Here is a 144,179-nt window from a genome sequence, read left to right on the forward strand (position 1 = left end):
ACATCATACATCACGGAAAGGTTGATGAAGCATTACATAGATTGAATGGCATGAGAAAATACATGAAATCTTTTGTGTTTTTTCTCAATCTTTTGGTGCTATCTTCAACTAATTATACCCATATCCATCCATGAAATTGTACATTTCATGTCTAGCTATCTCATCCAACATCATGTGTGTGAAGGGTAATGGGAATGGTTCTTTAACAATATGAGCATTGATTTTCTTGTAAAGTTAACACATACCCTGTATTTTCCATTCTTCTTTGGAACTACCACAATGGGAAATAATCAGTCACCACTTGCTACTTCAGTGATGAACCCCGCCTTTAGTAGGTCGTCAATTTACTTCTTTGCATAATTTGGATTCATTGTGTGTACCTCAAAATTTGCATTGGTTGTGCATCTCATTACAATGTTATCTGATGCAATCACACCTATGGGTCAACACCTTTAAGATACCCATGTTCTCAAGAAAAACATTTCAATGTTTCTATAATAGTTGCCTAGCTTTTTGAATGATCTCTAGTTTCAAATTCTCATTGATCTTTATTATCTTAGGATCTAACTTAGACCCAAATTCCATTATTATACTTCTTGATCATCTGGTAATAATCATTTTGGTATTCTACCCTCTTTTTGTCTGGCTAGTGATTTTGCTTCCTTTTGTGTATGTATACTTGTTGCATACTCATTGTAAGGCTTATCTATGTTGGCTGAATTTTCATCTCAATTAACTTTTACCCTATTACATTTAGATGCTTGTGCATTTTGCTATATGTTTTATGTGTCCTCTCCATCTGTCCAATTTACCCAATTATCAAGCTTTCACCTTCTCTTGAAGGCCTTCTGTCTAGATTGAATTTTCCATTGGTTTGACTCAGTAAAGTTATCCAGGCAGTGTTGTCTTTGTTTTTTTGTCCTCTCTTGATCTAGAAAAATTGCATTCATGTCTATTTCATCTATGGGAAAGATATTCATTGATGCAAACCTCCATTCTATATTTTTGGTCCTATACTACATGCATAACTCCTCTAAGCACATTGTCCTATTCCAGCTTTTGGTGTTATTCGCTCTAACCATGATTCTTCTATTGGATCCTTGTAAGGTTAGTCTTTGGCTTACATAACCATATATGGATCTTGCACTTCTTAGCCATGGCCTTTTCTAAGAGCATATTGTATGTATACTCGACATCCAAAACCAGAAAGCTAATTTAAACTTTTTTTATCCGACTCTGATTTGAAGGTTCTTGATCAAACCACTAGCTTGGACAATCCTTTGGTCTGCCATGTTGATTACAAAAGGAGCATGTTTCATCTCCTGAGTCCCTAGTCTATGCCTGACATGCTCCCCCAAAATATTGACTCCAGCACCTCGGTTTTCCACTGTTGTCTCAGCTTGTAGTCAATTTGAATGGTAAGTACTTTGCCATCCTTAATTTCAAGCAAGCTAACTACCATTGTGTCTGACTCTCTCTCTTTCTTCCTTCTGATGAAATTGACAGCTTCAGGTAATGTCCTTCTAATATCATCAAGTTCAATAGTCATTTTTTGGATTCTTTCACACATTTTGACATACATCTTATTGTTGGGGTATAAAGCCCAATGTGGTCGCCCAGGTAAGTGGGCGGGCCGCCAGGTATGTAGACATATTCTTTTGTAAAAACCTAATAAGAACTCACTATGCTCTACACATTACAGTAGAGCGATTTCACCATATCGTCGTGCTGTTCTTCTCGCACTCTCTCTCGGGTCACACTTCCGCTCGTACTCCTTCAACTGGTATCAGAGCTTAGATCGAGGCTCGGGGCAGCACTGCAGGAGGCTAGAGTCACCAGCTCAGATTGGAGTGAGATTCGACAGGCAAAGACACGGCCCCAAATCCTGTGGGAGAGTCCAAAGGGCATGGTGTTCTCAGAATTTCATTCTAAGGTCATCTCGGCCACCGTTCGGCTTCGACAAAGTTCTGCACATGCCATTTTCGACTACGTGGTCTCGGTGGGTGCAGATCCGACTCTGCAAATTTGGGGTTTCCACCTACGACTGCAGGTGCTGAGGATATCGGCACTTCCAGAGTGCTGCTTTGTAGCTGTCTACACAACGAAGGACATCTCACAGTTCTTGGAGGCCTGTCACACATGACACGGGTGCATCTACACACAAACTGTACTTCCACATGGCATGTATTGTCAGAGATGATGTATGTCTGTTGAGGGTTTGTTGGTTGTGAGCCACACAGCAAACAACCGCCGCAGCGGTTACAACATATAGTGGGAAATTTGTGGATGTATGATTTTGTGGGAAGTCTATGTTTTGTCATATTTACTGCAGCCTTTGTTGAGGGTCACATGAGGTTTTATTGAGCTGGGGGATTCTCGAATGTTGAGATCCTTTCGGTGATACAGGTCTTGGAGCGATCCCTCGAGCACCCTTAGATAGGCAGCTAGGATGTATTGACTGTGAGTTAGACAGTTGGGATTGCATCTTTGCTTTACTACTGTTGAGGCATTGTCGCAGTCTATGCTTACAGGACAGTGACAGGACAGTGAGAGACAATACAGGTGCAGGACAGGTTTACCCACAGCTTACAATGTTAGAGAGACAGTGGTTTTTTGAGCTGTTTTTTGGTCTGTTTTTAAGTACACCAGAGCCATTTTACAAAGGAGACTCTGCCGAAATTTATGCAGAATCTAAAGCTTTCTTGGTTCATTTGACAGGTTGATATTAGTTCAGAGGTCAGTTTACAGGGGAAACTCTGCCGAATTTTTCCCCGGAAAGTAAACCACTGTGAAGTGTAGCTATGGCTGGATCACAGGACAATGCTCTTTACAATATCAAGAAGCTGGATGGAACCAATTTCCCATTGTGGAAGAAGTAGATTTGGCACGTGTTGGTACAAAAGAAGCAGATAATACCTATAAAGCTCAAGGGGATAAAACCAGAAGACAATGGACAAAGGCAAAGGAACAGCCTTAGTTGTCATGGGAAGGACCAAAGAAAAGTACAAAGGTGGAAAGAGGAATCAGTCTCGTAGCAAGTCCCGCAGTGCTAAAGGCAAGAGTGACATAGAATGCTACCATTGTGGCAAGAAGGGTCACATGAAAAGAGATTGCAGAGAATGGAAAGCAGAAAAAGGAAAAGAGAAAGCTGAAGACCATGGTGAGAAGAACAAGTCCTCAGTGAAGATTCAAGAAATAAATGTGACAAACACTGTTGCAGAGGATGACAGTCTAGTGTCAGGAGACATCTACTTCTTGAAGAATACAATGGACTCAGCTCTTCTTACAGCATCTGATGGAAATGCACTGACTGACTGGATTATAGACTCAGGGGCATCACTTCATGTGTCTCCAAACAAGGAGTGGTTTACCTATTATGTGACCACTAAAGATCATGTTCGGCTAGGCAATGGGCAGACATGTGAGATCTTAGGTGTTGGAGATGTTCAATTGAAGTTTCAGAATGGCTCTTCTTTCACGCTGAAGAATGTGAGACATGTTCCTGCAATTACCAAGAGCTTGATCAGCACAGGTTTACTTGATGATGCTGGCTACGTCACCACTTTTGGACAAAACATGTGGAAGATATCCAAGGGTTCGATGACAGTAGCACATGGAGTAAAGTCTGCGGGACTTTACATGATTTATGTATCAAATGTCTCTAAAAATGTAATCAATGTAATCGAGCAACCGAACATTTCTTTGTGGCATAGCCGGTTAGGACATATGTCCAAGAAGGGAATGGAAATCTTGTCTCGTTCTGGTTATTTGCCTGGATTTTCATTTAATGATTTTGAATTCTGTGAACATTGTCTGTATGGTAAGCAAACACAGCAGCCACATAAGCATAGAAGCAGTAGAAGAGATAGACAGTTGGCACTTGTACATAGTGATTTGTGTGGACCTATGCCTAACCTATCTCTAGGGGGAGCTTCTTACTTTATGAAATTTATAGATGATTACTCGAGGAAAGTATGGGTTTACTTTCTCAAGCACAAGGATGAAGCATTTAGTGTTTTCAAAACGTTTGTGACACTTGTGGAGAATCAGAGTGGCAAGAAGCTTAAATGCTTACGCACTGACAATGGTGGAGAGTATGTTTCAAAGGCCTTTCAGGACTTTTGTGAGTCAAAAGGTATAAAATGTGAACTTACTGCTCCTTACAATCCTCCTCAAAACGGTGTTGCTGAGAGGATGAATAGGACCATACAAGAGAAGGTCAGAAGTATGTTGTCTAATGCACAGCTGCCAAATGGGTTTTGGGCTGAAGCTGTATCAACAGCTGTTCATCTTGTAAATAGATCTCCTAGCAAGGTTTTGCAGAAGAATTCAATGCCAGAGATGGTATGGTCAGGCAAAATGCCCTCATACAAGCATCTCAGAGTCTTTGGCTGTGAGACATATACTCACGTTCCAAAGGAATTTAGGAACAAACTTGAGCCAAAGAGTAGAAAGTGCATCTTTCTAGGCTATGGTAATTATGGTGAGACGGGGTACAGACTTTGGGATCCCGAATCCAGAAAGGTTCTTCGCAGCAATGATGTTCACTTTAATGAATCCAAATATCATTCTAAACCAGAGAGGGTTGAGGAGATTAGAAGAGTTGTCTTCCAAGAAGATGGACCTGCACGTGCAAGACAAAATGTCAGGGCTCAAGAGGAGCAAGGACAGGATAGAGTGGAACCACAGGTTGTGGCTGAGCCTGAGCCACCTATTGTGCGTAGATCTGGACGTATCACGCAACCTCCTTATAGGTTTGTTCCATCTATGAACTATGTCATGTTGACTGATTGCAATGAGCCTTCATGTTACAAGGAAGCAGTGCAAATGAAGGACTCCGAGAATTGGCAATTGGTCATGCAGTCAGAGATGACTGCTCTGCATAAAAACTAGACATGGAAGCTAGTTAAATTACCACAGGGCAAAAAGGCTCTACCTTGTAAATGGGTTTACAGGTATAAGATCACCGCTCATGATAGTCAGCCAAAGTACAAAGCAAGGCTTGTTGCCAAGAGCTTTAAGCAAGAACAAGGCATTGACTTTGATGAAGTTTTCTCTCCGGTGGTCAAGATGACTACATTGAGATGCTTTCTTGCATTGGTTGCCATATTAGATTTGGTGTTGCATCAAATGGATGTCAAGACAGCGTTCTTGCATGGTGATTTAGATGTGGAAATTTACATGCAGTAGCCAGAAGGGTTTGTTGAGAAAGGCAAGGAAGATTTGGTATGCCAGTTGTTAAAGAGTCTTTATGGCTTAAAACAATCACCGAGGGCATGGTACCATAAATTCCACAAGTTTATGCTTTCTCAAGGCTACAAACGTAGTGAGTTCGATCACTGTCTATATACAAAGAAGGCTAAGGATGGCAGTTGGCTGATCCTTATTTTGTATGTGGATGACATGTTGATTGTTGGCAAGCACTTGGAAGAAATTTCAGCTTTGAAGTCAAAGATGGCAAAATCGTTTGACATGAAAGACATGGGTGAGGCAAGTCATATACTTGGTATGCGCATTGAGAGAGACAGATCAAAGAAGTTGATTTGGTTATCTCAAACAGAGTATATTGACAAGGTTTTGCAACGTTTCAATATGGAGAAGGGAAAGGCATTGAGTGTTCCATTGCCACCATATGTGAAACTTAGCAAACAAGATTGTCATGTGTCTGAGGAAGAACAGGCTGAAATGGATAAGATTCCATATGCGTCTGCAGTGGGTAGTTTAATGTATGCAATGATTGCTACTCGCCCAGACATTGCATTTGCAGTGGGAGTAGTAAGTCGATACATGTCAAACCCAGGCAAGAAACATTAGGAGGCAGTGAAAGGAATATTGAGATACCTAAAAGCTACAAAGAGAATGCGTATATGCTATGGGAGTCAGGAGCTAAGTGTAAAGGGTTTTACAGACTCAGATTATGTAGGTGACTTAGACAACCGAAGGTCTACGTCAGGGTATGTCTTTACATTGGCTGGTGGAGCAGTATCATGGCGTTCTAGATTACAAGATTGTGTTACTCAGTCTACTACAGAGGCTGAATATGTTGCAGCATCAGAGGCATGCAAAGAATCAATTTGGCTTAATCGACTAGTAACAGATTTGGGAATCAAAGAAGAGATGCCTGTGTTATATTGTGATAGTCAAAGTGCTATACAATTGGCTCGCAATCCAGTTTATCACTCAAAGACAAAGCATGTGGATGTGAAGTATCATTTCATCAGGGAAATGCTCGAGGATAAGCAACTTCAGCTTGTCAAAGTTCACACCACAGAAAATCCTGTTGATCTACTTACAAAAGGACTTCCCTCAGAGAGCTTTGCGTATTTTCGCAAGTAGTTAGGTGTAGGGTAGTACATCACTTCTCTACATCTCTTGTATATTAGCTTGTATAGTAGCTTCTCTCACACTTAAAGTACCACATTGGACTTTAAGTGGGAGGTTGTTGGGGTATAAAGCCCAATGTGGTCGCCCAGGGGAGTGGGCGGGCCGCCAGGTATGTACACATATTCTTTTGTAAAAACCTAATAAGAACTCACTATGCTCTACACATTACAGTAGAGCGAGTTCACCATATCGTCGTGCTCTTCTTCTTGCACTCTCTCTCGGGTCACACTTCCGCTCGTACTCCTTCACTTATCTATTCGTTCCTAGAACTACTACCTGAACTAGATGACCTCCCCTCTAGAAAACTATCTTCATAATGCCATGCCTTTGCTAGCCTCCTGCATCTCTAACTTGATGGATCCTTTGGTGAAGATTCAAATTGTTGATGCTCAACATTTTTTGTGTCTAGATTCTTTTTATCAGCTTCGGCCAAGTCCACCTTGACTTCTCGTACCTCTTTCTCAGGATGATCCTCTGAACCTTTTGTTGGTTTCTCAGTTTCTCCTTCAACACTATTCTTACCAGATTCAAAAGCTAGGGCTTCCTATAGAGATTTTGAAAATTTTGGTGAAAAGCTTTCAATAGTTTTGGCCTTTGAGCATTCTCGCCCTTCCAGCTTTCTCTGCTCCAGATCCTAAGTGATATAAGCTGCCTCTACTCTTTCCACTCATCCACTTCTTTGGCCTTTCTCTTGGCCCTCCAGACATCTCTCTGCTTCTCCCACTTATGAGCCTCTTCACTTTGCTTTGTTTGATTGAATGGATCATTTGGTAATTCTTCAATGATAATGCCAGTGCTCCTAGTGATCACGTTGTTAGAAAGAGTGCGATCGAGCTGGGAAGGTGCAAAACCTTTGGCTGTGAGAGTTTGTGATGAGAGTCACAAAAAATCTATAAAAAAGTGTTTATGGAAACCAACCCTCTTTTTTAAGATGCATTAAATATAAATAGCATTTGTGACAGAAATGTCACAAACCTCTTTGCTATTGCGCTTGGAATGTGCTTGTTTTTGTAAGCAAGTTTGTGATGAAAGGATCACAAATTCACACCCTATTTTACTTAAAAAGATAAATTAAAAACACTAAAGTTTAAGCCATGAAACCTCAACTCTCATACAAACACAAATCCCATTCAAAACCCAAACCTCTTTCATGGAATCTTGTAGCCTTGTCCCCAATTACATAGTCGTAACTTCAAATCAATGAAAGGAATTCACAAGCTCCCACCTTCACAATGACCATTTTTCTAAGGAGAGAGAGCTTAGGAAGCCTCTTGTAGAGACTTCGAAAAGAAGACTCTCTCCAGTGAGAGAAGAGGAGGAACCCTATGAAAGAGAAAGAAGTGAATCTTGAAATTCTTCGAAGGATGTGGCTCCACAAAGACGGCAGTCTTGGAGATCCCCAACTCCTCCCAAGAGGAAAAGACCGTCATATAGTCCTTCTCCTCGTCATTTTGAGTCTTGGGGTGCTCTGGTAGAGGATATGCCCAAAAGAGGAAGCTCTAAACTATTTTTGTTGGATGCAAGAGGAGGTTCTACTTGGCATTGCTTTGGTTGATATGTATAGCAAATGTGGTGCCCTCATAGAAACATGAAAATTTCTTGATAGGCATAATCTCTAGATTGTCATCACTTGATTGCAAGATATGTGCAACATGGCATTGGCAAGGAATCTATGCGCTATTTTAACCAGATGTGAACTAGGGTTTCTTGTCATATGAAGTCTTTTGGAGTGCTCTTGTAGAGGATATGCCCAGAAGAGGAAGCTTTGAACTATTTTAATTGGATGCAGCACAAGGGTACTTCCTTAATTGCAATGACTTTTCTTCTTGTGCTCAATGCATGTTGTCACTTAGCTCTGGTCCATGAGGTCCAAATGCTTTTTGATAGCATGAGGGGAAAATACGATATCGTACTTGGCAAAGATCTCTACAGTTGTGTGGTTGACCTTTCAGGTGGACAAGCATTTTTTATAAAGCTATGAGCAATCTAGACAACACCAATCATCCCCAATTATTCTCTAGTTTGGTCGGCCCTTCTAGGTGCTTGTCAAAAATGGGGAAATGTGGAGCTTGGGCGATTGGCCTTTGAGCATGCAATTAAACTAGAGGTATGTAATGTTGCAACATATGTGTTAATGAGTAACAATTACGCAACTATGACATGCAAGAGGTGGCACAAGACATTGATTGCACGAGAATTACGAATGTTGCTTGGAAGTACCCAGGATGTAGTTATTGGAGTGATGTACTGGAAAGGCTTATTGATTTATTGACGGAGATACCAAACATTTGCAAAGCAAGGGCAGGCTAAGGGAGCTCTGAACTATTTTGTGGGAGGTGCCCTCAATGTGCTCAATTCATGTAGTCAATTGGGACTATTAAAGGAGGGAAAACTAATTTTGGATAGCATGGAGGAAAAATATGGTAATGAATGTACCAAACAAAGAACACTACAGTGGCATGGTTGACCATTTTGGGTGGCAAGACATTTTGACAAATCCATGAGAGTAATCACTACATTGGCATGGTTGACGGCAAGATATTTTGACAAAGCCATCACATCAATTGGCCTTTGAGCATTCATTAGAATTAGAAATATGTAATGTTGCAACATTTGTGCTAATGAGTAATACTTATGCGTCTGTTGGCATGCAGAAGACATCACAAAACATTAAATGCACAAGGATTAAGAATGGTACTTGAAAGCAACAACGACTATTGCAAGTGGAAAGGGACATTGATTTGTTGATGGACATATCGAGTATTCAAAGGCAGACAAACTAGTTCCACGAGACAATGCTCATGATGGTCCTCCACCATTGCAAACGAGTCCTCTCAAGTTCACAATGTCATAGTAGAGGAAAATGTCACACCTCTCTCAAGCTCGTAGCTTCACAAAAGCAAAATCTCACAACTTTCTCAAATGAAAAAGATTTTTTATTTTTGAGATGCAATCCGAGACCAGTGTTGAGCTTCCCTCTCATTGTTGATGTCTGATGTTGATTTGTGCTTCAAATTTTGCCGACAGCATTGAAATTTATAAGCACAATCAAGAGGAACGCATCGCCAAAACGTGGGGAACAACTGCTCCAAATGCAACCACCTATGCTTGCACTTTGAATGCATGTGGCCTACGCAAGATGTTGACAAAAGTAAAGAATCCACCATGATTTCTACTAGAAAAAATTGTCATTCTTGGCGGTGCTTTGGTCAATCAATAGGTTCGTAGCTTTGTCTCTGCTTTGCATGTCTCAGATTCACATTTTTGTAGCAAAGGAAAGGCTCACACCATGTTTGATCAGCTTTGACAAACATGGGGAGCCATAGCCAAGAGGTATGTGGTATTAGCAAACCTCATGTGAAGCTCTTAAGGATTGGCAACACCAAAAAAAATGTAATTGGCAAGGCGTACTGGTGGTTGATGCTTGAAGCTATGAGACAAACAAAAGAATTTAGCCAATCTATTGCTAGAGAGCAGATTTAGCAAATTCAGAGTCCATAATATGTGCAAATATAGTAGTCATCAAATGGTCAAGATATTGTACAATAGTGGCTATACTATCAAGAGATGAGAAATTTCAGAGAGTCAAAGTGCAAAGTTGGGGTTTTTTGATAGAGCAAATCTTTAAGGGAGAAATGAACTTATGGTATGTTTAAAAGTGCAAAAAAGAGTCAAGAAATGCTTACCAAATGTACAAATTTTGTCAGCTCTACCAAGAAGGTCAGTCATACTCAGATTGAAGTGAAATTTGATAGGTAGGTAGAATGGTGGTAAAATCCGGTCTCCAAACATCAGATCAACAAAAATCAACACACACTAGCCATAGGTATCAATCAAATTAGGATCCAAAAAACCTATATGACAAAAGTTGTGAAAACTAGGCTATAAACTGAGAGTTTGGGTAAATTAGATCCAAATTTGAAAGACTCCACCAGTGTTTTAGGATAGGCTATAGGAACATGCCCACCAAGTTTCACCTCAAAGTGTGATCAAATATGGATCACAATGCAAGTACCTTTTTCACCTCTCAAGACAAGAACCAAGCCATCAAGTCCCACATGCCAAATAAAGCCTGATCTTGAATTTTCAAGCCATTTGAACACCAAAACCCTGGTGAAAATGGAAGAATTTTTTTGGGTCTGCAAAAAGTTTCCAAAATTTGGCTTAGAATCCAAACCAGTTATCCAAATCACAAAATATTTCACTCATAAAATCTCACAAGCATGCTAATTCAAATGGTGAAGATAGCACTTCAAAATGTGTTCCAACATGGATCGTGATCCATGTACCTTTGACCCAGAATTGACATAAACTAGTTTGACATAGTGCCTATAGTTGTCCTAGTCACACTGCTGAAGTTTGGTAAATTTGGAACTATTTCGCTCAAGTTACGCTCATTTTTCATTTTATGGTCAAGTTTGCATTATTTTGACTTTTTGACAACTTTTGAATCAACTTCTAGGCCCTAAAAATAGCTGAATTTTTGGTAGCAGGATGTTGCACGAAAAAGATCAAACGCAGTGGGAGGCAACACCTAACAAAGTCATCGACATTGTCTCCGATGAAAAAGCTCACATGACAGATGAGGAGCTTGCCCAAATACCAACCAACATCTTTATTGGCAAGTTTCAAGTTGTAGATGGAACAAAGTTCAAAGCAACTATCTTCCCAAAGGAGCCCTGGATTTTACGTCAAAAGACAAAAGTCATGAACAGTGCTAGATGCCTTCAGCTGGATAGCTTCTTTCGGCTATTTTCTTTGGGGGCAAACAAAGGCCAAAGAGCACATGAACTTATGAGCTCTATTCAGTACAACGAAGAAGCCACATTGACAAACAAGGGTGGATCTATGGTCAGAGTCAGAATAACCAGTGAACTCGTATGCTAGAAACTCTATTTGCCTACAGGAGGTCAAAAGATTCTCCATATTACAAAGGGCAGTAAAAATGACAAAGCCTTTGAAGGGGCACAAACTTACCTACAAAGACCTCGTCTACTCAGAGATAGAATTGCCCATAAGGCCGATTTCATAGCATTTGAAGGTCCAAGAACTACCTCGATACACACAGCTCATTCTTCATGTGGCAGTGGTGATGGCCATCGGCTTGATGGAAAGAAGAGTAATCAAGTGCAATCTACGGAACTACATTCTAGAGAGCCTAGTGCAAGCAAATCTAAAGGGCAGTGATAGAAACAAGACATACATGAACATAGGGTTGATGCTTACTAGAATAGAAAATCAATCCCTAAGAGTGATTGATGAACTGACTAAAGCTAACTCTCAACTAAATCTGCTACATATAGCCAAGCATGCAGTGAGAACGATGGGAATCTGATCCACCACTCCTAAAAAAAGAAGAACAAGGGGCCGGAGCTCAAGAGCACACACACACACACGACAATGAGACCACTAAGTCATATTTCAAGCTAGGTGGGGAATCAAAGGAAAGAAAGATATCCCATCAAAGTACCAATCAACAAAAGGAGAAGAAGTTGAAGCACCTCTGACTAGGAAGCAAACAAACTAGCAGATCAAATCCCTAAATCTCAAGCCTAGAGGTTCATGGAGGAAGCACAATGGCTCCGAGAAGAAAGACTAGCAAAGTTAGTTGAAGAGAAGAAGAAGATGGAGGAAGCCAAGCACAATCAACCTTCCGCTGATGATCAAGATGACAATGTTGAGCTCAATAGGAAGCTTGAGAAACTTAATGAAGAAAGACACCAAGAGGCCCAGATGGTGGTAATGCTAGTCGGGTCCTCCCATCAAAGGATCCATGATGTTCTAAAAAGGAAAGCAGAAGAAAGGGTTGAAGAGGAGTCAAAGCGACAAAAGTTGGACCTAGATTCTCCAATGGACTCTAAATGAAGCCAACAATCTATTCATGAAGAATCTATCAAAGAGACCACCACAACAAAGGATGAGGAGAAGATTGAGTAAATGAGCAACATGTCTCTCCTAAACCACCATCCCTTCCTCTTGTAGATCAACATCAAGAGAGAATTGAAGTTCAAGAGAAAAAGATTCTCAGACTAGCAAAAAAGATCAAGGCAAGAAGGAGAACAAAGACAACCCGAGGAGCAAGGTAAAGAAGATCCTCCAAGGATGGAGTTGAGACTTCCTACCAAAAGGAGATGCAAAAAAGAAGAGAGGTACCACCTCTTACACAAGAGGATGCAGCTGCAACAAAGAGAATCCTTAAAGAATTTAATCTTAAGGAGCACCTCAAAATCATCAAGCACCAGTTTAGGTGCCAAAAGGTGATCTTAGCACTACAAGCTCAAGATGCTGAGGTTGCCAAGACCGAGACATTGAAGGCCAACCAAGAGGTAGAGAGACTGAGGCAATAGGTCTACAAGAGGACAAGATACTACTAGCATCTACTCTAACTTGGAAAGACAGATAAAAGCTAACATGGAGGTTCAAGTGCAACAACAAGCATTACAAGAGGATCTGGAGGGGGAGAAAAAGAAATACTCCAAGTTGTGTGAGTCATATGATATGGTAAAGCACACCCTCTCCACTCTCTTGTCCATTCAAGAAGTACCTGCATCTACCTCTCAAGCACCTACTACAACTACTCAAGAGATTAACGCCTTAAAAATGGATCTAGAGTAGGAGAATTTGCAGTGGGACTCATGGCCAGATTACCCTCAACCAAATCCCAAAGAGTGCAGGAGATCAAAGGGCTTCAAGAGCAATTAGCCAAGGCTAAAGCTTATCTCACTACTCAAGCAGAGCTACACACCAATGATCTACAAGCAAAAGATTTGGAACTCAGTGCTGTGCAAGCAAAACCAATTTTTCTTATCACCTAGACACAACAACTAGTTCAGTTTGAAAGCACAAACATGCCCCTGCTATACCTTCCAAGTAATTCATCCAGGGGAGATATGCATGATATTGAAGAGGAAAAGGAAACTAAAAATTCTAGGGATGATCTCAAGAGTTGGATAGAAGATATGCCAGAGGGGTTCCACAAACAGTACATGAAATAAGAACTCAAAGTGCTTGAGTTAGTAGCTTTACTGATGCTCAAGCTTGACAAACATGTCAAGAACTTTGGACATGAGATGGTGGACCTCCCACTAATGAAGCAAGAATCACTTCTCTCGAAGAGAAAAATACTGCTAGCACTGGAGCCGAATGCCAAAGGTAGCTACAAAGATGTCCCAGTCACTGCTTACTCATCTTGGAGAGTCAACCTCTCTCGAGGAAAAGGTGGTTTGAGAAAGGCCTTAGGATGAGACAACCTACATGAACACTCCATAACACCTAAGGATTGACCCAACATACTACCCAATCCCAAGACGGTGATCCTCGGAGACATATCATACATGGAGGAGCAAGAGGCCTTCCATCCTCAATTATCCTATAATTGCTAAGCCTCCTCACAACCATAAACCAACAGAGGCATGTATCGTGCATATCCTCAAGGTGGTGATCACTCTAATGTGAGATGTGCCACACCTCACCTGCCAGATGACATGCAAGATTGCAAAAATGATACTTACATGCACAAAAGCTTTTGAAGACATCGACAAGGTTGAGCACCCATGGCAGGTTTCTTGGAAGGCACGGAGGGAATTAGTTGGAACATGGAAATAGAAGCCCCCTCAAAGAACATCATTATAAGGATGTATGCCAGTAGCCTGATGCTCCTCCCATCACACGACGTGCACACTTTTGAAGAAGCCTTCATGATCATGTTTTTTGAGATGGGTTCCATCATCTTCAACCCCCTAATGAAGGATCTACAGGCTTGGCATGTTGCCTACTAGAGTACACTATTGAACAACCCCTTGGATAGGGGGAAAGGGGAACACACCTGGAACCCAAGTAATCTGCCTCTCTATAGCCCAAGATAATCACTGCACCCCAATCCACTAGAGTCACCTTCAAAACTCACACAATTGATAGTCGACCACATCTAATTTTGCCCGTTTATGATCGTGCCGCAGCACACACTGCTCTCTCTTTCTCTCTCTCACACACAAAAGCCCGTGGAGGCACACACACCTCAATCACCGGCACCACTCAATTGGAACAGAGCAAAGAGAAGAAGGGGGGAAAGGGAAGAAACGACACAGAGATTTAAAATGGTTTGCATCAATTATTGCAAAAAAGCCTCTCTACTATAAACACCATGAAACCTCGACTACAACCGGCTTGGCATGGCAACCTCGAGCAACAAGATAATTTCCAGTTTCACCTCCTTGTAGCTCTCCTCGTTGATAGCACGGAAAAAACTTTAGCTGACGGCACCCTCGTTGACGCCAATATTTTTCCAAAGCTCACCCGAGCTTGAGAAAAACACTCCTTCGAAGGCTTCTTCTTGGCCTCTGTCCTCTCTCTAAGGAAGCTTCCCTTCTGCCTTGAGAGCGTCGCCTTCTTCTTCTTCGGTCCCCCCGTTCTTCTTCTCCGGCTACAAAAGGAAGACCCCTCCCCTCCAAAAACTCGGGCCCCCAGGGTGTGTGTGTCTTGCCTTTTTTTAGCCATCCACTTTTCTATCTTCTCCATACACCACATAGAATACATGCAAAACTTGGCGAAGCTCTAAGGATCTCCAATGGCACGACCGAGACAACCAAACCGACGCGAAACTGACCACCAATGAAACTTTCTCTGCTAATATCTTGACATCTGAAACTCAGATTGCCGATATGAAAAGACCAACCGGCTCCACAAATCAAGCACTACACATCCATAACTTCAGATTGGCTCCAACCACCTGGCATCACCTGCCTTGTCCGTCTCAAATCTGCAACCATCTCTAGCTTCAAAGCTCTGTATCTTGCACACCATGGCTTCGTTTGATGAGCCATTTAGACATGCTCCTTCAACACTTTGAGCTCTACCTTCCTAAAGCTAGAAACCATCACCTTGATCCTCCTTCACCTATAACCCTATCTGGACCAATTTGGAACCCTTTTGGCCTGAAAAACCACATAAAGCATACATCTTCACTGTCACTTGCTTGCCCATACTCTTTCTATCTGCTCTAGCCCTCTTCCATGCATCTATAAGCATACACATCACTGTTTGTGCCCTCTGCTAGGTTCGACACACTTTGGCTGCACCACCGTGCAAAGATTTATTTATAAAAGCCAACATCATTACTAGAGCTACCAAGTTCAACAAGATCACCAAGACATTAGAGAAAAGGAATTTTGACTACTGAAGAACAACAAAGACTTGCACGACGACATGCAACGGCTAGGAAGGGGGAGTGTTTTGTCGATGCAGCTGATGGGCACCCTCCTATCCAACCAAACCTTGTCCAAGATCCAAAAATTTGATGTAATATATCGTATTTTTTCCAAAAAGCCTTGTAAAAGAATCCATGTAATTTTGAGCCGAATGTTGTATAATATGAGTTCTATTCTTTTGACATCAGCTGAAAGCCATTTGAAAATCCCTAGGTATAAAGCCCAAAAAACCCTTAGATTGAAAACTCTATTGTAACATTATCTTGATTTTTTGAAGAGCTTTGTACATATGACTATGAGCAGCTTCTCAGCTACAACTTGCAATCAATTATTCTCATGATTTGGTAATCCAAATTCGATTCCAAAGTTACATTGTGTTCCTTGTCTCTTGATCTTTCAATTAAGCATTAGCATTCTCAGTTTTGCTGTGATTTGAGACTACGTGTCTATTAGCCATATCTGCATATTTGAGTGCTTAAATGACTATTTTTTGACACTTTGACCAGAAGAGTGTTGTTAGACCTTAGGGCGACCTATCTGAACTGTTTTGTTGTAGTTTTTCTAACTTGAACCATGATGGATTGGATTTTGGTACCTTGTCAGATGGCCACCATATGTTGTAGATTAGTTCCCTTAGACCTAATATATCTTCCCTTAAAGTTTCATGATGATCTGAGTTCGTTTGGTTGACAAAATGGTGTGATGACCAAGAGCGCAAAGATAGGACATAGGCAGATTTTCATATCGGGAGCATAGTATAAACATATTTTTTTAATAAAAAAAATTGAGTGTATATAAAGGCTCCGCCTTGATCTAGGAATATTTGCACACATGGGTGATGATGTCATAGGGATTGCCAAGTAGGCTGCACATTAAGATATATCACATGGTTGTGAGTGCACAAATGCGGTGCATGTGTGTGTGTGTGTGTGTGTGTGTGGAGAGAGAGAGAGAGAGAGAGAGAGAGAGAGAGAGAGAGAGAGAGAGAGAGAGAGAGAGAGAGAACGTAGGATGTGGGTGGAGTACCTCACCACAATGTGTGTGAAAGAGCCCCTTATTCTTTACCAAATTCTCTCATCTGGTAAAGAATAAGGTGTGTACAAATGATGGGTGGTCAAGGATGTCTCAGGCGTGTTCGGCCAAGGTAAGAGGCACAAATGCAAATGTGCCAATTAGTGGTACTACTATAAGCCCTAGTAATATGTACAAGAGGTATAGGGAGGAATCTTGTCTCAACCTATGCCCATTGGCTCTTTGGAAATCGATGCATGCCACCGTATAGGCTCTAGCGGAGTGCAAAAGTGTATATCCTTGCTAGAATCAACATGCATATCCTACGACTATCCTATAATGACCTACATTGCTCCATGATGCATCATGCTAGTGTCAGTCAATTGCTCGACTGACAATCCCAATTGCAAACGCTCCCACTGTAGCTGCAGTGGGTCTTAAGTCTAAGAGGTGGTACATGAGAGTCCCAAAGACTGATGAAAAATGTGTATCTTTTCCAGTATATCCGTGCTAGTTGCATCAGTGCATGTGTAGTGGCCTCTACCAATCTATCCACAGTAGGTATCTCAATGCTCACTCCATCACCACCAAAACTAGTCAAACATGGACGTGTCAATTTTGACTCCAGGGTAGTTGTCACTCCCTTAATGCCATAGGGACTATATCCACATGTCTTGGCATCACCTTATCAACCTCTAGCATGATCTTGTCAATGATATCCATATCTCTCACCTCCACGACACCACAACACTTGCCAAATTCAAAACCCACTATAATGGTATGGCGTTGGTGCGACCAAATCTGGTCCATGATGAAAGATGTGTTATGCAGTGCTAGAGATGCTGACAGTAGCAGGCTAAAGAGCTAAAGCAATTGTGAAGGTCCTAGGGCATGCAGGTGGCAACGGAAATGTATGTATAATGTGGTTTTCTACGCCAAAAGGGCTTTGAAATGGGCTAAATGGGATGGCAAGTAATGAGGCTTGAAGTGTAGGTTTTTTGCTTGGAAATGTAGAGTTTCAAGCACTAAAAGAGCAGGTCCAGACGGCTCATTCATCGGAGCTACGAAGTGAAAGTTATGATGATTTGAAGCTAGAGGTGTTTGCAGATCTGGGACAGATAGGGCAGATGGAGATAGGTGACCTAAGCCCGTTTCAATGGATGGATGTGAATTTCTTGAGATGTGGGTAGGTCAATTCTTTTAGACTGCAAATCAAACATCAAACATGAAAGATATTGCAAGTTGAAGTTTTCGGGGGGGGGGGGGGGGGGGGGGGGGGAGGACCTAGTTATGTGCCCGCTAGGCTGCATTGGGACATGTGCCATCAGGTGTTTCTGAAGCTCGACAAGAATTTGTAAAGGTAGTGGATATCATATGGAGTTAGCATGAAGAAATGACATGTCAATCTAAGCTACGAATGCCAAGTTAGAGCAAGTTGAAGTCGGACGATCGTGGTGACCGCAGGGAATCTAGTGCTTTTTTGTCATTTTGGTGTGTGTCATTTGAGGTCATTACACAGTCAAAGCGCAAAGCATGCAAGTGAGTTTAGAGTCTGAAATGGCAACTTTTGATGGAAACTTGCGACTTGACCATCTGATAAACTGAGCAAGAACTGGGAGCAATTGGAATGTGAAGAATAAAATATTATTATTTTTTATGCTTTAATGGTAGTTTCTTTATGGAATTTGGAGCCTTATGAGCCTATGTTCACCTTGGGCTACCACGTGGCACCTCAAAGATCCCATAGGGAAAGCCAACGGGCAAGCTGGAGGGGTATTTAGGCCAAGTCATGGAGGCCATATATGGGTATCAAGGTGGGAAGAAAGAGCTCTCTTGAGCTCTGGCTATGGCTCCCCATGTTTGATCAGCTTTGACAACCAAGATGCACTCTATAACATAGTATGCAAATGCAAAGCAAGTTTTACAAAAGATTTGGAGAGCCTTGTTAGGTGACTTGGCCCGAAATAGGGCATAGGCAAATTAGTACTCCTTGATGAACTTCACCAGAAAATGGTTGGCATCTAGTGGAACTTTCTTTGGAATGCTACCTACAATGTGTGTAGGCTAGTGGGCTAACTCCCCACACTTGGGCTCACTTTCATTGATCTTCTTACACTTGAAAAAGGAACCTGTGAACACTAACCTCTTTGCGTTGGGGTACTTATGTTGTCCTCTTCAATGTCCTTGAAAACTTTTGTCGAGGCTGCGTTAGATAATAACCCTTTCCTTTGCATACCTTCATGTAGAATACAAAGTAAATCCAAACATCCATAGGTGGTTTTGGATAAGCCGACACATTAGTGTCAAGACCATACAAGTTCTCCTAAGGTATGGCCACAAGTATGACATTTGCACTTGAAAACAATTTTGCCTTGTTGAAGCTCTTGCACGTAAGTCCACTCCTTTCCTCGCACCATATTCTTCAAGCTTTACAACTACTTCCTACAATGTATATGAATACTACGGTTAGTTTTTTCATTCGTAGAAGTACTATAAGTAACCAAGTACATGCAATTTCAATATACTTTAGGGTTGCTAGGGTTTAGAGTCTAAAATACTTTCACCATTGGACATTGACATATGAGGGTACTTGAGGTAGTGAGATACTGCTCATGAACAACCAAGTAACACCAGTTGACAATCCAATATCTATGTCTTTTTGAGTTAAGAATAGAAGCTCAGAGCACCAAGAGACTTAGAGACACATGGATGTAAGAACCAACGCTCAAACGCAACCAAGTAATGCCTAAATTCACCAATGAATTGCTCTTCCCTAGGAGGTAAAAACCATTGGCTCAAACACTTGTTAATGCTAAAGTAAGCTACCATCTATGCTCACTTAGAAGTAAGAGCATTGGCTCTTCAAAAACAAGACCTACTATATGCCCTTGTTATATATACGACCTACTTACAGGTAAGAGCATCATCTCATAAAAACTAAGAGATTTTCTATTGTGTCTCTTGCCCACTTGGAAGTAAGAATGAATGTTCAAAACAACCAAGAGAACTCCTTATGTCATGCCAACTCTTCTTAGTCCAAAATTTTAAAAAGATGTCCATCTTTTCCTCCCTAAGGAGGGAGGTGTGTTTTAAAGTTTGGAGCATCTCAAGTGAATAGCCCAGTGTGATCTCATTATTTATTTTACTTATTTGTCAAAGTCTAGGTAGGGCAATTTATTGAGGTGGCTATATAAGCACTCCTAGACCCCATTGTATTATCATCAATTCATTGCCAAGGTTGGTTGGTTCATTACTCTCTCTCTCTCTCTCTCTCTCTCTCTCTCTCTCTCTCTCTCTCTCTCACACACACACACACACACACACACACACACACACACACACACACACACACACACACACACATACACACTCATTTTCTCCTTGGTCTCTACACTTTCGCATCGTCAACCCGCCTCCCCCTCTACAATTAGCGTTTTAAAGCGTTTTAAAACGTTCCTCTATTGTTCCCCTTGAATCTTGAAATGATTGGCATTGCAACCCCCAATGCCGCATTCTCTAGCCATTTTGAAACGCCCTTAGTGTTGCTACTTGGCGTCGTAGCAATGACTCCCCTTGTGATAGAGTATTGGAACATTGCCTGCTCCTTGGGCGATGTCCTCCCTTTCCCGCTAGCGTTTTGAAACACATTTAGACAGTGTCACCCCCTCCAATTGCCAGCGACCAAAAGGAACCTCCCTTAGCATTTTAAAACGCTAAAGTTTGAGGGCTTTTGGGCTCACCCTTGGGCATTGGAGGTGACCCACTAGCTGATTGTCTTGGACTTGTGGAGTACGAGTTTATGGAACTACCTCCCCCTTGCAAAGTTGGGTGAAAATCTTGGAAGTATTGTGGACCCTTTTGGAGTACAAGAACTAAGCAAAGAGAACTAAGAAAATTCATGGCACTCCCTTGCTTGAGCGCTCGCGACAAATTGAACGGCGATAAATATGCCCCTTGGAACCTGATTATGCGACTCTAATTCATGCGAAAAGGCTTATGGAAAATAGTCCACGGCTTGGAGCCCCATCCTACAAGGGATCCCAACAACAGCCTACAGGTACACCTGCCTTCAAGATGACGAGTATAAAAAATCGTGTGTCGATTGGGATGCAAGCAATGCGAAGGCAATGTCCATTGCAGAATCTCTTACAAAGGAAATTTCTTTAGCCATACAGACTTTGAAGACTGCTGATGACATGTGGTTCAAGCTTGTTGGAATGTTTGATTGGGATCCTATGATGCGAGCAGTCACCCTTCTTGGACAATTATTTGCCATCAAGTTCCAACCGGTGAAGGCTAAGGTTATTCATGATCAACTATTGACTATAAAACATGCACTCACTAGTATTCAATTAGCTGCTTTGGTAATCACAAAATTGCATGAGGCGTATGAAATACTGTACTAGGACACTTTGCCTACAATTCATGAAGGAAAAGCTGGAATTTGATGATCTCAACTCTTTTCTCATTGAGGAGGAATCCGTGTTAATAACTCAAGGCAAAATTCAGATTTTTGATAGAGGTGTTGAAGCACTTGCTGCTTCGAATTCTAGAAAGAAGACCAATAGCCATTGTTACAATTGTGGGAAGCACGTTCATTTGACTATAGATTGCAAATCCAAAGGCAAAGACAAAGGTTCTACAAAGGACAACGACAAAGGCAAGCATAATGAGGAAAGCAATGATAGTGACTTAGGAAAGGACAACAAAGAGATTCCTGGTGTGGTGGTGACTACACGAGTAGATGATTTTTCTTCATCAGAGTCATATTTAGTGTATTCAACAATAGGGATATCTTTAGTTTGCAAAACATTGCAAACTAAAGATAGGCCGTTTCTTTATGTTGAGGATGCATTACAACTCTACCTTGGTCAAAATTTGTGACAGAGATTGATTTTCAATTTTTTTTTGCAAATTTGTTCATGGCCACATGTTAGAAAATAAATGGTAGAGAGTGAACAATGACCACTCAATATGGAAACAATATACCCTTCCTTCTATTCAAAGGCTTTATACCGCCAAAGTTTACATAAGCGTTGCATATGTCATAATGTCTGGTGGCATAAAGGCCATGCCCATGAGTATGCTTCGGAGTGGAGTTTGTATTTCAACAAGTAATTCTTATGTGAGACAATTAGTAATTTTTTTTTGGAGGAGGAGCAAAGAATTTATTTATACTCTTGCCAAACAATTATCTATTAAGTGTAAATGGGCTCTTCTATCAATATAGTCAGCAGCTCTTCACATCTCAAACCACAGACGGGAAGCAGCAGGGGGGGAGAGAGAAAGAGAGAGAGGGAAAACTTTGCCTCAAGCGCTTGTAGCGATGACGACCCAAAAGGATGAGAGAGCGGATACGTCCACCTCCAAGGAACACATGCAATCTCCCAAGAATGAGTCGTGCTCGATCTGCTTGGACGCAGTGGAGAGGGTGGGTGATCGGTCGATCGCTCTGCTCAAATGTGGACATCATTTCCATCTCGGTATGCTCAACATTCTTTCTTGTTTAGTGGCCTATTATACATAGGAAAGCAGGGATTAGCTAACGTTTCACAGCAGGTGTGCAATAATCATTGTTCAGTATTATCCTTTGGATTCTTTGTTTGGAGAATAATTAATCAGGATGCTGTTTACTTAAGGGTTGTCACTGTACGGCTGTACGCTAAAGCACGATACGGTTTTGTATGGAAAAATGCAACGTATTTCAAATTATATCGTACCGTTTGGATAATTTATAGGTCCTGTGTGTTTTCTAAAACAACTATTTAAAACCATAAAAAACATATGCAAATTACGGGGCTAACAACTTTGACCTAGAAAGTGGGCACAATGACCGGTATAGGCTACAAATTTTTTGTAAAAAGGCTAGACAATATTTGTACATGTACGACCGTACGACTGTATAGCGTACAACTGTACAATATGGGCATTTGTATAGCTTACGAAAACTTCCATGGTTGTCAAGTGAGACTGTCATGATAGGTCTTGGGATGATAACCAGTCATAAATATGGATCCTAGAATGCCATCTGACCATTAAGCCGGCTCAAAGTCTATAACAGTTAGAACAGGGTTTGGAATACCATCCATCTGACATGCAGGGATCTCGAGATAACATGCAATGGTCAAGTTGCGTCTACACCACCTAGTCACAATAGAGTCTCGAGTGCGTCGAAATAGACCGCATCCACGGGTCAAAAGTGTAACCGGCAAGTCACCTTGACAATGGGTTAGACACGGAGTGAAGGAGTTCCACTCCTAGAAGCCTCTTTGTTTCTTTATTCCATAAGACTGAAATCGAAGTTTTCAACTCGAAAAGCCATACTCTTCCTCTGAGTCATGCACAAAACCGCAGTTCATTGGGCTGATCTATTAATGGCACCCCTAGGTTCTTTTTTATAGGCATGGGTCCAAAAGCGATCCCCAATAGCGACTTTAAAAATCAACTATGGTTTTTATAGGTGCCAAAAGGCACCATAGTCCACTGCTCACAAAAACTGGTGCTCAAAAATAGAAAGTCAACGTTTTTCGTAACCAGCCGTCCAAGAAGCTTAACGTCCAATCTACCATGTTACCTGCCGTACTGCCATGTTAACACTCTCCATATGTATTGCCACATCAACACTTGTGAATCGGGGTGCAATTTGCGGCCAGATGCATTGAAAGATGGGTATGGTAGTTCAGCTTGAGCTCGTCTTGGATCTTTCTTCTCTCGTCTGGTCTAGTCCAATATGCCACATCCCCCTCCACCAAAAAAAAAAGAAAGTTAAGAGAAGAGTAATTGCCCTTGATTACCCTTACAAAACAGACATAAACCAAATGTTTAGTAGACACTGATTGCATGTAGACATGCCAATGACTATCCCCACATGAAAGCACCTTCACAAAGCATGCATCTGCTCATATTCTAATCCACACTAGATTTTGGATAATAGTCTGCATCCACATAGTTCACCCTAAAGACTCGAATTGAATCAATCTAGTCATCTCATTTAATCCGGGACTCTTGACGCATGAGAATCACTAATCAAGCATCTCATTCTTTTGGAACTCTTGATGCAGTAAGATGAGCATCTAGCCATTTCATCCGGTCATAACTTTTGATGCACCAAGATCATACGTCTTTGTCCTCGTCGAGATCTCAAACACAAATTGTGATTCCAACGAATCATTTAGCTATCACATATGGTCCTTGCCGACCTCTAGTAGATGTTGAAATGCACTAAATTCATCATATTCATCATTTGAATATCCCCTATCGGTGAATATAGACAAAATGTTGCAAGACGTTTCACCTCACATACTCAAAACTAACAACGATTTGCAAGAGTAAACATCTTTTGTGGCAACTATGCATAAGAGTTTCTAGGCAGAATACTGTCAGCCACAATATCCATGATTATTCTAAAAAGACATAACCATGAATTTCTCTTTCCAATCTATGTCGATAAGTTTTGGCGAGTGGATATTTCCCCTTCTGCAGCAATCACTGCACCAGACCCAACTTCTGAAGCCTTGAGAGATCTATCGAGAGAAGCTTCTCATATCTCCAGATTCCAAGACAAGATCTTTTTCCACCGAGGAATATCTGCAGTCGCCCTCCTCTTATTCAAACTTCTCCACATCTGGTCTCAAATCCTTCCAAAAAGGTCCTACGACACTGTACTTTCAAGATATTCTAACAATCTCTTTAACCATATCTTTCGAGATATCAATTTTGTTTGTGCCTTGGCTTTCTTTGATTTCTGTCTTCAACTTTCTTGTCTTTCCCTTGGTCAGAGACTCTGCAGACTTCCAAAAGCATATCGACCATTGCTTCTCTTCCCTAGTTAGAGTGTGCATGTAGACCTTGCTGATTCTGGAACTGCTTTCCCCAGCATCCCCGTCCACTTTTTCAACTTTTGCAACTTTGTCTATGTCTCTTTCTTTGTTCGAATACTACTATTCCTCTTTCTCCTCCTCTTCTTTCCGAAGCTGAGAAGATACCACTTCCATGGTTGGTTGCTACATTTCTAGCTTTGAGAAGAACAATAGCCTGAGCTTCGACACCATTGTAGCTCACAAGTCACCTTGACAATGTGGTAGAAACAATGCAACAATACTGAATTGAACTACAACAATACCGAATTGAACGGAATCGGGGGTATTAAGAAGTTTGAGTAGTGGTTACTCTTAGTGCTTCCAAATGGCGCAGGCTATGGTCTGGGGGGCATTTGGTTGTAAAAGGCCTCTATATCTCTCGGCCAGGACCTTTTTAGGTTATGCGGGAGGAGTGATGAGGGAGTCCTTAAACAGCTCATGGCGCGGACCTAGATGGTTATTTGCGGGGGGAGTGTTCATCGGTGACTTTATGTCTCTATGTCTTGTAACATGCATATGTGAGCATTTGTGTTGTATTGTGATGTGCCAACCACTGAGTTAATGACCCTTGGAAATTTTTGAGCTAACTTGAGTTGTTTTGCAGGTATGCTGTAATCGCGGACGGTTACTTTCTTTCAAGAAGGGGGGACGTCACAAACTACTGACGTGTCAAGCCACTGAAGAACGGAGCTAACTTGCAGATCCTGCCCAAGAAGCCTAAACCCTAGAAGGAGTAGAAGAAGTTTTACCAACTTATAAAGTCTTGTCGAGAGGCCTATTTTAAAAGAGAAGTTCGAGCCAATTCATGGGACCTCGTCTGATGGGGCCCTAGCAACCTAAAGATAGTAAATAAAGTTGGACCAACACACACAATGTAGCAGCTGATGACGTAGCAGATAGTACGGAATCCCGCAATTTACGTCGGCATGCTGACATGGCAGACAATACGGAATCCCGCAATTTACGCTGTTGTGCTGACGTGGCATTTGTAACGATTTCCGTAATTCACGCTGGTTGATTTTCAGCGCTAGCTTTTGGACCAGTTGCTTTTGAGTTTGAAGCTTTTCATGTAATTGCTTTTCAAGGCCAAGGCCCTTAATATGTGCAGAAGGCTCATTCTCTGGCACTCTGTCGGGTGAAGATGCAGAGCGTGAGTACCGGCATTGTACCGAGTTCAAGTAATATAAAGAAATACCGAAAGGGGCGGGGCCGGTGCTCTTTTGGGGTAGAACTCCGCCACTCCCCGTCTTGTGTCGTGCATCTCTTTCTGTTCAGTTGTTATTTAAAGTGCTGAAAGTTGTTCAATCTGTTCTTTTTCGTTGGCACCTGGTGCTTGATCCGTGAGTCGTGACAGGGGGCAATTAAAACTTGCGTAGTATTTTCCACGTCATCAGCTGACTTTATGGTCTAGAACAGATTGTGGCGGACAGAGTGGGGCAATAACTACAACAAAGGCATGATTTGGACTTGTGTTGAAGTTCAAATTTATTGGTGTTTGGAGCTTTGTGTTAGAGCTGAATATATATTGCATGTGGTACGGAGGCAACTTGATTTAGACAAAACACTATGCATGTGCTGCAAACAATTTATCAGTGTTGGGAGAATTATGTGTTCCTAAGTTCATTGTCTTAAAGAGTCTTGGACGTGACATGATCACAATTCAACGAATGGGGAATCTTGGACGTAGTGTGGCCAAGTGGTCATTATTATACAAGACGATTGGTGCTCAAGATGGCATTGCTATGGTGACAAGTTGATGCTTGCAATATTGGATGTGTAGTCAATATTTGCAGATGCTAAGGTGTCCATGGTAGCTGTAATTGACGGGCGCCATGTGCCAACTAGAAAACAAACTTTAATACTTCAACACAACTGAAACCGTAGACATGGAGTGGCGAAGTTCCACAAAATCGTCCACATCCTTCTTGAGTCTCGGCCAAAAAAAGTATCGCTCCACACCTTTCAAGGTGGTGTCAATGCCGCGGTGACCCGTCGATGGTGGACAGTGGCATTCGATTAAAATCTTTTCCCTCAATGGCTGTGTAACGCACAACATCGTTTTCTTCATCAAGTAGCCATCCCGAATGGAATATCCCGCTACTACCTCCCCATTCTGTATTTGATTGAAAATATATGCAAAATCTGAATCTGTGGCATACTGATCGACCATATCCTTGAAGCTTCTATGGTGTATTGCGGAAATAGTCAAAACCAACGGCTTCCGGGACAAAGCATCTGCCACCAAATTCTTCTATCCTTGCACATGGACAATTTGAAAGTGAAACTATGACAAGATGTTCACCCATCGCATCTGCTTTTTCGATAGCTGCTTCTGTGACAAGAAGTAGCGTAAACTCTGATGATCTGTGAAGACCATAAAATCGGCTCCGAGTAGGTAATGTCGCCAGTGAGTAAGAGCATGGATAACTGCCAAAAGTTCTTTCTCATATATCTGTGCTGTCAATTCCGGCCTTGAAAACAGTCGGCTCTCATAGGCAACGACATGGCCTTCTTGCATTAAGACCGCACCCAGACTGCGACCACAAGCATCACAATATACCTCGAATGACTTCTGCAAATCCGGCAAAGTCACTACTGGTCCTGTAGTCAATTTCTCTTTCAATGTTTGAAAGGTAGTCACCTCTGTGGGTCCCCACAAGAAAGGGACTCCTTTCTGTGTCAAAATATGCAAAGGGGAAGCAACCTTTGCAAACTTTCTAATGAACCGCCGGTAGTAAGAATATAAGCCCAAGAAGCTTCTAACTTCATGGACATTCTTCAAATCGGGCCAATCATGTATAGTCTCGATCTTGGCTGGGTCCATCTGCACTCCTGCTATTGAGACAATGTGTCCCAAAAATTGTATCTCTGGTAGGAAAAATTCACTCTTCTTTGCATTAATCACCAACTTGTGATCCCGCAATGCCTGAAAGACCTGTAGCAGATGTTCTCTATGTCCTGCCTCATCCTTGGAGAAGATAATAATGTTATCAAAGAAAGTCTCAACAAAAGATCTGTACTCTCTGAAAATCCTGTCCATCATTTGGTTAAAGGTTGTTGGAGCATTGGTAAGGCCAAAAGGCATCACCAAGAATTCAAATAAACCGAAGGTCGTCCGAAAAGCTGTCTTGTAGACATCTCCTGGCGCGATTCGGATATGATGATATCCGCTCTTCAAATCAATCCTGCTGAAACAAGAGGATCCTTGTAGTCGGTCTAGAATATCATCGATCCTAGGAATCGGAAATTTGTTCTTGATGGTGATTTTGTTGAGAGCTCTATAATCAATGCACATTCTCCAAGATTCGTCTTTCTTCAAAACCAACAACACTGGAGAGCAGTAAGGTGAAGTACTCGGCTGGATAAGACCCTTTTCCAAGAGGTCTTTCACTTGGTTCATAATCTCTTCATTCTGGGCTCGGCTCACACGATAGGGTGGCCGGTTGGGTGGTTGCTTCCAGGTATCAGATCAATGGTATGATCCTCAGGACGAGCTGGTGGCAACTCGCCTGGCAGGCCCTCAGAAAAGCAATTGGCATGAGTGTTGAGAAAATCTTGGCGTTCCTTATCAAGTTGAGACATATTTGTCCTATGTTCATCATTCAACTCTTTCAAAAAGATCGAGTAAACAAAGAGATAGGATTTCATTAATTTTGAAACAGTTGAAGCCGATACAATAGGGACAGACTCGCCCTTCAGTTTCACATCAAGTACAATGTTTTGGCCCTTTTCAGTAGTCAATGTCGCTTTCTTTGCCCGATAATCGACCATGGCGTTGTTCTTATGGTACCAAGGGACTCCCAGGAGGACATCACAACCTTCCAAGGGCATTATGTAGAAGTCCTCGTGCCCCAAATACCCCTGACAATGCAACCGAAGTTTGCGAATGACAGGTGTAATGGCCACGTCCTTGCTAGGTGCCGCTAGAACTGCCTCTGCTTGTGGTCCCATCCGATCGGGTGTAATCTCGAGCCGCGCCGCCAATTCAGGTGAAATGAAGTTGGCCTTGGCTCCTCCATCAAAGAAAATCAGGGCTTCTTGGTCTTTCACTTTGCCCCAAGCTCGACAAAGTTCTGTACTTTCATCAATCGTGCTTGGGTCAGTACCCATGCAATCGAGAACCAGTCTTGCTTTCATCTTGCCTTTTCGTCCACGTTCCTCAGCTGCTTTCGGACTCTCTGCCCTTTCTTCATCTTGTTCTTTCTGTGCCTTTTTAGGGCACTTCGCGGAGATGTGCCCATATTCCCCGCATCCAAAACACTTCCCCTCTTTGAGATAGATAGATAGCCTTTTCTCTAAGAGCCTGTTGGGGACGTGTATCTTTCTTTTCTTTGTCCTGAAAACTCTTTCTCTTTCTACTTTCATTGCGAGAGGTCTTTTGGGTTCTCTGAGTCAAGATCTCATCAGTGGGTAAGTCAAATTTCCCGAATGTATCGCAAAACCCCGTTTCACATGACCCATCAATTCTTCAAAAGAATTCAACTTCTATTCAAAGCAGTAGTCTCCGATCTCTGTAGGAAGTTCGTAGCAAAACCGCTCAATCTATTCCTTAAGCAAGACCTTCGTAAATGAAGAGGCTGGTAGAAAAGAGTTCCAAAATCTCTCGCGATAAGCGTCCAGAGAATCTCCCTTGGTCATCTGAAGATGATTCCAAGCACTCCCGAGTCAGCCAAGAAGAAATAAAAAGCCTTTTGAATTTCAACCATTTAATTGGAGCTTCCTCTTCTCAGTAGAAGAGTGGACCACAATGTTCGAGCATTTCCCTTTAAGAAAGATGTAGCCCTCCTAATCTTGAAGTGCTTTGAGTAATGCCCTCCAGAGAAAGCTATGTCAAACTGCTGAATGAAGGCCAAAGCCCTCGGAGCATCTCGGAACCCAAAAAAGGATTCAAACTTAGTTGAGTGTCCACCTTCTTTGAATTCTTTTGTTTTCTTGCTCGTCTTTGAAGTAGTCATATTGGTTGGCTCTGTAGAAGTGCTTCTTTTCAAGGGATGCTTGTCCATGTCTTTCTGCGAGTATAGGTTCCACTTTTTTGCACTCGTCTGTCTTTACGGCTTTCCTCCCTACTTGAGAGGAGAAGCAATGGCAACACGCCATCTCCAGTAAATCTCATCAATCGGGTAATCTTTCAGATGTTTCGTCAATCTCGGGTCCCTGGAGTACTCAATCAATCTGTTCACACATATGCCAATCTACAGTTGACGTTTGTACTCCTTTCTGGCAAACTTGTCTGAAAAAAAATTTAAATTTGCCCAAATCTTCATTCTTTTCTTCGTGCGAGATCTTCAACTTTTCTTTGCCTTCCCACTGAGAGGTGTCATCTCTGTCAGATTCTTCACGAGAACCCATGTGTAATCTGGTGGCTTTATGCCCTGTAAGACAGAGCGATGAAGACGGGAGCACGCCAAATGTGCGATGTATGAAGGGTGGGTGGCTAATAAGTCGAGTGTCGGGGCACGAAGATTCTTTCCCAAAAGCTGTGCGCGCAGAAAGCTGTGAGCGTTGTAAAAAGGATCGGATCCTCCGTAGAAGAAGAATCTTTCTGCGCTCTGATACCACTGTAACAAACTTGGACACTCCAAGTCAAGATTTTACTGTGACATAGCAAAGATTCACTTCAAAACAGTTTGCAAGTCAATTGATTCGACACGGCCCGGCGGAGTACCGTGCCTAGAGATACTCGCCCCAAAGACTGGCGCCCCTTTCGGTATTTCTTTTTGTATTAATTTGTGTTCAAGTACAAGAGAGTGGGAGGGTTCTCATTGACTCTGCATCCAGATGCTCTGAGAAGTGAGGGCCCTGCCCACTTGTTTATAAGTTACAAGGGATGCCCAAAAGTAGAGCCCCAAAAGGAGTAAGTGAAAAGCCTTCAAAAATAAAGCAACTTATTCCCAAAAGCTGCCAATTTTTCTGTAAGGTGCAACGGAATGATTGTTGAACTTTGCTAAAGATGAGTGCTCCGAACTGTGTTCAAGGGTTCCTTTTACTTACGGAAGGGAGAGCCTTCCGCTCCTTTAGTGAGAGAGTGCAATGGACACAAACAAAGTGGATGAACACTGTGAATGAATGTGCATGAGACTGAGAGATAGAGAGAGAAGAGAATACGACACCAGAATGTTGTCAAAACCTTCCTCCAAAGGCCCCCCTCTCTATGGCGAGAGCGTCTACTTATGATTACACAAATCTCTACAATGCTTGGACTTGCCGACGATGTTGACGACGACGAGATGGGCTGAAATCTGCAAATCTTTATCTGCTGAATTCTTACTCTATGTCGATGACGATGTCGATGGCGACGATGCGACGACGATGTACTGAAGACGCAGATGCTGAAATCTGCGTTTTCTGGGCTGAATCTGTAAACTTCGCGGGATTTGATCGTGTGGCGAGGATCTGTTGCGGGAAGGTGAGATCTGCAAGGTTTGGGACTTGTTCTGTTGTCTAAAGGCTGAAAACTGAAAACGCTGGTCCTATGGCTGATTCTGTCGCGATGATCTGCAAAAACGCTGAGGTTGATCTGCAAACCAAAAACGCTAGGGCTGAAATTGGTCCTGCTGCTGCCGGTTGTCCTACAAATGCAAAACGCTAGGCTTCTTGATGGGTCTTGCTGATCTGATGTGCAACAAACGCAAGGCTGCCTGTAGAAGAAAACGCTAGGTCCTTGTAGATGCAAAAACGCTAGCCTTGCTGATGGGGGGGGGGGGGGGGGGGGGGTCTTGCTGAGAAGTTGCCTGTTGAGCGGTGCTCTTGCTGCCTCTTCTTCCAGAAAGTGCTAGCGCTAGGTTTTTATTTATACGAACTTAGCAAAATTGCCCTATCTACTTTCCAACAAAAGTCACTTAAAAATAATAAGTGAAAAATGTCAAAAATAGGGAAAATAAGTCTATGCACTGTAAAAATGCTACTGATGGGATCTGACTGGAATCTGATGGTCATGTTGTGTACAACCAGAGGATATGCATCTAATCTAAGTGTCTGGACATGCACGGTCTGCGAACAGACTCACAAAAGTGCCAAATCACTTCCTATTCTAGACTGATTTGACTGAACTGAACCCTGATCGTGCTGTAGCTTGTCCACGGACACATAGGGTTGGATGTGTCACGTGACATTTTCAGCCAGCATAAAATCTGCAATTCCGTACGCTTTGCCACGTCATCAGCTATGCAAAAAGCGGGATTTCCGTATGGTACTGCCACGTTAGCACTTTCAATGTGAATTGCAAAAATCTGCCACGTCAGCATGGTTGCGTATCTGTGTGTGTGTCCGGGTCTGTTGCCCCACTGTGAGTCACGAGTGTCCAGGGCCATGCCACGTCACCCATTTGTGACACATGCTTTAGCATTCATTACACCATACAGTTTCACAATCAGATTTCTGTCGAGTTATCTCATCCGACTCGGCAAATTGTAGTATTAGCCGTCACACCCGGACCGCGTTGATCTTTCAAGGGTGTCTCGATACACTAAGACCACATATCCAGTCTATCTCATCCAAATTGGAACTATTGATGCATCAAATTCATATGCTTCACAAAATACTGTACGCTTGACACAGGTACACATGCAATGACGAAACATAAAAACATCGAGAAACAACCAAATGCTCCCCAGACCGCAGCGTGTGCCGTTTAGAGGTTTCCTTATGTGAATAAAGCTCCCCAGACCGTGGCTTGTGTCTTTGAGAGGTTCCAAGTACAACCAAACGCTTCCTAGACCGTAGTCTACGTTGTCCAGAGGTTATCAAACCAATATCAAACAAATTCAATCGGCACCAAAACAAGGTCAAACCAGTTCAATCAGGATTTTATCTAGTTTAGACAATATTTAAACAATATTCAAAATGTCAATGAAAATCTCAAACAAGTGGCTCCTCTCGTTGCATAAGAGTGGATCTCTATCTCCGATGCTCCTAATTGCTTGTAAATCTATCTTTCTCCATCTTGCTACTTGTTTTTAACAAACAAATAATAAGAGGATCCAAAACTTTACTTTGACACATGTTGCAGAAACCCTAATTTGTTGTTGGAAACCCTATTTGTTTTTGAACTGTGGTCAAGAGATTTTTAGAGGTCTTTGCAACACAGAAAACCGTCAAAAAGTATGTTCGAGAGCTTTTTAGGGCAAAAACGAACTCATGTTTCTACATCTCCTCTTTTTGTTGTTTCTTCTTTAAACTTTGGTTCTATGTGCCACATGGACATGCTTCATCGACTTCTAGAGCCAGTTTTCCCCTTTTTCTTGGACAGGATTGTCTAGAATCCTAGGAGGATTAGTATTGGCTATTCTGTAAGCCTGTTCGCAAGACCTGTCCTCGAGCTCCCGCACCTGTAGGGCTACTTGCCCTTTGAATCGGACGAGATTTCTGGCGTGAAACCTCTCCGAATTCACCTGTACCTGCGGGGGATTAGCCGCTAGCTAATCCAGTACCTGTGCAAGAGGCTCTTGCCTCGGCAATCGCGCATGAACCCACACAACTGGACATTGGTCAATTGAAAAGCCCACTAGATGGGCATAACATACTGCCATAGGGGAGAGAGAGGGCAGTGCGTAGCGTGCAGGGCATCACTCCTGGCACCGCACTGTGCATAAGAGGGAAAGCAAGCACTCCATAGCTCTTAACCTGTGACAAAACTGAAAATCAGCCTCTCCCAGCTTAAAAATCAGCGCCCAATTTTCTGTATGAGGAAAGTGCACCAGAATGTGCCACTTGGCGCATTTACAAGCATTTTCCCGTTTCGGGGTTGCCGCCTAAAAATCTCCCAACCGGTTGCCCAGTTGACTTCACAGCAGAGTAAGAAAATGTTCCCCTTGTCATTCCGGAGGTAATGACGCAAACACATTTTCAGGTCCCAAAATAGCAATTCCCTAAATTTTAGGAGATGCTACCATTGTATCTTTCTAGGTCATCCGACCCTCTTTGTACACTGCGGCCGCATCCAGAACTGAAATGTAGCCTCTGTAGCAAAGGATTCCACTTTGGCTAGTCAATGACCCCACTTTGGCTAACCATAGTCCTTGTCCAACCTTAGTGCTCTCTTGCCCTCAGGCCTGGACTCCCTCTGGACAGTTCCACACTAGCTATGCAATGCAGGGCAGTTAGATTTCCCGAGGGGTGTTTCCAAAAAGTGAAAGTAAATAGATAATAAGAAAGAAATCAACAAAAAGGATAGATAGTAGTCACACGCTGGTGACAACCTGCATGTCCAGACGAGTCCATTAATTAGGTTTTCCAGCTTTGGAACCCTCTTTGCATAAATGGTTTGTACACGCGTTTTGATAGGTGTTACACTACGGTGGGCATCTGGCAAAACGTGCTTGTAGTTCTAGGTTAAGAGGAATCCAACGAGCCATTCCTCGCGTCGATCGGATTCCCGAGGGGACAGATGTGCGACAGTTTCACCCAGAACTTAGCCCTGGTCAAAAACTTATAAATTAAATCATTTAATGATTTATTTTATTGGGTTTGTGGACAATTTTCCCTACCTTGACCTAAAGGAGTTTATAACTAGCAGATTGGGCCTATAAGGGGAGCATCAACTTATCAAGTCTAGCGTTTTCTATCAGATTTTCCTAGCGCTAGTTTGAGGAGCAGATCAGCCTGTGTGTTTTACTTCAGATTAGCTGTAACAAACTGGTGACGTGTCAAAGCCTAAAGAATGGAGTCAACTTACAGATGTGGCTGAGGGGCCTAAACCCTAATTTCTGCCAGAAACCCTAACTACTGAAACCCTAATTTTGGAAACCCTAACCCTAAAACCTATAAACCTAAATTTTGGAAACCCTAACCCTAACCCTAAGGGAAGATTTTCGCGTTTTGCGTTGGCTGATGACGTGGCAGGCTGTACGGATTTCCGTGATTTACGCTGGCAGTTTTTGGCTTTGCTTTTTGGACCAGGAGCTTTTGAGTTTTGAAGGCTTTTCACTGTAATTGCTTTTTAGGCCAAGGGCCTTTAAATATGAGGTTAGGGCTCATCTCTAGCATGCTTCTTGGAGAAGGTGCAGAGTCTGGAGTATCGGCTTGTACTGTGTTGATGCAATATAAAGAAATACCGAAAGGGGCGCCAAGGTTTGGGGCCAATACTCTCTGGGGTGGAATTCCGCCACTCCGTGTCGCATGTTGTCTCTGTCTTTCAGTTCAATTGTTATTAAAGTGCTAAAAGTCTGTTCTTTTATATTGGCACGTGGTGCCCGCCTTGTGATAGTGGTATCAAAGCATCAATCGTGTGATTTTCTGAAAGCACACCAGTCCTACAAAAGAGCAGACAGAGCTATTGGAATTTTATTCGAGGTATCTTCACCCTCAAACCCGGACTTATCAGCCACTCCCACCCTTACTTCATCGCGCATCGGGCGCGCTCTCGTCTTCACCGCTCATGTCTTACAGGGCATAAGCCAATTAAGATCACTTGCAAGAGAAGGATCCAGATTTGTTTCAAGTCACTGTTTTTTTTCTCAGAAGCAGTGCCATGCAGATGTTGATGTCTACAGCTACCAAGCAGCATTCTCGAAGTACTTGGCAAGCTTTCAAGAAAATTTTTGCCCGAAGTTATATGGTTTCTGACATCTTCCTTCGGAGTGCAACTTCTGGCAGAGGGGGGTATCTTGAAATGCTTCCCATGAAAACCCTAGCAGTTTATATCTTAAAATTTCTTGACATCTCTCAGTAGATGTTTCTTCACGAGCAGATGACCTTGGAGGTTTAGTGCGATTGCTATCTTGGGACTACCATTGCCACCAAAGCAACACTGTTTGTCCAAGAGCTGATGGACCATGCTGTGCTCGGCTACGACCTCATGGAAGGAACCTAACCCTAATTTTTGGTGCAGGTTTGAGGATGGAAAGTCAGTCGACTTTTCGAGCTCGACTGATGTCGAGATTGCTTTTTAAGTTTGAGTTCTGTTTGATCTTGTTTGGAATTTGTTTGAAATGGATGGTATCTGTTTTGAACCTGTTTTGGTTCCGATTTGAATTGTTTGACTCTGGTTTGATACTGGTTTCGATGATTGGTGATTTTACTCCCGGGTGGAGAAGTGAGAAATACTGTTTTGGTATTGTTTGAACCTCGGAACGACGCAGGCCGATGCCTAAGGGGCGTTTCGTTGTATGTGTGAAAACCTCCGAATTACGCAGGCCGATGCGTGGGGAGCGTTTGGTTGTATGCTTGTAAAATAATTGTTGTTGTGACTCCCGGCCCGGACCTGGATGGTTATGCGGGAGGAGTATTAAGAAGTCTGAGCAATGCTTACTCTCAGTACCTCCAAACGACGCAGGCTGCGGTCTGGGGAGCGGTTGGTTGTAAAAGGTCTCTATATCTCCCGGCCGGACCTTTTTAGGTTATGCGGGAGGAGTGATGAGGGAGTCGTTGAATATCTCCCGGCCCGGACCTTGTTAGGTTATGCGGGAGGAGTGTTCATCGGCGGCTTTATGTTTCTATGTCTTGTAACATGCATATTGAGCATTTGTGTTGCATTGTGATGTGCCAACCACTGAATATTCCTAATTGGATGAGATTGCCTGGGTATGTAATTCAGCGTTTTGAAGCAAGATCAACCAATGTTTTTGAAACATCAGCCCTAGTGCTTGCAATTCTCAACAGATCAGCCAACGTTTTCAGTTTTCGGCCCTTCTGTCGCCGAAAGTGCGCAGGATCTGCCATGGCTAGCATTTTCATTGCGGTCTAGTACTTTAGCAGCCCATTGAGCCTCTCCCTGGTCATTCCCTCGACGGCATTGAGTGCTCCATTGCTGTCCATCGTCGGCATCGTCGAGGTCTATATTTTCAGCCCTCCATTCGTCTCACTTTGGGAGCATAAATCAGCCCCAAATCTATCCCTTGGTGGCCATCAGCAATCCCACATCGAGAAGGATTCAAAGGTGCATCAAATCGGCCCCGAAGGTGCCCCGCCTTGAGGAGTTACCGCGGCGACATTGACTATTCGAGTCAGTAGAGTCTGCAATTGAGGTATTGCATGTGTATACATTTTATTTACACAATCTAAAGTAAATACCACATCGACAACAGTGTGGGGGGACCCTTGAGAGGGTTGGTTGGGACCCCATCGGGTGTCATTCTCCTCTTCTCTCTTTCTTTCTCCCTCTAACACATCTCTTATCGCACTCTCATTCCCTCTCTCTAGGGAAATAAAAGGAACAATCATTCAAGCTAAAAGGAATTACTAGCGCAAGGAAAAGAAGTAAAGGATTGTGGAAGTGTAAAACCTAGATCTTCACCATGACACCGTTTCAATCCCGCTGCACGTGACATCGGTATCAGAGCTTTGAAGATTTTGCACTAATCCACTAATCTTTGCATTTTTTTTCCTCTTTAGTGTTTAAGTGTGCTGTCGTGTTTCACCTAGGGACACTTTTCTCACTTTGGGAACTGTAGGACCTGCCATTGCGCATAGGACCGTGCACCTTTGAGCGTAGGAAATGCAAACATTGTGTACCGGGATTTACAATTGTGGTGAGCCTGCGAGAGGGTAGTTGACTTGGTGTGCGTGCTCGACCACCTCGACAAAAAAAATCCTAGCATGGATATTTTGTCATAACTTCTTCGTCATGACAGATCGCATCATTGAAGACATGCACTGGAAACGTGAAGATGTTGATTACGTGTATCAGGATTTGTTAGTGGGCTATGACGACAAAGGAAGGTGCCATCCATATCAACCTATTAGCTTTAGAGTCTTACATTGTTTGTGAAACCGGCCTGTTCAATCCAAAAAGGGCGGTAGACTTTACTTTAAACCTTGATTTAGCTTTCACCCATTATTAGTCGTCTATTTTACCTGTACTTTCAAGACACAACAAAGGGGAGAGGGATACAGGCTGCTAGATTGCACCTGTATGAGTAGACGGACACCAGATTGGCCCCTAACTTAGGCGCCCCTTTCGGTATTTCTTTATTGTTCAAAAGAGGGAAAAAACGCTGTGGTTCCCTACAAGCTGCCCCGCACAAACTCGGCTGAATTTCCACTGTTCCAGCCTGATTTCGGCAGCATAACTGTACTAGAACCCTTCACAGTCAGTATTCCCACGCATTGGCCGACTTTCCCGACGCATACGGGCACTTTACAAAACCTGGCGAGAATCTGCAGCACGCTGAATTCTCTGTTTTCAGCCCTGAAAATGCGCCAGATCACCTGTACAGCGGTCCCCTTGCGTCCCCGAACCTCCTGGGGGTATTAGGGTCCGTTTAGGGCCAAAACCCTAAACCTGCAAAAATACACAGCAGGCTGTAATTCACTGTTTCGGGCTCCGTTTCGCGTGCCGGTCGCATCCCTAGCAAGTCCTCGAGCTCCCGCACCTGTAGGGCTACTTGCCCTTTGAATCGGACGAGATTTCTGGCGTGAAACCTCTCCGAATTCACCTGTACCTGCGGGGGGATTAGCCGCTAGCTAATCCAGTACCTGTGCAAGAGGCTCTTGCCTCGGCAATCGCGCATGAACCCACACAACTGTACATTGGTCAAATGAAGAGCCCACTAGAGGGGCATAACATACTGCCAAAGGGGGGAGAGAGGGCAGTGCGTAGCGTGCAGGGCATCACTCCTGGCACCGCACTGTGCATAAGAGGGAAAGCAAGCACTCCATAGCTCTTAACCTGTGACAGAGACTTGCAAAATGAGCCTCCCAACTATAAATCACGTTTTTGCCTTCTCTATAAGTAGTAAACTGGCCTCAGAGTGCCAAGTGTCACTCATTTGTGCATTTTCCCGCTTTAGACCCTCGGGTCTAAAAATATCTCACCTGCAGCCTCTGTTGACTTGGCCACAGAGTAACAAAATGATCCCCATGTCAAACTGCACGTAATGACGCGAAGACATTTTCAGGTCCCAAAATAGCAGTTCCCTAAATTTTAGGAGATGCTGCCATTGTATCTTTCTAGGTCATCCGACCCTCTTTGTACACTGCGGCCACATCCAAAACTGAAATGTAGCCTCTGTAGCAAAGGATTCCACTTTGGCTAGTCAATGACCCCACTTGGCTAACCATAGTCCTTGTCCAACCTTAGTGCTCTCTTGCCCTCAGGCCCGGACTCCCTCTGGACAGTTCCACACTAGCTATGCAATGCAGGGCAGTTAGATTTCCCGAGGGGTTTCCAAAAAGTGAAAGTAAATAGATAATAAGAAAGAAATCAACAAAAAGGATAGATAGTAGTCACACGTTGGTGACATACCCCCCTCTTGAAATCTCAAACGTCCTCGTTTGCATCTATGTCGTACATGCTCACTGTCAACACTGATGTATTCAACACCTGTCGACACATATACGACACATACATGCTCATTGTCAACCCTGGTGTATTCAACACCTCGTCGACTCATGTATTGCCTGCGTGTGAACCCTGTCCCAATGACATAGTGGTAGCTTCGCACTCTGCCATTGCTTTGAGTCACGAACTTTCCAATGACAAAATGGTAGCTGCACATTTTGCCACTGTCTTATAGTACACGTTGGATCCCGTAACACTTGCGAGCATACCCAAACCGACAGTTTAAGAATGCAGTTACACATGTACTCTTTAATAGAAGCAATCACTGTATCCTTGACAGACTGACAAGAAATACTCACTTCTATAGCACTAACCAAACTTTTGGACATTCCATAAGAGCAATTGCCAAACTGACAATCTGTACAGCTCTAACATTCATGTAACAGGTATTTCATTTGAGCTCACTTTAAATACCATGTACATCATTTGTTTCAGAAGCCATTGTCACACTGACAATCCATGTAGCTTTGAAACTCAAGGGGTCAAGGTAGGTTGCAAATCGAAGGCTTCCAGGTAAAGTGATAACACAGTTGGTGACTCTGCAAGTTCACCTTCTTCCATCCACTTAGCATCCATTGGTGGATAGTTTCTGAACTTTACCAAGTAACGCCTAGCAACCTTGCCTTTCACTTTCCTTTCTTTGTGTGCCAAAATCTGTTCAGGGACCAAGATCTCGTCAAGTTCCTCGACTTCCGGCTGATCTTCAGCTGGCATATCTTCTGGCACATCACCCACATAGGGTCTGAGAAGACTCACATGAAACGCATTGTGAATCTTCCAATTGTCAGGCAATTTCAGCCTATATGCAACATCACTGATTATGTCGCACACTTGAAAAGGCCCATAGTAACGCATGCTGAGCTTTGGAAACACTCTTTCCTTGCCCTTCATCTTCTTTAACCTTGCCTTTTCAAAGCGTAAAAGCACCCAATCACCAAGTGAATATACCACTTCACGACGGTGACGATCAGCTGCTTTCTTTTGCTTTGCCTGAGTCCTTTCTAAGGCCACTTTGACCTTCTTGTACATTTCATCCATGTCTTGAACATACTTATCTGCTTCAAATATCTTGTCCTTTGTATGCAGTATGGGAGGAACTTTCTTGCCACCTTCAACTATCTCAAAAGGTGCCTTGCCAGTCGATGAATGCACTGTATTATTGTATGCATACTCCACCAATGGCAAATACTGCTCCCACCTTCCTTTATGCTCTGACACATAGCACTTCAGCAGATCTAGGACAGTAGAATTTGCCTCTTTCGACTGCCCATCTGTTTGAGGATGAAATGACGAAGAGAATTTGAGCGTGGTACCCATATTCTCAAACAAGCCTTTCCAGAACAAACTAGTCATGCGTGGATCACGGTCGCTAATAATCGACTGTGGCATGCCATGATACTTGAAAATATTGCTCATAAACAAGCGTGCCATCTGATCTGGCTTTATCTTCTTCCTGACAGGAATAAAATGAGCCTGTTTGCTGAATCTGCAAATAATGGTCCAAATACCATCATTTCCTGTCTGCGTTCTCGGAAGATCAAAGATAAAATCCATAGCAATACTTTCCCATGGTTTATCTGGAATAGGTAGGGGTTGCAATAACCCTGGTGCCTTTTGCCTGTCAAACTTGACCTTTTGGCATATTAGGCATTCTCGCACAAAGGCATCCACATCCCTTCTCAATGTAGGCCAATAGAAGAATGTCTCAACCGCTTTAACTGTAGCATCGATACCACGATGCCCTGCATACGGTGGGACATGACTCTCTTCCATAACTTTGCGTCGCAATGGCTTTGTGACACACAATCTGCCATGCATCATCATGAACCCGTCTTTAAGAAGATAGTGTTCATGACGTTGTCCATCCATTAGCTGCTCGAAGACCCTTGCAAAATCTTCATCATTTGCATACTGGTCTCTCATATCATCAAGTTCATGATGATAAGGAATTGACACAGCTGAAATTTGTGGCTTCCTTGACAAGGCATCAGCCACAACGTTCTTCTTGCCTTCCACATGCACAATCTGAAAATGGAACATGGACAAGATATTTGCCCATCGCATATGCTTCTCAGATAACTTTGTCTGTGTCAAGAAGTATCGCAAGGTCTGATGGTCCGTTTGGACAACAAAGTCTGCACCTAGCAGGTAGTGTTTCCAACTTAAGAGCGCATGAATCACAGCCAGTAACTCTTTCTCATAGACCTGCATGGTCATCTCTGGCCCTTGCAAAATTCTGCTCTCATAGGCTACTACCCTGCCATCTTGCATTAGCACTGCACCAATGCTACTACCGCAGGCATCACACTGGACCACAAATGACTTCCTAAGATCTGGCAACACAATGACTGGATCCGAAGTCATCTTTTCCTTTAAGAGATTAAAAGCTAAAATCTCTTTTTGTGTCCATCTAAAGGTGACTGCCTTCTTTTGAAGAGCATGTAAAGGTGAAGCAATCTCAGCGAAATTTCGGATAAACCTTCTGTAATAGGAGCATAGTCCCAAGAAGCTTCGGACATCATGCACCGTCTTCAAATTTGGCCATGACTTGATCGCTTCAACTTTTGCAGGATCCATTCTGACACCATCCTTTGAGACAATGTGTCCCAGAAAGTGAATCTCTTCCAGAAAAAACTCACTTTTCTTTGCATTGATGAGCAACCTATGACTGCGTAGCTCTTTGAACACAATGGCCAAGTGATGCCTATGCTCCTCTTCATTCTTTGAGTAGACTATCATGTCATCAAAGAATGTACCAACAAACTGCTGGTGTGGACGGAAAATTCTGTCCATCATCCTATTGAACGTAGCAGGAGCATTTGTGAGACCAAAGGGCATCACTAAAAATTCGTAAAGGCCAAACGTGGTTCTAAAAGCAGTCTTGTGCACATCCTCTGATCTAATGCGGATCTGATGATACCCACTCTTTAGATCTATCCTGCTAAACATAGCTGCTCCTTCTAATTTGTCCATAATATCATCAATTCTAGGTATAGGGAACCTATTCTTGATGGTATTCTTGTTCAGTGCACGGTAGTCGATGCACATACGCCATGAGCCATCTTTTTTCTGCACCACCAATACTGGAGAACAGAATGGAGATGAACTGGGCTGAATCAGCCCTTTTTCTAACAGCTCCTGTACTTGGCCCATTATCTCTTTCTGCTGAGCCGCACTAACCCTGTACGGAGGCTTGTTTGGTGGGCTACTGCCTGGCACCAAATCTATCGCATGGTCCTCGGGTCTCTCTGGCGGTAATTGAGACGGTAATGAATCGGAAAAACAGTCACTATACTGTTGTAAAAACATTGACCTTTCTTTATCTAGCACAGATAAATTTGATTCATCACAATCTGACACTTCACGTGCAAAAACCAAGTACGCAGAAAGATGCTTTTTCATTACAGAAGTAATAGCAGAAGCTGATACAGTAGGAATAGACTCCCTTTAAGCTTTACATCCAGAATGTGAGTCTTTCCCCTGCTCTGTACAGTGATCTTTTTGTTGTAGGCATCCATGATTCCCTGTACACGAAACAACCAAGGAATACCTAACAACACATCACATCCGTCCAGTGGCATGATGTAAAATTCTTCAGCATCTACATAGGACTGGATATGTAGACGCAACTTTCCAATGATGGGTGTCACAGCCTCTGTATGGCCAGGACATGCCAAACCTGCCTCTGCTGTATACCCCATCTCTTCAGGTCTGATTCCCAACTTTGAAGCCAATTCTGGGGAAATAAAGTTGGCTTTGGCACCTGGATCAAAGAAGATAAGCACTGTTTGATCCCTAACCTTTCCCCATGCTCTGCAAAGCTCACTTGCATCTGAATTTGGCTTGTCGCCCACCATATCTGGCACTAGACCAGCCATGGGCTTCTTTCCTTTCTTGTCTTCGTTGTCTTCAGAATCAGCTGGCCTTTTCTTTGTAGGACAGTTGTAAGCGATGTGGCCAGGCTGCTCACATAGAAAGCATTTGTTCTCTGTCCTCAGGACCTTCTTTTGCTCTTCTGACTTGCGAGGAAAACGTCTTTTCCATTTCTTTGCTGGTCCTTTTTCTGATTCAGCCGTAGCTTTGTCTTTCCCTGCGTTGGCTGACTCCTGAGTCCCTTTAGGAGCCTCATTGGGAACGTGCTTCTTGGCTGAATTTTTCTTGCCTGATCCTGCCTTGACGCCAGTGTTAAATTCACAATCTTCTCCCTTGAGCAAACCATTGCCAGTGTTTGCTACCTCGATGAGCTGCGTCAAAGTAGTGACTTTTGTCTTCGTGCAGTATTTTCTCAATCCTTTGGGTAGGCCACAACAGTATTTTTCAATCTGTTCTGTCAATGGCACAAACCTATAGGAAGTTACTGGAAGTAGAGCTTTCCAAAACTTCCGATTGTAATCATCCAGATTTCTGCAAGTGGCAGCATTAAGCTGGTGCCATTCTGTCATGACATCTGCTTCGAAATCATCAGATAACCATGCTGCTGCAAAAATCTGCTTGAAGTAAATCCATGTGGACGGAGCTTGCCCTTGAAGCAATAAAGTTGTCCACCATTGTCCCGCATTCCCTGTCAAGAAAGTGGCTGCCTTGCGGACCTTTGAAGCCTCTGTAAAGTTTCCCCTGCATAGGCCTTGTCAAACTGCTGGAGGAATGAAAGAGCCTTCTTCCTGTCATCAAACCCTGTAAAGGTCGTGAATGACACTCCTTTGCCACCTTCTTTGTACGGAGTTGGCCTCTCCAGCGGCGTTAAATTGTCATATGGAAGTGACTGAAACATGGGAACACTATTAAGGTTCATCTGTGTTCCTTGGCCGCTATTAACTTGACCTGGAAATGCCATATTTGGCTGCTGATTTGTAATTCCAGCCATACCAAAATTTGCTTGTGGCATCCCAAATTGTCCCTGAGTGCTTTGAAACCCTGGTTGCATACCCATGACACTGTACATGGGGTTAGGCATCATCGTTTGAGCACCCGCAAACACTGTTCCTGGCGTATAAGACTGATTTCCAGGTGCATGACCAGCCATGCTCTGAAATACCGATCCACCTCCAAAATAGCCAGGGTGTACTGAAGGTGGTGGGAAGACCTGTTGCATAGCCTGTAGGTTGCTTCCCTGCCCATTAGAACCAGCTATAGGCTGCTGAAAGGTGGCGGGCTGAATTGGTACAGCTTGAAAAACTGGCATCTCAACCACCTGTTCTTGCACCTTAGGCATACGTTGTGGAGACTGCATGTTCTCCGTCAAGTGTACAGGTGTTTCCATTGACTGTGCGGTATGAATCACCTGTGTTCGAGCCTTAACAGGCTTTTGAATATGATCCAGTGACCCAACTTGCTGAGACGGAACAGGAGGTTGCAGAAAGGCTAAAAACCTTGGGTTCTGCATTACTTGTGTGAACATAGCCACAGCAGTAGCCAACTGGGTCCTGAATATATCATCATCAGTCTGTGGTGGTCTTGAGGACTCACCCACTTCATGTGTCTGTTGACCCTGTGAAGAGGAAACCTCTTCAGTCACATCATCTGGTCTGTCAGCCATAATTACAATTCCCTGTGTCTCGTCTATGATCCCCTGTGTCTTCAAGCCCAAAACTGACCAAGGCTCACTTCTATGGGAAAAAGTGATTTAATCCCGTCGATGGAACCATGAAACCGGCCTGTTCAATCCAAAAAGGGCGGTAGACTTTACTTTAAACCTTGATTTAGCTTTCACCCATTATTAGTCGTCTATTTTACCTGTACTTTCAAGACACAACAAAGGGGAGAGGGATACAGGCTGCTAGATTGCACCTGTATGAGTAGACGGACACCAGATTGGCCCCTAACTTAGGCGCCCCTTTCGGTATTTCTTTATTGTTCAAAAGAGGGAAAAAACGCTGTGGTTCCCTACAAGCTGCCCCGCACAAACTCGGCTGAATTTCCACTGTTCCAGCCTGATTTCGGCAGCATAACTGTACTAGAACCCTTCACAGTCAGTATTCCCACGCATTGGCCGACTTTCCCGACGCATACGGGCACTTTACAAAACCTGGCGAGAATCTGCAGCACGCTGAATTCTCTGTTTTCAGCCCTGAAAATGCGCCAGATCACCTGTACAGCGGTCCCCTTGCGTCCCCGAACCTCCTGGGGGTATTAGGGTCCGTTTAGGGCCAAAACCCTAAACCTGCAAAAATACACAGCAGGCTGTAATTCACTGTTTCGGGCTCCGTTTCGCGTGCCGGTCGCATCCCTAGCAAGTCCTCGAGCTCCCGCACCTGTAGGGCTACTTGCCCTTTGAATCGGACGAGATTTCTGGCGTGAAACCTCTCCGAATTCACCTGTACCTGCGGGGGGATTAGCCGCTAGCTAATCCAGTACCTGTGCAAGAGGCTCTTGCCTCGGCAATCGCGCATGAACCCACACAACTGTACATTGGTCAAATGAAGAGCCCACTAGAGGGGCATAACATACTGCCAAAGGGGGGAGAGAGGGCAGTGCGTAGCGTGCAGGGCATCACTCCTGGCACCGCACTGTGCATAAGAGGGAAAGCAAGCACTCCATAGCTCTTAACCTGTGACAGAGACTTGCAAAATGAGCCTCCCAACTATAAATCACGTTTTTGCCTTCTCTATAAGTAGTAAACTGGCCTCAGAGTGCCAAGTGTCACTCATTTGTGCATTTTCCCGCTTTAGACCCTCGGGTCTAAAAATATCTCACCTGCAGCCTCTGTTGACTTGGCCACAGAGTAACAAAATGATCCCCATGTCAAACTGCACGTAATGACGCGAAGACATTTTCAGGTCCCAAAATAGCAGTTCCCTAAATTTTAGGAGATGCTGCCATTGTATCTTTCTAGGTCATCCGACCCTCTTTGTACACTGCGGCCACATCCAAAACTGAAATGTAGCCTCTGTAGCAAAGGATTCCACTTTGGCTAGTCAATGACCCCACTTGGCTAACCATAGTCCTTGTCCAACCTTAGTGCTCTCTTGCCCTCAGGCCCGGACTCCCTCTGGACAGTTCCACTAGCTATGCAATGCAGGGCAGTTAGATTTCCCGAGGGGTTTCCAAAAAGTGAAAGTAAATAGATAATAAGAAAGAAATCAACAAAAAGGATAGATAGTAGTCACACGTTGGTGACAGTTTGCACAACCATCTCTCCTATCTGCTTGGAGAATTACATCATTCTAGAAGAGGCATTGCATCATCATTGATTTGTACCCATCTTTGGGAGCACATCGGGTTCACACCATCTGCATCTTCTTAGCTATCGATAGGCGTCAATTCGGAGCCAAAGGGTTCCAATCCGAGGCAACCATTGTAGGAGATTGCGAGCTTACATCCGCAACCACATCCGTTGGAGAGATGAGGATTCATCTAGAGCTTCCATCATACGGCAATCTAGTCGAAGCCCCAAGAGGAGCCTCTATCTTTGAGGAGTTACTTGGTGGTTTTATGAGACATCATACATAGGACATGCCATGGTTGGTGGGCATTCCAAAGGACATATTTATCTTCATCTTCCATTCGGTGTGGCTCTTGCCAATCTTCCCGCGTAGGGGCAACATAGGCTGGCCAGTAACCTTCGTGGACATCGGCATTTGCATATCCCACCATTTGCTCGACGAACATCCATCCGGTTTGGATTTTGGTTCACACCATCCGAGTTGGGGCAGCAAAGGTTATTGATTGCCAGTAACCAACTAGGGTATCATTGATCCAAGATGCAGTTTAGTACCGGCAATTTTGTGAGCCTGTTCGCAAGACTTGTATGTCCAGACGAGTCCATTGAATTAGGTTTTTTCAATTTTGGAACCCTCTCATTTCTTGCGTCGATCGGATTTCGGGGGGGGGGGGGGGAGATGTGCGACAGTTTCACATGAAACTTAGCCCTGGTCAAAAACTTATAAATTAAATCATTTAATGATTTAATTTGTTGGGTTGGTGGATAGTTTGCCCTACCTCAACCTAAAGGAGTTTATAACCTAGCAGATTGAGCCTATAAGGGGAGCATCAAGTCTAGCGTTTTCTATCAGATTTTCGGAGCGCTAGTTTGAGGAGCAAATCAGCCTTGGCGTTTTGCTTTAGATCAGCCCAGCATTTTGACGCAAGATTAGACAACATTTTTGCAACATAATCCCTAGTGCATGTAGTTCTCAACAGATCAGCCAGTGTTTTCAATTTTCAGCCCTTCCATCGCCGAAACTGCGCGGGATTTGCCATCGCTAGCATTTTCGTTGCAGACCGGTACTTTAGCAGCCCATCAAGCCTCTCCTTGGCCATTCCCTCACCGGCATCGAGTGCTCCATTGCTATCCATCATTGGCACTGTCGAGGTCTACGTTTTCAGCCCTTCATTCCTCTCACATCAAGAGCGTAAATCAGCCCTAGATCTATCCCTTGGTGGCCATCAACAATCCTACATCGAGAAGGATCCAAAGGTGCATCAAATCAGCCACGGAGGTGCCTTGTCTTGAGGATTACCGCGGCAACATTCACCATCCGAGTCAGTTGAGTCTGCAATTGAGGTATTGCATGTGTGTACATTCCATTTACACAATCTAAAGCAAATACCACATCGGCAACAGTGTGGGGGGCCCTTGAGAGGGTTGGTTGGGACCCCATCGGGTGTCATTCTCCTCTTCTAGAAATCTCTTTCTTTCTCCCTCCACACATCTCTATCGCACTCTCTCATTGCCTCTCTTTAAAAGAAACAAGCATTCAAGCTAAAAGGACTCATTAACGCAAGAAAAAGAAGTAAAGGATTGTGGAAGTGTAAAACCTAGATCTTCACCATTTCAATTCCGTTGCACCTGACATGTAGAACCGGTTTGCTTGTTAGAACAGCACGCTCCGATACCATTGCAACCAACGAGCAACATGTGCCAATTGGAAAGAACAAAACTGGAATAGACTTTTACACTTCAACATAACTGAAACTGAGGGAGAGAGAATCCACAAGATAGAGACGGAGTGGTGGAGTTCCATTCCCAGATTCAGTGATCCCAAAAACCTCCTGGTGTCCCTTTTCGATATTCATTTTATATTGCTCTTGACAAATGTACAACTACCGGGGAGAGTTGCTGTGCAATGTGCTTGAGAACTTTCTCAAGGCACTTATTTAAGGGTCCTAGGGCCTAAAAAGCATCATATACAAAGGCTAGCATTGAAAAGCGCTTTCCCTTGTAAGTAGGTTATCATGTCAGCATCCCTAAAATTCCACCACAATTCTCGGGTCCCTAAAATTCTGCTGCGATTTTTGGATTCCGTACAATGTGCCACGTCATCACTTTCTAGGCGCTAGAATTGGTCCTTTTCAACGGACATGCCACATCATCACTTTCTAGGAGCTAGAATTGGTCCTTTTCAACGGACATGCCACATCATCACTTTCTAGGCGCTAGAATTGGTCCTTTTCAACGGACATGCCACATCATCACTTTTGTGACAATCGTTTCTATGTTGACTTCGTCTTTCTATTAATGTCCACTATGAGTTGCATATAGAGTGTTATTGTTATGCATATCAAGTGAATGCCCAAATCTGTGCACATTAATTAAATTAATTGTTTTAGGTATATTATTTGTTTGATTATGTTTAATTGGGTCGGATAAAGTCATCTTGGGAGTATATAAGAAACCCTTGCCCGAGTCGCCCCATTGTAAATTTGTTTGCCAGAGTTGATTTGTTTTGTAAGTCTCTCTCTCTATCTCTTGCGTATGTGCTCTTTTGCTATGTGCACAAGTTTGACATCAGAATTTGTTGCTAAATTGGCTTTATCTGATAGGAAAATAATTCTAAATGAATTATTGGATTTATAAGTGAGAGGGTTTTCTCGCTTGGAACACCAAGAAAAATAATTCTAAATGAATTATTGGAATTTTAAGTGAGAGGGTTTTTCTCATTGGAGACATCCGAGTACAGAGTATTCCTAGTGCGTTATTCAAAGTAATGACGGGAGCAATGAGAACGGGAAATATATGTAAGGCCACTAGGAACGAGTACTTTTGATGTGCGTCACATCGGATGGGTGACAGGGAGGATCGGAAAGAAGTATCCGACCATCCGAGAACGGACATCTTTGATGCGTCATAGGATGGGTGACAGAGAGCATCGTGAAAGGACTAGGTGATGGGTATTCTTGATGCGTCACAAGGTGGGTGACAGGTGCATCGGAAGGGGAATATCCATAGTCAAGAGGAAATTCCGAACTGTGTTAGAATTGTGCACAAGGAAAAGCAAGCACTTGAATGAAGATTGAGGAAAAAACGGATGCTTTATGAGAAAGCGGGTTGCTTTTCGGGAAAGCAGATGCTTTCCCCCGAGGAAGTCTATGTCTGCATTGCAACTGTGCATGTGATGGCATCCAGGGACGCCTGGGAAGTGTTGTGACAGTTTTGTTTTTAACTTATAAGGTTTTATTGAGTTTTTGGGCAGTTTCAGACCATTTTCAAAGGTGACCGGCCGCCCACTTAATAAGTGGGCAGCTTATGATTAAATAAAGCAGAAAAACCAGCCATCGGTTTTTCTCTCTTTTTCAGGCAGAACAACAAAAAATGAAAAAAAGAAAGAAAAAGAAAACGAAGAACGGCCGCGATCTCTATGTAAGCAGCCAATGTTGAAACCGGCCTGTACTTTCATAAAGGGCGGTAGACTTTAAACTTAAACCTTATTTGCTTTCACCCATTTAATTTGTCGCCCACTTTACCTGTACTTTCAAGACACAACAAAGGGGAAAGGGATACAGGCTGCTAGATTGCACCTGTATGAGTAGACCGACACCAGATTGGCCCCTAACTTAGGCGCCCCTTTCGGTATTTCTTTATTGTTCAAAAGAGGGAATAAACGCTGTGGTTCCTTACAAGCTGCCCCGCACAAACTTGGCTGAATTTCAACTGTTCCGGCCCGATTTCAGCAGCATAACTGTACTAGGACCCTTCACAGTCAGTATTCCCACGCATTGAATGACTTCCCCTACGCATACGAGCACTTTGCAAGACCTGGCGAGAATCTGCAGCACACTGAATTCTCTGTTTTCAGCCCCGAAAATGCGCCAGATCACCTGTACAACGGTCCCCTCGCGTCCCCGAACCTCTTGGGGGTATTAGGGACCGTTTAGGGCCAAAACCCTAAACCTGCAAAAATACACAGCAGGCTGTAATTTACTGTTTCGGGCTCCGTTTCGCGTGCCAGTTGCATCCGTAGCAAGTCCTCGAGCTCCTGCACCTGTAGGGCTACTTGCCCTTTGAATCGGATGAGGTTTCGGGCGTGAAACCTCTCCGAATTCACCTGTACCTGCGGGGGGATTAGCCGCTAGCTAATCCAGTACCTGTGCAAGAGCCTCTGCCTCGGCAATCGCGCATGAACCCACACAAATGTACATTGGTCAATTGAAAAGCCCACTAGAGGGGCATAACATACTGCCATAGGGGAGAGAGAGGGCAGTGCGTAGCGTACAGGGCATCACTCCTGGCACCGCACTGTGCATAAGAGGGAAAGCAAGCACTCCATAGCTCTTACCCTGTGACAAAAACTGAAAATGAGCCTCTCCCAGCTTAAAAATTAGCACCCATTTTTCTGCATGAGGAAAGTGCACCAGAATGTGCCATTTGGCGCATTTACAAGCATTTTCTCGTTTCGGGGTTGCCGCCTAAAAATCTCCCAACCGGTTGCGTAGTTGACTTCACGGTAGAGTAAGAAAATGTTCCCCTTGTCATTCCGGAGGTAATGACGCAAACACATTTTCAGGTCCCAAAATAGTAGCTTCCTAATTTTTAGGAGATGTTGCCATTGTATCTTTCTAGGTCATCCGACCCTCTTTGTACACTGCGGCCACATCCAGAATTGAAATGTAGCCTCTGTAGCAAAGGATTCCACTTTGGCTATAGTCAATGACCCCACTTTGGCTAACCATAGTCCTCGTCCAACCTTAGTGCTCTCTTGTCCTCAGGCCTGGACTCCCTCTGGACAGTTCCACACTAGCTATGCAATGCAGGGCAGTTAGATTTTCCGAGGGGTGTTTCCAAAAAGTGAAGTAAATAAATAATAAGAAAGAAATCAACAAAAAGGATAGATAGTAGTCACACGCTGGTGACATACCCCCCTCTTGAAATCTCAAACGTCCTCGTTTGCATCTATGTCGTACATGCTCACAGTCAACATTGATGTATTTAGCACCTGTCGACACATGTACGACACATACATGCTCATTGTCAACCCTGGTGTATTCAACACCTTGTCGACTCATGTATTGCCTGCGTGTGAACCCTGTCCCAATGACATAGTGGTAGCTTCACACTCTGCCATTGCTTTGAGTCACTAACTTTCCAATGACAAAATGGTAGCGACACGTTTTGCCACTATCTTATAGTACACGTTGGATCCCGTAACACTTTCGAGCATACCCAAACTGACAGTTTAAGAATGCAGTTACACATGTACTCTTTAATAGAAGCAATTACTGTATCCTTGACAAACTGACAAGAAATGCTCACTTCTATAGCACTAACCAAACTTTTGGACATTCCATAAGAGCAATTGCCAAACTTACAATCTGTACAGCTCTTAACATTCATGTAACAGGTATTTCATTTGAGCTCACTTTAAATACCATGTACATCATTTGTTTCAGAAGCCATTGTCACACTGACAATCCATGTAGCTTTGAAACTCAAGGGGTCAAGGTAGGTTGCAAATCGAAGGCTTCAAGGTAAAGTGATAACACAGCTGGTGAGTCTGCAAGTTCACCTTCTTCCATCCACTTAGCATCCATTGGTGGATAGTTTCTGAACTTTACCAAGTAACGCCTAGCAACCTTGCCTTTCACTTTCCTTTCTTTATGTGCCAAAATCTGTTCCGGGACCAAGATCTCGTCAAGTTCCTCGACTTGCGGCTGATCTTCAGCTGGCATATCTTCTGGCACATCACCCACATAGGGTTTGAGAAGACTCACATGGTGGGACTGGACGTCGACTAAGTGTTTCCCAAAAACTCAATGGGGGGACCATGTACGGTTGAAAAACCCTCTCCGTGTGTAGGAGTAAAATCCCAAAGGGGAGGGGGGAGGACATTAGTGATCATAATGCCTTAAAGACAAGTATGAGCTGTAGAGCTAGATCGGGGTGGGTTGGGACTGGGAGAATATGGAAGGCAAGAAGGATGGTCGGACCTAGGGAAAGCCCTGTAAAAATCATCGGAGGATGTCGAACGGACCTATCCAGGGAAAGTTCTGTAAAAATCATCTTGAGGATGTCGAGCGGACTCAAGGGGGGAACACCCTGAACGCCCAGATATTTTCCGTTAGTTACCAATCAACCCCCCTAGGTTTAGAGGCTCGGCTTCTCATATTTGAATGCAAGGGGAGAAAGAGTGTACCTCATGACACAACCGGTGGCAGCCAAGAGGGACACAATCCGTGGAGGACCGCTTGGGGGGAGAGGCTTTTGACCGTAATTCCGCACCAACGGTATGAAACACTTACCCAGTGGAAGGGGGGACGGTGACGGCCTGAGACCAGAACCTAGACTGGTGGATTGTGAAACGGGGGATGGGTGAGGTGAGGCGACGAGTTCCCCTGACCCACTTCATTTCACGATTTACTAGCGGATGGGTGTTTCATATAGCTGAGGTTGGTGGGTTGAAGGCGCTCCCTGTGTAACCTTTCCGCTGGTCCCCCCCTTGACTCATGGAGAGAGTAAACTCCAAACTAAAGGGGTGGCGGTGACGTCCTGAGACGGACTAGTGGGTTGTGAAACGGGGGACGGGTGAGATGAGGCGACGAGTTCCCCTGACCCACTCCATTTCATGATTCACCCTCCCTCGGGGCGGTGCCAATGTCACCCTCCACGGAACAGTCAACGCTTGTGGAAGGGTGGGTGCGCTGTGAAACGGGAGACGGGTGAGGTTAGGCGCCGAGTTCCCCTGACCCATCCCATTTCACGGAACACCCTCTACTTCGAGCCAAAATCATGGACCCTCGGGCTTGGTGATCCACCCGCAAGTGTACCAACTACGTGATGAGTTACAATAGGGTGTGGATTCTAAAGTCTTGCTAACCACGGGACCGTTATGGACCACACCTAGATCAAGGACCCGCTTGTCCCTCGGCCTCGCCCACCGATTGAGAAGCGAAACGTTGTGCGGATTGTATCGGTACTACATGTGAATCCACGAGTTTAGAGGATAGAGTTGATTCGTCAACACGTTGGCAGTTGTGACCATGAAATCTTACATGCAAGACAACTACAGTCCGGAAAGTGGGCTGTCGATCCCCCGGGAACGACGTACCTAACCCGGACCCCTCCAAATTAAAGGTGAGCAACCTATTCGTTAAGTATAGTCGTGTCTTTTTCTACGAATTCACAACCATATTATATAAACGATCCAGGAGCACAAGTTAAGGGTATCTGGGCTGACGTGGAAGAGGGCTGCTACCACGTACCCTCGGGGAGGCGGGTGCTGGGAGCTGCTCCGAGTACAGCGTTCGACAGCACCCGAGAAAGTGGGGAGCGGGGCCCCGTTGGTCGCTGCTACGGTGAACCCGAACTCACAGAAACCGGGAAGGACGGGATGAACCAGTGCGTAGTGGGGCAGCGAAACTCACTAGCTATGGCTGAGATTGGACGCCTCACAGTTAGCTCGGAAGGGCAACCGTCTGAGGAGCTGAGGGGCGGGGGCATAGACCAGGATGGACCGAGCTCAACAAGGGAAGTACGGTACATTGAGGTCATGAATGCCGATCAACTTCAAAACAACAGGCTAAGATCCTTGTCGATACCCGAGATTGACCCGGTCGCCGCCCCAAGCAGACCGTCTAGAGAGGAACGGGTAATGATGAGAAGGAGGCTTCGGAGGGGTGTTTCAGAAGGAACGGTTGGCAAGCTGTGCATTTGGGGCGCTAATGAACACACCGAAGTGTCATTCAGCAAGGCCTTGAAGCGCGCACTAAGATCAACCTCCCTGTTTGCAAGTATTGAGCTTTTGGATCTATTCCTTAACAATCGGACGGGGAGCACCCGCTTCGATGTTTTCACTTCTAGTAAACAAGCAGCCCTAGATATCCTCCAGAATATCCAAGCGGAGAGTAGGCTTAGGTGGTTTGCTAAGATCTCGCTTCCTTTCGTAAGGAGAGGTAGGAACCGTTTGATGCCGGCGATGGAAGTGCTGAAATCGCTGATCTTTGCCATGCTTAACATTAATGGACTCCGGTCGAAGCGGGGGGAGTTGGAATACGTAATGTTACAAAAGACTTGGAGTGTGGTGGGTCTCCAAGAGACTCGACTATTCCAGGGTGCATGGCCCCTTAGAATGGCGGGGTATTCGACATTCCAAGTGCCAGGGTCTGATAAGCCAGGGGCCAGGGGACTTGTGACCTTGGTCTCCCAGGAACTCAGAGCCTTTGAGTTGGGAATGTCGGACGTAAACTCCTTGTTTGTCCAACTCTTTCCTTTAAATATGAAGGACGGTTGGATTTACGGAAATGTTTATGTCCCGCAGAGGCAATTAGTGGATGAGCGAGTAGACGTTTTAAGCGCGTTAGCTTCGAAGCTTCGTAGGTTGGGCAGAAAGGGCCTTCCTCTCCTGGTAGGAGGGGATTGGAATCTTAGACGGCGCCCGATGAAGAGATGGCTGGGGAGTGAAGACCTTGATTTTAAGATTGTCCAAACGAGAGGCTCTGGACTCTCGTATCACTCTTCCCGTGGTAAAGGGCGATCAGACATTGACTTCTTTTTGGCCAATGATCTGGCCCTTCAGTTCCTCGGCCATGCTAGTGTCCAGAGAGCGGTGGATTTGTCGGACCATTGGCCTGTTAAGGTGAAGTTGGTTTGTGATGCGGTGTGTGCAGAGCTTCCCCCCCCCCCCCCCCCCCCCCCCCCCCCCCCCCCCTCCATTGATGCGACTAGAATTGAACCGGCGGCTCAACTCTTTTTGCACCACAACTTCTGGGATTCCCTACCAGAAGCAACGGAGGAAGGGGAAATCACGCAGGCGGCGGTGAACCGCCAGTCGAAGAGCTTTGAGGAGGCGGCTGAAAGAGTCTCTCGAGATGTTGGTGCGTTCTCCGTAAGGCCTCCCAAGAGGCCAAATAGAGGCTTTAGGCTAGACCCGAGAGCCCGGGGATCCATCAATCGAAGACGGGAAGCTTGGAAGTCTCTGCGGCATGCAGAGAGTGATTCCTCTAGTGAAGATAGGGCGTGGAGGAAGTTTGTTGAGTGCCGAAAAGAGGCGCGAGCTGAAACGAAGAGAAGCGAGAAAGAGGCTCTCAAACGATTCATGCTCAAGAGCGTCGAATTGGCAAGACGCAAGGATTGGTATGCTTGGTGGAAGCATATGAAAGCTGTTCTAGGGGGGAGCAGAAAAGGAGGGTCCGCTCAACCCCTAAGAGACCAGAACGGCGAGCTGCAGGCGGACGAAGAGAAGATCCGAGACATTTGGAAGGATCATGCTTCTCGCGTCTTCGCCGATCCCTCCGGGCACAGCAAGGACCCAGAACACTGGCATAACCATGCTGTGCGACTTTGGCCTAGAACAGAGGGCATCAATGACTCTATTAGTTGGACTGAAGTTCGGGAGGTATGTCGCAAGATCAAGCGACATAAAGCAGCTGGGATAGATGGCATTCCCCCTGAATTTTTCAAGATCCTTATGCAAGATAAGGGAACTAGATTGGATCGATTTAAACCAAATAGAGACATGGGAAGAGCAGTCTTCATATTGCTATGTACTTGGTTTGATTCAGGGAAGTTGCCGGAGGCATCATCTACCTCGGTAGTGGTGTATATCCCGAAGAAGGGTGATCTTTCTAATCCGGACAACTACAGAGGGATATCTCTTATTCCAATCTCTCTGAAGCTCTTGACCTCACTCGTGATCAATAGGATCTCAGTGAAACTTGAGGAAAGAAACTTCTTCTTGCGTGGTCAAGCCCGATTTCGGACTCAGGAGGAATGTGTGGCACAAGTGATTGCCTTGAAGGAGATTGTGCTCAGACGAAAGGTTGTTAAGAAACCGACGTTTGCGGCATATATTGACTTTGAAAAGGCGTACGATACAGTGCCACACGAGGCGCTCTTTTTAAAGATGGAAGCCATAGGGATTGGAGGTCGTTGCTTGAATTTCTTTCGAGCCTTGTACCAATCCTCCAAGGTCAGAGTGCGGGTGGGAGCGAAGTTGAGTGAGGAGGTCCAAATCGCCCGTGGCGTGCGTCAAGGGTGTCCCGCGTCGCCTACTCTCTTTAATATATTCATTAATGACATCTTGGATGAGAGTGCGACTGACCTTGGGGTGGCTATTCCAGGCCTACTCCTGAAGATCCAGGGCTTGCTTTTTGCAGATGATTTAGTTTTATTTGCGGAGTCTAAGGAGGAGTTGCAGGCTAGTTTAGATAGATTGCATAGTTGGGCGGAGAAGTGGGGGATGAAGTTCGGCATAAAGAAATGCCAGGCGACCGTGTTCAACGGGGACCTTGAGGAACTTATTGCCTTCAAGCCTCACATCGGACCTGTGGAGATTCAGGTAGCTTCGGAGTATAGATACTTGGGCATATTAATAGACAGCGAAGTCTCGATCGATACTATCCTTAAAGATAGGATTGAAAGTGCACGTAAGTCTCTGTATGCCCATAAACATCTTGTGTGCTCTAAGAAAATTCCGATGTGGTCAAGGTTGGCCTTTCTCAAGGCGTGCGTCTTCCCAGTGGCGACTTATGGAGCGGAGATTATGGGTTCACATGACATGAGGAAGTTGAACCCATTAGAGACGCTTATAGCAACTGGAATGAGGTGGGTAGTCGGTAAGGCCGCGAAGTCGAGTTCTGTGGCAACAGCAACTCTTCACCGGGAGTTAGGGCTCCCCCCCGTACCAGCTTACTGTGCAGGGCAGAGGGTACGAGCTTTTACCAAATACGCAGGTCTAAAGACTTGGATTGCAGATTTGGTTAACAATATACCAGACTGGAACCAATTCAAGAAGTGGACTTGGTGTAAAAGGACAAAGTTTTGGGGGGAGAGGTATATCAACGGCGCTTCTGTTGAAACCGCAAGACAGCAGAGCTGGAAGCTTTGGGAACACTCACATCAATGTGTCTCCCTTGATCCTTATATCGAGAGGAAGTATGAGGACACGCGTGGATACCTCTTTAGGCAGAGCATTGGGAAGAACCCCGGTGGGATGGAGGAGAAAGTCTTGTTACTAGCAAGAGTGGATGGCTTAATGCTTAAGGATAAGATTGAACGGGCACAGTCGAGGACTTGCCCGTTGTGTGGAATGGAAGAAGGTTCAAGGTCACTTACGCACCTGTTGGTACAGTGCCCTGAACTGGACAATCTCAGAAGCTCAATACGACCCTGTTTGGAACATGCTAGACGGCTGTTAAACAATCCTAGCGGTGAAGATACCGAAGTGTTACTCCTGGGAGGGGAGATTAGCGGAAAGCGATTGCCAGGTTGGGTTGTCCCTCGTGGGGCCCATAATGGTCGTCGTGGACCGCAACTGAGGAGTGCCTATGCGGATAACATTGCAACATTCCTCTGCGGGGCCGTACCGCGATACTACAATGCTCTGGCCCATGAGGGTGTTTGAAGCTCGTAGGGCTTGTAGTTATTGCGTACGGTGCGGTCTCGCCTAACATGGTCATGGGGCTTTCCGAGCGGGCCTTGGTGACCATGGTTGGCCGGATCGGGATGCCTCCTTTGAGCCGACGCCCACTTTGGGTATGGCAGTCCTACCGGACATCCGCTGGACGGGGGCCTTTTTCTACCAGGCGAAAATCCTGGAGTACCTGGGCAGGATTCAACACGGTATGTGAGTTACAAGGGTCCGTCCCTCTCTCTCAGCCTTGGTCCTTAAATGCATCACTGAATTCGTTTGGTGATTTCCCGACGTTACCCTCGGGTGGCGTGACTAACAAGGGAACATGGACTGACTAACATGGCATGAAAAGACTTTTTACTCCCCCGAGGGGGAAACCTGCTTCCATTCCCCGTTGACATGCCACGATACGGCATGGAGGCGCTTTTCCCCTTGTCGGCAAGTCCGCAAGATAACGTGTCTTTGACTCGTTTGCGTGCACGCGAAGCAAAAGCAGTTCCTTGCTGGCTTGCCGGCTCTAGCCCCAAAAAGTAAAAAAAGTAAAAAAGACTCACATGAAACACATTGTGAATCTTCCAACTGTCAGGCAATTTCAGCCTATATGCAACATCATTGATTATGTCGCACTCTTGAAAAGGCCCATAGTAACGCATGCTGAGCTTTGGATACAGTCTTTCCTTGCCCTTCATCTTCTTTAACCTTGCCTTTTCAAAGCGCAAAAGCACCCAATCACCAAGTGAATATACCACTTCACGACGGTGACGATCAGCTGCTTTCTTTTGCTTTGCCTGAGTCTTTTCTAAGGCCACTTTGACCTTCTTGTACATTTCATCCATGTCCTGGACATACTTATATGCTTCAAATATCTTGTCCTTTGTATGCAGTATGGGAGGAACTTTCTTGCCACCTTCAACTATCTCAAAAGGTGCCTTGCCAGTTGATGAATGCACTATATTATTGTATGCATACTCCACCAATGGCAAATACTGCTCCCACTTTCCTTTATGCTCTGACACATAACACTTCAGCAGATCTAGGACAATAGAATTTGCCTCTTCTGACTGTCCATCTGTTTGAGGATGAAATGACGAAGAGAATTTGAGCGTTGTGCCCATATTCTCAAACAAGCCTCTCCAGAACAAACTTGTCATGCGTGGATCACGGTCGCTAACAATCGACTGTGGCATGCCATGATACTTGAAAATATTGCTCATAAACAAGCGTGCCATTTGATCTGGTTTTATCTTCTTCCTGACAGGAATGAAATGAGCCTGCTTGCTGAATCTGCAAATGATGGTCCAAATACCATCATTTCCTGTTTGCGTTCTCGGAAGATCAAAGATAAAATCCATAGCAAATGGTTTATCTGGAATAGGTAGTGGTTGCAATAACCCTGGTGCCTTTTGCCTGTCAAACTTGACCTTCTGGCAAATTAGGCATTCTCGCACAAAGGCATCCACATCTCTTCTCAATGTAGGCCAATAGAAGAATGTCTCAACCGCTTTAACTGTAGCATCGATACCACGATGCCCTGCATACGGTGGGACATGACTCTCTTCCATAACTTTGCGTCGCAATGGCTTTGTGACACAATCTGCCATGCATCATCATGAACCCATCTTTGAGAAGATAGTGTTCATGACGTTGTCCATGCATTAGCTGCTAGAAGACCCTTGCAAAATCTTCATCATTTTCATACCGTTCCCTCATATCGTCAAGTGCATGATGATAAGGAATCGACACAGCTGAAATTTGTGGCTTCCTGGACAAGGCATCAGCCACAACGTTCTTCTTGCCTTCCACATGCACAATCTGAAAATGGAACATGGACAAAATATTTGCCCATCGCATATGCTTTTCAGATAACTTTGTCTGTGTCAAGAAGTATCGCAAGGTCCGATGGTCCGTTTGGACAACGAAATCTGCACCTAGCAGGTAGTGTTTCCAACTTAAGAGCGCATGAATCACAGCCAGTAACTCTTTCTCATAGACCTGCATTGTCATCTCTGGCCCTTGCAAAATTCTGCTCTCATAGGCTACTACCCTGCCATCTTGCATTAGCACTGCACCAATGCTACTACCGCAGGCGTCACACTGGACCACAAATGACTTCCTAAGATCTGGCAACACAATGACTGGATCTGAAGTCATCTTTTCCTTCAAGAGATTAAAAGCTGAAATCTCTTTCTGTGTCCATCTAAAGGTGACTGCCTTCTTTTGAAGAGCATGTAAAGGTGAAGCAATCTCAACGAAATTTCAGATAAACCTTCTGTAATAGGAGCATAGTCCCAAGAAACTTTGGACATCGTGCACCGTCTTCAAATCTGGCCATGACTTGATCGCTTCAACTTTTGCAGGATCCATTCTGACACCATCCTTTGAGACAATGTGTCCCAGAAAGTGGATGTCTTCCAGAAAAAATTCACTTTTCTTTGCATTGATGAGCAACCTATGACTGCGTAGCTCTTCGAACACAATGGCCAAGTGATGCCTATGCTCCTCTTCATTCTTTGAGTAGACTATCATGTCATCAAAGAATGTACCAACAAACTGCTGGTGTGGACGGAAAATTCTGTCCATCATCCTATTGAACGTAGCAGGAGCATTTGTGAGACCAAAGGGCATCACTAAAAATTCGTAAAGGCCAAACGTCGTTCTAAAAGCAGTCTTGTGCACATCCTCTGATCTAATGCGGATCTGATGGTACCCACTCTTTAGATCTATCCTGCTAAACATAGCTGCTCCTTCTAATTTGTCCATAATATCATCAATTCTAGGTATAGGGAACCTATTCTTGATGGTATTCTTGTTCAGTGCACGGTAGTCGATGCACATACGCCATGAGCCATCCTTTTTCTGCACCAACAACACTGGAGAACAGAATGGAGATGAACTGGGCTGAATCAGCCCCTTTTCTAACAGCTCTTGTACTTGGCCCATTATCTCTTTCTGCTGAGCCGCACTAACCCTGTACGGAGGCTTATTTGGTGGGCTACTGCCTGGCACCAAATCTATCGCATGGTCCTCGAGTCTCTCTGGCGGTAATTGAGACGGTAATGAATCAGAAAAACAGTCCCTATACTGTTGTAAAAACATTGACCTTTCTTTATCTAGCATAGATAAATTTGATTCATCACAATCTGACACTTCACGTGCAAAAACCAAGTACGCAGAAAGATGCTCTTTCATTACAGAAGTAATAGCATAAGCTGATACAGTGGGAATAGACTCCCCTTTAAGCTTTACATCCAGAATGTGAGTCTTTCCCTTGCTCTGTACAATGATCTTTTTGTTGTAGGCATCCATGATTCCCTGTACACGAAACAACCAAGGAATACCTAACAACACATCACATCCGTCCAGTGGCATGATGTAAAATTCTTCAGCATCTACATAGGACTGGATATGTAGGCGCAACTTTCCAATGATGAAATGCCATATTTGGCTGCTGATTTGTAATTCCAGCCATACCAAAATTTGCCGGTGGCATCCCAAATTGGCCCTGAGTGCTTTGAAACCCTGGTAGCATGCCCGTGACACCATACATGGTGTTAGGTATCATCGTTTGAGCACCCCCGAACACTGTTCCTGGCGTGTAAAACTGATTTCCAGGTGCATGACCAGCCATGCTCTGGAATACCGATCCACCTCCAAAATAGCCAGGATGTACTGAAGGTGGTGGGAAGACCTATTGCATAGCCTGTAGGTTGCTTCCCTGCCCATTAGAACCAGCTATAGGCTGTTGAAAAGTGGCTGGCTAAACTGGTACGGCTTGAAAGATTGGCATCTCAGCCACTTGTTCTTGCACCTTAGGCACAGGTTGTGGAGACTGCATGTTCTCCGTCAAGTGTACAGGTGTTTCCATTGACTGTGCATTATGAATCACCTGTGCTCGAGCCTTAACAGGCTTTTTGAATATGATCCAGTGACCCAACCTGCTGAGACGGAACAGGAGGTTGCAGAAAAGCTAAAAACCTCGAGTTCTGCATTACTTGTGTGAACATAGCCACAGCAGTAGCCAACTGGGTCCTGAATATATCATCATCCGTCTGTGGTGGTCTTGAGGACTCACCCAATTCATGTGTCTGTTGACCCTGTGAAGAGGAAACCTCTTCAGTCACATCATCTGGTCTGTCAGCCATAATTGCAATTTCGTGTGTTTGGTCTATGATCCCCTGTGTCTTCAAGCCCAAACTGACCAAAGCTCACTTCTATGGGAAAAAGTGATTTAGTCCCGGGGATGGAACCATGAAACCGGCCTGTACTTTCATAAAGGGCGGTAGACTTTAAACTTAAACCTTATTTGCTTTCACCCATTTAATTTGTCGCCCACTTTACCTGTACTTTCAAGACACAACAAAGGGGAAAGGGATACAGGCTGCTAGATTGCACCTGTATGAGTAGACCGGCACCAGATTGGCCCTTAACGTAGACGCCCCTTTCGGTATTTCTTTATTGTTCAAAAGAGGGAATAAACGCTGTGGTTCCTTACAAGCTGCCCCGCACAAACTTGGCTGAATTTCAACTGTTCCGGCCCGATTTCAGCAGCATAACTGTACTAGGACCCTTCACAGTCAGTATTCCCACGCATTGAATGACTTTCCCGACGCATACGGGCACTTTGCAAGACCTGGCGAGAATCTGCAGCACACTGAATTCTCTGTTTTCAGCCCCGAAAATGCACTAGATCACCTGTACAGCGGTCCCCTCGCGTCCCCGAACCTCTTGGGGGTATTAGGGATCGTTTAGGGCCAAAACCCTAAACCTGCAAAAATACACAGCAGGCTGTAATTTACTGTTTTGGGCTCCGTTTCGCATGCCGGTCGCATCCGTAGCAAGTCCTCGAGCTCTTGCACCTGTAGGGCTACTTGCCCTTTGAATCGGATGAGGTTTCGGGCGTGAAACCTCCCCGAATTCACCTGTACCTACGGGGGGATTAGCCGCTAGCTAATCCAGTACCTGTGCAAGAGGCTCTTGCCTCGGCAATCGCGCATGAACCCACACAACTGTACATTGGTCAATTGAAAAGCCCACTAGAGGGGCATAACATACTGCCATAGGGGAGAGAGAGGGCAATGCGTAGCGTGCAGGGCATCACTCTTGGCACCGCACTGTGCATAAGAGGGAAAGCAAGCACTCCATAGCTCTTAACCTGTGACAAAAACTGAAAATGAGCCTCTCCCAGCTTAAAAATCAGCGCCCATTTTTCTACATGAGGAAAGTGCACCAGAATGTGCCACTTGGCGCATTTACAAGCATTTTTCCGTTTTGGGGTTGCCGCCTAAAAATCTCCCAACCGGTTGCCCAGTTGACTTTACGACAGAGTAAGAAAATGTTCCCCTTGCCATTCCGGAGGTAATGACGCAAACACATTTTCAGGTCCCAAAATAGCAGTTCCCTAATTTTTAGGAGATGCTGCCATTGTATCTTTCTAGGTCATCCGACCCTCTTTGTACACTGCGGCCACATCCAGAACTGAAATGTAGCCTATGTAGCAAAGGATTCCACTTTGGCTAGTCAATGACCCCACTTTGGCTAACCATTGTCCTTGTCCAACCTTAGTGCTCTCTTGCCCTCAGGCCTGGACTCCCTCTGGACAGTTCCACAGTAGCTATGCAATGCAAGGCAGTTAGATTTCCCGAGGGGTGTTTCCAAAAAGTGAAAGTAAATAAATAATAAGAAAGAAATCAACAAAAAGGATAGATAGTAGTCACACGCTGGTGACAAATGCTCTGCTATCTTTGCCGTGGCCAGGGAGCTATAAAAGCATCACACGCCCTCTCCTTGAGGGAAGGCCAATTTTCGCAAGGAGGAGATGCTGCTGCAGATTTCAGCCGCAAAGAAGACGTTGCCGATGATGCCCATGGTTGCACGAGATGTCGCCAGGACCCGATGCGCGAGTTCCCTCGCAAAGAAGTGCCTACGGAGCGTGTTTCCATCGCGACAAGCTACTGTTTTTCTTTGTTTTCAGCCCATAAACGTCGTAGACGGGGCGATTTACGAGAAGGAACTCGAGATCACACCTCTTTTGTGTGTAGGATTGGAAGAGAGGATTTTCTTTGTAGAGATCTCTTCCGGGGAATTGCTTTTCGAGAACCGAGTTGTGCTTCGAGCGTCGAGACTTTGAAGGTATTTCATGTTATGATCTCTAAGTATTTGTTTGTAGGTGTACTTCCTCTTAGTGAGGGAGTAGGAGCAGAGGAAGGCATGAGTCTTTGTAGGAGAAAAGCTCTCTAAAAAATTAGATCCAGATCAGCCCAAGGGTTTCGTACCGGAGTTTGGGAAGTAGATCCACAGATCGGAGAGGGGTAGTCTCTCAAGTTGTGATCTGGAAGTGGGGATTCCCAAGTAAGGACTTCGTGTTCGGGAAAGCAGAGTTGTTTTGCTGAAGAGGACTCTGGAAATAGAGTTGGAAAAGAGAGTTGCAGGGATGTCATGCCCCGAGTCTGGAAGGTGAGATCCAAAGGCGAGAACCTTGATTCTCAAGGATTTGGAATAAGGAACGAAAGTTCCTTGGAATAGGGTTTTTTCCTAGGAAGGCTTCTGGGAACCATCAAGTCGTATTCTAGAACGAACGTGGTAATACGTTCGGTTCAAGTGTTTGTATAGACTTCTTCTCAGTAATAAAGATACTATTTAGGGGGGGGGGGGGGGGGGGGGGCAACCCAGCTTCTGGTCCTAGTACTGTGTCGATCTTCTCACTCACTCTCTCTCTATTTATTTCTCTCTATATCCTCTGGTTTCAGTATTAAGTGATAAATTCTATTTATCCGAGTATATTCTATATTGCTATGCGCTTCTGTTTGTGACAAGATTTCAAGTTGTTTCGCGCAATGGTGCAAGGTATTGTTTAAGCCGTTTGTCTTGTTGATGTTCATAAAAATTTCATTTGCCTACACATTATTCACTCTCTTTACATGACATTAAAGGACCCATGGAGATGCATTGGTATGACTTCATTAAAATCAAGATGCAAAAATAGCATGCGTATGTAGACTAGTAGTTGTGGGCGTAGGCATCAGAAATGTTTAGGGTTTCTTAGGTTTTAGATGAACGTTTCATCCTTCTGCTACAAAACAAGGATCTTTTGTAAGTTTTGTACAAAAATACAAGAGTACAACTTAAACTTTGTGGTTGTATGATCATTGATAGGCCTACTTCGTGTTAGCTAGCCAGTGACACATCACAAGTTGAGAGTCACATCTCAAATGAGAGTAACTTTAATGGAGTCCTAATGATCACCAATAGAAAGATAGTACCATTGTAGTAGACACTATCAATGCATACTACATAGATAGAGTATGGGATTGTGCATGTGGTTGAACTTCTACTTTTCCTCTCAAGGCACCACGGACAGTTTGGGACAAATTGGCAAATTGGATAAACCACCCAACTCAACCATTTAGCATAGGGAACTCGGTCCATTTTGGGTAACTGAATTTTGGGAAAATTGACAAATTAAGAAATTGGAAAAGTGAGGGAAAAGGGGGAAATTGTGAGTCCTGGTAAAGTGCTCAATTGGACAAATTAGGGATTTATCGATTTGTGGGGCAAATTGGAGATTAGAAAAACAAGTTGGAAAATCAATACAAGCTAGAAAAGACTAGAAACATGGAAAAGGACAACACTAGGTTTGTGATGATCATAAATGTGGGGATAGAGGATCTTCTATTAAGTGGTTGGTGCTTCAAATGGAAGTATTATTGTCTTTGATTTAGTTGCAGAGAGAATGCAATCAATCCTCAAGGTTGGGATTCATTTATGAAGAGTGGATTTGGGGTGAAGCTCAATAGTTTTGTTTGGTACCTTTAAAAGGTGAATGTGTCGTCTCACTAAGGTGTATATTTATATTGGTTGTCATTGTGAAATCACATATGGTGTGAGAAAAGCACTAGACTTCCCTTTGAATTCGAAGAAAGGGTGCTTGATAACATACTCTAAGGTTGTAGTCGGTTCATACATCTTTTAACTTCCCTTCATTTGGGATCGACTTGTTTGCTTTGAAGTTTTCTTTTAAACAAGGTGATTAATTGAAGGGGATTATTTTTTATGAGATTGCGAAGGGGGTTGAGTACGAAGGGTGTAAAAGTGTGTGTAACAGGACATGTGTGTTTGCATGCAGGGTCCAGGTAAAATCAATCCATCATGATATGTTCGTTTCCTCTCCAAGAGCCTTTTGTGTGAACATTTCAACAGGTGTGAACAAGCCGCAGTTATGAACTTGACACAATTTAACCGGCCACCTTGAAGTTTTCAATACGTCGACCATGGGCTTTGTTCAACATTTCTTAGAAGACTGTCAACTTGACCTAGTTCTTTTTTATGGACCAATTTGAAGATTTTAACAAGTCAAGTGTGGTCTATATTCAAGTTTTTATTGGGAGGTCTTCAACCATACACATCTCATATTTTCGATAATATCATTTATGATGTTTGGAGAAGCTTGTGCTCAGAGGCAAAGTCATGGATGTTAAGGTCAATCGTCACAACGGAATGGTTCAAGAAGGAGCTTGCTAACTAGGGCTCCTCGTCTTTTTAGATCATCCACACTTGAAGTTAGTATTGGTACCACAAGTAAATCTTACTCTCTAGTGGAGCTAAGATATTGTACTCTGATGAGAGAGATTTTCATAACAAACTTAGTTTGTATAGGGTATACCATATGAATTAGATCATAATAGTGTTTACGTTGATTTCATCTTTGTATTAGAAGTGTTTTGTGCAGACAAGGTACATATGGTGTATTTAAGCATCTTACTAAGAAACACTATTATTAAAGGTTAATTTGGACAATATTTTTGCTAGCCTTCACTCAACCCTTTTTAATATCTAGCTAGTACTGACCACAGAAATTTCTACATGTTGGGCTCGTCGGTGATTAGGAAGAAATGTTAAGCTTGCTAAAATCTAAGGGTCTATTTTCACTATTACTGAAGGTTGATATGGTCCATATGTTTGTTTACCTTCATTTGATCCTTTGTTATCTCTAGCTAGTATTGGCCACGTCAATTTCTACAAGTTAGGCTCTTCTATGTTTAGAAAGACATATAAAGATTTTTAAAATCTAAGGTTCTCTTTGCACAATAGTTGTCCGATTGGATGTTTCGCTATTTACACACAATATTCTTTTTGTTTGGCTTGGCAAGTTTTTAGAGCTCTATCTGTTTTAAAAAAATTAGATCCTCTTTTTGCATTACTCTTTACGTTTACATTTGGAACGAATCATTATCCTTAGCATGTCAATTTGGGACTTCCAAGCTTATGGAAAAAAAGGTACTATTTTATCTAAATTTTCCAATATAAGTTGTAGGGAACATATAGTTTGTGCCACTAAGGGAGTTGGGGTCCTCATGAGTCATGCAAGGTTAAGGGCGTGCATATGGAAAGTTTTTTGCAAGAAGAGTTTTTTAAATCTGTGATATGGTCCGAATACTGCTGTTTCACTGTTTATTTCAGTTGCCTATCGTTTATTTGAAGGTTGTGCCGAACCCAATTATGCTCGTTTTAACATCTTTATAGTAGATGATGCCATGGGATTGATTGAGTAATTTGTGCTCTTTCTCAATTGTCACGTGACACATCCAACCCTATGTGTCCGTGGACAAGCTACAGCATGACCAAGGTTCAGTTCAGTCAAGTCACTCTAGAATAGGAAGTGATCTGGCACTCTTGTGAGTCTGTTAGATGCATGTCCAGACACTTAGATTAGATGCATATCCTCCGGTTGCACACATCATGATCATCAGCTACAGTCAGAACCCATCAGTAGCATTTTTACAGTGCATAGACCTATTTTCCCTATTTTTGACATTTTTCACTTACTATTTTTAAGTGACTTTTGTTGGAAAGTAGGTAGGGCAATTTTGCTAAGATAATATATAAGCAAACCAGAGTTAGCACTTTCTGGCAGAAGAGGGAGCAGGAGCACTCGCTCAACAGGCAACTTCTCAGCAGAACCCGCAAGATCCCTAGCGTTTTTGCATCAGTAGACCAGCCCTAGCGGTTTTATTTAGCAAATCAGCCTGGCGTCATCACGACACAGCAGATCAGCCTAGTGTTTTGCATTTGCAGAACAACCGGCTGCAGCAGGACCAATTTCAGACCTAGCGTTTTTGGGACAGCAGAGCACCTAGCGTTTTGCAGTTCCTCCGTGACGGAATCAGCAGAAGCATCAGGGTTTTCAGTTTTCAGCCTTTAGCACTCGTAGAAGAACCCCCGAACCTCGCAGATCTCACCTTCCCGCAGCAGATCCTCGCCGCACGGTCAGATTCTGCAAGGCTTACAGATTCAGCCCGGAAAACGCAGATTTCAGCATCTGCGTTTTCAGCGCGTCGTCGCATCGTCGCCATCGACATCGTCACCGACATAGAGTCAGAATTCAGCCGAGAAAGATTTGCAGATTTCAGCCCTTAGCATTTTCAGATTTCAGCCCGTCTTGTCGTCGTCCTCATCGTCGTCGACATCGTCGGTAAGTCCAAGCATTGTAGAGATTTGTGCAATCATAAGTAGACCGCTCTCGCCATAGAGAGTGGGGCCTTCGGAGGAGGGTTTGACAACATTCTGGTGTCGTATTCTCTTCTCTCTCTATCTCTCAGTCTCAGCACCTTCATTCACAGTGTTCACCACTTTGTTTGTGTCCATTGCACTCTCTCACTAAAGAAACGGAAGGCTCTCTCTTCCGTAAGTAAAAGGAACCCTTGAGCACAGTTTGGAGCACTCATCTTGAGCAAAGTTCAACATTCATTCCGTTGCACCTAACATCAATGGTTCTGTTTTGTAGTAATTTCAGAAATTTGTACATCTTTTCAAACTTCTCTAGACAACATTTATGTGTACTCCGTGGTTTAATATTGAACCTCTCAAATGCTTTACTGATTGGTTGCTTTATGAGATTTTTTGAGTTATTTTGGCTAATTTCTGGCTTGAGATGCCCGGCTGGTATGCAGTTAAGAAGCTTTCTATTTTAGAATTGTTTTAGGTGAAATTATTCACTCTGGAAACTAAATTTAGTCTGCCCTTTTTAGAGTTGTGACATACTCTACCCTAGGATAGGTTGAAATTCTGGATCACATACTCCCTTAGGGGTTATAATGGGGATGTTTTACCTATTTACTGACAAACCTTTCTAACTAGTGCTGCATACTTCAGTAGCGGCTATTTGAGAACCTGGCTCATGTTGGGTATATAACCAGGAATGATTAAACTCTAACATAGATAGCTTATAAACTTTGGATTCCTAAAACTATTCAGTTATATTGCACTCTATGGGTTGCACTGATTTTTATAAGGTGTACTCTATGGGTTGCACTGATCTTTTTAAGGTGTACTCTATGGGTTGCATTGATGTTTATGAGCTGGATATGGTCTAAAATTAGGGAAATGTAGCCGGTTTCTATTGGCTTTTGGAGAATTTTTGTTCTATTAGAGCTGTTGTACTATTATTGGAAGGTTTTAGACTGGTTTCTCTCGATGGAGCACATATTGGGAAAATTTTGCTGGTTTCTATTACTAATGGCTATTGGGATCTTTTTTACTGCTATATTTCAAGCTTGGGAAATCTATTGGTTGGTCATACGAAAGAAATTCAGTAAGTGCTATAGTAAATAATAGTTGAGACTGTCAGTTCAAGATATGTCTTTGGCTTGTACCGATCACTCATTTAATAGTTAAAGTTATGACTTTGGCTTGTACCTATCACTCATTTAATAGGCACTGTAGCTTTACTTGTATTCTTGTCTCATACAAACAACCGATTGACTAAGGTATTGGTTGGTTAATGATCCTGCTTGGGGTACATGTGTAAAACCTTGGATTTAATTCTTGTTTACAAAAAACATTGAAAACTTCAATTGTTTTGGCAAAGAGGTTTCATGTCTTGACTTTTTAAAAAAAAAAGGTAAACTCTTGGATCAGAAGGGGTGATGGCCGTCTGATCACAACTTAAACCCTTAATTTTGGATAACAAGTGATAGGGTTCGTTGACACCTGTAAAACGTATTCAAGGCTAACGAATCTATTGTCTTGTTTATATAGATGCAGGTGAGAATTCTATCTTTACTTGGGATCTTTTTGACTTAGCTGCTGTCTGGCACTGAAGAACCTGGCTTCCTCCACTTTAGATCCATATTTTTTTGTCTATCTCATGTATAAATGCACTGGAATGATACATCATTGTCACTTGATGTATAAAAATGAAGCTAAGACTGAGTCATTTTTGAGTTAATCTCCGTCTTTTGTCTGAAGTTAGGTGTCTTTTGAACTTTTATGTTCTTTTGTATATAAGTTTAATACATCAACACACACGTCCTTAATACAAGGTTCTCCCAGGTTGGGGGACCAGAACGTTGGCTTTGGAATTTTTTTGTCTATTAGGCTTTGATTGACCCACTGTCTATAATTCCTTGTTAGGTTGACAGGTGTTAGGTGGTCTTTCCTTGTCTATAGATCGGATTCTTGCTCTCAGTTGTAGTCTTTGACTCTGCTGGTTTTAGGTTGCAGGTTAATCCAAAATTACTTATCCTTGTGTAATAATTTCGATTCTTACGATTTCAAGAACATTTCACATGTAAAAGGACTACTCTTGGATAGACGGTTAGGTTGAGGACTATTCTTAGAAATTGGTAAAAGCATGGAAAACTTCTACGATTGACTATGAACAACATCCGTACTTTTTCTATTGGCCGACAAAGCCTTAAAATTCCGACTGAAGTACAATCTTCTTTGTCGACATTGTCACCTATAGCTCTGATGAGACTCATGGATGTTTTGATATGATACATATCTTTAGCTTCAGACTTGACTATTCTACTCTCATCAACTTGATGAGGCAATAGGCCCATACTCAATGGGCAATAGGCCTGTACTCAATGGGCAGTAGGCCTTAACATTGAGTATGGTGCGTGGGTATGGGTGGGTGCTCGCGCACACTCACATGTCACTTTCATCTGTGGCTCATTAGTGGCCTATCTTAATACTTTTTTTTTCCGAGAAAAAGATCCTTCTATTAGTTAATGAAAGCTGCCCGTAGGGCTACAACCACCTCTGCAAGAGAGGGCTACAACAAACATGATGGGGAGACTCTCCCAATGAAAGAACAACATATATACAATGAGGCTAAATCAAGGGATGGGAGGAGGGAAGAGCTACACAGGTGGTCGGTAGTGCCATCTGAGCACACCCTGGACAATGGTATAGAAAGGCCCAGGGCGCCAGAGTCAAAGGAAAGCCTCATGGCGCTCCCTCAAGTGGTCGGAGCTGCCCTGCAGTCCCTCAAGCTGTCCTTTGATAGTATGGATCAGCTCTAGCCAAAATTCATGAACAGTCTCTATTGGCGGCACAGAGCGGGCCTTAAAAATGCGGAAACAGCGGGCCCGCCAGATGAACCATAGTGTCAGGCCACTGATGAGCTCCCAACACTCCTCTCTCTCACTGCACCACTCCTGTGGAGTAAGCTCTGTAGCAGGCTGAAGAGTAGGACGCCCCCCCTGTATCACTATCATCCTCCTGGTGGAAGATAGCTCAAACTGAAGTGCCGGGCCCATGAGAGTGGACCAAGCCGCTGCCCCCCAAGTGTACTATCTAGCCGTGGAGAGAGTAGGCATCAGCCGAAGAACTCGTAGCCACAACTCGTAGCCACACCTGCTGGGCCGAGGGACAGTCCCAAAGACAATGACGCTGACTCTCCACCAACTGGTCACAGGCTGCACATGTGGTCGAGAGACCACTATGCACAAGCTAGATCCCTACTGCTGGAGCTCTGTGTGCAACCAACCACTGAAACAAAGTGACGTGCCTCGGCTGTCTGGAGTCCCACAGCCTCTGCCAAAAGGTTGCCAAGAGCTCGACCGTGAGGCCCTCCTCTTGCCAATGACGTGCTGCAGCGGGGCGGGCCTCTCCGTGTGTTGCAAGTATATGACGTCCAAGCCAAACAGTGTACTGAAAGAAGGGGACTCCTGGGTGGTCTGCAGAAGAGAAGGGGTCCCTCCATAGCCACTCACCAGGATCCCACTGTACTCGTGCCAGTGGACAACACTCCCAAGCCCATAGCCTCCAGTGTCCAATCTCAAGAGCTGCCGGGTCAGGATCTATGACGTAAGTCCTCCCACAGATGCCCACAACTCGGATCCTTTGAAAACAGCACTCCGCTACCTGCGGAGCCTCTACTGTAACTCGCTGTAATCGTCCCCCACCCTGAAGCTCGAAGAACAGTCCCAGCCTCTGAGCAGGCCCTAACTGAAATGAGAACCTCCAGTCGTGTGAAGGCTCCCATCCACCGGGGTGCTATTGGCTCGAGAGACGTGAGCCACTCAACTGGAACTGACTCTGAGATGTCCTGACACATGCTCTGCACCCCTCTCATGCCCTGCAGTTGGAAACCCTACACCTCCTCTGACAAACCTGTGAACTCTAGCCAGTCACCTAGAGAGCGCACTGGACCTGCTGCCATGGGACCCCAGGAAACATGAGGCCGACTACCAACCAAGTGGCCTCTCTGAGTGCTAACCATGGGGTTCCAGACGAGGGTTTCCGTAGGCGCTCCTCCGTGCACATCGGCTGTCGCTGCTCCAGGCCACGCCATAAGAGCTCCCAAGAACGAAGCAAACTCATAGCGAAGCTGTCCTCCAGTCTCCTGGTCAAACCAACTCGGCGCATCTCTGTAAAGATCCATCTGGTCGAAGGTTGCCAAGGGCCTCCTGACTGAGGCACCCTGGCATGAAGCCTCTGCAACAAGAACTCTTTCCAGGGCTCCTCACCTGGAAAAGTCCTCTGACTATGAACTTCCCTAGAAGGGCTCTGCTCTGCTGTGCTGGATCGATGATCCCAAGCCCTCCCTGAGAACAAGGAAACGTGATGACTGACCAAGCCATCCTGGCTTGGGCCATCTGAGTGTCACGTCCTGACCAAAGGAAGTTCCTGATTAGCCTCTATACCTGGCTGATACAAGAACTCGAGAAGATCCAACAGGAAGTGATGTACTACATAGTCGCCAACAGCACCTGGTTGGCAACTACTACTCTACCAGCCAGCGAAAGTCGTGCTGAGCTCCAATGTAACAGCTTTCTCCTGATGGACAAGAGAAGAGGAGCAATGTGCTGCTCGGGAGACAAGTCCAAATCAACCTGACAACCCAAGTACCGAACTGCAGTCCCTGGGGGAATCCACCTGAAACCCTCTCCTGGCATCCAATCTGGCACAGGAGCACTACCAACCGAGAAAGCCACTGTCTTTCTCCAGTTGATCAGTGCGCCTGATGCACAACAGAAGGTCTCCAGAGCCTGCTCACATCTGTGAATATTGGCCTCCTGGGACCTGGCCATCTAAGTACAAGGTTGAGTCATCGGCAAACTCAGCGTCGAGTAGCTCCTCTCCCCGAATAGGGAGTGCTAAGCCCCGAAGACCAAGCTGTTGTGACACCAAAAAGCTGCTCATCGCCTCCGCATAGAACAGAAAGAGGAAGGGGGCAAGAGAACAACCCTGTCTGACCGAGCGTGTGAGCATGAAGCGCTCACCTCTCCCCCCTGCCAAAAGCACCTGATGTGAGCCTGTCTGTACAAAGCTGACACCCCTCTGATCCAAGCATCTGAGAAGCCCATCCTGCGGAGAGTGCCCTCTAGAAAGTCCCAGTCAACTCGGTCGTATGCCTTCTCAAAATCGAGAAGAAGAATCACAAGGTCCTCACCACGGAGCCCTGCCAGGGAAGAAGCCTCCCAGAAAGTAAAGATGTTGTCAAGGATACTGCGTTCCTTGACAAAACCTGTGTGAGTCCCATGTATAAGGCTCTCTAAAAGTGGCTGAATCCTCAAACTCAGAGCCTTGGCAAGAATTTTGTAGGCCGAGTTGAGGATGGTGATGGGGCGCCACTGTCGAATCTCATCCAAGGAGCCACCCTCCTTGGGAATGAGGTAGATCAGGCCCTCACTCATGCTGTCAGGCATCAATCCTGTGTGCAAAATGTAGTGAAAAGCACTACAAAGATCTGGGCCAAGCAGGTCCCAATACTCCAAGAAAAAGCTGGGAGTCAACCCATCCTCACCTGCACAGCTACCACGAGGGAGGGCCCTAAGAGCCGTGTGCAGCTCCTCAAGCTGAAGTGGCATCTCTAGCCTCTGGCACATCTCCTCTGTCACAAGACATGGCACCTGTGCCCAAACCTGCTCCCTGCATGCATCTTGCCGCTCTGATTGAGGCTCAGCCGACAGTAACTCACGGTAACAGTCAGTAGCAACTGCACGCATATCCTCGGGCTCACAAGCAACTGACCCATCGGGCCTCCTCAACTGAATGACCTTGGCATGCGAGTGCTGAGGTCCCACTGTCTCAAAGAAAGCACCAGTCACTCTGTCACCCTCCTGAGTCCACTGAGATGCCTGTTGGTGAAAGGCAAACTCATGACGCCTCTCCTTTGTGCTAGTAAGCTCTTGTCGAGCCTGTTGTAACTGCTCCTCCAACCATGGACTGTCTGGATGCTGGTCTTGCATCCTCTGTAGTGAAGCAATGCCTCGTCTGAGACGTTGCTCCGCCTCTCTCGCTGTAGCTCGGCGAGCCAGAGACTCCTGAAGAAAAAAGTGGCTAAGCTGAGCTAGGCCTGAGGCCACTCTGTCTGCCGGTGAAACCTGGCTGTCCATGCCCTCTGTCCAGAGAGCCTCTACCCTCTCTCTGAGTGCCGAGTCCAACAAGACCCTCTCTGGGATGCGAATCATCGTGCTCCCACTCCTCTGCCTGTATGTCACCATGAGGATCACTGGTGCATGGTCCGAGAAGGAAGTCCTTGCCAGGATGCCCATTGATCCCCCCAAGTCACTGAAGTGGTCACTAGTGTAGAAGCGATCTATCCGCGATAGATTCACTCCTCCCACTCTGCGGTCCGATCTAGAGAAGGCAAGACTGTCTGGGGCCACACAAAACCAGAGTGCTGCCATGTATCCGAGACCCTCAAAGTCATACAAAACCTCTCCCAAGTTGCCAACTCGACTCCATGCACAGTAGCATGGCTGCCACCAATCCTGTCAGAAGGGTCCTCCAACATGTTGAAGTCCTCTCCTATACACCAATGATTGGCCTGCGGCAAAGACTCAACAATCTGTGACCAAAACTCTGCACGAGCACTCGCCACATTGGGCGCACAGATGTTCAGGAAGCCCACAAGGCCACCTTGAACCTGCATAGTAATCCACTGAGCCCTGCCTGGCATAATAACCCTCTGCCCACAATGGCCTGCTGCAATGAGTCCGCAATAGTCATACATACCCCACTCTGGATGCCTCCAGGTCCAAAAGCAGCTGACCAAAAGGTATCATAATGTCCGCACAAAATCTGACCACATCGCCGATGCGGCTCTCACACAGATGGTGCTCCTGAAGCATAAGGAGATCAATCTCTCCTCCCACAAGGCAACGTTGAAGCTCTTGACCCAATTGGCCCCGCTGTCGCTGAAACGAGGGCCCACCTAGTCCCTGCACGTTCCATGAGACGATCCTCATGGGGAGCGAGAGAGAACAGATGCTGCCGCAGCAGCAAAATGGGCTATCTTCGAGGCAGGCTTGGATGGAGAGTAATCCGCATCCGAGCGTCCTCTAGATAGGCGTGACTGCAGTGAGTGCCTAGCCCAAGCCCAAGCAGAGCGAGCCGTGCGTAACGCAACCTCCTCTGTCCAGGAGTCCTCATGAATGTATACATAGCAAGGCAAACACTGCGTATCAGCAAAGAAGTACACCACAATGTGCCTACATCGTGCCGAGTCTGGGGGTGTCACCGCAAACTTGGCCAATGGACACAAAGTCTGCAGCATATCTGTAACTCCAAGTTCTCCCATGTGGTGAGAGAACTCTAAGACCTGTGTATGCAACCATCCGACCACTGAATCAAGGGACCACTCTGTCTCGGCCCTACCACAGAGGGGGAATGAGAAACCAACTGCTGAGTCCAAGGCCTCTGTCCCCCTAGCGGCGAGGAACAAAACATGGACCCTGAAACAGGCTGCCTCATGGTCTGTTGCGGAATTACCAAGAAAACGAGTGAACCCGTAGTCGAAGAAGTCCCAGCGGCGTCGGACGTCAATGCGCGTCAGCCCACGAGGGATAGCTTCAAGGGAGGATGTCTGAATCTGTAGAGGGGGCTGCTAGAAGGGCTGACCCTCTCTCGCTAGGCGACTCGCGGCAAAGGCGCTGCCAAGAGATCTCCTAGCCGTCGGAGAGGGACCGGTCTCCTGAGCCGACTGAGGAACTGGAGCAGGAGGGGGGGGAGAAGGAGCTGGGGAGAGTGGAGGAGAAGAGGGGCGGGATGGGGCGACAGAAGTAGAGGGGCGAGGTGGAGAGGCGACGGGAGCCGAAGGCGGGGAGGATGAGGAAGAGGGGGGGAACTCGGGGGGGGGGGGGGGAGCGGCTGTCGAGGGAGAAGCGGAGGCGGGGGCTGGCGCAGGGATCTCCTCATGCTCAAGAGGACCAAAACGGTTCCCCGTGGGAACCCACTGCTGCTGAGTAGGCACCTGAGGGCCACTCTGAGTGCCAGGCTGACGCTGTGGCCCTTGGCGTCGGCGGCCACGGGCCTTCTGCCACCCCTCCTCCGTTGGAGCCCCAGGCTCGGAGGGTGGCTCTGCATCTGTACGCTGTGCCGCTGGCTATGGCTGCGGGCCTGCCCTGGCAGGTTGGGGTTGAGGCTGAGGCTGTGGTGCAGGTCGCGGCCTCCTCCGTGGACAGGCCTTTTCTAGATGGCCCATCTGTCGGCAAATGAAGCACTGGTTCGGGAGGCCGAGTACTCCATACTTTGTCGAAACCAACCCCCACTCACCCGAGGTAAAAGGATAACCTTCGGGAGCGTGTGGGTATCTGTGACCAAAACTCGAACTGAGGGAATGCCAGACTCGAACTGAGGGAATGCCAGCCGCCTTGGCAACTACTGATGCTGCCGTACGAGGTGTCTCCAGGACAGTCCCAATGGCGGAACCGATCCTGGAAAGAAGTGGTAGGTACTCCCTCCGTAAACCCGGAAAGCAGACTGAGATGGGGATGTCTGCCTCCTCTACGAGAACATCCGAAGCTGGGTCAAAACCATGTCGCCACTGTCGAAAGTGGGCACGTGATGCTCGGATGGCCAGTGGACTCATAGCTATGACCTTGGACGCCATCTCGGGGGACTCAAACTCGATCTGATAGTAACCCCGTCCGAGAATCTGGACTTCCAAAATGTTTCCCACCTTTGCGAGAAGGCGGGCCTGGAGAAGGTCTCACAGCTCTCCTCTGCTAGGTCGGGTGCCGAGAATCTTGCAGATGACCGAGGTCGCCTGCAATCGCTCTACCTCTACGGCAAGGCTCGCTTGCTCTGGAGGTGAGAGAGCAAGTCGAATGGTGGGCTCAGCGGGGTCGGGTGAGGGGGCTTCTGGCGAGTCCCTCTGTGGCGAAGCTGGAGCCTCCATCTGTGTCTACTGCTGTGGCGTAAGAAGGGGACGACGGGAGGGTGCTGCAATTGGGCGCGCCAAACACTGCTCCAAGGAGTTGAAACAAATGCCGAAAGTGCCGAAATGTAGGGAGTAACCAAGGAGAAGGACCCAAACGGGCGGGCGAGCGAGCCGAGCCGGGGGTGGGGGATAAAGCGGGCTGGGGCAAGCGGGCAGGCAACGAAAAAAGCACAGGGGATAGGGCAGTGGGCGGCGGCAGCTGGGGCTGGGGGCAGGCGGACGGGCTGGGCAGGGGCAGCGCGAGGGGGGGCAGCGGGGGCTGAGGTCAGGCGGGAGGGGGGAGGCAGCCAGCGGGATGGCAAGGCAGCGCGGGGGGGGGGGGGGGGGGGGGGGCGGCGATGGTGCAGCGAGGAATTCACAGCAGCAGCGAGCGCGCGATGAGAACCGGTTTGTGTTCCCGCTCTTCTGTTTGTTTCATTATTGGCTGCTGTAAACTACTGATCTTCTTCGGCCTATCTTATACTGGGAAACTCCTCTCTCAAAACTTTTAAATTACAGTGCTAATTATGACTTAGCCTTATCCACTAAAGGGCCTTCCACTTGATGCTTAAAATCTGAATCTCTCCTCCTATGGGGCCGAACCTCTTTCTGCACTATCTCGGCTTAAGTAAAGCTCTATGGTTCGTATGCATCGGGTGGAACTCACGCCTAAACACACTTGTGTTGAGTTGCTATTCTTCTTTGTGGGAACCCTCTCCTAAAACTTACTTTCAAAGGGTTTAATACCCCTGGCATAATCATGTACACGTTCTTGAATGGGGTCTCTCTTCCCCGAGCGTGATGCGAGGTTCTTGGTTGGCATTCTCCCCGCGCTTAGCAGTGCTGTCCCTGGTCCCCCTTTTCTCTCTCTCCCTTACGCCATCGCTAATGGCTCATATTTGCTTGATATGGTAGCTGCGCCGCCTGCATACTTAGACTTTGTGCCGATTCTGTAAGCTGAGCTCGCGGGAGTCTCTAGGGTCCTCTACTTAAAGGTGAGGGATGATCTCTCCCCTCACTTAGCTTTGCTTTGCATTGGTATGTGTCCTGGAAAGTGAGTTGAGTGCTTGTATATTTGCCGATTACACTGGTTCACTACAAGTTTGTGTGGGTGGGGTGTTGTTGAGTTTCCTGTCCTAAGGCTTTACATTATGGAGTTGGTCGAACAAAGCACCACCTCTCAGGTTGGTACCGAGCTGTTGATGATAAAAATACGTCTTTAACCTTTTTCTATTCTTGGTTTTTGCTGTGACTGGTTGTCGCGATGTTGATTCACTAAGGGTTTGTGGACTGGCATTAGAGTAATTCTACTGGGTTTGAACATACATTAATCTATCTGCAATATGGTCCGAATATTGTTGTTTCATTGTTTATTTCAGTTGCCTATCGTTTATTTGAAGGCTGTGCCGAACCAAGTTATGCTCGTTTTAATATCTTTATAGTAGATGAAGCCATGGGATTGATTGAGCAATTTGTGCTCCTTCTCAATGGTTCTGTTTTGCAGTAATTTCAGAAATTTGTACATCTTTTCAAACTTCTCTAGGTAGCATTTAGGTGTACTCTGTGGTTTAATACTGAACCTTCCAAATACTTTACTGATTGGTTGCTTTATGAGAATCTCTGAGTTATTTTGGCCAATTTCTGGCTTGAGATGCCTGGCTGGTATGCGGTTAAGAAGGTTTCTATTTGGAATTGTTTTGGGTGAAATTATCCACTCTCGAAATCACACACACACACACACACACACATACACACGCACACAATAGTTTCAGGTCTGCTCCCTGTTCCGTTTATATGAGCTTGTTCCGCATGACCGTTCCGTGTTTTTATCTCACACATAGACGCTCGTGTGTATGCATGTGTGCACATGCAGACACATTGTTTTCAGTAAAAGCTTGTTCTCAGATCCATTAGCACTAAGGATCAGGCAGAATTATGGCGATTTGAGTAGACCGATAGGCATGTATCCATTTTGCAGCTGTTGAATACCCTTTGCATGAGAGGATTTCCATACATTGCTTTCGTGCTGGTTTATAATGGCTGCATGATTTTGGAAGGAGTAGCTACCAGCCAAAAGACCTACAGAAAAGGTTTATTTACCATGAACGAACCTTGATTGTTCCAACGAATTTCACTAAAATGCTGTTGTGCTCATAGAGTGGGCACCATTATTGGAGTACTTTTTTTTTGTATCACTACATTTCACAAACCTTTGAAGCTTTGGCTGCCTTGGTATTGTTATACACCAAGGAAGAAGGCGAGGATGCTCCCATACTTGTAAAAAAGAAGTTGAAGAAACTAAGGCAGGAGTTACAGTCAGGACAGGTAAACAAACTTTCGCAAAAGAAGTGCAATGGCTTTGTGGCATCCAAGTCACGTGGACAATGGTAATATTGCTTCAAATTCACTGACCATATCAAATCCCTTAGGAAGATAAGAAATGCTTGAACATCAACTTCAGAAAGATTATATCATCTCATGCTGCATTGCATGTGAGACTTGAAAGATAAGTGAATGCTTACAAGTTGATATTATCCTTTACGAGTGCGATTAATTATACTGTCAAAGCTGTTGAGGATTTAGAACGTGCAGAATTCATGGGTGAAACTGATGTGATAAGAGATTTCCTTGATGCTGGTCAGCCTCACATCCATGGATGCAAGCAACAACATCCACCCACATTGGAGACTTTGGCAGGTGCCTGTTTCAGCAGTTAAAAAGGATTGATGCATGAGCAGTGCTGGGGAGCTTTGACATTCGGACAATTTGAGCCTATGTTAAAAATAGCCTTATGGCTGCCTACTGGAAGATCAACTTGTGAGGAGTCTGATGTGAACTAAGTGCATTTCAAAAGATTTCTTTAGCTTGACATGAAAGATATGAATATCCACTCGACATGTTTTCATAGATCTAGAAGGTAACTTTGATGCCATTGTCTAGCAATGTGTGTTGATTTTCTTAATTTTATCTCAATTGAGGACCATTGCCTCTAGAATATGGCTCAGCTGCTTCACACAAGTGATTTTTATATATGCTCGGCAACTGATGTATATCGTTGTTGAGCAAGAAGCAGCCTATTGTGGCCGCTTCTAGTCGTGAAACTGAATATACAACTGCGGTTGTGTGTGTTTGGCTGAAGTGCCTTGGGGCTAATTTGGTTGTGGTGAAATTGTAGCTCCTCAGCTAGAGCAGGTTTTGTTTGTAATCACCCGTTGGATAGATGGCCCACCTAAACATGTAAAACTGCGATTGGAAGACTTGAACAGATTACATTTCCACTTGGAGATGACACAAGAGCGGCGTAGTTCTGCTCCAGAGAGTATTGGCCCTCAAGTTGAGCGCCCTTGGTGGTATTGCTTTATTGATTGATGAAGAGAGCTTACAACCATGTGCGACCACACATTACAATTCCACTTGGAGACGACACAAGAGCGGCGTAGTTCTGCCCCAGAGAGTATTGGCCCTCAAGTTGAGCGCCCTTGCGGTATTGCTTTATTGATTGATGAAGAGAGCTTACAACCATGTGCGACCACACATTCATGATCTGATACAATGTCCCCTAGCCTCTCATTTATAAGCTTTATTGTCTTACAAAAGCAACTTGAAAAAGTACTCTAAAACAGAGCATAGAAAACTTCTGCTTTCGATAGCTTCAAAATGTTGGGCCCAAAAGCTGCTAGCATAAAACCTGCATGTCATTAGTTAGATGGCAAGGAATATCGAATATTTATTGCATATCTCACATATGTCGCGGATATTAAATAGTGAATATATGTCAGACCTACTGGGTGTTATATGTCCCGCCATGTCAGTAAGTCATTCATTACATGCACTTCTCGAGAGTTATCGCCTGCGATTACAGGTGCGTACCAAAACTCAACAACCATTGTAAAGAATTCCCCATGCAGTCATGCAAGAAAAATTGAATGTCGCCGCCATTCATCTCTGACACAACTACTCACATCACATAAACCTCACAAGTTTGGGGGGGGGGGGGGGATACATTAATCCAGTGATGGTTTGTATCTCGTGTTCTCGTGTACAGTGCAAGGAGTGCTCAGGTGTCCTTGCATGATAGATTATTCTAGTGTTGCACTATGTCAGACATGGTTTCATAGCATGCCCGATGAAGCATACCCTGCTAAATTATGTCTGATCATGCTCGTAAATCTAGTACATCAATGAAGTATTGGTCTGTACCTTCTTTGACCACATAGGGCCCTAGTATACCCAGCAGATATACTTATGTCTTTACTCTGTTTATGCTAATACGTCAATCCGTTACTTATTATTAAGAAGGAAGAAAAATCAAATGTTCTCAATTCAAGAGGAAGCATCCTTCTTCTGATTCACATCCAAGGAAATAGTCCGCCCCCTTTGCAGCAGAGTGATGACTTTATTTCATGATAACTTCAGGCTTGATAACTTGATCAAGTTAGAACCAATTGTTGCATGGTTCATCAATTCTTGCAATCCAATAGTGTATTTCTCATATTTGTAACCCATTTTGAAAAATAGTACTCTTGTAGTGGTGAAAGCAACCCAAAAGCGTATTTGTCACAATGCTCCTCCAAAGTTAGATCTACGAAGAAAGGAACCGGCAGATACACATTCTATACTCTTGAATTATAATCTTGTAAAGTGTCGTTGGGAATCATTTTAAAGTTCACCCAATCTGCAAGAAGGTGTTCTTCTGATAGGGATGTAAGATATCGGGGAGAGCAAGGGCGGCCTTGAAGTCTTGCCATGTCCTCAGAACATGAGGTTTTGTAGATAGGGAACCCCCCCATTGCACTCATCCTTGAAAAATATTGTTGCACAGGAAGTTTTAGACTTTTTTGTGTAATGTCGGGAAAATAGGTGTTGTCAAACTATTGAACTTGCGGTCTTCGTACATACGGAACTTCCCCATTGCATAGTCATCCTTGAAAAATATTGTTCATAGTCACTAGCTTTGGTCAATGTCACTAGCTTTGGTCAGACTTAGAAGTTCATAGTGTTTGTGTGTGTGCACAAGTATGAATGATCTAGTTTCAATGCATAAGCAAGAGGAGGCTTCCTTTCACAAGTATGTTGGAATGACACAGGGTCAATTCTATAGACCTGTAGTGGAAGTTAAAATGATTAATGCATGATACTGGTTAGGATCATATGTTGTCATGATTGTACTCAGTTTGCTACCACTATCTTCGTTCACAATTAGAGCACGTTGGTAGTTACAAGGGCCAAGTATTTCATGCTACATTGAGGTTCACTATCATTAGGCTAGGAAGATACATAGTAAAGGATATGAGCTTGGTATCTGTGCTAATGCTAGACAACCTTGTATATTCTTTCACAAAGGTGTGGCCTTGTGAAAAGTTTGAAGCTTGTGATATTGCATTGGTAGTTATGATGAATTGTCACAAACTGATGACCTGGCATGTCCGCCCTAGAAACTGACAAAGAATTATAAGTTGTTTCAACTTACAAGGTCCCGTACGATGGGGCCTTAGGGGACACAAGACTTATTAAAAAGAGAACTAGCACAAAGATGCTGACATGGCAGGCTGTCCGTACAATCCCGCGAATCCCGCTTGTAGTTGACATGGCACTGCACGGAATTTTACGATTTGCGTTGCTAGCTTTTGGCTCCAGTTTTTGGACCAGATGCTTTTGGAACTTGAAGCTTTTGAACTGATTGCTTTTGGGGCTCTGCTTTTGGCATCCCTTGTACTATTTAAAAGAGCCCTTTTGGGGCCTCACTCTAAAGAGCATATGGACGTAGAGTCTGAGAGCAGAGGTCCCTCGGGAGTTGTACTTTGTAATGATTAATGTTAAAAGAAATACCAAAAGGGGTGCCTGACTTTGGGGCCAATACCTCTCGGCACGGAACTACGCCGGGTCATGTCGACTCTCTCTCTCTTTCTCTCTATTAATGGTAAGTGATTTTGAAGTTCTGTTCGTGTGTTGCTATTGATTTCTCGCTTGGAGTGTCCAAGACTGTTGCATGAATCATGTGTTTCATACCCGCACTAAGCACATTCATCTGCTCTATTGACATGTTAGGAAGAGACATTGTGTAGAAGAGATCACATTCATATGCTCTACCAACATTTTAGGAAGACACCATGTAGAAGAGACACTAGACAACCTTGCAGAAATTTTCATAAAGGTGTGGCCTTGTGAAAAGTCAGAAGCTTGGGACATTGCATTGGTAGTTACGATGAACCACGTGTTTCATACCTGCACTAAACACATTCGTATGCAATATCAATATGTTAGGAAGAGACCGTAGATGAGATCATTTTGGCATTTGAGACAACCTTATCAATTCTCTTCCAAAGGTGCGGCCTTTTGAGATGTGAGAAGCTTTGACAAGACTTTGGGTCATGTTTATTGAAGCACTGCAAAGAGGATTTGTGGATTATTTATTATATTTTATTATGGTCTGAAGTGTGTGAGGCTAGAGCACCCCTAAGACCGTCCGGGTGCTTTTTTCCCCTTAATATGATGTACATATGCCCATCACTGCTAATCAACTATACTTCTGTCATGTGTGAGCTTCTCTTCCTAAATTGTTTGCTCATTCTTGCCAGTCTAAGTCCAACAAGCATAATTCATTAGACTGTAGTCCTTCTCTTGGGCCCACAAGCAACTCACTTTATTGTACGTCCTCTAAAAAGCACAAAAAGCCATCTGTTATCAATAATTGGAGCCAAAAAGCATCCCCAGCATAGAAAATCAGCCATGTTAGCACATTTGTACGTTGAGCCGAGTCATTGGTCCGTACATGCGCCACTTTAGCAATGTGTATGTGGTGCCACATCAGCGGTACGGACGCCTGCACTTTGCAATGCGATATCAGGGCTGTTGCAACCTTGTCACCACACCTTCTGTCACGTGCACATGGCTCTGTGGTGCGACGTGGACATGCTTCATCGACTTCCAGAGCCAATTCCATGCATATCTCTAGATAGGAGTGTCTAGAATCCTCTTGCTTTGTACACGTGTTTGGACAGATGTTATTACACTTCGGTGGGCATTTGGCATGACGTGCATGTAAGTCTAGGCTAGAGTAACGTGTCGGTCCAGTAAACTGGATGCATCCGTACGTACGTATGGATTCTATCTGTACAGTACGGATCCGTACACGGGTCCCCCCCCCCCCCCCCTCCCTCCCTCCCTCCCTCCCTTGGGGCTGCTCTATTTCAGCCAATTAGGTCTCTCTTTTCGAAAAACGCCTTGCTGCGGTTGAGAGCGATTGGTTTTAGCAGAGATACAAGTATAGTGCAGTGTGTGCTCCTCTCTTCCAGGTGCTTTGAGTAGTGTGCGGTTTGTAGTACTTACTACTTATTAGAGTCGGGACTTCAGACTTCACTCTTGGATTATCATGATTCATTATGTATTTATTTTGATTCTCTTAGTTTTATGTGACCATGACAACAGACATTTGACACTCTTTGGTTAGCTAAGCTCAGCTTTGTTTTTCATTGTTCGCTTATAGTCGTGGACTCTAGTTTTTGGCATTTGCAATGGTCTATCGTTGATTTGCTAGTCTTTATTAGAAGTCTTGGTGAATGCATATATAAATGTCTGAAGTACTCTCAGTTTTAGGCTTTGTGAAAAAAAGTACGAATTTTACGTACCTAAAAACTCAATCCATTCAGTACTATGTACCTTACGAACCGAATTTGTACCGAACACTACGTATCTAACTATCTTTTGTCAAATGGTTCATAGATCAATGAGTTATCGCCTGAAAACCACATGTGCACACATTTGCACATTTTCCTGACCTGGAACATTTTCCCCGCTTGTCACCAAAAGTTAGTATAAAGGGACCACCAAGGCCAGCGTTTTATGATCGTTCTCCCTAGCGCAAGTTGCAGATCACTGAGCGTTTTCTGCGTCTTGCAGTGCTCCTAGCATTTTTGATCCACATCGTAGGATTCAGCCCCGGAGCTAGAGTTTTGGTGTTTTTGGCCCACTTCCTCAAAAAGCCGCGCATCTACTAACGGAAATTCCTTGCTGCAGTCCGGACTTTTGGGCAGCCCATCGAGCTTGTAAGGTGCATCGGAATGAATGTTGAATTTTGCTCAAGATGAGTGCTCCGAACTGTGCTCAAGGTTCCTTTTACTTATGGAAGGGAGAGCCTTCCGTTCTTTAATGAGAGAGTGCAATGGACACAAACAAACTGAACGGACACTGTGCGTGAAGGTGCATGAAACTGAGAGAGAGAGAAGAGAATACGACACCGGAGATGTTGGCAAACCCTGCCCCACTCTCGATGGCGAGAGTGGTCTACTATTGATTGCACAATCTGATACAATGGCTGATGCAATGAGTCTACAATGCTTGCTATGTCGAGGCCGACGGGGGTGACGATGAGGACGGGACTATGGCTGAAAACTAAATGCTTCGAATCGCTGAATTGATGCTATTGCAAAAACGCGGACTTGGCTGAATTTCTGCTGCTTCAAAACGCTGTACTGTTGGTCTCTTAAGCGCTGAATTTCTGCAGCAAAAACGATGATCATAGGCTGCTGAAAACGCTAAGTGGGCTAGTCCTGGCTGGCTCAAATTCCATGATGAAAAACGCTAGAAGGGTTGAGCCTTTTGCTTGCTAAAAACCCTTGCTGAAATCGCCAAGGTGCAAGGCTAAAAAACGCTATTTGCAGGGCTGAAAACGCTGGCTGTAGGGCTCCAAAAACGCCAGGTTGAAGGGGGGGTCATCTTGCTGAGAAGGGTCTCCAGAGGCTTGCTGCATTGAGTGCCTGATGCTCTCCTTCTTCTTCTGCCAGATAGTGCTAGCCCTAGGTTGCTTATATATTATCTTAGCAAAATTGCCCAAGTCACTTAATAAATAAGTGAAAAATGTCAAAAATAGGGAAAATAGGTTTAATGCACTGGAAAATTCCCCTGATGGATTCTGATGGAAATGCTGATGATCATGCTGTCTGCAAGCGGAGGATATGCATCTAATCTAAGTGTCTGGTCATGCACGGTCTGCGAACAGACTCACAAAAGTGCCAGATCACTTCCTATTCTAGATTGACTTGACTGACTGAACCCTGGTCATGCTGTAGCGTGTGCTCATTCATGAGCGAAACGTGCTCAACGTACAAGATGTCATGCCTAGAAAAAGGGATCACATAAAGACGCTGACTAAAATACAGGAAACGATCACGAATGAAACACTCGAACAATGCGTGCTCACTAATCATTCGAACACATAGTACTTCCTGTAAGGGTTCTTTGGACCGAGGCTCGAGAGCCAAGATCGGTTCGTCGTGTTTGATCGAATCTGCCTGGGGGTTTGCTGTGGACCTCGACTCGAAAGCCAAGATCGATTCTTTGTGATCGATCGAATGTGCAAAGAGGTTAGCTTCGCTAGAAAAAGCATCAACTAAACCATCATCCTGGTGAACAATCACGTCTTGATCATACAAATCATCATGCTTGTGAGAAATCACATCGTGGTCATCATGCAAATCATCATGCTGGTCAATGTCATCTAAATCATCATGCTCATCATTATCATTCAAATCATCATGCTTATCATCATGCAAATCCTGTGTATCATGCTTTGGAGAAGACGAGACCGAGAGAGTCTCCTTCTCCTGAAGCCGTTCAATCTTCGCCTGCACATTAGACATGAGAGATGGAGAATGAACAACTTGCTCTCCCCGAATGACAATGGGAGAGTGAAATGAACGAGGAGAAAGGATCTCCCGGCCACACAGACCGCCTACAGATACGCGTCGGACGAACCACCCGACCATAGCCACCATCCGGCAGCTCCCCCGTGCTGGGGCCAGCGTCCGAGGACGTAGGCGTGCACCTGTAAGACCGGGCGTCCCATACCACCCGGCCTCACCTCATCGAGGTGACCTCACGCACTCCTAGCCTCGCGGGCTAACCACTGGCACTCTGCCAGTGGGGGTCGATAACTGTAAATGAGGCCTTGGCCTCCCTTTTATAATAATGGCCGGCCACATTGGCCGTGTTCACACTACGTCCGCCCGAACATTGGATGCCCATCCCGACGGCATATGTTAGATCCCCTTTCCTGTGAGCGGGACATAACATACTTCCCCCCTTAAGAATTATTGATGTCCTTATCAATGAAGTGGGGATACCGAGCCTTCAAAGCTCTAACAGGTTCCCAAGTAGCAAACCTTTCAGGTTGACCCTTCCATTTAATTAAGTACTCATCATAAGCCTTTTGGCGAGAATGACGGGTACGATGATCCAAAACTGCTTCTGGTTCTCAAGGAATATATTCAGTTTGCATATCTTGCCATACATTTTCCTCGATAGGCACGACAACATCAGCTTCGCCCAATTTCACTTTAAGGCGGCTGACATGAAACATTGGATGTACACTAACATCCGAAGGAAGAGCTAGTTTGTAGGAAACTTGGCCAATTTTCTTTGTGATCAAGAACGGACCACAATATCTAGCTGAAAGCTTATAATGCTTTCCTGTTCGCATAGTCTTGGAATCCTTGGGTATCTTCTGATAGACCCATTGTCCCACATCTAGAGTCCTTGGAGATCTCTTTTGATTAGCATAAGTAGTGACTCGATCACGAGCCGTTCTTATACTATCTTTAGCCAATTCGAGCATTTCCTGCATGTCATACAGGAAATCACGAGCTTGGCGTTCCTTGACTTTTCCTAAGCCAATAGCAATCGGGGATTTAGGCTCGAATCCATACATCAGCATGAACGGGCTAAATCCAGTAGCAGAATGCTTGCTACTATTATAGGCAAACTCTAACTGTGGAAGATACCTTTCCCAGTCAGACTGCCTATGAGAGACATAAGCTCTCAACATGTCCTCTAACGTCTGATTCATCCTCTCAGTTTGTCCGTCGGACTCAGGATGGTTAGAAGATGACATACTCAACTTCGTCTGAAGGTGATCAAAGACATCTCGCCAAAATCGGCCAGTGAACTTAGTATCTCGATCACTGACAATATCTTCTGGGAGACCATACAACTTATAAAGCTGATCGACAAATAAAACCGCCAACTCATTTTTACTGTCGACTTCGTTGGTATAAACTTCGCCATTTTTGTGAGTATCGACTACAATCCAAATAGCGTCATTGCCCCGACTAGTATTAGGCAAACCAACAATGAAGTCCATGGAAATACTCTGCCACTTAGCATCAGGGATTTCCAATGGATGTAACAGGCCAGCTTTCCTAAGGCGCTCTGCCTTATTGACCTGACACTGAGCGCATCTCTTCACATAGCTCTCTATGTAAGAGTGCATTCTTGGCCAATAGAAATATCGCTTGACCAAAGCCAACGTTCTTTGGATGCCTGGGTGCCCAGCGCTAGGAACATTGTGGCATTCGCACAAAATCCTTTGTTGAATCTCATCGATTTCCGGCACGCAGACTTTACCATTTCTGAACAATAGTCCACCTCTAATGGAATATTGTCGCTGTCTTGTCTCTCCAGCAGGACTCACTTGGGTCTTCGGACCACCCAAACCTGTATGCGAGTCATGCCCCGCTTCGACCTGGTTCCATATCTTGCCAAAATGGCCATCGGAATGACATAGCCCTCGGAGAGAGAGATAGAAATCCGTCGAGATTTCAGCCATAGACAAGGCATTGACCTCATGAATCCTGCTGAGCGCATCGGCAACTCGATTGTTGGATCCTTTTCTATAACGGATCTCAAAGTCAAACTCTTGCATAAGCTCAAACCATCTAGCCTTCCGGCCTCTGAGATCACCCTGATCACAGATATAGCGCAAGGAATGATGATCTGTCCATGCAACAAACGTAGAGCCATACAAGTAGTGCCGCCATTTTCTCAGGGCGTGGACTACAACGTAAAGCTCCTTTTCATACGTTGGATAACGAATCTCAGCGTCAGAAAGCTTCTTACTTTCAAACGCAACAGGACGTCCATCTTGGTATAACGCCGCACCAATAGCATAATCACTAGCATCCGTTTCAACCACAAACGGTTTGCTAGGATCCACAATGTGCAATATTGACGCAGTAGTCACCAAGTGCTTTAGTGTCCGAAAGCTCTCGTCAAGACGCTCATTCCAGACAACAGGGGGATTACCTTTACGACGAGGACTCGAAGTCTTCGGCCCTTTCACCCCACCTTTTAAAAGTTGTGTAAGCGGAGCAGTAACTTTTGAGTAATCCTTGATAAACTTGCGAAAGAATCCAGCAAAGCCTACAAAGGACTTTTACTTGGCGCACATTCTTCAGAATGGGCCAATTTCGCACTTTATCCAATTTTTCAAGGTCGATGCGAATGCCATCGCGAGTAATGATGTGACCCAAGTACAGAAGCTCTTTCTTAAAGAATTCACACTTAGAAGCCTTAGTGTAAAGCTTCTCAGTTTTAAGTACTTCGAGAACAGTGCATATATGCACTAGGTGCTCAGACAAACTTCGGCTGTAGATCAAGATATCATCGAGAAATACAACAACGAAGTTGCCTAAAAATGGTCTCAGCAGATCATTCATCATCTGCTGGAATGTAGCTGGAGCATTGGTCAAACCAAAAGGCAAGACCATAAACTCGTCGTGACCATAACGTGTATGGAAGCCTGTCTTAGGAATATCTTTCAGTTTGATTCGTATCTGATGATAGCCTGATCGCAGGTCTATCTTCGTAAAATACAACGCTCCATGGAGCCGATCTATCAGATCGTCCATGCGCGGGAGCGGATACTTGTTCTTGACAGTGAGCTTATTCAACCCCTTGTAATCCACGCAGAAGCGCATAGTGTTATCCTTCTTTCAAGAAAGTAACACTGGCGCTCCCCACGGGGATTTGCTAGGCCGAACAAAACCCCTGTCGAGATAATCCTTCAGCTGTCGCTGAATCTCGTCCTCCTCGGTTTTACTAAACCGATAGGGTTGCTTTGAGAAGGGCTGACTACCAGCCACCAACTCAATGCCATGATCTACTCCTCTCGAAGGCGGCAAGCCAGGAGGTAGATCATCAGGAAAGACATCCTTGAAATCAGTCATGATTTCGCGGATAAGGTTGGATTCGTCGGAATCCCCAAGTTTAACAGAAGAACACGAAACATTTTTACGAAATTCAATAACAGAAGTACGAAGCACTAATGAATCAAACCAAGCAGATGATACACATTGATAAAAGTCAACATCAGTTGACTTTACTTCTTTATACATTTCCAAAGCAATAACAATTGGTATTGCAAAACCATTATTTACAGACTTCTGATTATAAAGCGACAGAGATACGTGAGGCATGTTCTGCTTAACAAAAACAAGAGAGTGATGTACATAGTCTATATACAATGAGTCTTGTTTATCATAAAACCATGGAATTCCTAAAATAACATCTGCTCTGTCCAGGCGCATGATGTGGAAATCTAGGTTCTCTTTGTAATCAGCCAGCTCGAGCGACAAGTCTGGAACCATCCGATTCCATACATTTGTATCCACGCCATGAGCCATCTTCACGCGATACTCATGGTCACTGTCCCGCGTCCGCAGGCTCAGTTTCTGCACCAATTTTGCATCCACAAAATTGTGCGAGCTTCCGTTATCAAGGAGTACGGTCACGTCGTGACCATTGATCTTCCCGAGGAAACGAAGAAGATCGTGCTTATCAAACACTTTGGTGCTTAAAGTACAGTTAGTGCATGAACTGTGCGTTAAATGATGGATTTCAACTTGAACAACATCAGAGTTACCTGAGATCTCGTGAATCTGAACCGAAGGACGGCCTTGCGGTTTCTGCGTCTTTTTCTTCTTGGGGCAATCCTTGATTTAGTGACCCGTCTGGCCACATCCGCAGCAAGCCCCCTTCTTCACTGCATCAACAAAAGAAGCATTTCTGGCTTTCTTCTTTTCCTGAGAAGATCTTAGCGGTGATTTGGAGTTATGCTGGAATCGGGGTTGCTTCCTCGAAGCACCCTCACCGGATTTATGGTATACAATTCTTTTCTTCTTATAATTCGCTCCATTTATCAAATGGAACGTCTTGGCCTTTGCCACTGCATCCTCGACATCAGTCGGGGCTTTGTCCTTGATCAAGGCCCAACGGTAATCTTCATGTAACCCCAGCAAGTACATATGCACTGCGTGCGTAGAATCCACCTTGCAGAAGGTGAGCGCCTCTTTGAAAGATGTCGTATATTTATCAAACGACAGAGTTTTCATCGAAAGACTCTGCAGTTTGGCAAGCTTTCAAAGGGTCCATTTTAGAGAAATCCTTCTTGAATTTCACACAAAAATCAGCCCACGTCGTAGGCTTCTCTGTCATGTCACGCCACCAGGTAAGCGCCTTACTGCGAAGATAGAGAGGAATCGTCTGGATCCTCCGTTCATCATGCTCCCCATGGAGATCAAAGTATGTGGTCCAGTGGTGTAGCCAGTTATTTATAGCCAATTCCGTACACTCCTTCTCTTTACCTGAGAAATTTGTAGTTTTGTACTGAATTGTGGCAGTCGGACCACCCTGCGAATGCCCAAAAGCAGCAATCTGCATCCGCAATTGGTGGAGATGGGTTTCCCCCTCGGAAATACGTGCAGTCGTCGACTGAGCCATATTTTCGAGAGTAGAAAGTCGGGAACTGAGCCCCTGTACAACCCCTTCGAGAGAGGCCAAGCGAAGGTTCTTCTGAACATTCGTGTTTTCTAGAGCGGTGACACGCTGGTCGAAACTCTGGAAAGTGCTTGTAATTCATGTGTAAAGAGAATGCGTCAATGGAATTTGGATGTTACCTGGCGCGTCGTCACGCTGCACATCGGAGCTGGAGGAATCCATGGCGAAGTGTGTGAAAAACTGAAAAATTCACGCGAAACCAGGCCTTTACTCCACTTTTCGGTCACGAAAAGTCGAAGTTTGAAGAGCTCTACGCGTCGGTGTGAGCGTCTGAACACGAGCAGGTGATGGCGGGAGCGCGGGAGCTCGAGCAGGTGAGAGAGAGTAGGCTTGAGAGAGGAGCAGGAGAGGCAAAATTGAGTTCTCTGTAAGCTCTCTGCAAGTCTCTGTAAATGAGTTTCAATAAATGACAGGTATCATATCTTTTTCTTTAAAAAAAACAAAGTGTCCTGGGCACCCTTAATAAAAAAGGGTCAATTGATTAATAAAATTGTAGCTTTGAAACTCAACGCAAGGCCAAAATCTAGCAACGTAAAAAAAAATCAGCGAAGGCTTCACGAACTGCCGACGCGTGGAGAGAGAGGGTGAGCGCTGGTGCAACTGGGAGGCATGCGAACGCTTGTGCCCCACACTCGACAAGCTCTAAAAAAAATATGCGCTGGTTCCATGCTGGAACCCCACGCTGGCTCCTCCCTCCATCTCGGAGAAAAAAAAAACAGTAGCGCTGAATGGAGAGAGGTACTTGTCACCAGCATGTGACTACTATCTATCCTTTTTGTTGATTTCTTTCTTATGATTTATTTATTTTCACTTTTTGGAAACACCCCTCTAGAAATCTAACTGCCCTGCATTGCATAGCTAGTGTGAAACTGTTCAGAGGGAGTCCAGGCCTGAGGGCAAGAGAGCACTAAGGTTGGACAAGGACTATGGTTAGCCAAAGTGGGGTCATTGACTAGCCAAAGTGGAATCCTTTGCTACAGAGGCTACATTGTGGCTGCAATGTACAAAGAGGGTCAGATGACCTAGAAAGATACAATGGTAGCATCTCCTAAAATTTAGGGAACTGCTATTTTGGACCTGAAAATGTGTTCGCGTCATTACCTCCGGAATGACAAGGGGAACATTTTATTACTCTGCCGTGAAGTCAACTGGGCAACCGGTCGGGAGATTTTTAGGCGGCAACCCCCAAACGGGAAATGGCCTGTAAATGTGCCAAGTGGCACATTTCTGTGCACTTTCCTCATGCATGAAGAAGTGGCGCTGATTTTAGAGAGGAGAGCTCATTTTTCAAGTTTCTGTCACAGGTTGAGAGCTATGGAGTGCTTCCTTTCCCTCATATGTACAGTGCGGTGCCAATAGTGATGCCCTGCACGCTACGCACTGCTCTCTCTCTCTCCCCTATGGCAGTATGTTATGCCCCTCTAGTGGGCTTTTCATTTGACCAATGTATAGTTATGTGGGTTCATGCGCGATTGCCGAGGCAAGAGCCTCTTGCAGAGGTACTGGATTAGCTAGCGGCTAATCCCGGCAGGTACAGGTGAATTCGGAGAGGTTTCACGTGCGAAATTCCGTCCGATTCAAAGGGCTAGTAGCCCTACAGGTGCGGGAGCTCGAGGACTTGCTACGGATGCGATCGGCACGCGAAACAGAGCCCGAAACAGTGAATTACAGCCTGCTGTGTATTTTTGCAGGTTTAGGGTTTCGGCCCTAAACAGACCCTAATACCCCCAAGAGGTTCGGGGACGCGAGGGGACCGTTGTACAGCATTTTCGCGGCAGAAAACAGAGAATTCAGCGTGCTGTAGATTCTCGCCAGGTTTTGCAAAGTGTCTGTATGCGTTGGGAAAGTCATCCAATGCGTGGGGATACTGACTGTGAAGGGTCCTAGTACAGTTATGCTGCCGAAATCGGGCCAGAACAGTTGAAATTCAGCCAAGATTGTGTGGGGCAGTTTGTAGGGAACCACAGCTTTTATTCCCTCTTTTAAAGAATAAAGAAATACCGAAAGGGGCGCCTATTTAGGGGCCAATCTGGTGTCGGTCTTCTCATACAGGTGCAATCTAGCAACCTGTATCCCTTTCCCTTTTTGTTGTGTCTTGAAAGTACAGGTAAAGTGGGCGACAAATTAAATGGGTGAAAGCAAATAAAGTTTAAGTCTAAGGTCTACCGCCCTTTTTGGATTAAACAGACGGGTTTCAGTACTCTCTCTCTCTCTCTCTCTCTCTCTCTCTCTCTCTCTCTCTCTCTCTCTCTGCGCCTCGCACAAACATAGAGAAGGTTACAGAGAGAGGTTATTGAAGTTATCTAATGCTGAATTTGAGTCTAAGACCCATAATTAAATGAGGGATCTACTGATTTTCACCAAAAGTAAGCAAAATCAATAGGAAACTTCAATTTTCAGCACTTCCGCCTGTCAATTTGCTGAATTTTTATAAAAAATGCAAACATGCTTTCGAGAAGAAAAGTAAGTAATTTCAGTAATTTAACCACTAAAAATTATGCGAACTCGAGGTTCCCCGACTCGAATCGATCCATAGGTGTGCACATAGTCCCTCGTGCAGCCAAGCCGGCTCTGATACCATGAAACGAACGAGGAGAAAGGATCTTCCGGCCACACAGACCGCCTACAGATACGCGTCGGACGAACCACCCGACCATAGCCACCATCCGGCAGCTCCCCCATGCTTGGGTGAGCGTCCGAGGACGTAGGCGTGCACTTGTAAGACCGAGCGTCCCATACCACCCGGCCTCACCTCCTCGAGGTGACCTCGCGCACTCCTAGCCTCGCGGGCTAACAACTTACACTCTGCCAGTGGGGGTCGATAATTGTAAATGAGGCCTTGGCCTCCCTTGTATAATAATGGCCGGCCACACTGGCTGTGTTCACACTATGTCCGCCCGGACACTGGACGCCCATCCCAACGGCATCTGGGCTAGATCCCCTCTCCTGTGAGCGGGACATAACAGAGAGTCACTTTTGGCATTGAAAGTGAACGTATTTTCCGCCCAATCAATGAGAGGGTTATGCTCACGAAACCATCGAATGTCCAAAATCATATCACATCGTGAGAGAGGAGAGACAAAAACTTTTCTGCGGAAAGCAGCTTGTTGAACTGTAAACAACACATCAAGGCACTCTTTCGTGATGAGAGAATCCATACTGGGAGCGAAACTGGGAGCGAAACCAGAGACCTCGAGAGGAGATTTTTGACTAACCTCTAGGCGGGCTCTCTTAACAAGAGAGGGACTGATCACATCATGCATACTGCCTGGGTCAAACAATATGACAAAACGCTGCCTCCTCATATGACCATAATATTTAACGAGAGACTCATCAATGGGAGGGTCATGAGAAACTTGGGGCACACTTGTGTTCTCATTTATTGCATTGACAGAGGAAGTGGGTTCTGTGGATTCTTTAGATTCATTAAAGTCAAGCTTAGGACATGTTCTTTTTATGTGACCCTTAATGTGACAATGAAAACAACGACCTTCTTAGAATAAGTGCTTTGCTCTTCCGACATGATGTATCCTCCTAAAATTCCTTGTGCTACCTTTTTATCTGGAGTGAGCTTAAGTTTAGTAATTGTGTTAGCCTTATCCTTAGGTTCAATAGAAGAATTCCTTTCTGAGAGACTATTGGAAGATTGGTTAGAAGAGTTATCGTTCTTACCATTCTTACCGTTCTTACCGTTCTGAGGGTTCTGAGAAGTCTGAAAGGTACTTGTCGAAGTCTTGTTTTCCTTAGGCTTTCCCTTGTTGTGCTTCATCTCTTGTGCGAGAGAAATCGCTACCGCCTTGTTGAGATCGATTGGATTGAGCACCTCGACATCATACTTGATATACTCGTCCAATCCATAAAGGAATGCCTCCTTGCGCTCATTATCCGACTTGCGTAATTGGGTACCTAGCTGCAAAACACGATTAGAGAAAGACATAACTGGCATACCATTTTGCTTGAGAGCGCGTCAATCGTCCTTCAATCATGCGAGGTATTGAGGTGGCATAAACCGCGCCTTGAGCTTGTCTTGGAAATCGGCCCAATTGAAGGAAAGGGACGTGAATTCGTCGGCTTCCTGTAGGTGCGCGGCTAACTGTGCCTCTTGCCATGCATGGTACCAATTGATGGCATCACCTGCAAGGTACATAGCTGTCGTCAAGACTTCGCTATTTCTTGTCTTCTTAGTTGTCGCAAAATAAGCATTAAATAGGATGTACTGAAAAGTGCTACAGAGATCTGGATTCTGAGCCAAGCAAGTCCCAGTACTCTAAGAAAAAGCTGGGAGTCAAACCATCCTCACTTGGACAGCTACCACGGGGAAGTGCTCTGAGGGCTGCGTGGAGTTTCTCTAACTGAAGAGGCAGCTCAAGCCTCTGGCACATCTCCTCAGTCACAAAACAAGGCATCTGTGCCCACACCTGCTCTTTGCATGCATCCTGACGCTCTCTGACTGAGGCTTTGCTCACAGCAACTCACGGTAAAAGTCAGTGGCAATTGCACGTATGTTCTCTGGCTCTGAAGCAACTGACCGGCCAGGCCTCCTCAACTTGTTAGGTGCAGCGGAATGATTGTTTGCGCTTTGCTCAAGATGAGTGCTCCGAACTGTGCTCAAGGTTCCTTTTAGTTCTTATGGAAGGGAGAGCCTTCCGTTCTTAGTGGAAAGTGCTATGATCACAACAAAGTGAATGGACACTGTGCGTGCAAGTGTATGAGACAGAGATAGAGAGAGAAGAGAGAAACGACACCAGAGACGTTGTAAAACCCTCCTTCGAAGGCCCCACTCTCGTCGGCGAGAGTGGTCTACTTTTTGATTGCACAAAGTGGTACAATGCGTATGCAATGGACTGGTGCAACTTGGACTATGCCGACGATGACGATGACTTTAGGGCTGAAATCTGTGGTCTTCTATCTGCTGAAATTCGGGGCTGTTTCGGTGGCTGAAAATCTCTGTTTTGGCTGCGTTTTCTAGGGCTGAAAATGGGGGATATCTGCAACCAACTAGGGCTGAATCTGCTACTTTTGTGGAATGCTGAAAATGATGAACATCTGCTGCGACAATGGCTGAAAACCAAAAACGCTAGGCTGCCTGCTATCGTTAGCAAAAACGCTAGGCTGTCTGGATACTTGGCGATGATGCAAGGCTGAAAAACGCTAGGGATCTGGGTGGTGCTGGCACTATGCAAAACTCTAGGGATCTCGTGTTGAAGGTGAGGCCGGCAATGCTGAAAACGCCAGAAATGGGTAGGTACTGCTGGAGACCAAAAACGCCAGGGCTTGGAGAGGGAATCTGCAAACGCTAGGTTCTTGCTGAGAAGGTGCCTGTTGAGCGGGGAGCTCCTGCTGTCTCTTCTGCCAGAAAGTGCTAACTTGGGTTTGCTTATATATTAACTTAGCAAAATTGCCCTACCTACTTTTGTTGGAAAGTCACTTAAAAATAATAAGTGAAAATACCAAAAATAGGGAAAATAGGCTAAATGTAGTAGAAAATTTTCTTGACTGAATCTGATGGATTCTAAAGGGAATACTGATGATCATGTTGGTGCAACCGGAGGATATGCATCTACACTAAGTGACTGGGCATGCACGGTCTGCGAATAGACTCACAAAAGTGCCAGATCACTGCTAATCTAAACTGACTGGACTGACTGAACCCTGTTATGCTGTAGCTTGTCCACGGACACACAGGGTTGGATGTGTCATGTGACATCCCCTCCTTTTCAAATTGAGGTACTGGTACCGAACTGTATGGCATCGAGGGCGATCGCCAATAGCATCCGGAATCCTGGAAGGGACTCTTCGCCGGCCCACTTTGATGTGTGGGTCGTGCGGTACTTGAACTTTATAAAGGTCTGCAACGCTTGCTTTTGTAGGCCGCGTCAAAAGCGACTCAAAGTCTTCTGTGGCTCCTTCGATGCTTCAACTTCGTCGAGAGTCATGCTTCTTTCGTCCATGGCTGAAAATTCCTGAAACCATCTCCAACACAAAAACATGAACATACCCATTCCATGTAAAGTGAAGGGAAAAAATCTTGTCTTCTCTAAAGACTGAGTATGCAATGTAGATGAACATAGAGACGGAGTGCCAAACCGTTCACCACACACACGTAAACAATGAGATCGAATCTTGTCTTTCTGATCTAAAGCAATCAACTGTGGCAATTCACAACGGAAATGCCCATGCTTGGTGCTCACACTTTCATATGCTCGTTCGGAAACTGTGTCATGCCAAGGAAGAGACATGGAATGTGACTTCCTGACATACATCCTTTTCAGCTTTTCATGAAAAATCCGCATACATTCGTGCTCATCCATGAGAGAAACGTGTTCAACATACAATATGTCATGCCTAGGAAAAGGGATCACATAACGATGCTGACTAAAATACAGGAAACGATCACGAATGAAACATTCGAACAATGCGTGTGTAGCAATCATGCGAACACATAATACTTCCTGTGAGGGTTCTTGAGACCGAGGCTCGAGAGCCAAGATCGGTTCTTCCTGAATGAGGGAATCGTCCTGTGGGGGTTCTTTGGACCTCGACTCGAAAGCTAAGATTGGTTCTTTGTGATTGATTGAAACTACAACGACGTTAGCTTCGCTAGAAAAAGCATCCACTAACACATCATCCTGGTGAACAATCACATCTTCTTCATGCAAATCATCATGCTTGTGAGAAATCACATCTTGATCATGCAAATCATCATGCTTGTCTTTATCATCCAAATCATTGTGCTTATCATTGTCAATCAAAACATCATGCAAGTCATTGTCAATCAAATCATTATCATGCTTCACACAATCATGCAAATCTTGTGTGTCATGCTTGGGAGAAGAAGAGTTTGAGAGAGTCTCCTTTCCCAAAATCTCTTGCATCTGTGCTCTGTTCTTGTAGTGCTTTGGCTTCCAAGTCGTACTTACGCTCTATGGTTGCCATTCCTTGTTTGTATTCACGATCTATGGCTGCCATTTCTTCTTCGTAGGCCTTTCTGTCTGCTTTTCTTGCTTCGCGTTCTAACTTTCTTTCCATAGACAACTGCTTCAACTCCTCCATAGGAGTTAGTGCAATCGGTGTCGTAGATGTGGAAGGGTCGGAAAAACCTCCTGGTGGGAAAATTCTTCTTCGCCTCTCTCATGCTCATCACCTCCAAGCGAAGTATCCATTCCGCTTCGAGTGATGACCATTCTGCAATCGTGGGTTCTTGTGGGTTCTTGGTGTGTTGGGTTCTTAAGTCCACGAGGAACTTGGGTTCTTGAGGGTCTTGGTTCTTGGGTTTCTTGGAGATCTTGAGGTTCTTGAGATTTTCTTTCGCTTGCTAATCGCGTTTGAGAAGGATCTTCTCTTCACCCGAGTTCTACTATTTTCGGCGGGCGCACCCCTTGGCGGCCTTGCGCTCACACCAAGGTTGCTTTTTCCCACCTCACGTCGATCGGCCGGCCGCTAAGTGTATGGTCCGCTCTCAATGAGTGAAAAGAGACAGAAGGGGAGACTGGACAAGCCCTTCTTTCTTGGGATTCCTGTCACTCTTCAACAAAACACGATTAGGAATCGACACGCCCAAGAGAACTTGGGTTTGTGCGACCTCAACAAGAAAAAAAAATTCTTGTGGTTCTTGTGATTCTTTCTTTAAGTGATACAGAACACTGCCAAAGCTCTGATACCAATGTTAGGTGTAGCGGAATGATTGTTTGTGCTTTGATCAACATGAGTGCTCCGAACTGTGCTCAAGGTTCCTTTTAGTTCTTATGGAAGGGAGAACCTTCCGTTCTTAGTGGAAAGTGCTATGATCACAACAAAGTGAATGGACACTGTGTGTTCAAGTGTATGAGACTGAGAGATAGAGAGAGAAGAGAGATACGACACTAGAGACATTGTAAAAGCCTCCTCTGAAGGCCCCACTCTCGTCGGCGAGAGTGGTCTACTTTTTGATTGCACAAAGTGGTACAATGCGTATGCAATGGATTGATGCAACTTGGACTATGCCGATGACGACGACGACTTTAGGGCTGAAATCTGTGGTCTTCTATCTGCTGAAATTCGGGGCTGTTTCGGTGGCTGAAAATCTCTGTTTTGGCTGCGTTTTCTAGGGCTGAAAATGGGGGATATCTGCAACCAACTAGGGCTGAATCTGCTACTGTTGTGAAATGCTGAAAATGCTGAACATCTGCTACGACAATGGCTGAAAACCAAAAACGCTGGGCTGCCTGCTATCATTAGCAAAAACACTAGGCTGTCTGGATACTTGGCGATGACGCAAGGCTGAAAAACACCAGGGATCTGGGGGGTGCTGGCGCTATGCAAAACGCTAGGGATCTCTGTTGAAGGTGAGGCCGGCAATGCTGAAAACGCAAGAAATGGGGAGGTACTGCTGGAGACCAAAAACGCCAGGGCTTGGAGAGGGAATCTGCAAACGCTAGGTTCTTGATGGGTTCTTGCTGAGAAGGTGCCTGTTGAGCGGGGAGCTCCTGCTGCCTCTTCTGCCAGAAAGTGCTAACTTGTGTTTGCTTATATATTAACTTAGCAAAATTGCCCTACCTACTTTTGTTGGAAAGTCACTTAAAAATAATAAGTGAAAATACCAAAAATAGGGAAAATAGGCTAAATGCACTGGAAAATTCCCTTGACTGAATTCGATGGATTCTGAAGGGAATACTGATGATCATGCTGTGTGCAACCGGAGGATATGCATCTGCACTAAGTGACTGGGTATGCACGGTCTATGAATAGACTCACAAAAGTGCCAGATCACTGCTAATCTAAACTGACTGGACTGACTGAACCCTGTTATGTTGTAGCTTGTCCACGGACACACAGGGTTGGATGTGTCACGTGACACAACTGGCTGACTCTGGCATACGCATGTCGGGGCCCCATTGTCTCAAAGAAAGCCCTTATCACTTTGTCACCCACCTGGGTCCACTGAGATGCGTGTCGATGAAAAGCAAACTCGTGGTGCCTCTCCTCTGTGCTAGCAAGCTCCTGACGAGCCTGCTGCAACAACTGCTCCTCCAACCAAGGATTGTCTGGATGCTGCTCCTACATCCTGTGTAAGGAAGCAATGCCCCGTCAGCGACGCTGCTCTTCCTCTCTCGCTACAGCCAGGTGGGTCGAAGACTCCCGGAGAAATAGCCGATTAAGTTGAGCAAGTCCAGAGGCTAGTCTGTGAGCAGGAGAGTCCTGCATGTCTAAGCCCTCTGTCCAAATAGCCACCACTCGATCTTTGAGCGCAGAGTCCAAGACCCTCTCAGGGATGCGAAGCATCGTGCTCCCCCTCCTCTGTCTATCTGTCACTGTGAGGATCACTGGTGCATGGTCCGAAAAGAAGTCCCAACCAGAATGCAAACTGACCCACCTAAGTCACAGAACTGGTCACTAGTGTAGAAGAGATCTATCTGAGATAGATTCACTACTCCCACTCTGTGGTCCGAACAAGAGAAGGCAAGGCTGTCTGGGGGCCTTAAAGCTAGAATGCTGCCACACATCTGAAACCCGCAGAGTCATACATAACCTCTCCCAAGCTGTCAACTCAACTCCATGCACAGTAGTATGGCTACCTCCAATCCTGTCAGAGGGGTCCTCCAACATGTTGAAGTCACCCCCAATGCACTAATGCTCTGCCCGCAGCAGAGACTCTGTAATATGAGACCAAAACTTTGCATGTGCACTCGCCACATTGGACGCGTAGATGTTCAGGAAGCCCATGAGGCAACCCTAAACATGCATAGTAATCCACTAAGCCCTGCCTCGCACAATAATCCCTCTGCCCACAATGGCTTGCTGCAAAGAATCCTCAATAGTCATACATACCCCACCATGGATGCCTCCAGTTCAAATGCAGCGGACCAAAACGTCTCATAGCGACCACGCAAAATCTGACCACACCGTCTAATGTGGCTCTCACAAAGATGATGCTCCTGTAGCATAAGAATTTCAATCTCACCACCCACAAGGCATCTTTGAAGCTCCTGACGCAGCAGACCCCTTTGACACTGAAACTGGGGCCCTCCTAATCGTTGCACATTCTATGAGACTATCCTCATGGAGTCAGTGGGAGAAAACAGATGTTGCCACAGCAGCCAACCTCGCTATCTCTGAGGCCGGTTTGGATGGGGAGTAATCCGCATCCGAACGACCTCTAGACAAGCGTGAAAGAAGTGATTGTCCCACCCATGCCCAAGCCAGCGTGCAGCCTGAAGGGCTACATTCTTTGTCCAAGAATCCTTATGTACAAATACATAACAAGGAGGGCTTTGAGTGTCAGCAAACAAATGCACCACAATGTGCCTGCAACCCACTGCATCCGGAGGCGTCACACTGAACTTGGCAACAGGCCAAAGTGTCTGTACCAGATCTGTCACCTCTAAGTCCCCTGTGTGGTGTGTGAACTCAGTAGCCTGAGTCTGGAGCCAATCAAGGACTGTGTGCTGAGTCCACTCTGTGAGATCCCTACCGCACAGCGGGAAGGAGAAACCCACCGCTGTGTCCAAAGCCTCAATGCCTCTAGTTGCAAGAAAGAGGACGTGGACTCGAAAGCAAGCCTCCTCTAGTTCAGGAGAAGAGTCACCCAGAAACTGTGTGAAACTGTAGTCGAAGAAGTCCCAGTGTCTGCGAATGTCAAAACTAGTCAAACCTCTAGGGACGGCTGCAAAAGGAGAAGTCTGCACCAAAAAAGGCGGCCTCTAGTGGGGCTGTCCCTCTCGAGCCACACAGCTCGTAGCGAAAGCACTACCAAGAGATCGCCTCGTAGCTGATGCGTGACCAGTCCCCTCGTCTAAGGAGGAGTGGTGGAGGGGTCGGGAGATGAGGTTGTGGGCCCCACCGGGGAAAGGATGGACGGGAGGCGAAGCTGGAGGAGAGGGAGGCGAAGCGGCAGTGTCCGAGGGAGGAGGGTAGAGGTGGAGGAACTGAAGTGGACGGAGCCTCCTTAGGCGGGTCTTGCTGAAGGGGGCCAAAACAGTTCCCAATCGGAACCCAGTGCTGCTAAGTTGCAAAAGGTGGGCCACCAAGGGGAGCAGTGGGGCGAGCCCGTCCCTGTTGGCGGCGGCCAGGTACCTGCTGCTAACCGTCAGTTGTCTGATTACTGGTCTCAATCGAGGTACTAGCCTGAGCGTCCTGTGTGTCTAGCTGCTGGGCTTGCTCAACCTTAGGAGGCTGCGCATGCGTTGTGGGTCGAGGTCTTGTGTAAGGACAGAGGCCTTAGCCAAATGGCCCATCTGTCTGTAGATGAAACATTGATTCGGGAGGCCGGAATACTCCACGCTTTGACGAAACCAACCCCCACTTACCCGAGGTAGTAAGATGACCTTCGGGAGAGTGTGGGTGTCCCGAACCAGAACATGTACTGAGGGGATGCCGGCCGCATTGGCAGCTACATAGGCTGCTGTGCGAGGTGTCTCCAGGATAGTCCCAATCTCTGAGCCTATCCTAGACAAGAGTGGCAGATACTCCCTGCTCAAACCGGGGAAGCAGATGGAGATAGGAAGGTCTGCCTCCTCTACCAGAACATCTGTAGCTGGATCAAAACCATGCCTCCACTGTTGAAAGTGGGCTCGAATTGCTCGCATGGCCAAGGGGCTTATCGCGATGACCTTGGACGCCATCTCGAAGTCTCGAACTCTATCCGATAGTAGCCGCGTCCGAGGAACTGAACATCCAAGATCTTGCCCACCGCTGCAAGAAAACGGGCCTGGAGAAGATCACGCACCTCTCCTCTGCTGGGTCTGGTGCCGAGATTCTTGCAAATGACGGAAGTCGCCTGAAGGCGTTCCACCTCTGCTGCGAGGCTCGCTTGCTCTGTTGGCGAAAGAGCAAGTCGGATGGTGGACTTTGCAGGGTCGGGCGAGGGGGCTTCTTGAGAGTCCCTCTAAGGTGGAGCATGAGCCTCCATCAGTGTTTGCTACTGTGAAGAAAGGGCGAAGTGGCGTCGGCGAACGGAGGCCTTCTGCTGAACCGAGCACGTCGAGGGTGCGGGCGAGACCAGCCAAGCAAGACCGGCAGTGGGCAGGCAAGCGGGCAGACAGAGGACAGCGGGCGCAACAGCGGGCAGGTAGGGGGTGAGGGCGGGAGGAGGAGGGTGAAACGCGATGGCGAGCAGGGAGGCGAGGGGGAAGGGCAGCAGCAGCGAACGCAAGTCTTCTCAAGATCGGAGAAAAAAAAGCACCATGTCTTGTCCTTGCCTCTTGGGTGGAGACTTTTGAAGTTTGGTCTGATGCTAGCAATATAGCTATAAGTGCAATTTTGCAGCAACATGATTACCTAGTGGCATTTCTCTCTCGTAAACTAAATAGTGTCGAGAAAAATTATTCTGTCTATGATTCTCTATCATTCATGCATTGAAACATTGGAAGCTTTTTGAAAATTATGGGTATGATTTTGTTGTTTGCTTAGATCACCAAGCTCTTAAGTGGAGTGACTTCGATCTATGCTTAGTGCACATTGGAGTGATGAACAAGCACGATGGTCTCAATTTTTTGAGCAATTTTGTGGTATGATTGAGTATGTGCCTGATAAAGCTAACTCTGTTGCTGATCCATTGAGTAGAAAAGGATAAATTCTCTCATTAGAAACACATTCTTTTCTCTATTCAAGATGTTGTTTTTGTTGATCTGAAATATAATTAGAGAGGTTCAGAGTTTTAAAAGCACTGGTTACAGGGACTTCATGTGCAAAGTCCGTGCAATTATGTCATTTGTGATGGTTGGTTTTTCTTTAGGAATTGTCTGTGTGTGTTATCTACTCATAGAGCACCAATTTTTCACGACGCTCGTGATGCATTGACGGGTGGTCACAGCTAGAAAAGATTGTACAATATTTCTACTCACCAATGATGTGTAAGGATGTGTACAACCATGTTATTAAATGTGCTGTATTAAAAAGTTTAAGTCCCTCATGGTAAGCAACAAGAGCTACTCATGCCGCTGCTTATTTTTGAGGGATTGTTTGAGGACATAAGTATGGATTTTGTGACCAATTTACCTCCTTCCTTATCTGCATGGAACGCACAATGTCTAACTATCATTGATAGATTTAACAAGTTTTCCATGTTGATCCCTTGCAAGGCCAATGTTTCTACATAAGATGTTACACAATTGTTCATAAAGCATTGATATCCATTTTGTGCTCTACTTGTATTTCATCCACAATTTGATGGGCAAACTTAAATATACAACCAGTTGACATTTGATGTTTTGGTTGATATTTGATGTCCTTAAAGAATATATTCATGATAAACAACCTTAGTGGGAACAATATTTGCTGTTAGTTCAGGCTGTCTTGAGTGATTCAATTTCTAGAGTAATTGTCCAACTCCATATGAGACAGACTTTGGCCGACCATTTTAGTTTCTGTTGACTAGGTCTATTCCCAAAGTTCATGATGCTAATCTGTTAGTCAAATCTATGCAGAGGTACTCCAGAGTGTTCAACTTCGGCTTAGCAAGGCTCAAGAGTCCTATTTTAAGTATGCTAATAACCATCAATAGGATGTTTCATTCACGGAGAGGGTGATTGGGTGTTTTTGAGGATCATGAAGCAACATCTCAAGCAAGTTGGTAAGAGATGTACTAAACTTTTCCTTTTGTACGTATGGTACGTTTCTTATTATTAAAAAGGTAAATAATATTTCCATGCAATTACGTGTACCACCTTCTTGGACAATGCATAATGTTTCTTGGCTTAAATCTTTTCAGGGTGATCCTCCAAGGAGCTTTCTAGATAAGGAGCAACTGAAGATAGTTGACGATGCCAAAGTTATGGAGCCAAAAAGGATCTTTTTGCATCAATCCAAGCACGCAACAAAGAAACAAGCGAGTCAATACTATAGATGATGGAGCTGATGGTTAAATTGTCCTGTGGGTGACTATCACGGGTCTATACCTTGCATTTTCCTTTAAGGGTGAATCTGGGATTATCCTTGAATTATCTAGGTATATATATCCCTAGATAGGAGTGTTTAGAATCCTAGGAGTGCTTGCGGGACCCGCATGTATGGAAGAGACCATTAGATTCAATGTTCTAGTATTGGAATCTTCTTGCATAAATGGTTTGTACACGCGTTTTACAGATGTTATTACACTTTGGTGGACATCTGACATGATGTGCATATAGGTCTAGGGTAGAGGAAGGTGTCTGGTCCAGTTCTTTCGTCAAATGGTTCACAGATTAGTGAGTTATGGCCATTCTATCGCCTGAAACTCACATGTGCACACATTTGCACATTTTTGTTACCTTGTACATTTTTCTATATTGCCACCAAAAGTCAATTTAGAGGGAACACCAAGGCCAACGTTTTATGATCATTCTTCCTATAGCAAGTTGGAGATCAATCAGCGTTTTCTGCCTCTTGGACTGCTCCTAGTGTTTTTGCTCCACATTGCAGGAAATCAGCTCAGTAGCCAGCGTTTTGGTGTTTTGGCCTTGGTTCCTCGCTGGAAAAGCCGCGCATCTGCTAACGCAAATTCTCTATTGCAGTTTGGACAGTTGGGCAGCCTATCGAGCCTCTTTTTGGCCATTCCCTCGCCGCGTCGAGTGCTCCCATCAGTGTCCATCATTTGCTAGTCACCTGCCTGGCTATGTGCATCAGAGCTGCTGCATTTTTGCGTCCAGATCTGTGTTTTTGCAGCCAACCATCAGCTCTTCATTCCTCTTTCATTGGGAGCACAAGATCTACCGCTTGGTGGCCATTTGGAACTCCACATCAAGACAGATTCAAAGGTGTGTCAAATCAGCCTTGGAGGTGCTTCATGTTGAAGAGTTACCGTGGTGACATTTCCCCTTCGAGTTGATGGAGTCTACATTTGAGGTATTGCATTTGTGTACTTTTGATTTACGCAATCAAAATCAAATACCACATTGGCAATGGTGTGGGGGGTCCTCGAAAGGGCTGGTTGGGATCTTATTGAGTGTCATTCTCTTTCTCTCTCTCTCTCTCTGGACGAGAGCAGCTGGACGAGGGCGAGCAGCCTGAGGTGAGCAGCTGGACTAGGGCGAGCAGACTGTGGCGAGTAGCCTGACGAGGGCGAGCAGCCTGAGGAGGGCGAGCATTATGTGGCGAGCAGGCTGACGAGGACGAGATGTCTGAGGGGAGGAGACTGAGGCGAAGGCGAGCAGGCTGAGTCAAACCCTCTCGCGCTGCCTCGCTGGACGAAGGACGAGCTCGTAGCGCTGCCAACTTGCTGGACGAAGGACGAGGGACGAGCTCTCTCTCTACTGGACGAGGGACGAGGGCGAGCTACTGGTCGAAGGCGGGGCGAGTTGCTGGACCTGGTCGAGGGCAAGCAGGTGGACCTAGTCGAGCTTTGCTGGTCCTGTGTCAAGAGGGCGAGCAGCTTGCCAAGGGAGAGGATGAGGGCCCTAACCTCTGAAGGACGAGGGCGAGCTGTGCCAAGGGCGAGAGTTAGCTGCCTACCAAGGGGAGAGGGCTAGAAGAGCCAAGGGCGACCAGACGAGACCGGTGCCAGGGCGAGGACGAGAGCAGTCAAGTCAGCCAGGAAGAGGGCTAGGACTTGGTGACGAGGGCAAGGCCAACCAGGGCGGAGGCCAGACCTCAGCTGGTGAGGGCCTTGCTTCAGTGCTCGCTTTGTTCTTCTCTCTCGGATGGACCAACCAGTCGAGGATGGTGATGCAAGTGGCTTCACCACGCCACAAAAAATGAAAGCGACATTCAAGTGGAGGAACAGAGATAGCATACTCTCGCCAAGCTCATTGCGGGTAGGGAAAACCGTCAGAATCCAAGATGATTTAATGATGGACAGGGTTCAAGTGATGATTAAATCTGAGCTCAGCTTTATGAGAGATGACATCAGGAAAGAGATGTATGCAAACGCAGAGAGTTATAAGAATTCTATGTATGCAGATATGAGGAAAGAATTCGATAAAGTGATGCTTGGTAAGCATGATGAGATGTGTCTATCTGTGAAAGGGGAGATGCAGGCTCTAATGCGGGCAGAAGTGAATGTAATGGAATGTATTATGCAGAAAAAGTTGGATGAGGCAATTGCAAGCTTTGAATCTTGGAAAAAGTTGGATGAGGCAATTGCAAGCTTTGAATCTTGGAAAACCAATTGCAAGCTTTGAATCTTGGAAAACCAATGTGGAAAAGTGCATGAAGGAAAAAGATGTAGTGATTGAAGAGCTTAAAGGGGAACTTGCAACGTGCAAAATTATGCCCAAAATGGAAGGGGGAAATCAGCCCTCGATGTTAAAGGAGCTCGAAGATATTAAGGAGCAGGTGAAAACTCTGCGGGAAGGGGAAGAACTAAACTCGAAAGAGGCTTCCTCATGGGTGGAGCGCCTTTCTAAAACACAGGATAAAGTTGACGAAGCAGAAAAATGGATTGAAGGTACAAAGAAAGGAAAGGCCCGGATGCCAGAAGCTGCATAGACTTCTACCATCATCAATATGACCATTGAGGAGGAACATAAGAGGAGGACTAGAGCCCTCCATGTGCGTATTACTGGTATCAAAGACACCGAAAATGTAGAAGACGAAGTGAAGGAACTCTTGCAGCGCATGGGCATCACGGAACCTATGCACACAGGTGCTTGGAGAGTAGGAAAGAAGGGAGTGGATGAGAAGGGAAACGTCAAAGAGAAAGCACTTATTTTGCGTTTCCCGACTTTGGAAACAAGGAAGGAATTCCTGAAGAAGAGACCAGCACTTAAGAAAACTGGAATATTTATGGGGGATGACCTTTCTTTAGCACAAATAGCACATATGCAAGAGTTGATGCCAGAGATCAAGGTAGCAAGGGAGAAGGGAAAAATTGCCTTTTACAGAGGAGGGAAAGTAGTGGTTTTGGAAAAACGCACAGCATGACAGTGTGAGACATATGGGACCACACTCCGGATGGCGGCATGGAATTGTAATGGATCATATAGGCTGGATGTGGGTGCCTTTGAAGATAGCTTCAGAGATAGAGACATTGTCTTTTACTCGGAGACACATAAAAAATCTGGACAGTTGATGCCAAGTGTGACTGGCTATTTATGGGAGACAGCTTGTCGGCCAGACGCTAGATCCCAGCATGGAAGTCGAGGTTCAGGAGGGGTAGCAGTCTTATTCAAGGAAGAGTTGTAGCCGCTATTACAGATTGTCCGGAGAGATGACCAGGCGAGATACATGTGGGTGAGACAGGCAGATTCTTATACATTGCTATATGTTACTTTCCCCCTAGCACATCAGTCTATACCTCACCTAGAGGGCAATCCCCTTTCTCTATACTTGATGATGACATATGGGAGTTCTCTAGAGATGGAGATATCATTCTCTTGGGAGACTTTAATGCCAGGACGGCCAACTCCCAAACGGTATTTTATGATACCTCGGAGGAGATGCTTAGAGAGATGGATATATCGGAGATGGGACTTGACAGACACTCACAGGATAAAGAGCACACAGAGTATGGGAGATATCTCATGGAGATGACAACTACGCATGGTCTGGCCATACTTAATGGTCTAGAGATTTTTCCTTCGTCTGGGGGATTCACATGCTTTCCACACAGACATGGGGCAAGTACAGTGGACTATGTCATGACTTCACCGAGCTTCATCTCTCATATTCAAGATCTCAGTGTGGGCCCTAGGCCTGTTGGAGTAGCAGTGGACCATGCTCTCCTGACTTTTTCAGTCTCTTTCCAGTATAGTGTCTCTCAGACACCACGGAGGATTGCACACCCACGGTATACTTTTACACTAGAGACGGATTCAGTTTATGTGGAAGAGATTTACAGACGGATGGGGGCAGCCGAGCCTGTATATACAGTGGAGGAGATCACCACTTTATTGATGGAGATCTTGCATGGGGCAGCAGCAGAGGCATACCCACACACTCAACCAGATCAGAGAAGACGTTCTGGGAACATGCCTCAGAATAGTTGGTATGATGAGGAGTGCAGACAGATGAGAGTTCAGATTCAGAGCGAGCTTATACTTGGAGTCATTACATATAGACAGTCTCGGATTGCCCTTCGGCGTTTAGTGCGACGGAAGAAGCGGGCCTTTTTAGCCCAGATGGAACGTGATTTGTATCAGCTCTTTTTGAGCTGAGATTCAGGGGAGGCCTGGCGTCTCTTCCATGAGCACTCACCTCCTCCAGTGATTACCTCTCCCGAGATTTCGGGTCAATATGCAGCATCATTATATACAGTACCTGGGCAACCACCATTACCAGACCCTCTAGAGTCATGTCCAGCCACTAGTACCTTCTTTACCACTGAGATGGTGAAGAACGCCATTGACAGGATGAGGACTAGGAGAGCATATGATCATGATGGTTTGGTGGCAGAGCACTTGATACATGCTAGAGATTTACTGTCAGAGGTTCTTGCGCGGTTGTTTAACCGTGTCATGTGTGAGGGACTACCCGAGTCGTGGAGATTATCTACTATTGTACCTCTTTTCAAGGCAGGGGACCCCACGGTACCAGGGAACTACCGTACTATTATGATAGGGCACACATTGGCACGGTTGTATGCATCCATTCTTGAACAGCAACTGAGTAAATGGGCAGAAAATGAGGGCATACGACCAACAGGACAGGCTGGATTCAGGAGGGGTTTCTCCACTTTGGACCATATTCTTACACTCAGAGCCATTATTGAGGAGGGTGAGGCACATGGGAGACGGATGTATTGTTGCTTTGTGGACTTCCGCAAGGCATTTGACACAGTGCTGAGGGCCAGATTGATGCACAGGCTACTGAAGTTGGGAGTACCCACAGAGATCATATTGGGGATCATGGCTTTATATGGCTCAGTGACTGGCCAGGTACGCACTCCTGAGGGGATTTCTGACATTGTTCATTCCACTATTGGAGTGAAACAGGGGTGTCCTTTGTCCCCTACACTTTTTGGTATGTATGTAGATGAGGTCTCTGACTACATTGACAGAGAGGGTGACAGAGGGATCCCTTTATTATTATATGCTGATGATATTGTGTTAATGTCAGAGTCGCCAGAGGGCATGCAAAGACATTTGGATGCATTGCACAACGTTGCAGAGGATAGTGGATTGTCTGTGAACCTTGGTAAAACCAAGGTTATGGTGTTTAACACCACACCACAGTGGGTCAAGAGATCGGCACCTACACTCGTATATGGCCAGGACACTGTGGAGTACACAGATGAATATACATATCTGGGGGTGGTATTCACGGGACCAAGGTTTACCATGAGGAGAGCAGTAGAGACTAGACTATCCAGAGCCTATGTGGCATTAGGAGGGCTAGAGAGGATGTGTCCGCAGGTTCAGTTTCAAGAACCACGAACAAAACTATGGCTCTTTGATACTTTGGTTGCTTCAGCTATGCTTTATGGGGTCCAAGTTTGGGGACCATCTGTGAATCATGACAGTTGGAGGAACATGGAGAGACCCTTGGTATTTATGATATCCCGGATGATTAGAGCCAAGGCCTCTGTACCACATGCGATTATTCGAGCGGAGGTAGCCGCCCCTCCTATAGAGATTGAGGCTCTTACCAGATCAGTGTCCTTTATGCACAGTCTATGGGATACACATAGAGGCAGATATACTAGACTGGTTCTTGAGTCCTCTAGACAGTTAGCGTTGCAGGGAGATGCATCATGTTGGTATGCACAGATGACCTCATGGTTTCAGAGGCATGGTTTCAGCAATAGATTGCCTCCCTTTCAATATTCCCTGGATGCACCCTCCCTGCCAGTCACACGGACGGAGATCACCAGACTCATTCGTCAGGATCTTATACAGTTGGACACCAGGAGGACATGGGTAGAGCCGATACAGGAGTTGGGCACGAAGATGGCTTTCTACAAAGAGCACCTTCTCCAACTTTCAGGGGATGGGTTTGTGACTCGTCCGAACTACATGGACACTCATTTATCTCATGGTCTGCGATGTGCTATTGGTTAGATTCGCACATCCTCACACTAGCTGGAGATTGAGACGGGTAGATTCAGAGGGATACCACTAGAGTCTAGGATATGTCAACTATGCGGTAGAGAGCCAGAGACAGAGCTACACTACATATGCCACTGCACTGTGTATTATGAGATACGAGGGCGCTTCCATTGCTTATTCAGGGAGGGTTTTGGACCCCTAGATAGAGTCATGAGATATCAAGACCAGAGATGCCTTGGCTTATATCTACTTGAGCTACACCGACATAGAGACAGTCTGTTGAGGAGACATGGAGTACGATAGCCGCAGAGACAGATCACAGATTTCTTTGGATCGAGGGAGCCAAGAGACCAACCACCAGCACAGGGTTGTACCCGCATTCATACCAGAGGCACCCTCATTGATAGGGCGATTGAGCTCGGGAGATCGAGACGACCACGACCGAGACACAGGAGCACACTACATCGACGGAGACTCCAGCAGAGGATCAGAGGCATTCTAGCACGACACCTAGATTGTCATTGAGGGCCTATTCTACATTTTCACATTTCACATTTCACACTTCATTTCAGTTTTCATTTTTACTTTCAGTACTTGTACTTCAGACATTGTATTAGATTCACCACTTTGTATCTGATGGTCTCATAGGTCATTTTGGCCTTTTGAAGACGTTAATATATCATTTCATTTCATTTCATTTCTCTCTCTAAAAGGAATCATCATTCATGCTAAGTAGCACACATACAAGCAAGGAAAGAAGTAAAGATTGTGGACGTGTAAAGTATAGATCTTGTCAACCATTTCAATTCCGCTCACTCAAGGAGTATGTCTTGGCTGCGTCATCTCATTACTCTCAAGAATCATTTGTTTGGAGTTTCTAATGGCATTTATAGATCCTAGAGCTAGAGTATCCTAGCACACATGCATTACACCTAGAACAGAGAGGTTTGGGGATTATTGATCTAGAGATGAAGAGTTGCACCCTGCTTTCCAACCTTATTGTCTATGGTTTGTTCCTGAGCTAACAAGCCTTGGAAAAACTTCTTGCACCATCTCACAGCGAGAATTGTTACAAGAAATGGTACAATGGGCATGAGCAATTGGCGCTACTCTGTACGGTTGACATTCACACTTGCTCCTATGTCCTTTTCTCAAGGTTCACCTTTTATGCGCTTTTTTTGGAGGATTTGGATGGGCATGACGAGAGGCTTTATCAAATAGATACCTATCACTTTCAATGGAAAGTCGGAACCCTTTTCGTGTGATTGGCTCCTCAAGGAAACGTTGTGCTGTGAATCCTACTTTCTCTCTAATGATGTTTCAATGGCGTTTATGCTTATGGGTTTCAAAGTGCAGCGGAAGATGTCAATTATAGGACTAGAGATGTCTTCGACTGTATCTACTTGAGTTACACAGATGCAAAGATAGTTTACTGAGGATATCTGGAGAGAGATAATCCCAGAGGCAGATTACTGGTTTCTTCACACGAGACATTGGACAGATAGAGGAGCATCCACCACTACAAAGCTCAGCTCATACTCACACCCACAATACTCTCATTGACCAAGCATTGGAGCTAGGGAGATCGACACGCCCACGACTGAAAAGAGGAGCTTCACAGCATCGATGGAGACTACAACAAAGGATTTGAGCCATACTATCTTGACATTGAGATTACAAATGAGGATGGATTCATTATCACCTCTTGTATTGGGCACCCATTATATCAGTGGTCCAACTAGTAGCACTTCTAGGTTCATTTTAGTATCTCTTTTTTTGTACCCAAACATGGTATCAGATTCACCAATTTGTAATGGATTGGTCTCATAGGTCATTTTGGCCTTTTGAAGACGTTAATATATCATTTCATTTCATTTCATCAGAACCCCATCAGTACTCAACAGTGTTACTAAACACGAGCATAACTGAGGGCTTGCCGCAACAACAGGGGCCGTTACGATGGAGGTCATGAGCGCTTCACCAGTTTGCAAGTCCCGTATGAAGGCGACCTTCATGCTTACAAACAAGCAGATAACACAAGTGGAAAGGGAGATGAAGGAATGGAAAGCAGAGATGGAAGGATGGTGGAAGGAGAAGGCCAACCTTCTTCAAATGTTCCTCAACGAAGGCACGCAATGGAAGGAGGAGAAAGAGGACCTGCACGTAGAGATACACGCACTTAAGGCGGATTCACAAGCACTCAAAGAAGAGGTCTCAACCCTCAAGCGAGAGCTTGCTGATAGAGCAAGCAATGGACTAGAGGAAGGTGAATTCCAGCCCTCGGTGATAGAGGAAATTAAGGTCATAAGGAACAGGTACGGATGATCAAAGAGGAAGAGAAACAGAATGGGGCAAAGATGTCTTCGTGGGTGGATGTAATCACAAAGACACAGAAGAAGGGGGATGAGGCTGAGAAATGGATAGAAGTCGCTAAGAAAGGGAAAGAGAAAGAAACCACATCTATCCCCACTCTACGGTGGTGTTACATGCTTTCCACATCGGCATGGCGCTAGTACAGTGGATTATGTTATGGATCCGCCAGGACTCATTTCTTCCTTTCAGGATTTCGTGGTGGGAACTAGGCCGGTTGGGGTAGCAGTCGATCATGCTATCTTGTCTTTCACTCTATCGTTCTAGTTCAACACAGCTTCATTGGGAGAGGCCTCCACACATACTCGATATACCTTCACGAGGGAGATGGATCACGTGTACACTGATGAGATATACAGGCAGCTATGCATTCAGGAGCGAGGACGACCATTAGATGAGCTCACGCAGATTCTGAGAGAGATGCTACATAATGCAGCATCAGAGGAATATCCCCACAGCCAGCCTACACGCAGACGATCTGGGAGCATGCCTCAGATCAGTTGGTATGATGAGGAGTGTAGAGAGATGAGGATCAGATTACACAAAGAAGTGCTCATGGGTACTACTACTACACATAGACAGTCATGGATTATCTTCCGCCGCCTAGTGCGACGAAAGAAGAGGGCTTACCTATATCAATTAGAGTGTGATATGTATCAGTTGTTTATGAGTCAGGACTCTAGTGAGGCTTCTCTATACAGCATCGGGGCAGCCACCTTTGCCTGACCCTCCAGAGGCATGCCCAAAAACATGTACTTTCTTTACTACTGAGAGGGTAAGGAAAGCCATTGACAAGATGAAGACAAGAAGAGCACAGGATCATGATGGTCTGGTAGCAGAGCACTTTATCCATGCCAGAGATATTCTTGCAGAGCCTCTTGCTATGATGTTTAATAGAGCTATGTATGAGGGCTTCCCTAAGACTTGGAGTATGTCCACTATTGTGCCTATCTTCAAGTCGGGAGATCCTATGCTTCCAAGGAATTACCGAACCATCATGGTTGGTCACACTCTGGCTAGGCTATATGCATCAATTCTTGAGTATGAGTTAAGGGGATGGGCAGAGAGAAAGGGCGTACGGGCATCAGGACAGGCAGGGTTCAGGAGAGGTTTCTCCACTCTTGACCAGATTTTGACACTTAGAGCCATTATTGAGGAGGGTAGACACCATGGCAAGAGGATATATTGTAGCTTTGTGGATTTCCGCAAAGCCTTTGATACAGTGCCACGAGCCAGACTCATACATAGATTGCAAGATATGGGGGTGCCCATAGAGCTGATCAGGGGGATCTTAGCTTTATACAGGACAGTGATAGGACAGGTACGCACTACTCAGGGCATGTCCGACATGGTTCATGCCACCATTGAGGTGAAGCAGGGTTGTCCCCTATCTCCGACTCTCTTTGGGATATATGTAGATGAGTTTTCAGATTATGTACATACAGAGGGTGATAGAGGTGCTCAGCTTGCAGGGACATGGATTCCGATGCTATTATATGCTGATGATATTGTGCTGATCTCCGATTCTCCAAGAGGGATGCAACGTCATTTGGGTGCACTGCATGTATTTGCATGGGACAATGGACTGTCTGTGAACCTTGGTAAGACCAAGGTAATGCTGTTTAACACCACGGCGCAGTGGGTGAGGAGGTCTGCCCCCACTTTTACATATGGTTGAGAGACTGTGGAGTATGCAGATACATACACTTATCTTGGGGCGGTTTTCAGTGGTCCAGTATTTTCCATGAGGCATGCAGCAGATACGTGATTGACCAGAGCCTATGCAGCATTGGGGAGACTTGAGAGGATATGTTCGTAGGTTCAGTTCCAAGAACCTCGGACAAAGATTTGGCTCTTTGACACTTTGGTCACTTCGGCCATGCTATACACAGTGGAGATATGGGACCCCTCTGTTGATCATCATAGTAGAGCTGGCAGTACTGATGGATAGAGACGTATGGAGAAGCCCTTGGTGTCTATGATTTCTCGGATGATTAGGGACAAGGCCTCAGTATCACATGACATTGTTAGGGCGGATCTCGCTGCTCCTTTATTGGTAGTGGAGGCACTCACTCGATCAGTTTCATTTATGCATAACACTTGGGCTCTCCCAAGAGACAGATGTGCTCGATTAGCACTAGAGTCTTTGCGACAGTTGGCATTGTAGGGAGATAGTTCATGTTGGTATGCAGAGATGGCATTTTGGTTTCAGTTACATGGCTTTAGTATGGACCGGCTACCCCCATTTCAGTACTTTCTGGATGCACCCTCCATCCCCCTCACTAGGGCAGAGATTACCAGGCTCATCAGACAGGACTTGATTCAGTTGGATACAAAGAGGACATGGATACAACCTACACATGAGCTAGGTACGAAGATGACTTTCTATAGAGAGCATCTTCTCCAACTCACGGAGGATGGTTTTGTGATCAGACCAAGATACATGGATACTCATCTATCCCACGGGATACAATGTGCTATTGGTTAGATACGCACATCCTCACATCAGCTAGAGATCGAGACGGGCAGATTTAGAGGAGTACCCGCTGAGTCCAGGATTTGTCAGGTGTGCCAAATAGAGCCAGAGATAGAGCTACATTACATATGTCACTTCCCAGTATACTATGAGATACGAGGCCACTTTCACTGTCTATCCAAAGACGGTTTTGGGCCACTTTCTAGAGTCATGAGATACCAGGATCAGAGATGCCTCGGATTATACTTACTGGAGATTCGCAAACACAGAGAGGACCTCTTGAAGAGGGGCACAATGAGAGAGATCCAGCGACAGTGGAAGATTACAGATTTCTTTTAGTCACAGACAGAGGAGTTAGAGCAGCCCCCACATCATAACAACATCAGAGGCACCAGAGGCATACTGCTTGATCGGGCGATAGAGTTGGGACGGTCCCGTCGCCCCAACTCCTATCCGTGGGCGGTCCCGTCGCCCACGGATTAGAGGGCCCTCTCGATATCGATGGAGATTGTGACAGAGGATCCATACCATATTAACGCGACATAGGAGCCGTCTTCCGGATACTGATGTATATGTTTATGATGCCTCGACTGTCAGAGAGCTCCATTGTATCGGCTCACCCTTTGTATTCCCTTTGTATCAGCTTTCACCCCTGACCCCACCCCATCCCACTATTTTCTTTTCAGTTCTTTGTACTTTTTGTACCTAGACCTGGTATTAGATTCACCACATGTAACCTTTTGGTCTCATAGGTCATTTTGGCCTTTTGAAGACGTTAATATTACATTACATTTCTCTCTCTCTCTTCTCTCTCTCTCTCTCTCTCTCTCTCTCTCTCTCTCTCTCTCTCTCTCTCTCTCTCATGCACACACATGCATGCACAATCTGGAGAAAATGTATCCCGATTGAGAAGATCCACACTGTTGAGGATGGTATGAGCGTTTGTAGGTGAACTTTGGAAGGATGTCTATTGTATATATGACAAGGACCACTTATTTAAGAGCTGGTAGAGGGTCTCCACTTGATTGAGCATAGCACATTTTACTCATTACTAGCAGTTTCAGGCTAATGGCATAGCTTGTCTTTTCCTTTCTCATATAATGTAGGGCTTGTTACACCACCTAGTTTATTTGAGGGCTCTATAAGAACCTCCACATAGTTTCTTCTCTATGAATGAAATGATCTATTATGGGAAGGAAAAGATGGCATGAGGACGAGCTCTAGCAGAAGCATGATCTGAGTTGGGGTGGCCCAAAATTGTGGTATATCCTTTAAGATTACAGCAGTAGTGAGTTATGATGTTTATCTGTGGTGTGCTTTTTTCAATACCCAATATGACCCCTTTTAACTGGATTGTAGAAGTGACCCTCAGTATTTGTGATTATGTGAGTAACCCTACCAAAAAAATCTAAAACACCCCAGAAGCGTAGCTCGGTTGGTGAGACCTTGATGACGGGACCCCAAGGCTGAGGGTTCGAGGCTCATGAGCTGCGTTTTTGATGGCTGTATCCTACTTCCCCCCTTGGGGAGGTGGTTCCAACGGCTGCCCCTCGAGGGTGTAATGTACAGCAATGTGCAGTTGTAAATACATGGATATGTAGAAAGTTTCTCCGTACTACCTTCCCCTCATTGAAGAAATTTTAAAAAAGACACCAAAACTAATCGAAAAAGCTAGTTTTACTGGATCCTCACATACATCTTGACCCAAAGTTTTATGTATGGTGGTGCCAAAACACCACATCTTCTGAGTTTCCATATTCTACAAGTGGTGGTCTTTGTAATTTTAAGGAGGTGTTTTTGTTCATTATTCTCGATTTTCACATTTTTCTGAGTGTATTTTTTTTTGTGGTGGTTTTCAGATTGCATTGGCTCTGCATTCAATGCTAAAGGAGCCATGCAATGCCCAAACTGCCGGCAAGTGGAGGGAGGACAGTGGTTGTTTTCTAGTAGCTGTTATCTGCAGCAGCAGCTATTAAGCAACCCTTATTCAGATGAGGACCACAGTTATACTGGGATGCTTGACAGCTTGTATCGGCATGATGAACGAGTGAGAAGCTCTTACAAAAAAAGGAGAAGTGCTTAAATTATGTAGCCTTATACATGAGGAATTTTTTGCTAGCTTTTTAACTACTGATGTTGGTTGTTCTTGCAAAAAAGTTCATAAAGGAATCTTGGTAAGAGGGAGGTTTATGTTCGTGTATGCTATTGTGATCTCAAGGATCGAACTATTATTTTCATGTCTGCCTTGTTTTGCACGTGTCCCATCTGCAGACTCTACGTGAGCTACAGCCATGATCCATCGTTCCGTAATATACAGCTTTTGTTAGGATTGGTGTTACTTTACTTCCATGACGCCCAGATGACATAGACATTTGTATGATAATCTATGCCAAGATGACATTGATCTTGGCCTAGATTATGTCTGCCTTGTTTTGCATGTGTCCCATCTGCAGACTCTAGGTGAACTACAGCCATGATCCATCGTTCCATAATATACAGCTTTTGTTAGGATTGGTGTTACTTTACTTCCATGACGCCCAGATGACATAGAAATTTGTATGATAATCTAGGCCAAGATGACATTGATCTTGGCCTAGATTATGTCTGCCTTGTTTTGCATGTGTCCCATCTGCAGACTCTAGGTAAGCTACAGCCATGATCCGTCATTCCGTAATATACAGCTTTTGTTAGGATTGGTGTTACTTTACTTCCATGACGCCCAGATGACATAGACATTTTTATGATAATCTAGGCCAAGATGACATTGATCGAGTCACACAAGGAAGGTGATGGAGTGGCCAACAATGGAAGGAGTCACTGAAAAGTTATAGAGGAAGAGACCAAAGACGAGCGTCGGATGGCTCATCAGTGACAATTGAGTGCCTCACAGGCCCCTTCCATAGATTTCAATATACTCCTTTCTCTTTTTTGTAAAGCGTAATTATTTTAGTTGCATTTTGTCCTACAACCAATAAAACTTCAGCCATCTTTTTTATTGTTTTGGTTGCTACCCAATATGCATTTTTGGCCTCCAAAGCAGGCCTTGGAGAAGAAGAGTAATTGGGCATTATGTTAACATAGAGACCAAGAAACGCATTTCAGAGCTGGAAATGCGAAATGCAAGAACGTCTTAGATACTGAAGAATCACTTAACCTTGGTATTTCTTAGATGAAGGATAAAATGTTTTGCCCTTAAACTTGAGAAACCCCGAAATATCTCTTGCTGACTATGCATGTGAAGCATTAAAAGTTTCTCATCTTTTAGAAGGCTCATGTCATTCTTCACCTTGTTTCATGCATCATCTTTGCATTAGGAGTCAATGCAACCAGAGAAATCTGCCTAGCTGGAGTCCATACCTCACCACTGGTAACCACAAGCCTTACCTGTTTTGGGCATAGTTACAGGCTTCATTCCCCTTCCCCATTCCAACTTCCTTTTCTAAGTCCCCATTTTGTGGTCTAGACGTGAGTATCCGTAACGGGAAATGGCAATTCATTCCCCATTCCACATTTCGATTTTCTGTTCCTGGTCACTATGCTTTTGGGGCTCTGGGAGTGCTTGAGCAAATATGGATGGGTTGAAATTAAGTAACTTGCATCCTTTGGGTTAATGCTTGATGAAATGGCATGCACAAATTTATAAAACTGTCAATGCCAGGCTGCTACTTATGCTAGACTTGAGCCATTGCACCATGTATTAATTCATTGTCTTTTTCAGTTGACCCATCCAAGCAGGAGACCCCCTCATGGGTCATTTCGCCAAATCTCAATGTGAGTACCATATCTATTTTCTCATATAGGTAGTTTGTAGGCTCAGTTTCTTCAATTGTCTCATATCTTTCGATTTTCCTTGATTCATGCAGAGAGAGCGATTATCCATCATCAATGAACAGAGGTATGTAAATCTTCTTCTGGGTTGCTTGTCCATCCAGTCATGAGATTCAAGTTGTAAGTACGCATTAATCCTTTCCTTGTTTCTGATTCAGGGTTGGCAGAAGTACCGCCATGGAATGTTCGATTGAATGAGATGGCAAGGCCGCTTGCATCAGATCCAGATTCTTTGCGTGCCGTTGGAATGTACATACAAAGCTCGCATTCTTCGAATATCCATAGGTGTGTCCTTGTTGATTCACCATGATTATGTCTTTGATACATGACCTGCAGACTAGTTCAAAGTTGATTTAAAGGGATCCATGTCTTTTTCAGGACTCTAATTCATGGAAACCTTTTGCCCAACTCACACATGCTCGAGGAAACGATGCCGAGGCAACGGATGGAGGAAGATGAATTTTTGCATCATCGTGAAACTGCAATTAATTTTGCAAACAGTCATAGGTATGCTATGAATAGAGGTGCGGGTGAGACATATAGGGAACCGGCTGTTAGAATGGTAGCACTTCCGAATGTTGGGCATTTGGAGCAGTCTACAGAGAGCCGAATCCACGATGCAAGATATGGGCAGTCAGGGAATGAGGGATACCATAACAGAAGGGCTGGAGCTTACCCTTCATTCCCTCCATCTGGCCGCGAAATGGGGAGTAGCCATGAATCAGTACGTCGGGTGTTGGCTAATGCATATGGCAGTCAGGTTCACCATCTTCATCCAGGGAACAGAGCTGGTGGTTCTCATAGCTATTATGATGGATATCAGCTCCGAGCTGCAAGAATTTAAAAGAGCATCGGGATCAGTCGTATGCAAAATCCTGTGGGTCTGAGTTAACTCCTTGATCACATGATTCAAAAAATGTGCACCCTAATCACTTATAAGTTCCAAACCAGAGCACATTGGACTTGTGTGCATAGATTAGGTTTCCTTTAGATGTATATTAAACAGGTGACTATTTTTCCTTCGGCCACGATTCTAGGAAAAGTGGTTTTCCCCGTGTATAGCGATATGCTTCTTGATCTATAGCAACTCATCTAAAAGAAGTTATTTTCTTGAAAGAGCAGGAAAGTTGTTTAGCCCCCCTTTTTTTTACAAGTAGCGGAGTTGAAAAAGCGCACAAGCATACACACAGGGACACTCTTTTGCATAATGCCAATGGGAACCTCTAGGAAAGGTTAGAACTTACAGAAAATGCAATGTTGCACGTGTTTACAGAGAAACTTTAAGGAACCTATGTGTGCCTCTTGCTACTTAAACTACACACATTCTTCTCCATGCGTGCACATGCGCGCCCACACACACACACACACACACAAAAGGAATGAGACATTCAAAAGCTCTATATATCTGAGAACAATGCAAACAATACATTATTGTGCTGAAAATTTACAACAAAAGGATGCCAGACACTTAAAAATGCTTATGAAAAGAGGCCCCTTGAAAAGAAAATGCATGCAGCTGGTAACCTTCTCGAGAATAGCTTCTGATAGTGGATGAAACAATGTAGCAAGAGAAGAGAATTCCCTGGAGGGTACCTTTGAAAACCTTCCGAAGTCTTCTAAAGTTTGCCTCCATAGAATGGCAAGTTTCTGCTTTTGATTCATGATTTGAGCACAAGGAACGGCCGCTACCTCACAGCTAAGTCCATCAATTGCCAATGGTATTGGAATAAGAGGACATAATTCACATTGAACATGTGCCACATTGTTCTATTCGGATGAGCAGTCAAGTAGTTTGCTTGCTAGTGGAAAAGAGAATACATTTATTAGGGCTTTTGAGATTATCCACTGTTATGACATCCTTCTGAGAAAGAAAAGAGAGCCTTAGGAGTCTTGACCAAAAACTAATGAATAGCACCACAGTCCACTACTATGTTTCCACTCTCGTAGGACATCTTGTTTTTTTGCAGTAGGTATATCTTTCTTTGTTCAATAAGTGTAAATAGCTCAAGTACGATATTGATAGACATACAATAATCAACTTTTAGGCACACCAGCTTGTTTGTACTACCGCTTTGCAAGTATTATGGGTGAATTTGAAGTGCTTGCTTATTTATGTGACAATCTAGTTCATTTGCAAAGTTGTTATATATTGCAAGTCTTCACAACCCCCCCCCCCCCCCCCCCCCCCCCCCCCAACACACACACACATTTTTTTTTGTAAATCTGCTTTTATTAATTTACAAGTGGGAAACCTCAAAGCGAGGAAAACCCACGAAAAGAAAGGGATACAATAAGCAGAGCACTATGAGGCTCCGAAGGCTAGAAACAGTCAAAGTAAATCCTGTAGGTATCAAGAGTGATGTCTCTAGCGTCATAGGCAAAATGCAGCGCTTGACCAAGAGATAATTTGAAATAGGGAAAGGGGTCACCAGAAGTGCCTTGGAACATTAAGGAGTTCTTATGGTGCCTGCCTTGGAACATTAAGGAGTTCCTATGGTGCCAGATGGCCCACATAGTCCAAAATCTGACCTAGGTGAAGAACACCGCAAACTGAGATTGCGGTGACTGGAGCACCCCAAAAAGCCAAAAGCATCTGTGAAAAGAGCCGGAAGCAAAACGCAACCAAAGAGCAGTCGACACTTGCCGAATGAAGGCTCTGGAGTGACGACAACGCCATAGTAAGTGTGGCACGGTCTCCTCAGCTTCAAGGCATCTGGGGCAACGGGAAGGCGCAATATGCCGAGAATGTAATACACTGCCAATAGGTAGAGCTCCCACCAAGCAGCACCACAAGAAAACACATTCCTTCAAAGGCAGATGACTGCCAAATGCGAGACAATGTGTGTTGCCACCACAAGGATGACTCGGAAAGTGACCACAACTGATTACCTTGATGCACAATCCATACATCAGGCTGAAGGATCGCATAGACATTGCCAGCTGAGATGCAGTCCAATCTAGTAGTAGCCAGATTCCAATCAGAGAAGCGAGAGTCCACATCCAAAGGAGGAATGGGTGAGTGAATAGCAAGCATCCTTTGAATCTCACGCCAGAGAGGAGAATAATGAAGACCCAACCGAAAGCGGGACACTGCATCAACGAACGAAAGAACTTAACCTGAGTCATCAACCACCTGATGCACCTGACAAATTCCTTTTTGGGAAAGAAAATACGCTTGGCAAGGAGACCGTTGAACCAAAGTCGAAGCGAAAGCTCTGCTCCAATACAGACTCTCCAAGCGAAGAGAGTTACCCACAGAGGATTGTTGACCATTCCAAGCCAAATGCGAAGTGACAACCTTCCAATCAACAATCAGAGAAGAAGTAAAGGGACATCCAAGAATGTGTCCTTCAAGCTTCCAAAAACAACATCCCAATAAGTCGGTTTCCAATGACCAAAGGATGGGGTAACAATGTGCGTACACAAATGGGTGACCATGAGAGCCTAGGGCTGCTGCTGCTCCACCAAAACTGGCAATAGCATAGCTTTCCGAGCCAGAAGATGACGTCTCAAGTCCAAAATATTTAACCCTCCAAGCTGCTTAGGAGAACACAGCTTGTCCATAGATAGAAGCCGAAGACCCTTCTTGGTAGACGAGGTCCGCCAAAAATGCTCTAAAATATTGAACACGAGGGATTGTAAGTGCAACCGAGGCCAGGATAACAAAGGCAAGTAAAACTGCACATAAGCCACAAGGATGCATTGACAATCCTGAGACGCACATGAAGTGGCCACGTGGATAGTTTCCAATAATTCAACTTGGAATGTAGACGTTGGAGCACCCAATCTAGTTTCTGCATAGCCGATACATTCCAACCTAGCGGATAACCTAAATGGAGAACCAGAACATGTGGGGGAACAATCTCCCCAGGCCACAATATCTTATGCTAGTCACACTCTTTCATAGGCAATAGCTTGGATTTGCAAAAGTTAACTTTGAGACCTGCTGCCATCCAAACAAGTGAAGAGCATGCATAATCTGCTGTACATCATCATAGTTATTGTGAGGCATAAACAAATGGTCATCTGCATAAGCCTGTTTGACCAGCAAACTGCCGTCTAGAAGGTAAAGTCAGGCCATGTAGTCTACCGGAGGAAGTCAAGGAATCCAAATACACAAACAGGGGATGAGTGGCGATCGCATAAAGCAAAGCACTCAGAGGGCAGCCTTTCCTTACCAACCGTCCCAAAGGCCAAGATTTTGTGAGAGATCCATCCAGCAAGCCTGTAGAAGTGTTGTGTGCATACAACAAAAGCACGACACTGGATAGCCTAGGCCCAAAGCCCAAGTGTTGCATGGTATCCGCAATATAATCCCAAAGAACAATATCAAATGCCTTTTCACTGTCAACTTGTATGACCAAGACATCTTGTCGAGTATATTTTGCATATTCCATACCAATGATGACATTCGCGAGGTTATCAGTAATTTGACGTCGTGGAATGAAGCCGTATTGAGATTGATGCAAGCCTTCATGCAGAAAGCACTTGAGTTGGTTAGCAAGCATTTTTGCCATTAATTTGTATACCACAGGTATGAGTGTAATAGGCCGCCAATGAGAGAATTCTTCACACAATGCATGCTTAGGTATCAGCTTGAGCAAACCTTCTTTCCAAGAGGAGGGAAATTCTTGTTGTTCCCAAGCTGTATTCATCATGAACAACAAAGGCAACTTCAACTAATCCCAAAAAGACAAGAAAAATTCCATAGAGAGGCCATCCCAACTAGAAGCTCTCCATCGACCCAAATCAAGCAAGCTGACATACAATTCCGGCTCAATGGAAACAACTCTTGAGCCGCAGCATTGAAAGAATGGGAGTAACATGTCATAGAAACATGTGACGCGCTTGGCGGGCTTCTCTCGCGGGAGAAGAAGGGGCCTCAAAAATCTTACCATAATGAGAGTGTAGGGCTAGTGCTAGCTCTTGAAAAGTGGAGGTCCACTCCCCTGACGGTAATTTAACTCTCCGTATAGCTTGGGACTGCCTGGACTGATGCAAATGCTGAAAGAATTGTTTAGAAGCACATCCTTTATCTGCAAAAGCACGCTGGGGAGTCTGCCATTTGGCCAATTTCCTCTTATCATTGTGCTGTAACAGAATGCGAGCAGAAAGCAACTTAGTAATTTGGGTGGCAGTAAGAGAAGAATGATTAGCCAAGTGCATTAATATGCTACAAGCATCCTTTGCCTGATTAATTTGTTCCCTTAATTGTGACAAATAATCTCTGCCATAATCCTGGATAACACATTGAACATGCATAACAAAATGGAACCAGGCTATGTCCATATCAATATACATATGGGAGATCAAAGGTGGGATGATATCAATAATCATAGCGCGAAAAGGCTCATGCTTGAGATAAGCATTATTGACATGCAAAAGTCTCTTCTTGGGTAGGCGGTCATTGATATCAAAAGAGCCAAAAAGAAGTTTCAAGCATACAGGAAAATGATCCGAGAGACACATAGCATAATCAATCCTCATCTCGCATACAAAGTCATCATACTGTTGCATGTGAAAAAGATACCAGTGATCCAGCCGAGCGCGATACATAGATTGAGCATTATGCTGAAAAGTGAATCTTGGATCAGTCGCATGCAAAAAGGGCCACAAATCAAGCCCATTACAGGTCGACATAAATTGGTCCCACGATTGCCGTTCCCTATGAAGCATGTGAGAATGGCCAGTAGTATTATCCGCAATGTTTAGTGAATTATTTAAATCCCCGTAGAGAAAGGCATTTGACCGCCAACAATAAGAGGAGATAGCACTCTATAACCATGCCCTATCTGCAGAACCTATGTATGCATACAATCCTCCAAATTGGAAAACTTCCCCATTAACAATACATTGTATGACCATCCATCTCGGGTCATTGAAAACCAAGGTCGGGAATAGTTCATGTCGAACAACTATAAACACTCTAGAATAGCCAACTAATCCTTCATAAGCTATCTAGTAGCCCGCAAAGTAAGAAGTCTGTCCTGCAAATTGATGTTGGTTATGCTCTTGAAGAACCACAATGTCAGCTTTACATGTATGTACATAATGCCAGGTAAGCCTTGACTTGTCGTGATTGCATAAACCACGCGCATTATGGGAGATGCAATTCAAAGAACTATACATTCTATATGGTATATATAGTGGGCGAGGAAACGGGAAAAAGGGGAGAAAACTCAAGTACCAGTGCCCATCGACACATCCTCCTCAGCTATAGGTACCTGAGGAGGTGGGTTAAGACCTGGACTCGGATGATTGAAAATAAAGGCACCTTGCGATGAAAAGGCTTCTCCTGTAACAAATTCCTTATAAGAGCGAACCACCTTGTCCCAAGCTTCAACCAAAGAAGTGTTGTCATTACAAGGGAGTTTTTTATGAGCAATATTCTTCAAAGGGGGCACATAATTACGAGAAGATGCCAGAATACAGGCTTTGGCAGCTCTAGCGGGTTTCTTGGGCACTATCCAAGTTTGAGATGTCGAAACTTGTTATTTTCCTTCGTCTTTAATATTTGGAGAAGCAGAAAGTGTAGACAATTGTAATTGTTTCCCTTTGCCTTTATTCGCCGCAGCTATCGGGAAGGAGGTTGAAGCACCTTTGGTTTGAACCTCAATAGAAGATTTCGGAGGGGAGCGAGGTTGAGAAGTAGGGACGGCTGAAGGAGGTGGTTACAAATTTGGTTCCGGACATTTGGATTGCATATGACCAAATTTGCCACAGCGGAACCAAGAATTTGCAAACTTGTCCCATTTAAGATTAAATGAATGCTTTCCAATCACTGCATCCCCATAATCGATCGAAATACCTGTTGGTGTGGGGATATTTGTGTCCCATAGAATACAAAAACGGTTTGTGTTTGCCTCCGGCTTAGGAGGGCAAATGACTTTGCCCAGGTGCGGCGGCCAACAAAGGAAGAAAGTGATGCCAAATGCGAGGAAAGTCGACCACCTACACCCAAACGAGACACTTGTGATGAATGTAACTCTGATAATCCTTGGTGAGGGCCCAGGGTAGTACACGAGTCATCTGCGTATTGAAAAAAAAAGGAGGAGACATTTCAAGTTGAGCATCCCGAGCATCCATGTTGGCCAGCACGACTTCATAGAATCCTCGCGCGACAAAGTAAACCCCTTTGGCTGCTTGTCGTTTGAGTAGGAAATCAACCATTGGCCTACATCCTAAGGCGTAGGCATTCTATCCGCGAAAAAAAGAATCACCACGTTAAGTGCATATTGAGTAACAAGATCCATAAGCTCCTATATAGAGATGCGCTTCCATGATGGGAGCGTGTCCTTCCCAGCTTGACGTGCATCCTCGAAGTCCTCATGCAAACATTCTTTGATAAGGCTTAAAGCATCCATATCCGACGATTCCATGGCTTTTCGGTGTTTGTATATACATTGATCAATCGCATTAGGAAAATTTTGAACTCATTTTTGGGCCTTTTAAGAGTGCCGCATCATCAAAGTTGTACAAAAGAAAGCAACCCGGTAGACCCCTCTAAATATTGCTTAGAACCCCATGATATGACCTATCATTGGAAAGTTCTTGAAAAATGGATTCTAAAGAGCCAAGGTCCGAAAAGTTTGGATGACTTCTATGAAAGTTATGCCATTTTTTTTCAATAAGCCAGGTTTTGTTACCGTTATGGTAATCTAAAATCACCTTTTTCTAAATCTACATGAAGGCAATGTCCGATACATGCATGCTATATATCAATAGATAGCATTTGAAGAGTAGATTCTAAATATCCAGCCTCCGACAAGTTTGGATCTTATTTGCAAAAAAATTACCGATCCCCACTTTTTGAAAGCTATGCCACATCAACAATTCTTACAAGGCCCATTTTTGAGTCGAAACTTTTCCTAATGGAATCCATGTGAAGCTCACACACACACACTCACTCTTTTTTTTTTGAAGTTTTTGATATTTGACTGCTATTAACACAGACAGACACACACATGCAGGCTGTACAGAAACACGTACTCTCTCTCTCTCTCTCTCTCTCTCTCTCTCTCTCTCACACACACACACACACACACACACACACACACACACACACACACACACACACACACACACACACACACACACACACACACACACACACAAAATGACAGAAGGAACGCATGCAGGCGAAATCAAAGTTCAACCACCGGTGCGCTGTGAAGGGCCTGCACAGGGTAGATGTTGTGCATAACAGAGTCGCGCGACAGACGAGTGGTAGAAGGATTTACCACGCACCCAAACCCCCCAAGCGCACACACTCAGACCATACATACCCACATACACACACACACACACACACACACACACACACACACACACACACACACACACATTTCACCACGTCTAGTAACCTTTTTAAGCATCAAATTGAGGTGTATCATGCCTTAGGTTGATGACACTCTAGGTTCTATAAAAGGAGACCCACAACTGTTGTTTCTAGACATGGGATAGGACCCTTAAAAGGGTATGATGGTTACAAGGCGTGGTTAAAATGACTACTTACTACTTTCATTTACCATGCCGTAAGGTGCTAGGGTTAACCTACTGTGCCAGAAGGCATCGCAGGCGGCTACTCTTCCGCATATCCTCGGGGGGAGCTTGATCTACTCAGTATACTCTGCAAGCAATTAGCCATGAGTGATGGCGGCCTTCCTTCTTCTATTTAAAGAGGTGAGGGTGCCTTTTGCACCTCATTTTGCTACTGCTTTACGGTGGCTCTACATTGTACATTGTTGGGGGTTAGCCGATTGTCTTGTGGCATACTAGCTGTACCTTATTGTTTACTGGTCTTTTTTGGACTTGGTAAAAATACCAGTTGTTCTCTTTCACTTAACGCATGAATTACTGTAAAAAACTAGGGGTGTTTTCCAATTGCGTAACTGACTTTCTGATAAAAGTGGATTCGGTAGATTGTTCTGGGTGAGATCCTCACCGAATGCGTACTACTGCTAGACTTGGTGGTTTATTGGTTTTTTTGCTAATGCTATATTGTTTTAGCATTCCTATAAACATGTTAAAATTTAAAAAAAGCGCATAGAAAACACACACACTTACTTTTTTCAATACACTTGGTCTAGCTAGATATCGTGTTTATATCTAAAGATCTCTGTTAATTGGCTTACTCATCAGAGAATGAAGGTAATGAACATTTGAGGAAGGGAAAGGGCATAAAACCTAATTAGGGTTAAACTTTATTTGTCATAAGAAAACTTGTTGTTTATTCTTAAAGGAAATGTCATTTATACTGCTTTTGCTTCATGGCAAAGTGAGTATGAAGCTTTATCAATGGAGCTAGTTTACTTGGTGCTAAAGGTAGTATGGCTTTCTAAAAAAAACCCTTACAGTTTAGGTGATAAAATAAATACTTTGGACAGGCTTGAAAGTTATTAAAAAACTTGTTAAAAATGGACATGGATAACAATTGGTATAGTCCATTTGATACTTGTAAAACACATTCGAGGCTAACATATATGTTGTCTTGTTTGGATGGATGCAGGTAAGGACTCTATCTTATCTTTGGAGGTTTTTTTTTTTTGGCTTTAAGCAATTGTCCTTACATGATTACACATACACCTATGGCAAGGGAAGTACTTCTCATATTTGTATACTGGAATGAAGCTTCATTCATATAAACATTGTACAAAGATAATTCTAAGACTGAGTTATTTTTGTACTTATCATTCCTTCTCTCTCAAGCCAGCTGTTTTTTGAATGTAAAAAGTTCAATTATGTCTTATTATTTATGGTAAAACAGCTACACACATGTCCTAAACATAAGGTTTTTCTATTTTATAAGAAAATTGGGACGTTGGCTTTAGAGAATATTTTTGGAGCTTAGTTCTAAGTGGGACCCACAGTCTATAAACCTTTGACCTGTTGACTGGTGTTAGGTGGCCCTTCATAGACTATGTTTCTGGTCTCCTGCTCACGGCTATCATAGTCTCTGACTTTGCCGGTCTAAGGATTGTAGGCCCAATCCATAGGACTAATTCTATGTTTATATATTTTGTTTCTGGATCACAAACACTTTAGAATGACGGCCCGCTGTCGGAATGTGTGCGGTCTAGCTAGGAAGGTGCAAAACCTCTGGCTGTGAGAGTTCGTGATGAGAGTCACAAACACTTTGTGTAAAAACGTTTGTGGAGAATCACTAACCCTCTTTCTAAGGGTGACAAAAAATCTAAGAGCGTTTGTGACAAACCCTCTTTCCTATCGTGCTTGGAAATTGCTTGTTGTCATAGTTGAGATTATGATAAGAGGATCACCAAACCACATTCAATTTCACTTAAAAAGACCACTTAAAAACACCAAAGTTTCATCCATGAAACCTCGATGCTCATACAAGCACAAATCTCAATAAAAACCCAAATCTCTTTCATGGTATCATGTAGCTTCGCCCCCAATTACATAGTCGTAACATCAAACAGTTGAAAGGAATACACGATCTTCCACCTTCATGGCGACCATTCTCTGAATTTTCATAGATTTAAGAGCTTCTAAAGTGAATCTCACACACCATTTTGATAAGGGTAAACCCTAATTCACCTCTCACTGGCTCAGATACAAGTTTTTGAAGAGGTGGGACTGCCCTACACATAGATTGAGCAACCATGGAAGCCATTACACAATAGAGCAAAATTGATGGTTTTTTCAGTAAAAAGCGGCCCTCTCTCTCTTAACCACGGCAATACGAGATTATGTGTCAATTTTTGGGCCATTTTGCCACTTTGGACCAAAACTAGGTCATTTTCAGCTCATTTTTGACCCAAAAAATGTCATTTTTGATGCGAAAAATCCCAAATGGTGTAAAAAAAATCCCTAAATTTATGGGATCACTTGCATAAGCATAAAAGGCATAGATAAACATCATTAATCATCAATATACCATTTTGGGTCACTTTCCATGCAATTCTGCAACGATGCCTGTTAGCTGCTATTTTTGGCAGCTTTTGCCCGCATCACTCTTTATAGGCGAGATGAGTGTGTCACCATGAAACACTTGGACTATGTACAATGTCAAACCAAATTAACAATTTTTTCAAGTGGAAAAGCACACAGATGCGCCACATCCAGGGCCGCGCCACATCCAGGGCCACGACTCCCCGGATAGGTATGTACATGATAGCGACCGCAGTAGCCACTTCAACATATATCACAATATGTACATGATTGCTTCTATTTGCATACATCAAAAATTATCAAGAGTGAGGCAAGTGTTTTTATTTCACACTATGTATGTGCCACGACATGACATCCACCCCCTCTGAACCTGCACATCCTCCGGCATGTGCCACAACAACATTTGTAAAGCATTAAAACTCATGTTCAGACGCCATATTTCTCTTTCATCCTCAGTTTGCATACAGTTGGCTTCATCATCCTCTTCACTTGGTTGTGCATCAAATGGATCAGCATCCCCTCTTCTTTTAAATAATTTAATTTCTTTTCCTGCAATGGGAATTTTCAGTTCTGTCCCATCCATTTCACGCAAGGTGTAAGTTGCATTTCCATGTACATGTTTGACAACATAAGGACCAAACAATCTCTTTGCAAGCTTCCTTATTGTAGAGTGTTGGTTTTCAAGGCTACTATCGTACACCCCCAATCACCTTCTTCGGTTTGAGCCTATGCCTCTTGTCAAATCTGTCTTTGTTTCTTAACCTTGCATTCTTTAGTCGAGCTTTTGCAAGCTCAATGTCTTCAAGCCTTTTTTCCAATTTCCATATGCGCAATGCAAGAAGGTCTTCTCTACTCATTCCATCTTCCCATGGCAATACATTCCATTTAAGAACTACATATTCAATTGGCATCACAGGTTTTTGACTATACATCAATTCATCAGGCATATAGCCAGTGACTGAACTATGTGCTGTACAGTCATCCCACAATGCAAATGACAGTAACCATGGCCACTCTCCAAGCTTACCTTCACAAGACTTAGCTAAAGCTTTGATTATTGGAGGATGCCCTCTTTCAATTTTTCCATTTCCCTTTGGGTTATAAGCACAAGTTAAAGCTAGTTTGATGCCCATTCTAGAGAAGAATTCCCTTGCTTCATCAGCATCCAATTCTCCTCTATCTGCAGTTATCTTTCCCACACATCCATAGCGACATATCACATCTTCAAGAAGGAATTTACATACAGCTTGTGTACTCTTTGTCCTCAATGCATGCCCTTCAACTTGATTGGACAAATCTTCTCTTGCAAGCACTAATTACCTCATTTGCCAAAGTCCCAAAGGCATTGTGACCAAGTCCACAACCCATTTGTAATGCATGGCTAATGGATAACTAGGATGTAGTTCATCACGATGCTGTGCATTTGAATACATTTGGCATGTCACACAAGACTCAACAAACTCAGCCACATCCTTATACATCCCTTTCCACCAATACCTTTCTTTTACCTTGGCAAATGTTGCCCATACACCTCAATGTACTGCCCATAAACTTTCATGGAACTCCTTGATGATTTGCTATTGAGTAACCTTATCGCATACTACGCACAATGGTGTTCCATCTCTTCGTTTATGATGCTTTCGTCAGTAGCCATCCCTCAAGAAGTATCCATATGCTTTTCTTCTTATCCTCTTAAATTCCTGCTCAGTCTAATCGTCCTGCTTCTGCAGAGTACTTAAGTAGCGACCTATCAAGAGCCATTCATCCTCATATAGTTCCTCTGAAAAGGACTCAAGTGAAGACACAAAACATTCATGACTACTATTTGCATGATCAATAGTGTAAAATTTGTGCCTACATCATCTCCCTCAATAATCATGTCCTGTTCATCTTCATACCTTGCCCTAGATAGCATATCTGCCATTGCATTGTCTTTCCTTGCAATATGCTTGAACTTAGGATTCAAGGACTTTATGTAGGCTATCCATCGCAGCATTGCAATATCAGTAGTCGAACAGTTTGTGATCATTCCAAGCTTCATCTTTATCTTTGTCTTCATATCCTTTGATGGTCACATCATCAAGAAAGGGCATTGTGATTTGAGGTATGAAGTCACGCAGAACCTTGTTCATCCCATTCATCATATGTGCAACTAAATTCCTTGCTCCTTGAGGTAAGGTACACATCCTTACCAGTCCCAAAGGTGTTTTCGTAGTTGTCAGATCTCTACTCTCAACATCTAGCTGAAATTGATCGTACCCTGAATAGAGATTCCCCCATTGAGTAAATTGACCTTCCTGCAAACGCCTCTGTAAATTCATCCACTATAGGTCTTGTACCCACATTCTTGATGGTAACCTTGTTTACAGGTTGTATATCTTGTATAAATCGCAAAGCTCCATTCTTCCTAGGCACAATGAGCCACCTGTTCGAATATGGCGCACAAGAAGGCTCCAAGATACCCATGCTAATCTTTTCATTGAGTAGTTCTATTAACTTTGGAAAATGTGCTTTCGGAACCGGAATTGGGTGTAGATTCCAAGGTACATGGGGGATAGTGAAGATCACCATAGGTGCAACAACATTAGGATCAACACACCCTATCTCATGGGGCTGGAAAGCAAAAGCCTTACCATGTCTTGAAAGAATTTCTTTAAAACTCTTCTTCTCTTCTTCTGTTAAAAACTCCTCACAACCATTTTTTATCTCTTTTAGGGATTCCATTGTGAGCTTGTGTCCAGTTCTTTTTGGATCCTTGAGATTCAGTTACAAAGAAGCTTGCTCTAGCTTTTCCCTGCAATCTGATGGTAAAGGTAAGGCCACTGGTCTCACTTTCTTTGCCACTATTTTTGTACTTGGTCTCCACGCACACTTCCTGTCCTTCATTAGCATCGAAATTTTTTTTATCTTCAAAAGCCTCAATCACATCATACATTTCCAAAGAGAATACTTCCACAATGTGGGTTCCATCTTGCATCCTAGAGTCCATTATAGCCTCAAGCTCAAGCATAGTATCTACATCAGAAACTTGTTCAAAGAAACCTGAAATGCATTCACTATCCTCTATGAAACCATTTTCCTTCATGTATTTCTGTACATTATATCCATATTGTCGTGCACTTCTTTTCATATCCTCAAGCTTCATAAAACATACTGACCCATGCTCTGTTAATCCCTGGAAACTTGTAGAAAAAGCTTCTTCTCGCTTTGGTTCAGGCGAGAATCTTTTTCTCCTTGTACCATTGCAATCCTGCTTTACAATGGTACATGGCCAAAACCCCTTGTCTCCATGTACTCTTTGAACTCTTTGTTCGCTTTTGGTAAGAGGATACTCACGAAGACTATTGCCGTTCCTCTTGTGATTCACACACACAGTAAAAAATTGCACAGCTCGCTTCCCATCTCCACTCTTTACCCTAGCATAAGCAGAACCATCATCCAAGACCTTTGCTTCCATGCGAAAGTCTGTGGTGTATGGATGCCCAAGGATAAGAGGATAGGTAGACATCTCCTGCACAAAGAAGTTTTGCTCATCCTTCACATTACCAATCATCACTTTCACATTTGGACAAGCCCCATACAACTCTCTTGATGAGTTATTTGCAGCTCTAATCATTGACCCATGGTTTGTGTCTATCGGCCACTTACCCTTCATGTAAAGACTGTTAGACATAAGATTGATCTTAGAGACATGATCTATCAATGCAACATATGGCTCCTCAAGATCACCCACCTTGACTAAAGTTTATGTTGTAACTCTTTCCCAATGACTTTTGGAGTAGTGGCTTTAATAGAAGGCTTCATCATCATCATCATCATCTACAAATCTAGCATATGCATCTCTTTGAGAAGACTGGTAGCATCCTACCACACTGTCATCGCAATCACTCTCTTGGACATGTATCCCATGTGCCTTAAGTGATTCCCCTTCACCCTTAGACTGTGGAGGAAAAGACTCAGTAAGAGTTTTCCTCTTTCTTTTTATAATATCTATAATTTCTTCATGAAACTCTCGTTTAGCAATGCCAAGAACTTCACCCAAGGTAAACTCAACTTTGCTATTCAAAATCCTTTCCTCCAATACCTGCTTTAAGTTTGTGGCAGCTTCAATGTCAGATTGTAGTTTGTAGCAAGGCCTTTTGCTTTAGCTTTTCCTTGCTCTTTCTTCTTCCCTATAGATACCTCCTCCATAGGAATCTTAGGAGGAGGAGGAGGAGGAGGCACATGTGGTGGAGCCTCATAAGAAGGTCCAGGATCCTTTCTTCCTCTGGCTCTTGTAACCCTTTTTGAAGTAGAAGGACCTGCATCTCCATTCTCACATCTACACTTCTCTTCCACAATTGCTTGGTTGTTATATCATTTTGCAAGATAGACATGTAGTGATAAAGAGTCCACTGGGTCATCCCAACCTGTTGTATGGTGTATGCACTCACCAACTTCATGTAATACCTGTTTAGTTACCTTCCCTTTTTTGGCTGAGGCTGCTGCATATGGCCACAAGCTATCAACCTCCTCAAAAACATATGGAGTATACTTTAACACTTTCTTTGGAATTAGCTCTATCTTTGCCCCATAGGTAGCAGCCTCCACTGCAGGAATAGCATGACTGGTTGCCATATCCTCCACTAACTTTCACATACCTCCTTTTCCAAAATTAGTTCCTAATGACATACCTGTCTCGTGCAGATGGATCTTGCCATCCTTAAAAAACACAATATCTCTTTTTAAGGCATCACTGAAGCTATCACAATCCCTTCTGCCATGGTCTGTGCCATCACACCATATGCATCTGTGCACAAATCCTTCTTTGCTTTGGGATTTTTGTCCTGCAGGTTGTCCTTTCTCTTCAAGCCTTGTCAACTTTAACTTCATTTCTCGCATGCCCTTAACAAGCTCATCAAGCATTGAATTATCACCTTTTGGACTCACAACAATAGGCTTTGGTGGAATCTTTGATGTGCTAGGAGGAGAGGTAGTACCATTCACCACCATCTTGTCCCTACGACATTGCCTCTTAGCAAGCAATGAGACTACGTCCTCAACCTCTTTCCACTCAGCCTTTAGACCCTGTTATGTATTCTTTTCTTCAAGGAGTAGCTCTAACTTTTCTTGGAGCTCAGAACCTACAGCTTGAAGGAACAATTCAGTCTTTTCACTATCTAAAGTGGAGTGCTCTGTTCCTGAAAGCTGAGCATAGCGCCGCTCAAACTCTCTCAATAGTTCAGTGATGAAAAGTCCTTCTTTTGGCTTTGCAACCCATTCCAAGAAGGTCCTTTTTGTAACCCTTTCAGAGTCCTACAAGAAGTATTCCTCCTTTAGGGCTAATTTGAATTGATCCCAACCTTCTCCATGCTCCTCCCTGATTCCCCTTATATAGTCTCTAATCTCGGTGACCACAACAAGCTCAAAACTACGAATCATGTCCACCTCTGGAACCCGTTGTAGCTCCATCTCCTTTACATAATCACGAAGAAAATCTGTGAAATATTTCCCTTCAAATTGGTCCATTTTGTTCACAATAGCTTGAAGAGATTTGGTTGCTAACACCTCCCTTCTTTCTGCAGCCTGTTGTTGTTGCATAAACATGGCGAATGCTTGAAACATTTGCATTGTTCCTTCATCAAAACGCATGCCTTGTTGCTCTTGCTAATCCATAGATTTAATTGTTTGTAATTAAACCTTTCAAAACACATTTTTTGAACCCCCACCCCAGCTGCTTCTCGTCGGATTCAACAGAAATGTCAGAATGTGTGCGGTCTAGCTGGGAAGGTGCAAAACCTCTGGCTGTGAGAGTTCGTGATGAGAGTCACAAACACTTTGTGAAAAAACGTTTGTGGAGAATCATCAAACCTCCTTCTAAGGGTGATATAAAATCTAAGAGCGTTCGTGACAGCAAATCACAAACCCTCTTTCCTATTGTGCTTGGAAATTGCTTGTTTTCGTAGTTGAGATTATGATAAGAGGATCACAAACCACATTCAATTTCACTTAAAAAGACCATTTAGAAACACCAAAGTTTTAGCCATGAAACCTCAATGCTCATACAAGCACAAATCTCAATCAAAACCCAAACCTCTTTCATGGTATCATATAGCCTCGCCCCCAATTACATAGTTGTAACATCAAACACCTGAAAGGAATACATGAGCTTCCACCTTCATGGCGACCATTTTTTGAATTTGCAGAGATTTAAGAGCTTTTAAAGTGAAGACCACACACCATTTTGATAAGGGGAAACCCTAATTCACTCCCTCACTAGCTCATATACAAGATTTCGAAGAGGCGGGACTGCCCTACACATAGATTGAGCAACCAAGGAAGCCATTAAACAGTAAAGCAAAATTGATGGTTTTTTCTGTAAAAAGCAGTCATCTCTTTCTTACCCATAGAAATATGAGCTGATGTGTCAATTTTTGGGCCATTTTGCACTTTGGACCAAAACTAGGTTATCTTTAGCTCATTTTTGACCCAAAAAATGCTATTTTTGATGCGAAAAATCCCAAACAGGAGACATTGTTTTACTAAAAGCCTTGGCATCCCCATGGGATTTTCCTGCTCCCCGCTTATGTGTAATATATTCCTTGACTTCTTTAAATACAAGTGGTTTCTCAAAAGTATGGGAGATAAAAGTAGTAAGCTTTTACTATTCAAACACACTTACAAATATATGGATGACTTATTGAGCATCAACAATAAAAACTTTTTTGACGAAATCTATCATATAAATCCTAACTGCTTTGAAAATAGAACCAACTTCTATACAAGGGCTCACAAGACCTAATGGATTTTTCTGCACTTCAGTACAATTCCTTAACTTTTCTATTTCACTTCATATACCCTGTGTTGTAGAGTATGACCAAAAATTTAGATGGAAGAGAGATCTTCTAAAACTTCCTCCTTTTGAATTCATAAAAAGGAATAGTAATAGGCCCCACAAAGCATCTCTTAGCACTTGTATCAGCCTACTTTATCTAATTATCTACTCCTCTTCTAACTACCTCCTTGCTTGGGAAGATATTAAGATACTTAAAAAAAAGTACCGCCTTAATGGCTTCAATAGATATGACATAATTGATAAAATTTCTACTATCACTTACTCGACATGACTGGCGTGAATTACATTTTAACCTTGATAACCTCATCTCTTTAATAAGGTAGTAGGCCCATTCACAATGGGCCTGCTATCGACCCATTGTGTATGGTGCCTAGGATAGGGCGGGTACACACACACACACACACACACACACACACACACACACACACACACACACACACACACACACACACACACACACACACACACACACACACACACACACACACACACACACACACAATTTTTAGGTGACCTCCCCGGGCTTGGTTCTAAAGGTAGTATGGCCTTCTAAAAAAAACTTACACTTTGGGTGATAAAATAAATACTTTGGACTAAGGCTTGAAAGTTTTTTAAAAAACTTGTTAAAGATGGACATGGATAACAACTGGTATAGTCCATTTGATACCTGTAAAACACATTCAAGGCTAACATATATGTTGTCTTGTTTGGATGGATGCAGTGAAGGACTCTATCTTATCTTTGGAGGTTTTTTTCTGGCTTTAAGCAGTTGTCCTTATATGATTACACATACAACTATGACAAGGGAAGTACTTCTGATATCTGTAATCATGTCCTTACATGATTACACATACATCTATGGCAAGGGAAGTACTTTTGATATATGTATACTGGATGAAGCTTCATTCATATAAACATTGTACAAAGATAATTCTAAAATTGAGCTATTTTTGTACTTATCATTCCTTGTCTCTCGAGCCAGCTGTCTTTTGAATGTAAAAGTTCAATTATGTCTTATTATTTATGGTAAAACAGCTACGCACATGTCCTAAACATAAGTTTTTTTTCCATTTTATGGGAAAATCAGGACGCTGGCTTTAGAGAATATTTGGAGCTTAGTTCTAAGTGGGACCGACATTCTATAAACCCTTGACCGGTTGACTGATGTTAGGTGGCCGTTCATAGACTATGTTTTTGGTCTTGCTCACGGCTATCATAGTCTCTGACTTTGCCTGTTTAAGGATTGCAGGCCCAATCCACATGACTAATTCTATGTTTGTATATTTCCTTTCAGGATCACAAACACTTTAGAATGATAGCTTGCATGAAAGTAAAACACAACCCTTAGAATCATACAAGGATTCTAGAGCAGATTAAGTTTTACCTAAAAGACCATACTTCTAAAAATGACTTAGCAGTTAGAACCTGACCTTTTTTACCAAGAAAGGAAAAATATTGTATTACTTACTACACTGAGTAATCATAGCCTCATTAACTTTTTTGTATATTGCAGACCCTTAGTCTCTTGCAAGGTTTGGAATTATCCTCTGAACCCTTCTCTATGGCAACATCTCTTGTCCTTAGATGTATTAGCAGCTTGGATGCTTCTCAACTAATTTATGACTTGGCGTCATTTGGGATATCCAATTGAATGAAATGTATCATTTGGGATATCCAATTGAAAATAATGTATCTACTGAGCATAAGCTTGATTGGGTATGGCATCACCTTTAATCTAAATTGCATTATTGGAAGTTATCTACCTGACCACTACATGTGCGTCTCAAAAATTTTCAATGTATCCTTGTGGCATATGTGCAGTTTTATCTGCCTCTCTTATCCAGGCCACAACAAAGATTGAATAGCCTCATGTGATGCATCATGGAGAATTTTTGGTGCACCTCCTCTCATCGTAAAGGCCTTAGGCTTCTTTCTATGAATGACCTTGGAGGATTGAACATTTTGGATTTTCGAAAAACATGTCTACTCCAGGAAAGCCATGCTGTTACCCGTGCTGGTGGCCCAGTAGCAACCTTGACTCAAATGTTTTCTTATCTATGCGCAAATATTGTTACACCTGCTTTTGGTCATTGGCATACCTTGTATTGGGAGGTCATATTTGGCAAGCTTGAAGGCCGTATTCCAGGTTGCCCCTTTGCTTCCTACCTTATTGTTGATTGGAGGATTGTTACAATGCATTTATCATGGCATGGTCGTCAATTCCCTTCTGGGAATTCTATGAGATTGGAGAGTATTCATTGGAGTAAGGTCTTCTTAGCCACTCTGACTCAGTGCTCTCCTTGTTAGGCATACTTCCTCTCTCAAAAAGGACTATTGCATGTTGATCAGGGTCGTTGATATTGATATGCATGTTTTGCCTTTTTGGAATGCCGCTCAGTGCTTCACATTGGGTCCTCATTATCGTCATGTTTGGCGGGAGATTCAATCCATGTTTGTGGACTTTGCCCCAATACCTCCATGCATCATGGATTCTCATTTTGTAAGGTCTCCAACCCTCCGACACCAAAAGCGGGATGGTCCCATTGACAAGTCTCTAGGGCTACTAAAGTCAAAGTCTTTAAACAAAAACAAATTCCAGGGAATTCACCCTTACCATTGGCAATGGTTTAGGTTTTTAGCCCTAGAAGAGACCTAGTCCTGTCTTGCAGTGGAAACGGGACCCTATAAAAAAAAATTCCGCCCCTAAATCTTCATCCTTTAGATTAAAGTTTCCTTAGCCAACGCTTTTTTCCCTCTAGCATATGTGAGGGTACAGCCGCTGGTGGATTCCTCGTCCAAGTGGAAGAAGTTTCTAAACATTTTACTGCGCGGGAATGGATAGTTACCTGACTAATCAGGTCCACCCGTCCATGATTGACAACCTTAGTCAAGCTCCACTTACCACCCTGCACTCACACATGATTCTATTGTTGTTTAATTACTACCACATTCTTTCCACAATTAAAATAATGATTCCTTTTTAACTTTTCAAACTGTATTTCTTAAGACAACCTTTGAAAATAGTATTGAAGACATTCTTTCAGAAAATAGACATCTTTAAACTTAAGACAAGGTACTCTCATTTTCAAGTATCACTGACCAGTACTAACTTGTCTCAAGACCACCTATACAGGGGTGAAAAACGGCACCCATTCCTTATTTATATAACCGGGGTGGAAAAAGTCTTCACCCAAAGTCCGGGCGCCCATACGTCAAAACCAATTGCCCATACAACCGGACGGTTCCTCTAGGATAAACTTAAAAGTACTATCCATAAACATAAACAAGCACGGGGTAAAGACTCCACACGTGCCGAGGTAACCGACTCCTCCATGATGGTATCTCCATCATTACTCATTACTTGGAGTAAATTTTTTTCAAGAAATCAGAGGTGTCTTGAGACAAGTTGTCTTAAGGATGGTCAAACATTTCTTTCCTAAGTCAATCAGTCATAACCCAATCATTCCTTTCCTAGTTACAATCATTGCTCGTGGGTTTCGTGGAAGTTACCTTCCATTTACAACCAGTTTTGTTTTTCCCCTTCCTAACCTTACGTATGCAATGCTTAACTTAAAATAAACTCTAAAAGCTATCAATGAAATAATAGAAATCCACCTGGGACTGATCGTCCATGTATTGTGGGGCAGGTGCCCATAGACTCTCCTCTGTTGGCCTATGGCTAGGCCCTGCTTCATGGTCATTAGTTGCTTTGTTACGCTTGCTACTAACATCTTCTTCTTCAGTCAAAGGATTCCCCATGGTTCTCTTGGGAGCCATTTCGGCAGCCTTATAAAAAGACTTAATCCATTAGAAGATTAATTGAATAACCTTTATTTTTCTTGTTTACCAAAAATAAGGATTTTTGGAATAGATAGGGATCTTTAATCGTTGATTTGATAGGTTACTCATCCCATAACTTAATTATGCTATAAGTAATTTTTTTCCCATCCTTCAATAAGGATTTTAGGCCTCGGTTAATTATTTGGCAATTAGATAAATTTATTTCCAAATTTTTCTTGTCCATTATATACCAAAAATCGGTTACTTTTGACCAAGATGCGTACATAAACTATTTATCTAAGGTTAGGATAATTATCATAGATTCCTCAAGGTATTTTCCTTCTCTGGTATTGATATCAAAGGTGTTCAGTTTACTTTACTATATTTCCCTTTTTATTTTTCCCAAAAGTTAGAGTAATTTTACTGGGATATATAGTTAAACTAATTTTCTACTGGATGCATAATTACCATGGGTTCCTTGAGGTCTAATAAACCTCTGATAAATATCTCAATTCAATTTAAATCTATTTGTTGTTTTCCCCTATTTAATTTGTCTAAAAATTAGATTTTTTCTAATAAAATAATTAGCTAGATTAATTATCTGAGCTTACCCTAATTATCATGGGCTCCTTAATACCTAATTAACCCTTGATAAATATATCACAACATTTGAATTCAATTTACTAATTTCCCCTATTTAAATTACTCAAAAAAGAGAGTAATTCTGCCTAAGTAATTAGCTAGATTTATTTTCTGAGCTTATCCTAATTATTACGGGTTCTTGAACACGTAAGTAACCACTGATAAATATATCACAACATTTGAAATCCATTTACTAATTTCCCCTATTTAAATTACTCAAAAAGTAGAGTAATTCTGCTTAAGTAATTAGCTAGATTTATTTTCTGAGCTTATCCTAATTATCACGGGTTCTTGAACACCTAAGTAACCACTAATAAATATATCACAACATTTGAAATCCATTTACTAATTTCCCCTATTTAAATCACTCAAAAAATAGAGTATTTCTGCTAACTTAATTAACTAGATTAATTTTCTGAGCTTCTCCTAATTATCACGGGTTCTTGAACACCTAATTAAACTAATTTTCCCTATTTAAATTACTCAAATAACAGAGTATTCTTGCTAACTTAATTAGCTAGATTACTTTTCTGAGCTTCTCCTAATTATCACGGGTTCTTGAACACCTAGTTAACCCTTTATAGATATATCACAACATTTAAAATCCATTTACTAATTTCCTCTGGTTAAATTACTCAAAAAATAGAGTATTTCTGCTAAATTAATTAGCTAAATTAATTTTCTGAGCTTCTCCTAATTATCACGAGGTTCTTGAATACTTGATTAACCACTGATAAATATATCACAACATTTGAATTCCATTTACTAATTTCCCCTATTTAAATTACTCAAAAAACAGAGTTTTTTTGCTAAATTAATTAGCTAGATTAATTTTCTGAGCTTTTCCAAATTATCACGGGATTTTGAACACCTAATTAATTACTGATAAATATATCACAACATTTGAAATCCATTTACTAATTTCCCCTATTTAAATTACTCAAAAAACATGGTATTTCAGCTAAAGTAATTAGCTAGATTAATTTATTGAGCTTCTCCTAACTATCACGGGTTGATGAAAACTTAATTAACCACTGATAAATATATCACATAATTTGAAATTCATTTACTAATTTCCCTTATTAAAATTGCTCAAAAAATAGAGTAATTATGCCTAATTAATTAGGAAAACTTCTTAAAAAATTATAGGATAATATTCCATGATTAATAACTATCTAATGCATCTCTGATAATTACTTCAACTCAATCTAATCTTAATTAATATATTTACCATTAATTCATGGTTAATTTAGCTAATTTGAGCCCTATTATAATAGGATAATTAATTAGCTTAGTATTACTAAGCTTAATTCTAATAATCAACAGAGATTAATTAATTAAGAGAGGTTTGAGGAGCATACATAGGCCTAATCTTTGATTTATTAACAAATATCTTAATCTAACCTTGCTAATTAAGAAGGATTAGTCTAATTACCGTTAGGGTTAATCAATTAGAGATTAAACTCTAATGATTTCTGCGTAGTGTTCTCCCTAGATGAGAGAGAAAGTCTCAAGGCTCCGAGTCTGTCGAATTATGAAGAGAAGGAACCCTTTTATAGCTTTTTTTGAGCACCTGGTAGTTTTTAGCAGTTTTCCCACAGTCCAAGCAGCCCCCCAGCTTGCAATTTGCGCCATTTTCAGCTATCATTGTGTTTGGCAAGTTTCCCCGGCTTCCACACTCACCCCATACCTTCTACAATTTACCTGGTTGATTTTTGCAGATCCTGAATGATGAAAATTGGAATTTTCTATCTAATTCGAGAACCTTAGTGTAAAGAGTCTTTGCTAATGATTAATAACGGAACCATCCAATTTTTGTTACTAAGTAATTTCTATTGTAATTTTCCAGGACCCGTAACTGTTCCCGTTTTTATAGGAATCAGATTTTGAAAATTTCTAAACATAGTAAAGCTCTGCTTATAATTCCAAAAATACCAAAATTAATAGTGTTTGGAGTCCTGCAATAGTGTTTTCTATTATGTTTTGCAAGCTTTGTACAATCTTTAAGGTTTCGGAAACTGGAAACCTTACAATCACCCCAACTTAAGGATTTTGAGATTTCCTCATCTCAACCGAAATTGGGAAAATCCTTGTGAAGGGATACTTCATCCTCCCAG

General features: G+C 44.2%; 1 protein-coding gene across 6 annotated transcripts; it reads left to right on the forward strand.

Moving 5' to 3' along the window:
* Nucleotides 1-21,801: 21,801 nt before the first annotated feature.
* Nucleotides 21,802-121,022, forward strand: LOC147439958 (uncharacterized). 6 transcript variants are annotated; one of them, XM_086485670.1, is made up of 7 exons: nt 104,761-104,892; nt 105,031-105,192; nt 117,926-118,113; nt 119,785-119,837; nt 119,930-119,961; nt 120,053-120,179; nt 120,273-121,022. In XM_086485670.1, the coding sequence occupies exons 2-7, from the start codon at nt 105,165-105,167 to the stop codon at nt 120,736-120,738; spliced, it is 894 nt and encodes a 297-aa protein (XP_086341796.1). In that variant the 5' UTR covers nt 104,761-104,892; nt 105,031-105,164; the 3' UTR covers nt 120,739-121,022. The 6 variants fall into 6 exon arrangements, 4 of the variants coding, with proteins under 4 accessions (XP_086341795.1, XP_086341797.1, XP_086341796.1 ...); XM_086485669.1 differs by lacking the exons at nt 104,761-104,892; nt 105,031-105,192 and adding an exon at nt 21,802-22,084; XM_086485671.1 differs by lacking the exon at nt 105,031-105,192 and having other exon boundaries at nt 104,725-104,892.
* Nucleotides 121,023-144,179: the final 23,157 nt, after the last annotated feature.

The sequence above is a fragment of the Adiantum capillus-veneris genome, chromosome 16, assembly GCF_014529385.1.
Source record: "Adiantum capillus-veneris isolate H3 chromosome 16, ASM1452938v2, whole genome shotgun sequence".
NCBI classification, from domain to species: Eukaryota; Viridiplantae; Streptophyta; class Polypodiopsida; order Polypodiales; family Pteridaceae; genus Adiantum; species Adiantum capillus-veneris.

Bases quoted from the DNA above. Each gene is read 5' to 3' on its own strand.
- LOC147439958 (XM_086485669.1), top strand. From the start codon at position 21,928: ATGACGACCCAAAAGGATGAGAGAGCGGATACGTCCACCTCCAAGGAA. The intron at 119,838-119,929 runs GTGAGTACCATA...TGATTCATGCAG, and splicing joins TCATTTCGCCAAATCTCAAT to AGAGAGCGATTATCCATCAT. The intron at 119,962-120,052 runs GTATGTAAATCT...TTTCTGATTCAG, and splicing joins TCCATCATCAATGAACAGAG to GGTTGGCAGAAGTACCGCCA.